This window comes from Suncus etruscus, chromosome 10 (genome assembly GCF_024139225.1).
Source record: "Suncus etruscus isolate mSunEtr1 chromosome 10, mSunEtr1.pri.cur, whole genome shotgun sequence".
Lineage (NCBI taxonomy): Eukaryota > Metazoa > Chordata > Mammalia > Eulipotyphla > Soricidae > Suncus > Suncus etruscus.
The window spans coordinates 22,186,376-22,330,554 of NC_064857.1; the positions used below are offsets into that span (position 1 = coordinate 22,186,376).

Consider the following 144,179-nt stretch of genomic DNA (forward strand, 5'->3'; position numbering starts at 1 on the left):
GAATCACTTTATTCCGAACAAAAAGCATTCCTCTCTCTCTCCCCATCTTTTCATGGAACTAATCATGAAGAAAAAAAAAACACGCAGCAAATGTGTAGCAGAACATTCTGCACAAAATGAGATCTAGGCTGGCACAGATTTGCCATCACAGGCACACACAGATCTGGGGGCACAGTGACAGCTAGGCACTGACAAGAGCCACCGCAGATGAGTTGGAATGCCCAAAAAGATGCCACCGTGAGCCCCCCCCTCCGTGCAGAGAGGAAGAGAGGAGCAGAGAGAGACACCCAGGAGCTCTCTCTCTCTCTCTCTCTCTCTCTCTCTCTCTCTCGCTCTCTCTCTCTCTCTCTCTCTCTCTCTCTCTCTCTCTCTCTCTCCTCTCTCTCTCTGCACACACACACACACACTTGGCTGCACTTCCAGGCTCTGCAAGCCACGTGGATGGATGGATAGATAGATAGATTAGATAGATAGATAGATAGATAGATAGATAGATAGATAGATAGATAGATAGATAGATAGATAGATAGATAGATAGATAGATAGATAGATAGATAGATAGATAGATAGATAGATAGACAGATAGATAGATAGATGTATAGAGAGATGATTGATAAATAGAGAGGTGATAGATAGATGGATAGATGATAGATGGATGTATGGATGGAAAGATGACTGACATAGAGAGATGATAGACAGATGATAGATTAGATAGATATAGAGAGATGATTGATACATAGGTAGATAGATGATAGATAGATGATTGATAAATAGAAAGAGATGATTGATGAATAGATAGAGATGATTGATAGATGATAGATTAGATAGATATAGAGAGAGATGATTGATAAATAGATGATTGATAAATAGAGATGATAGACAGACAGACAGACAGACAGACAGACAGACCCTCCCTCCTTCCCAAACCCAAACCCAAACCCTGGAGACCCGAATCGACGCTCGCGGGCGCACGGGCAGAGCCTCGCCTCTCTCTCTCCCTCTTCCTGGGAGGAGCGCGCGCAAAGCAGGGGCGCACCCAGCCACTGGGAGAGGAGTGGGGGAGAACCTCTCAACTGGGGTGCCCACTCCCGTTCACACACACTGGGGGCTGCTCAGAGGCTGCTGGGGGGCCGGGGGCAGGACTCCAGCGGGGCGGGGCGGAGCTAGGCGGACCTAGGAGGAGACTAGGGGCGGGCACGGGGCGGCACCCCGTTCCCGTGGGCGGGGAGGCGCAGAAGGTCCGCTGGGGGAGCCGGGGCTGTCCTCCGGAGCGCTGGCCGGGGCGGTGGCAATCGAGGAGGAGGAGGAGGAGGAGGAAGAGGAGGAGGAGGAGGGAGAGGGAGGAAGGGGGGCGGCGTCGGCGGGTCCCCAGCACCCCCCCGGAGTGTGCCACCCTGCCCTGCTGTGCCCCCGTTGGGGCTGCCCCCCGAATGACGGGCGGAAGATTCGACTTCGACGATGGGGGCACCTACTGCGGAGGCTGGGAGGAAGGCAAGGCGCACGGGCATGGCATCTGCACGGGCCCCAAGGGCCAGGGCGAATACTCGGGGTCCTGGTCGCACGGCTTCGAGGTGGTGGGGGGCTATACCTGGCCCAGCGGCAACACGTACCAGGGCTACTGGGCGCAGGGCAAGAGGCACGGACTCGGGGTGGAGACGAAAGGCAAGTGGATCTACCGGGGGGAGTGGTCGCACGGCTTCAAGGGGCGCTATGGGGTGCGCCAGAGCCTGTGCGCCCCGGCCCGCTACGAGGGCACCTGGAGTAACGGTTTGCAAGACGGCTACGGCGTGGAGACCTACGGGGATGGAGGTGAGTGGCATCCAGAGGCACGCGCTCCTGGCACCTTGGCACCAGCCACAGAGGGGAGATGGGGTGCAATGGGGTAGGACGCACGTGTCTGGGGAACCTGCCCAAAACATCTGGGCTGGATGCAAAGGGACCCCACTGGACTGGATGTCCACCTGCCAGCGTCCGCCTGCCCCTAGGGGGTGTCTTGGGTTGGCAAAGGACACTTTTTAGGGAGCAGGCGGTGTCCACTCGCTTGGAGGAGAGAGAGCTAGGCGCGACTAGACCTGGCCAAGTGGCCCAGGAGGGTTGGGCCGGGCCCATGGCAGGGCCGGGCTGCCAGGACGTGTCACTTGAGCTCCCCTCTCAGTCCCTCTTTTGCTCTTGCACCTGCTCCTCCTGCTCCCGACCCGGTTCGGTGGAGATCCAGCGCGCTCGGGTGGCCCTGGAGCGAGTCACCCAGTGCCTCTCTGCCCGAGTGGCTGGCCTGAGCGGCAGCAGGGTGGGTCGCTCCTCCCCGGCTTGGTTTCACATGGAGTCGTATTTCCCTCCTGTCCCTCTGTTAGCCCAAAGATAGAAGCCAGGACTCTTTTAATTAGGGGTGCTGGGGAGCCAGGGGTGCCTTACTTGCTTGCTTGCTTGCTTGCTTGCTTGCTTGCTTGCTTGCTTGCTTGCTTGCTTGCTTGCTTGCTTGCTTGCTTGCTTGCTTGCTTGAGGTGCATTAGGGAAGTTCACTTGGTTTGCAAGTTTGCAAGTCCACTTGGTTTAGCTGCCGAGGCTAAAGAAGATTTTTCTATCTGGTCTTCACTGCCTTCCTTAAAATATAGGTGTGCTGTGAAAGGGGGTCTTTGTGGGCCCAAAAAGCTTTGGGGGAAGTTATAGGAAAATAGTTGAGAAATGAATAGTAAAGTCTTAAGTCTGGAAAGTCAAGTTGAAAGGCATGTTCCTGGAGTTATTAAGTGAGCGGCCACTTTCTTTTCCATAAAAATGGGCCCTTATATGCACTAAGGTGTCTGAGTTAAGCATAGATCATGCTATGCTGGCTGTGAGCAAAAAAAAAAAAAATCACTTCTAAAGTTTAACAGTATTTGCAAAATAGATTACAGATCTACAGAGTTCCTCTTTTTTTTATTTTTCCAACTGGGAAAGTTATTTTTATCGAAAGAGTTGTCAAAAGCTGAGGTATAATAAGATGAGAATGAACGGCTTATGCTTTGGTGAAATATGTGTTCGGATAATAAACAAAAGCGTTGAATTCAGAAGGACTGTAGGAAGGATGTCAGCTTGGGAACTAGCAGTCCAGTTAAAGGATAGTAAATGAATCCAATTAAAAGTTTCTCCAGCCCACTGCCACCCTAGTTATGCCAGTGCTTATATAAAAGCTTATACAATTTACGCTTCACTTACTCAGAATACTTGAGCTATATTTCAAATGCAAAATTGCCGAATGGTAGGATTTGCTAAAAAGGACATCTTTCCTCCTACAGTAAAACAAATGATATGGTTCTTATGGATTAAAAGGGGAGGAGACATTAATGCTTTATAGGGGGGCATGAATCCCCAGTTCCGCAGTAATTAGGGCTGTTGAATGTTCTGAATAGGTAGAGTGCCTTGGCTGACAGCCCTAGAAACATTAGCTTCTGATTGGATGTATTGGAAGCTCCAACTCCACAGTTGAATTAAGTTTCATGCTTGAAGTTGAAATATAAAATTTATTTTTGAGTGTATAAGATTTTGTAACTTTAAGAAGGCCCCAAATAGTTCTCTGTTTCAAAGCTTAAAAAATAAGTTAAAGTTGTAAGTCATTAAACTCTTGACTTAAATTTTAATTCATTATACCTAATACTTACTATCATTTTAATGTGTATGTCTAGATAGATAACACAGTACAGCATTTCTCTGTAGTTTATGTATGTACTCCAGAACTCTTACATCACTCAAATGATTTTATAAGTTGTCCTTCTGTTTTTTACACTAACTTTAAAAAAAAAATCTTAAAACTATGGCATCTTCATCACTAAAAGTTCGGATTGCTAACCAAAACAAAACTTAAACACAAATAGGGCTGATGAAATAGTACAGAGGGTAAGATATTTGCCTTGTAAGCAGCCCACCAGTTTCTATCTCAAGCTCTACCAGGAGTGATCCCTGAACACAAGTCAGAAATAAATCCTGAGTATTACTGAGTATGATCCCAAAACAAAACAAAAATCTGAATATGCTAGTTAGGAAAAGAAGGAAAACCACTGAAATTTTAATATCTACTTTGTGCTAATGGATCCTCTGCTTTCTTTTATATACTACCCCATTTTATTAGAATGCTCTTAATCACAAAATGGGAGTTTAGTGGAAGTGCACTTAAAAGTTAGATTTTTTTTTTTTTGCCTTAGTCCCAGCACATTTCCATCTGTACACTCTGTTGGATTGAGGGAAATCTGATTTTCTATATTTTTTGATGAAATTAAACTAGCTGAGGAAGAGGAGATTTTACATGAAGCATGTCACTTGACCTATGTATGATTTTTGTGTAAATTGTTATTAAAGTAGAACCCTGAAAATGAAATCTGATATACACTAAATTCAAGTCTGGGTGTCCAGCATTTTTGTATGAATTATGATCCGTTCTTCTGCTTTGTGTTTTAATCTGTTGTGCCACTATTAAAAATAACCAGGAAGACAAATTGCTCTGTTGAATACATACTTAGGTAGATCCATTCCTAGCACATAAACGTTAAGTGTGGCTGAGTGCAGTCTAAATTTGAAACACTTTCTGAACTAGATATCTTCCGCTGTAAGTTTGTGTAGTTAAACTAGTCAGCTAGATCTCAAAAATTATCTTCCAGATGAAAGGGTAAAGAATATAATTTTTAAAAATTCATCAATTCTTTACACTTGCAAACTAAGCATCTGTATTTAAGTAATGGAGAGGAACTAGTTAGAACTTTGAACAGCAGGGGAAATTTGGAATCCACCTGCTTTGTGAAGAAATAGAGCCTCTATTTCTAGGTTCATTGAGTACATTAAATGTATTTTAATTTTAGATAAACTACCGACAGTTTGACTGTTGGTTTCTAGCAATTTTTTGAGGAATGTATTCATATAACGTGATTCAACAGGGGAGAAAGTGGCCAATATTCTTGATCCTCCTTTCTTATTTGAGAATTAAACAGAGACCTTTTCTCACTGCTACTGTTGCTTTAAATCTCTTGGCTCTAGGAGAAGAGCAATCATCTTTGAAAATTCTAAATACTAGGCTTCTGGATGTAACAGCTTAAGGGAACTGGTTTTTAATGTTTCCTAACTGCTAATAAACATTTATTAAAATAGTATGGTTGCATTTTAAAAGTCTAACTACTTGGTAGCATATATCATCATTGGAATCTGTTTTAGCAAACTTAACTTGTCAATTTAGAAAAGTTAAAAGAATATGATTATTGTTCTCATTTAAATAAACAGAATACTATGAAGTGGTTTGTTTTAGTACCTGTAAGTAGTTGTGTTGTATGATTTTGATTTTCACAGACAAAGGAAAAGTAATGTTGAAATTACCTTCATACTCAATCTCCTTTCTTTGAGATGAGGTTGGTTGGAAATGACAGTGGAAATCTGCTGTCATATGTTTTAGTTATGTGAACTGTCTTATCTTTCTGGTAAAAGCTATGATCTGTTCACCTTAGAAGGTATTAGATGTTAGGTTGATACTTTCACTCTTAGCTAGAATATAATGTTCACAAGGACCAGACCCACCTCACATTTTATCATCACCCACTCCTGTCTTTTTTTTTTTATTATTATTACAAACCTATATCAGAATGAATAGGAGAGAGCAAAGTCTCTTTAAAAGTTAGTCAAACTTTTATTTTGGAGCCATTATGATGTTAACTTCTTGGTGCAGCCCAGGTTTTCATCATTGATATTATACCATTAGCATGATGATTTTATTATTTTCTATTATACTATTTTCTTATTTATTATTTAAAAGCAGATACGTGCTATGCAGTGGCATTCTGTGTGGAATTACAAAATGAAAAGTGACTGCCAGTAAAATCAGATTATACATATTACTTATACATATTTTAAAATATATAATTAGAAATTGCCAGGGGTCAAGATATACTCTAGGGGTTAATTTTTATGATATCGTGACTACTGTAAATAACACAGAAGTCATTGCCTAACATTTTCATATAGCTTCCTTTGATTAATACAATAATTAAAATTTCTAATTGAAAGAAATGGCCTCAATTTTTGAAAATTCTAAGCTCTTTAATTTTTAGTTCCTCCTAAGATTCTTTGTTTTATTTTGTTTTTTGTTTGTTTGTTTGTTTGTTTGTTTGATTTGGTTTGGTTTGGTTTGGTTTGGTTTGGTTTGGTTTGAGGGCCACACCAGTGATGCTCAGGCTTATTTCTGGCTCTGCAGTCAGGAATCACTTCTGGTGGTGCTTGGGGGAACATATGGGATGTTGTAATTGAAGCCAGGATGGCGGCACACAGTGCAAAGCAAGCCACCTACCCCCTGTCTTATCACTCTGGCCCTCCTCCTCAAATTATATTAAAAAGCTGCACCAGCTTCTACTACATAATTGCTAATTTATTTAATAAAAAAAAAAACTTAAACAGGGGCCGGTGAGGTGGCGCTAGAGGTAAGGTGTCTGCCTTGCAAGCGCTAGCCAAGGAAGGACCACGGTTCAATCCCCCGGCGTCTCATATGGTCCCCCAAGCCAGGGTCAATTTCTGAGCACTTAGCCAGGAGTAATCCCTGAGCATCAAATGGGTGTGGCCGAAAAAAACAAAAAACAAACAAAAAAATAAATCAGAAACAAATGCTTTAAGTTTAAGATTATCCTTTTCCTGAATGGATATAATATTTACTTGGGGACTTGATAGATGGGAGAAGAATGTTATGGCAGCATCAGTTTTCAGGGACACTGTCAAACACTGGGATCAATTCTATGATGTTAAAAGCCGTAGGTAGGTTCCCTCTGGCCTTATCTTGGCTTTTCTAAGGATTGTGTGAACTTTAGCCACCATAGCTGATTTTCACCTGAGTGAAAATTTTGTGTTCTTTTCTAAAGTGATTCTTGCTGTTAGTTTCTAATGTGATTCAGAGGGCAGTGACAGAAGCTAAGGAAATCCAGGACGAGAATGGCCAGGAGGAAAGGAATACAGCATGTCACACTCAAACTTTTCACTTGAAAGTACAAAATGTGAAAAAAAAATTGCCATTCTTTCTTGATGGGACCATATGTATTATATTAATTTTCTCAAATAACATTGAGCTTTAAAGCTTACCCTGACATCAGTAATAATTCTAAATATTAGGGTTTGGTTTTTTTTTTTTTTTTTGGAGGGGGGGGGTGGATTACATCTGGCAGCGCTCAGTGGTTACTCCTGGTTCTACGCTCAGAAATCGCTCCTGGCAGGCTTGGGGAACCATATGGGATGCCAGAATTTGAACCATCGACCTTCTGCATGCAAGGCAAACGCCTTACCTCCATGCTATCTCTCCAGCCCCCAATTCTAAATATTAGTAATTTTTTTTTCTTTTTGGGACACACCTGGTGATTCTCAGGGATTATTCCTGGCTATGTGCTCAGAAATCACTCCTGGCTTGGAGACTGAATCCAGATCCGTCCTGGATCAGCTGTGTGCAAGGCAAATGACTTATCGCTCTGCTATTGCTTTGGCTCCTAAATATTAGTTTTTAACCTAATCTCTCAATAGAGGAACATATTGAAAAAAATTTAAAACCATTTATTTGAACCCCTATGTGTATTACCTAATATTATTTTAGCTTCAAGTTAATAATAATTAAGATTATTAAAAATATGAAGTCTCGAGATTTTTGGATTAGTAATTGACAGATCTAAAAGTCATTTTTAGAGTTTTCACTTAACTTGGTAAAAAAAAAAAAAAACTAAACTGAAATCCACAAATAAACTCATGTCAACTTTTGGAGTACTGCCATTCTAAGGGATTTTTGGATGTACTGATACTTAAAGAGAAAGTTTGTTTAGCAATATTTATGATCATTAAAATGTCATCACTTATCTAAGTCACAACTATGAGAGTTCAGGTGCAAAATAGTAGATTTGGGGGGGGACCCTGTGTGGCAGTATTAACAGGTGGGATTCATAAGTGGACCAAAAGTTTCCCTTAGAATTTGACTTGGAGGAGGCTGGAGAGATAGCACAGTGGTAGGGTGTTTGCCTTGCATGCGGCCGACCCAGGAGGGACCCAGTTTGATTTCTGGCTTCCCATATGGTACTCCAGCCTGTCAGGGGTGATTTTTTTTTCTTTCTTTTTTTTTTTAATTTTTATGTGGCCAACGTAGATAACAAATCTTTCACAGTGATATTTAAGGTACATAGTGACAATAAATGAGGGGCAATGCCCACCAGTATTGTCCTCCTCCACCCCTATTCCCAGTATGCATCCCATATCTCCCTCCTTTACACCTTCAGAATGATAGTGTAACTGCCCCTTCCTTGTAGATTTGGGTATCTATTCTATTTGTCCTTGACTTTGGGTTTGGTGTTCAAATCCGATCATTTTTTTTTTTTTAGATACTATTTTAAGTGGAATTAACTCCTTAATCTCTTTCTTCTCTACTTTGTTATTTGTAAAGAGGGTCGCTACTATCTTTTGTGTATTGACTTTGTAGCCAGTCACTTTGCTGTATTGGCTAATTGTTTCTAGGAGTTTTACAGTGGACTCTTTAGGGTTTTCTAAGTCTGATTATTTTTTATTTCCACTATATTATTGTCTGGTCTTGATACCATCCACAGGAGTAATTTCTGAGTGCAGAAACAGGAGAAACCCCCTGAGCGCCTCTAGGTGTAGCCCAAAACCTAATCAATCAATCAATCAAACAATCAAGTTTAAAAATATAAAAGAACTGGGGCCGGGCGGTGGCGCTGGAGGTAAGGTGCCTGCCTTGCCTGCGCTAGCCTAGGACGGACCGCGGTTCGATCCCCCGGCGTCCCATATGGTCCCCCAAGAAGCCAGGAGCAACTTCTGAGCACATAGCCAGGAGTAACCCCTGAGCGTCACAGGGTGTGGCCCAAAAACCAAAAAAAAAAAAATATATAAAAGAATTTGGGAGCCGGAGCGATAGAACAGCGGGTAGGGCACTTGCCTTGCACGTGCTCGACCTGAGTTCAGTCACCGGCATCCTATATGGCCCCCCGAGCATGCCAGGAAGGCGTCCTGAGCATAGCCGGGTGTGGTTTAAAAAAAAAAAAGACAAAAATAAATAAAAAATAAAAGAATTTGACTGGAAACAGGACATTTGTCCTGCCCGTTCTCTGTACCAGGCTCCATCAGTACTAGGTACTCATTACCCGGCTACCTCAGCTCATGCTCTGCTTTCTCATGATTTCTCTTGCAGGTACCTACCAGGGCCAATGGGCCGGGGGCATGCGACACGGCTATGGGGTGCGCCAGAGTGTGCCCTATGGCATGGCCACCGTGATCCGCTCTCCTTTACGCACCTCGCTGGCCTCGTTGCGCAGCGAGCAGAGCAATGGGAGTGTTCTCCAGGATGCCGCAGCCGCAGCAGACACCCCAACTGGCACCCGAGGTGGCTTTGTCCTCAACTTCCAGGCTGATGCAGAGCTCCCCGGCAAGAAGAAGGGTGGCCTCTTTCGCAGGGGATCCCTTTTGGGGAGTATGAAACTTCGCAAGTCGGAATCCAAGTCTTCCATCTCCAGCAAGCGCAGTTCTGTGCGCAGCGACGCTGCCATGAGCCGCATCAGTTCCAGCGATGCCAACTCCACCATCAGCTTTGGAGACGTGGATTGTGATTTTTGCCCTGTGGAAGACCATGTGGATGCCACCACCACCGAGACCTACCTGGGCGAGTGGAAGAATGACAAGCGTAACGGCTTTGGCATCAGCGAGCGCTCCAATGGCATGAAGTATGAAGGCGAGTGGGCCCATAACAAGAGGCATGGATATGGCTGCACCGTGTTTCCTGATGGCTCCAAGGAAGAAGGGAAATACAAAAACAATGTTCTGGTCCGTGGAATAAGGAAGCAGCTGATACCCCTCAGAAATACCAAAACGAGGGAGAAGGTGGACAGAGCCATCGAAGGGGCCCAACGTGCAGCCGCCATGGCCAGAACCAAAGTGGAAATTGCGAATTCGAGGTATGTGATGGTGGGGTGGGTGGTTTTCATAAACAGTGGGAAGTCAAGTTGTCAGTCTGTTGATGGCAGAGAAAAAGAATTCTATCAGTGGCAGCAATCAGATGTGGAAAATGGGTAAGCCCAATAGAACAAGACAGCAATGAACCTACACTATTGGAATGATCCGTGATCCTAACATTAAATAATATGATAGTTGGGTTTTTTTTTTTTTTTTGGTTTGGTTGGTTTTTGGTTTTTGGTTTGGGGGTCACATAGAAATAGCTCTTGGAAGACTCCTGGGACCATATGGGATGCTGGGATTCGAACCACCATCCATTTTAGATCGGCTACGTGCAGGGCAAAAACCATTGTGCTATCGCTCCAGCCCCAATGATGTTTGAAGGCAGATTGAGATCCCCTTTCTGTTATAAAATGCTTCCTTAACACTTAACGATATGGAGTTTACATTTTCCTGCATGTAGTAAGTTAATGTTTATTTTGAAAGTAATGGTGAAATACCAGGAGTATTGTGCTATCATTTGTATGCCAGAAAGAATATATCATCTACATAGAAACATGGAATCCTTTTTCTCTAATACTTGAATTGGGACTATATATGACACCCCTGTAATATTATCCTAATTTATGAAACACACTTTGTCTATTGATGGCTTCTAGGTAAAAGTGGTTTTTAGGTAAGCACCAAGATCTAAATAGGCTAGAATGGTAAATTATATGCATGAGTTTTGTTGTTGTTGTTGTTGTTGTTAATATCGTTAAGCCTAGGAACACTGGTGGGGAGATACCTCAAAGGGTTAGTGTGTATGTTCCTAACACTGTGTTGTCTTCCTGGGCCCAGCCTGTTCCCATGAGCTTAGAAAGGGAGCTTTCCACTCTGCCTCAGCACAGAGATGGGAGTAGCCCCTGAGCACCACCTGGATGTGACCAAACTACAAAATCAAGAAAGCCACAGAATTGATGTGAGGGGATGGAGGGAGACAGAAGGATTAAGGCTCACAAGATTCATTGTGTTTGCACCAGAGAGGTAGCATAGTCATAGCCATAGTCTCTAGCATATGCTTTGCCTGCCAGACACCCAGATTTCATCTCCAACACTGCATGATCCCCTGAGTACCATTGGGTGTGGCCCAAAAACATCAACAGCTAAAAGGAATGGCCACTTTCTATGCAGGAAACAATGAGTTCATCAGTATACTAAAGGAAAGAGGTGGGGGAGACCTGGCTTGGATAGATGGGTTTGTCTGTGCGCCAAGGTTCAAAGAAAGTAGAGCAGTAAAGAAAGGCCAAAGTGAGTAGGAGAAAGTGGGGTGCGTAATAGACTGTGAAGTGGGTGTGTGGGCACAGAAGGCTATGTGCTTAAAGTTTGGCTATTAATAACAAAGTCCAGGGATCTGAGGAGAAATTAATTGAGAATAGAATTTTATTAAATACAGATTTTATATGTTAAACAAAATGAAAAAGGGATGTTATATATAACACTTATATTTTAAGAGGATATTTATTGGCCAATATTGTGTGACTTGATAGCATTTAACAGAAAATATTAAGTCTTGTTTCTGCTTCAGTAATATTATTTTCTGGATATAAAGCTTTATTTGAAACCATAAAATATTTCTACATCTTTAGGTTTGTCTTTAGCATTAAATTAATAAGCCCTATTTTTTCCCTTTGTGAACCATATGAAAAGTCCTGATATTTAAGCTTTTTTAACATACAAATGATTGTCATTTATACCTCAAAGTAATAAGTTCTCTTTTTGTGTTACTGTTTTGGGACCACAGGCATTTTTGTTCACAGCTTACTCCTAGCTCTGTGCTCAGTGATCATTTCTGGTGATGCTTGCGGGGACCATATATTGTCAGCTGTATGCAAGAAAATCTCCTTACCCAATGCACTGCTCTGTCTTCCTTTTTCTCTTTTTCACTCTCTTTCTCTCTAAGGAGAATTTAGAATAAATAACTATTTATTTAGAATAATAAATTTCTTTTTCAAAAAATAATGCTTTGTTTTATGGCTGCTATTTATTTCTGAGAGTCTGAAACAAATTGGATATTGAAGAAGTTTTGTAATTTTAAGGTTAGGTAACACTAAAGTTTTTTAAATTTCTATTTTAATCCCAAATATTTGGGTCTCAAACTCGCGGCTCGCGGGACGCAAATGGCCCTCTGTACAACATTTTGTGGCCTTGCCCTAGAGGAATCTTTTTTTGTTTTGTTTTGTTTTAGTTGTTTGGGTCACACCCCTCAATGTTCAAGGCTTACTACTGGCTTTGCACTCAAAGATCACCCCGACATTGGCTCCTGCGGCCCCCAGGTAAATTGAGTTTGAGACCTCTGTTCTATATTAAAATTATTACTGATCAAAAATATTACTTATCAATAATCACAAATTCTTTCCTGATGAGCATCTTGTTTTTTCTGATTCCCAAGTAATGCACATTGTTTTTCTTCCTTTTTTTCCCTAAAAGATATAAAGTTTATTGGAAAGTAGAGGAGAAAGTAAAGTAATTGCCCAGTAGTATAGGACTAAGTTTTATACTTTCTTTTTCATTGTGTTATAGATATATCTGACAAAGTTGATATTGCTATAAATACTACATATCAGCACATATATTATTATATGCTATAAATATGACATATAGCAATCTAAATATTGCTATAAATAAAGCTAGCTACTCTAGCTCTTAACTTACTTCTAGAGCTATTTAGAGACCATTTATTAAGCCCTAACCTTTATCATATGTACTCCTGCATTCTACCACTTTGGTTTTATATTATGATCAATGATACAGTAAGTAGAAGCCATTCAGTCTTGACAAATGGAAAATAAACATGTGCAGGATACTTTAGCAAATGACTGTGTAATGATTGTTTTCTTTATTGATTTCTGTGATTATTCCAAATTGACGGAATCTACATCATGTAAGGGAACTGCTGATGCAGAAAAGATCTCTGATTGTATTATTGTCTTGAAACATCTTGAGTCCTAGCTGCAGTCTCTTTTGAAATTGTTTTCAGGAAAGTCTTCTGGAGCTTAGAAGCATTGAATTTATACAGTATTTGACTACTATATTCAAGTAATCTATACCATAACATAGTCTACTCTTAGCTAGTTAATTTGATAAAGATTTCACTTAGCAACTTGAAATGTTCTCAATTTTCAAACTAAAATAAGCAGTCACAGCACAGAAATGCATAATTGCAAATATTAGGTACACAAGATGGTCAAATTCACAGACATAGAAATGGTGGTTTGAGGGCTAGAAAGAAGAGCAAATGGGAAAGTGCTGTTCAACAGGTATAAGATTTCATTTAAACAAGAGGAGTAAGTTCTAGAGATCTGTTCAATGCCACTTTTCAGCTATAGTTAACAATACTGTATTGTGCCCCTAAAAATTCATTAAGAGGGTAGAGCACATGTTAAGAGTTCTTATCACAGTGAATATTAATGCTATTTGGATGACCTCATAAGCCAAAACTTAAAATGTCCAGTTAACCTTTGTTAAAATTTTATTTACTTGCCCTGGTTTAGGCCCCACTTTTCATTATTATATTGCTCTTATTCATATTTATAATATATAATTAGTTTAAATTTCTTGGGGAAATTATGTTTTATGCCATCTTATATTATCTAGAAGTAATGTCAAAGGATGGTGCTGCTGAGGGAAAATAATAGAAATATTCAAATGAACTCATAATTTTTAAGCAAAATATTACAGTATAAACTTTTTTTAAGGATGCATCTTTAGTAGAAAAAAATTTTCACAAAAAATACATTATTAGGCCAGGGAGAAAATTCATGTTTGGCATATAGAAGTCTCTAGTTTGATCCTCAGTACCATATAGGCCACCACTACAGGTGCTTCCATTCATTACCCCAAAAAGAATATAATGGATCTATGGGTTTTCCTTTGCTGCTTTGAAGAAGAAGTAGTAGATCTCCTAAGGTAATACAGGAGTTGTAATTCTGAAGACTTACTATGGGTACCAGTTGAAATTTTAAAGAGTAGAGGGTCGGCCTAATGGCAGACATTAAAAGGAACATAACAGATAGAGAATTGGGGTGCACTAATTGTTGCTATTAGATTAGTGCTTAAAATTTGAAATGGTGAGTGATTCTGATAACTTCTCAACTCCTTTAACTTTTCTTTAGGTTTCTGGCCAGTTGTTAAAAGCACTGATTTTAGGATTTAGCAATATATTTTCCCCCTTTTGTCTTGGTCCTATGGATAAAAAAAAAAAATCATCACCTGGATTTGACATAGTGTCTCAATTCTGTTTTTTGTTTTTTGTTTTTTAAGAAATGATCAAGAGGGGCCGGCGAGGTGGCGCTAGAGGTAAGGTGTATGCCTTACAAGCGCTAGCCAAGGAAAGGACCACGGTTCGATCCCCCAGCGTCCCATATGGTCCCCCCAAGCCAGGGGCAATTTCTGAGCGCGTGCCAGGAGTAACCCCTGAGCATCTAACGGGTGTGGCCCGAAAAATCAAAAAAAAAAAAAAAAAAAGAAATGATCAAGAGGCATGGGGAGCAACAATGAATGTTTGATCCCTCGTATGTGGACACTTATGTACAAATTGATCATTTAGGAAGGAATGTTGAAAGAATTTGGTAGAATTCAAGCCTCAGAAGAAATCAGTATTGTGGAAGAATAGAAGATGTGGGGGAAGTTGGGAGAGAGCTGGCCTAAAGTACTTGGCACAGAAATCTGTATTAGGGTTGCAATGTCAGACAGAAGAAAAAAAATTAAGCAAGAGGGGAGTGTGGAATGAGCAGTTCCACTTGTGGCTGTTTCTGGAACCACCTCACTAATGCTTGGGGTGGAGGGGAGCTGTTAGACTGAGGGCAAGTGGTAGTCAGGACTGTGCTACCCCTCCCTCATCTCAGCTGTCATCGCCTTTCAAGGAGTACCAGCAGAGCCTGGGTGGTAGTGAGGAGGGGGCCCTCTGTTCCCCTAGCACACCCTGCCCTCTGTGTTATGCTGTCCCTGAGAAGGAAGCAGCCCCACAGAATATGGAAGGCCTCAAGTTTTAGGGACTTGGTGTGCAAAGTAGCTGCTGCATTTGCTTCCAGAACCAGATTTGGATTCCATGTTTGCAATTTTGGACTTATGTGTGAAAATGGCCTGGAGTTTTGCCTGTAGATTTTAAACAAGGATTTCCTGTGCTTTTTAAAAGCTCCACTACAATTCCATATTATTATTCTCCTTTCCTCCTTATCTAGTTTGCCACAACGTTCTTTTAACTCTGAAGAAAATCTTGGCTCATCTCTTTGATCACCCCTCACCTCCAGCTAGTTCCATCAGCTGGTCCTTCATTACGTTTTAACACAAACTCTCATCTTAAGGATGAGACTGCAGTGGTGGAGAGATAGCACAGCAGGAGGGTGTTTGCCTTCCATACTGTCGACTGGGAAGGACCAAATTTGATACCAGGCATCCTATATGGTCCCCCAGCCAGCCAGAGGCAATTTCTTTTTTTTGTTTTGTTTTGTTTTGGGGCCACACCCGGTGATGTTCAGGGGTTACTCCTGGCTATGCACTCAGAAATAGCTCCTGGCTTAGGGGACCATATGGGATGCTGGGGAATCAAACCTTGGTCTATCCTAGGTTAGCTTATGCAAGGCATATGCCCTACTGCTTGAGTCACCAAGGGGCAATTTTTGAGTGCAGAGTCTGGAGTAACCCCTGAGTGCCGCTAGGTGTGGCCCCAAACCAACCAACCAACCAATCAATAAATAAATAAATAAAGTTTTAAAGAAAATAAAACTGGTCAGCCTCCTGGGCCTCAATCCTTCTCAAGTCTAAACAGTCCATTTTTATTTCACTCTATTTGCATAATATTTCTTTCTCCAATAGCATTGGAAAGCTAGATCCCAAAGGTAACTCTGCTCACTTTTGTACATGCAGCAGCTAGTTTGGATCCAGACACTCTAGGAAAGGTCCTCATAAAAACTTGATGAGCGGGCCCGGAGAGATAGCACAGCGGCATTTGCCTTGCAAGCAGCTGATCCAGGACCAAAGGTGGTTGGTTCGAATCCTGGTGTCCCACATGGTCCCCCGTGCCTGCCAGGAGTTATTTCTGATCAGTCAGCCAGGAGTAACCCCTGAGCAATGCCAGGTATGGCCCAAAAAAACAACAACAAAAAAAAATTGATGAGCAAGTGAATGCTCCCTCCTGAGGGAATGAATAATTTCAAGGCTTCTAATTCCATTTTGCTGCACATTAATAATATTAAGGAAGGAAGCTTTGTTGTAGTAATTCATTGTGCTTTAATCTGACAGTAGTCAGGGAAGTACAGGAAATAAAAAAAAGTGTGTGTTATGGAATTTTTTTAATTAAGTCAGTTTTTGTTAAAGTTATAGCCAAAAATATACCCTTTAATCAAAGTGCAGTGCAGAGCTTTCATGCAGTCAACTTATCCTCAGATTGCTACTCTTGGTTCATTCTGTGTGGTTTTGTTTGTTTGTTTGCTTTGCTTTGCTTTGGTTTTGAGGTCACATCCAGTGACGCTCAGGGGTTACTCCTGGTATGGGCTCAGAAATCACTACTGACTTGAAGGACCTTAGGGACGCTGGGGAGCGAACCGCCTAGGTCGAACCGCCCTAGGCTAGCATGGGCAAGGCAAACACCTTACCACTTGTGCCGCCGCTCTGGCCACATGTTTTGACATCATCAAAGTATGTGATTATCAGAGCAGAAGAGATGGCCATCCTTAAAAAAAAAAAAAACTACATTTCCCTAATAATCTTCTATTTCCTTTAAAAAAAATTTTTTTTACTCTGCCAATGTTAAAGGATTGGGGAGGTGATGAGATCATTGTTTTTCTCAGAATCAAGAAATAATTCAATAAAACCTAGTCTTTTCATTTGTGGCTCATGACCTCACATGGGCTATGCATTATAGAATATGAGACTTATGAAAAATGTAAAACGCTGTTTTTCTAAGGGCCTGAGTAATAGTACATTAAGTAGAATATTTGCCTTGTATGCAGGTTTGGTCCCATGGATGGTACCAACAACCCCACCAGGAGTGGTGCCTGAATAGGAGTAAAGCCTGAATTCTATTTAAAACTAAAAATAATAAATTTAATTTCTTTAAGATTTACATATGTATTTTGTTATTTTTTTATTTATTTTATTTTATTTTATTTTTTGGTTTTGAGGTCACACCTGGCAGCGGTCAGGGATTACGCCTGGTTCTATGCTCAGAAATCGCTCCTGGCAGGCTCAGGGGACCATATGGGATGATGGGATTGGAACCACTGTCCTTCTGCATGCACGGCAAATGCCCTACCACCAGGCTATCTCTCTGGTCCCTACACGTGTATTGTGTATATATTTTATTTACCTTTGTACTCAGAGTCATGGAAAAAAATAATTCTGATGACAAAAAGTGGTGAGTGGGAAAATTTTCAGCAGCTCTTCAATAGACCAGCCCCTCCCAATATGACTTGCCTAACCTTTTGCTTATTAGTAATTAAAACTCAAAGGCAGCCATGAGTCAGTGAACATTTCTGGGTCCAAATTAAACTTATTGCTACCAGTTTTAGGAAGAAACTCCATCTCTGCCAAGTTATTGTGAAAGGCTAAAAAATTTTAATTTTTAAATTGTATTGAATAGATTCTCTTTCTCTGGAAAACCAAAAATCATTATTTCTGTCCTACTTTTATTTCTTGTCTATAATGTTACTGGTCATAACATAGCTTTCAAATTACAATTTTAAATAATCTATCTAAGGGAATTTGTTGTGTCTTCTAGTGGGCTCTGACAATTTTCCATTATTAGCATATGCACAGCTTTTAAAGGAAAGTAGATGCTTGAATGAATGCTTTAGCAACTATTTTAATGAATAAGCCTGTGAAATAGTTTATAAAAACAAAAACAGGGCTGGAGTGGTAGCACAGCAATAGAGCATTTGCCTTGCATGCAACTGATCCAGGACGAACTTGGGTTCAATCCCTGGCCTCTCTTATGGTTCCCCAAGCCAGGAGCAATTTCTGAGCTCATAGCTAAGAGTAACTCCTGAGCATCACCAGGTGTGGCCCCAAAACAAAAACAAGCAAACAAAAATAAAATAAAATAAATGGAAAGTAAAGTGTATCAATTTGTAGCTGATGAGAATATAGGTCATTTTATCAGTAATTTTCTTGCACCTTCTTTGTTCACCCACATTTATCTTTGCTGATTGTTGCATTTTCCACCTGCTTCTGCCAGTCCTTCTGTGGAGATATCCTGGTGGTGTGACTTAAACCATTCTGTAGAACAGATAATTTACTGTGAACAAGGACTGATATTTGTCACATGCTTCCCCCAAAGGTTGGTGTTTTGTCTATGTTTATGTTTCAGTGGCAAGACTTCTCTGTATAGGCTTGACAGAACCCTAACCTGTGTTCCAAAGTTATTGAGTTCAGGGGGGGAAAGTTTCCACTTCATATTGAGAGTCATGAGGAAAGCATTTCTTAAGTTCCACTAAACTGACTTGCCTTAGTTTTAGTTTTTCTATTTCTGCCTCAGGCTTTGAGGTGTCCAGACTAAGTCAAGATTTCTATGAGAGAAGTTTGAGAAGTGAGTATGCCAAGTTGCCTGCCAAATGAGAATTCTTGTCAGGATAGGCCTCTCCCATTTGCCTCACCTCAAGACCCTTGTCCTCTCTTAAGGATTCTCTGCTGAATCTGAGAGAAAGGAAATTGCTAATTCTGTTAAAAAAAAAATGGACTCTAAGGATACCCAAAAATCTGAAAGAAACCTTGATCCTCAGTGAGTAAGGTCCTGGTGCTCTTATATTTCTGGCACATTCAGTTTATGGAAGGATTGTTGAATGAAAAAGTGTGTATTCCAGAGCCTGGTCAACTACAATCTTTTGTTTGTTTGTTTGTTTTGTTTTTGGGTTACACCTAGCAGCATTCAGGGTTTACTCCTGGCTCTATGCTCAGAAATCACTCCTGGCAGGCTCGGGGGACCATATGGGATGCTCGGATTTGACCACCGACCTTCTGCATGCAACGCAAACACCCTGCCTCCATGCTATCTCTCTGGTCCTTCAACTACAATCTTTTAAAACAGCTAATGTCTCTGAGAATCTGGTCATCCTACAATTACCAGCCCCCAAAGGGAAGGCTAAACCAGGAAGCCAGAGCATAATAGAGCCAAAGATGGCAGAGTAAGAAAAGGGAAAGGTAGGGGAGATCAGGTGTGATAAGCAAATGGATGGACATAACTCCAGCAACCTGGACTAAAAATTTCAAACGGTGGGTGGTGGTCGATTTGGGCATTTTGACGGTTTTGAGATGCAATAACTTTATATCCATCAAACCATCAATGTTAACAGTCCTGTAACCATGTTACCTAAACTCTAATCAAATTAATGAACATAAATAACAAAGATAACATAAGCTGGCCTACCCATATGCAGACAGATGTGTGAATCAGGACTCCTTCCATTGCCAGCTTAGAAATCAGTGAAGTCAAGAGACTTTGAACGGGCCTTATTTCTTCTTCACTTTCCTTTGTTGACATTACTGTGATGATGTTAGGAGACATAGGTTGTGTTTTACAGGGACTATGCACTTCACTTCAGAACTCAATCCCCTAAGTGGTGACCCTTGTATACACTTTGAAGCCTTGTGCCAAAGATCATAACTATCTGTGCCACGAAGAATAATATCTGGCATGTGGAGTGGTGCTGGGAATCAAACTCTTGTGCTTGCAAAGCAGTTGCTTTATTACTGAGCTCTAAGTAACTCTAAGTTTTGTTTTGTACTGAAAAGAAGAAATGACATAAGTATTTATATTCATCTATACCAAATGCCTATTTTCCATTGAAGAAAATGAAAAGGTTCTCTGAATTCCTCTTGTTTTCCTGTAATCTATTCAAAGAAAGACGTGCTTCATTGTGTCAGAGGTCTAGGACATTTTGACGGGTTGAGCAGTTACTGAGAATTCTGTGAGTGGGTGTGCAAAGGGAAACCAGAAAGATGACATAAGTGTCTTTTGATCCTGTCCCCAAGCAAGGAGCTAAGATTAGGTGGAAAAGCGCTCCAGGGGTAGAACTGGAGAATGCAGAGAAACTCCTTCCCCCAGTTCCTCCCTTCATCTCCCATGGTATATGACCTCTATGCTTAACAGGTCATTACACATAACATGGGAACATGCTGTATTATGAGAACCTTGTAAAATGTTCTTAGGTATCTTGTTTCCAAAGATCTTTATTTAAAAAGCTCCTCAGCTCTCCAAAGCCTAGCCCCATGCAGAAACTGTGAGGTATGGAGGCACACATGTGTTTTGATGAGTAACAGTTTGGTTTAGGTCATGTCAATTTAACAAAGCTATGTGAAGGCCATAATAATGTAAGCCACCCAGTTATTCTGTCTTTGAAGCCATTAAAAACATACTTTGAAAACCCTGAAACTCTAAGCCATTGCTTTCCACTTTGACTTAGCCGAGAGAGGAAGGAAAAAGATCTGTATATAGGATATGAAATGAGGTATGAAATAACATATAATTCAACTCTTCAGAATTCTTGGTGAAATCTAGCTTTGGGGCCAGAGATAACACAAGAGGTAAGGAACTTGCCTTGCATGTTGATAACCCAGGTCATCCATGCACTCCACATGGTCCCTTAAGCCCTTCTAGAAATGACCCTTGTGTGCAGAGCCAAGAATAAATTCTGAGCTTAGCCAGGTGTGACCCCCCCCCAAAAAAAAAACCAAAAAAATAAAAATTAAAAAAACTGTCTTTGCAGACTGGATTAAAAACGACCACAAAAGATGAACAAAAGCTAGATTTTAGAGATAGTCATCAACCTTATTTAAACTGGAAATTTGAGTTGGCCTTTATGATATAACTTTATCACATTCAATCTCCTTTAGTCTGAAATAGGACATCTTTCCTGATCCTGTAAAAATACCCACTTCAAGTAGCAATTTCTTTATTATGTAATCTCTTTATAATGAAAGACACTCCACGATAGTATTTTCTGGAAAGCCAAAAGCGAGATGTGTTTCATCTGCATTCTCCTAGTGAATTTTAACTCTGACCTCCAGGTCAGACTTCTCCACGGCCTGTTCTTGAGGACTGGCAGGGTTGAGTTGCAGATGGCATAGCTGGTACAAAACACTGGGCAGCAGCTTCCAGCAGCAGCCAATTCACCCGGTGTACAACTTTCCATTATGGATTAAGCTGACTCTGCCAATCTCACCTTACTCAAGACACCAAACTGGACGTTCGCAAGACTTGTGCCTTGCAAATCTTTGAAATGCTTTTCTTATTATAGATGAAATATGAACATTGTGTTTAGGAACAGGATCTAGCACATGCTAAAGGCATTTATGTAAGTCATTCAGCTCTGGTGAAAAGGCTGCTTGAGAATAAAACTAAATAAATTCTTAATAAGCTATTCTTTTTTGTAGATATTTTACACTGATCAGAATATTATACTCAATTCAGAATAAGCTATTTTATCAGAAATTTAATAAATAAGGAATCAAGATTGCCTCCAAATTATACAATTCTTTAGAGTCTAATCTCCTTAGGATATCTAGGTCCAAACAACTTTTCTGAAGTCAAATAAAATGCGTTAGTTCACTTTTTTTTTTTTTTGGCTTTTGGGCCACACCCAGCCATGCTCAGGGGTTAGTCCTGGCTGTCTGCTCAGAAATAGCTCCTGGCAGGCTCGGGGGACCATATGGGACACCAGGATTCGAACCAACCACCTTTGGTCCTGGATCGGCTGCTTGCAAGGCAAACACCGCTGTGCTATCTCTCCGGGCCCCATTAGTTCACTTTCTACTCTTTTCTTTTAATATGTTCAACACTAAATTTTGCTTCACTCTTGTCTAAATGTTTTCTTTTCATGTTAAATAAAAATTTTTACCAAACTTTATCAGATCAATTCTTGATCACAGTTGCTCAGTCTAGAAGTCCTTGTCTAATTTTTTATTTTGAATTTAGTATTTAGTATTTTAATATTTTGTGTATTTACTGCCATTGATATGCATGCAGGGATCCTTTTGGTGAAAATGTTGAAGATTACCCACAGATGTCAACAGTAAGGTTTGAGGAGAGAGACCAGTTGAGCCAGGTGATAAGACTTCACTTAGTCTCCACTCAAGCCGGTATCTTGTCCCAATCACTCCTGCTCAGCCAGTGATTTGAGACTCCACTTTGAACTGAAAGATTATTCTGTCAGGATAAAATGCACTGAAACTTTTGGGCAGTCCCTTTAGCCCTCACCTGTCTTCAAGAATACCCTAGTCTGGAGTCAGCACAAAGGTGCTCAGTTAACCACCCATTGTATAAGTTTCAATTTTTATTAAAATATTAATTATAGAGGCCAGAGCAGTGGCATAAGAGGTAGGGCATTTGCCTTGCACATGCTAATTTAGGACAGACCGCAGTTTGATCCCTGGCATCTCATATGGCCCCCAAGCCAGGAGCAATTTCTGAGTGCATAGCCAGGAGTAACCCCTGAACATCACTGGATGTGGCCCAAAAAAGCAAAAAAAATTATTAATTATAATCACTCTTAGATTAATTGAGTACATACTAAGTAAATTAATAACATTAATGTTAGGACCCAGTCAATGTTATTGGAACTGGAGGAAATGGCAAATTAGTTCTGGGATGATTAGTATCTTTGCTCTTAAGCTGATGGCTTAGCTCTAGGAAGTGACCCAAAGCCTGGTCTGGAGGCAGAATATTGTGGGTAGTGGCAAGTGTGAGAAAAAGAAGAAGGTGGAGTAAGGTGGATGAAGAATGATAGCTCATTTGTGAGAGTATTATGGAAGGAAAAGAGAGTGTTTGGGAATATTGGATGTAGAGATGTAAGTTGGGGCTTATACATGTACATTTGAACATTTTCCCAGAGATAGGATGAAGCTACTGATGGTATTGATAAAGGGGATGATACAAATGATACAGGACTCGGGGACAGTAATACTGAAGAGAATTTATCTCTTCACTAGTAACTTGGGCATGAACCCATGTGTTTGAGTTTAACAATGGCAGAGGGGATGGATAAAAATAAATGTAATAGAGGCCTGCACATTGGTGCTAGAGGTAGGGCATCTGCCTTGAAAGTGCTACCCTAGGATGGACCACAGTTCAATCCCCCCCTACCCCAGGCATTCCATATGGTCCTCCCAAGCCAGAGGTGAGTTCTGAGCACATAGCCAGGAGTAATCCCTGAGTGTCAACAGGTGTGGCCCCAAAACAAAACAAAAATAAATAAATATAATAGAGGCCAGAATGACAGTGCAGCAGGTAGGGTGCTGCATTGCATACAGTCAACCCAGTTTCTATCCCCAGCCTCCCTTATGGTCTCTTGAGCCTGCCAATAATGATTCCTGAGTGCAGATAAGGATAAAACCAGAGCATGACTAGTTATGACCCCAAAGCAAGCCAACAAGAAACGTAAGAACCTCCCAACCTGGCTCAATATGTACTTGATGGTTGAGTAAGTGTGGCAAAGCTTGACAAGAGAGAAAGTGATTCCAAAAATCTGTGCTTGGTCAACCAGATAGGTGGTGGTACTTGTTATTAAGTTATGGACAAGGGAGAAAGATTGAGGTTTAGAGAGGAAGATGAACTTAGAATTTGGAGATTTTACTTCTTTAAATTGGAGTTGCTAGTTTTATAGACAGGCACCATAGGTCTATAATACAAAAGCATTTATCCAACATATTTAGAGCACAGTCCAAATGCTGAGGAGCACAGACATTTATGAAACCCAGCAAGAAAGGAATTCCACATACATGAAACTAGACAGGACTCTTTTTAGAAAATGCCAAGAAATCGATTGCACATTAAGTAACTGAGAATCTGATACTGTGACTCTGCAATTCAGATACTGTGGTGTCTATTCTTGAATTTATAAAATTATGCTTTTTAGGATTTGTGCTCAAATGACCTGCCCCATGAGCAAAATCTGTTGGCCAGTTCCTTGGCAACTTACTGGAACAAATATTACTTTCACAAATTATTCTGCTACGGAAACAACATTTGATAAGCAGTTAGTGCCAGCTCTGTCTAAATATGGCTTTAGGCCATGGGAGTGCAGAGAAGAATAAGAAGCAATCTGTGGAGAATAACTACCCTGGTGTGTTTGTAGCACTCCTGTGCAGAAGGGCAGAGACTGAGTTTTCTGGGACTAGGGACTAGAGCAAAGCACCTAACCTAGTCTGGATGAGCTAGTCATAGACACTTTCCAGCCTCCGCATAAATAGCTCTCCCCCTGGAATTCCTTTCCTTCAAGTCTCTTTTTGTTTGTTTGTTTGTCTTGTTTTTTTTTGGGGGGGGGTCACACTCGACAGCGCTCAGGGCTCCTGGCTCCACACTCAAAAATCGCTCCTGGCAGGCACGGGAGACCATATGGGATGTCGGGATTCGAATCAATGACCTTCTGCATGAAAGGCAAACACCTTACTTCCATGCTATCTCTCCGACCCCCTCCAAGTCTCTTTTATCTTATGTGATTACGTTCTGTTTGTTCTTTGTTGTTAAACCACACCTGATGACGCTTAGGGGTTACTCCTGGCTATGTGCTCAGAAATCGCTCCAGGCTTGGGGGACCATATGGGAGGCCAAGAATCTAATGAGGTCCATCCTGGGTCAGCCGCCTGCAAGGCCAACACCCTGCCGATGTGTTATCGCTCTGGCCCCTGTGATTACAATCTGAAGTCCATAGAAGGCATGGACAAAGTTCAGAAAACCTAATGAATGCCAGGGAGATCACACAAAGGACTGGAACACATGATTTGCGCACAAGAGACAGGGTTGCATCCCTGGCCCCCATCTTCTGAGCACTATTAGGTCTGGTATCACCATCCCCTCCAAAAAAGAAAAAGCAAACCTCCCTAAATACCTATTTAAGTATTTTTGTCCTTGATAAGAATGCTAATAAGAGAATTTTGAAATGCAAAAGGAAAAAGAGCTGTTTCTTTGGGGGGGGGGGTTTTGGGGTTTTTTTGTTTTTGTTTTTGCTTTTGCCCACACCCAGTGATGCTCAGGGTTACTCCTAGCTATGTGCTCAGTAATCGCTCCTGGCTTGGGGGGCCATATGGAACTCGGGGGGATTGAACCGAGGTCCATCCTAGGCTAGCACGGGCAAGACAGACCCCTTACTGCTGTGCCACCTCTCTGCCCCTGAAGAGCTTTTCTTTTTAAAGCATTTAATGAAATCATTTTTATTCCAATTGATGCGATTAAAATGATTAGGGGGGATTAGATCAATAGCACAGCAGGTAGGACATTTGCTTTGGATGTATCCAACCCAGATTTGATCTCCACCATCCCATATTGTCCCTTGAGCTTGCCAGGAGTGATTGCTGAGTATAGAGTCAGGAGTAACCACTGAGTGCCTCTGGGTGTGAACCCAAAAAACAAAAAACACTTTTTTTTTTCTCCCAATAGAGTAGATAAAACAGATGGTAGCAGGATTTAGATACAGCAAGAGCAGATGAGTTCTTAATGCAGTAAAGGTTTTGCCAGCATTCAGAGGGTCATTGCTAAATGTTTCCTTGCTTGCCTTTTGCAAAAATGCTAAGGAATGCAGTGTGGAGATATATTTGACCACATGCAGAACCTACAGGTCTTATGGTACCTGGTGTTTGTTGTGAACTTAGCATGTTTTCTCACCTGTTCTCCATGGTCACCCTGTGAGTTGGTGGAAACTATGGTAGGAAAAGGTAAAAAATCAAATAGGCCATCATTGGCAGTGGATCCTAAGAATAACATCAGTATCTGCACCTTGAACAAAACTGCTAGCTTTTGAGACTCAGGATAAACTCCTCACTTCCCTGCTTTAATCTGTGTATTCTCTCTCAGCACATAGAGGAAGATTGTCTGGGTGTACTATTATTTAGTAGGTGTCTGATTTTGTTGCTGTTTTATTTAATAGATGTTTGTTTAATAGCTGTTACTCAAAAATTACAAATCTTGTGGATGAGACAATCCTAAATTGATAATGGAAGTGAATTCTAAGAAGTATCTCTGAGAACAAGGAAGTCTAAGTATTTTAGACTAAGGGTATGAGCTGAGATGGGACTATGGAGAGAGAGGATGGAAATTAGTTGGAAGAGAAAAGTGGAATTGCGAGGGTGCTCTAGTCAGGGGAGAGAAGGGAAGAATGAGAGCAATGCACTTGAAAGTGAAATCATGTTTCTCCAAATGGTAGCCTATCACCCCTTAGCAGAGCCCAAAGGGTATGAAAAAATTACTGGTACCAGGGCTAGAGAAATAATACAGGAGTTAAGGAACTTGCCAGTGCATAACCCTGGATCTATTCCTGGCACCATATATGGTTCCCAAGTCCTCTGTGATCTGAGCATTTCTGAGTGTGGCCTCCAATCAAGAGAAGTCCAAATTTCCTGGGGTCTAGAGTATAGGTGGGATGGTGGGGAGGGAGATTTGGGACATTGGTGATAGGAATGTTGCACTGGTGAAGGAGGTTGTTCTTTACATGACTGAAACCCAACTGCAATCATATCTGTAATCAAGGTATTTAAATAAAGATAATTTAAAAAAGAAATTAATAAAAATATGTCCTGGTGCCCCAGCTATGCTGACCTAACTTCTCTGTGGGTGAAACTGTTAGTCTAGATTTTCCACATTTCCCTATGTTATTTCCATGCACATTGAAGGTTAATATGGAGTGGAATATGATCATCAACATGCCCGTGAAAGTTTGGGAGTTGGAATTTCTACATTTGGCCTTCAGAAAGCTGTGAAGGTACTTGAGCATGAAGGCTTCTGCCTTCATGTGGATAACATGTGGAGAAGGAAAGAAAACCCCAGTCGAGGGAAGTAGAGAAACAGCACAAAATTAGCAGGAATTGATGGAACAGAACAGGTGACTGAGAAACAGTGGTAATGCTTATCTGTTCACTGCCTCTAAGTAAGGGTGGTTGGAAAACTCACTCATGTTCAGAATATGGATGATTTCTTTCAAACATAATTTCCCAGGATCTTCTCTTATCAATTAAACAGGGGGTGGGGTCACTTCTTCCAGGAAAGCCTGGCAGCTGTAACCACACCCACAAATGCAGTCACCATCTTCGAACTGGGCCTTCTTCCAGGAGGCCCTACAGCTGAGTTTATACCCCTAAAATTCATAGTATCATAGCTTTAACTTTTTGGACAACTTCATTTGTTTGATGTCATCCCTACAGGAACACCCCAATTTAACAAACTGGACATATAACAACAAGAGCTTGCTAAACCTTCTGCCTTTGTATTAATGACTTCATTGGTGATACAGTAATTTTCACAAATTGCAATGCTACTGTACTTTTCTTTCTTTTTTTTCTCTTCTCTTCCATTTTATTTTTTCCTCTTCTTTTTTTCAATAACTTTCTTTTTAGTTATCTGGAAACAAACGTATTATGATCAATTCTGTCAACTATGTGGTGCATTTTCTTTAAATTAAACGAAAAGGGAGCTAGGGAAGCTGAATCAGTTTGTTACAAATCTCATGCCCCCACTGCTTGTGAATTATACTCCTCCTTAGCCTGTTTTGAACTGTCATTAACTCAGTGATATTTCTTAAATTATTCAGGGAACTTTAGCAGATGTGATTAGCATTTTACTTTTCCTGCTCTGGCTTTGTACTCGATCAGAAGATGGACAAGAGGGAAAATCTTTACTGTAAGAGTACAGTGTAGACTGTGAGAAACTGGGTCCTAATGGGCCATATAGTCAGAATTAAAACCAAATTGGACGAAGGATATAGCAATAAATGCTTCTACAGATGCCTGGCATGTCAAGGATCTGGGTTTCTTCCTTTCCCAACATGACATGGTCTTTCTGGGCACTACTGTCAGTGACCTGAGTGAATAGTACCAAGCAGATTGTTGTATGAAGTGGTCCTAGGGTCCTGAGCTCCCCACTATTGCCACAAGAGTAAAAATTAAAACTGTATTGCGGTAGCTACTTAGTGCTGTGTCAGACCAAAGGGAGCAAAGAAAAGATGCTTGCAAAATTACTGTTGGAGATAGCTCAGTTCCTAGGAAGCAGTTCAACAGTAATGCAAAGTATTGCATCTGTTCAGTTATAAGTGTTCCATCTCTTTCCCTACAGGTCCATATAAATGTCTAAATGGTCGGTTGTATAGAAGTTGAATGTAAATATAAAATAGAAATAGAATAGCCAGTTCAGACAGTTCCAAACACTTAAGTTTGGCCACATATCCTAATATGATTTTCAGGTCTTTTTGTTTTGTTTGTATTCTATTTTGTAGTATAAACCTGTCATGTTCTTTTATTTTTTCTAATTATGTTACCTCTTTATATTTAACCAACTCATTTTTCTTTTATTATTTTTGTTTGTTTGTTTGTTTGTTTTTTGGGGGGGGGCTACACCTAGCGGTGTTCAGGGATTACTCCTAGCTCAGCGCTCAGAAATTACCCATGGCAGGCTCTGAGGACTATATGAGATACTGGAGATTGACTCCAGGTCAGTCTGTCCTGGGTTGGCCAGATGCAAGGCAAACACCCTGCTGTGGTGCTATTGCTCTGGCCCCTCACCTCATTTTTATCATACTTTTCACAAAAATGAGAATCACTTAGAATCCATGGTTGGAATGATTCAAATCTAACTATGGAGGAGAAAACAGTCCCTAATGCTAAATTGCATACATGAAAATAAGGGAACATTTGGATTTTTCTTATAGGAATTTATGTAATTGCATTCATCTGGTGATGTTAAAGTTCATTTTCAAAACTTTTTTGTTGAAACATTTTCTTTAAATTATAGTTGGTACAGTTACAATAAATGTTAGCCTCCATCGTATTCTGTGCTTAAATACTAGGGTCTTAAATATACTACAAAGGAATTCAAAGGCATGAACTAACAAAGAAAAAAAAAGCAAGGGTCTGGAGCTATAGTACAAGGGTTAAGGCTCTTGCTTTATATAAAGCTGCACCCAGTTTAATCCCTGGCACCGTGAATGGTTCCCCAGAATTTCTGAGTTGCCTCTGATTGCTGCCCAGTATAGTCCAAACCACTCACCCTCTCTAAAGAAAAGAAAATAAGTCTCCAACAGGCATTTACCCTCACCTGTAACAAGGTCCATGTCAGGAATCTGTAACCCTGCATACATACAGGCAGTGCCAGTGGTCACTTGCTGAGTAATGTACAAAGGACATGAATGAAAAGGCTCCTGGCTTATTTGATGTATTTAGAATTGATTTGTAAATGGTTTCATAATGAATTTGAGCCTCAAGCCACAGTTTGAAGAGAAACAAAGTCCTGATTTGTCAGAAACCAATGAAATAGGTATCTGATGATTCACGTCCTAAGAAGAATGAAAAGCGCTTCAAGAGGGGAAGATCCCAAATTTGCTTTCTGTGTGGGCAAGCCTGTCTTTGTGGTCACTGGGGTTGTTTTATTGACAGTGTCAAAACCACTTCCTGATGCCCAGTGCTGCAGCAGTGTCTCCCATGGTCAGTCCTAGCATTCTTTCTCATGTAGATCATTCCCCCTCACTGATTGTCTCCCACCTGCGAAAAGATGAGGAAAGTTAGCAAATATGTGCAAGTTAGTGGTAATACTGCCCCCAAATTTCTAATATTTAATATTGTTGATTTACATAGGAGAATTGAAAAAGTCAGGAAAGTAGGAGGCTAGGGGGGTGCTGACTAAAGCCTTCAGTCAGATTTAATCTCTGGGGCCTCATTTTCTTGGAAAAATCTCTTGGAAATACCATTTTAGCACCAAAAATGTTTTTAAGCCTTTGCATCACCCTAATAACTCTATATATTATCCCCCACACACACTTTTCTTTTGGATTGATATTGCCTAAGCATTGGTTGCTCTTTTTATTTTTGAGCCACACTCGATAGTGTTCAGGGACATATACTAACTCCAGGCTCAGGATATTTCTTTGTGGTGCTCAGGAGACTGTGTTGCTGAGAACTGAATCAGGCCTCCTCCCTGCTAAGTCGGCAGGCAGACTAATAAGCTTTACCAGATACCATTGAATGATCAGACAAGTGCCACGTACAGTGTTTTTCATTGTACAATAGCATTTCAAAGGGGCACACCAGGTGAGATCACATAACTGGAGGTTCATGGCCTGAAACTGAGGGACAGCCTTTTATGACAGAGTGAGAGGGATCATAGGAAGGAGAAGAGGTTAGAAAGGGGCCACAGTTGGGAAAAGGTTGGGACACACTGGCATGGAGCTCAGCTGAGTCATGGTGAGAGGAGAGGACAGCTAGATAAGGGGTGCTGACGGTTATGGGATCTCAGAAGCACTAATCAGGTGTTACGAAACAGGCAAGTGGCAACTGCTTCAGAATTCTGGGGAGGTGGGGAGCAGGAACAAAATAGCCTCCAAGGAGAATTCCTTTACCTGCCTTAAAAGAAGTGGGTGACAAATAGAAGTGGGCCCAGGCCCATCAAGAATATGAATAGATCAACCCCGGCCTAAAGAATATTGATTGACTCTTTGTCCTTTACAGATGAGAACTCCTCTACAGTTTAACTCTCTATCTATAACCAGTACCCCTGGTTGTAAACAGGGAGTTAAACTCTCAAAATCTGAGCATAGTTAGCCAAGAGTACACTTGGACCACAAACAAGGACAGGCATGTGGAAGAGGAAGAGGAGGAGGGAGAACAGGAGGAGGAGGAGGAGGGGATGAAGAGAAAGAGGAGGACGCTCTTGGAATTCATGGACATTTAAGGAGCTACACAATAAAAATGAGATTCTGTAAAAAATGGTATTTTGAGGTCTTGTGCATTGTAAGAGCTTCTAAAGGAAATGAGCACCAGCATTGAAGATTTATATTGTCATTTATAGTAGAGTTGTTGGGAAAGTCATTTGAGAAGGCTGGAATGGAGACATTTATGAAGAGTTGGAGTTAGTGACTCAGTGACTCAGGCTATGGAAAGGAGTTATTTTATACTAAGATACTGTCCAGTAAGATTCAAACATGGTTTTGATTTGGTGGTTAAAGCTTTCAGCTCATTGTTGCATAGTTTGTTATCAAAAGTAATCAAAGGAACAAATCCTTTTTTACCTAACTCAGCAGAGTAATCATCAAGATCTAAAATGTCAAGGATTCAACAAACAGGCAGACTTTCTCTTCAAAATTATTTATTCCAGGGCCAGAGCAGTGGCGCAGCGGTAGGGCCTTTGCCTTGCTTGCACTAACCTAGGACAGACCTCAGCTCGATCCCCCAACTTCCCGTATGGTTCCCCAAGCAGGGAGCAATTTCTGAGCACATAGCCAGGAGTAACCATTGAGCATCACCGGGTGTGGCCCCAAAGCCAAAAATAAATAAATAAAATTGCTGGTTCCATGCACTGGATTTTTACTATTCATAAGACAGACAACTGTGAACATTTCTAAATGAATCTAAAATTGTTTTTATCCCAGACTCTATGAGTATAAATCTCTCTTTTAAACTTACATATTGCAGTGAATAGTGCTTTGCAGTGAAAATTAAAGTCTCTGGCTGAGAGTATGAGCTTTCTAAGGGCAAGACTACCTCTTCACAGTACCTTCAATAGTTCAACAGTTTAATAGCTGTTGATGTTGCTTTATTCATAGTTCCTTTGTCCGATGACTTTTAGCATTATTGATTTGCTAGAGGCACTTACATACTCCCTCATCTTAAATAGACCTCTGGCAACAAGTGTAGTATAGTATATGTGAGTGTTAGTATATGAATTCATATACAGGAAACCGTAGTACACCCCATAGATAACCGCAATTTGGGCTCAAAAACTGTCAGTATCAGACATGCTGGGGACCTCTATGTCTCATGACCCTTCATAGGCACAGTGGGAGAACAGGAAAAGCTATTTGCAAAGCTGTTGTGAGATTTGAATGCATTCATAAATCTGAAGTGGGACATGAGTGATAAATGTTCTGTATTAGAGTTGATTTTGTAAGCATTTTAGTAAGCACTTCCAAGTACCTGCCTTGTGCCACACAAGCAAAGGAGTACGTTGAGAGAATAGAGATAAACAGAGAGAGAGAGAGAGAGAGAGAGAGAGAGAGCCTCTCTCCTTCAAGCCTGTAGCTGAGTGGCAGATGACTATATAAAGACTGGCAGTGCCACTCGAAATTAAATAAGAGCAGCCATTGAGGTCGAGCTCTTGTGAGAACATCATCAAAAATCAGTTCCAAAGAAGAAAAGGCATTCTTGGGAGCAGAGAGGTCAGAACTTTTGTCCAAGTGCTCAGGGTTGCTTACTTTGGCTCCCATCACATGTGAATCTGGGAGGTCCGCCCAGTCCCAATCTTGGCTCAGTTTCCTTCCCTGTGGCCAACTTCATGTTGGCTCCACTCCCATCTACCTGGACAGTGTTCAGACGCTTCCCTTAGAATTGAAGATGGCATGTTGAATAAGGTAGGTTTCTATTATCTTCCTGGAAGGGCAGCAGAAAAAGCAAAAGCCAGCGACCTTGTCTACAATTGGAAGAAGTCAGGTTACAGGTAAGCCCTGGGCTTGGAGCCCATTCACATACTTCCCCTATTCATGCTGCACTTGTGTTTTATTGGTCCCCATGGCATCATAGATGCTCAGTTTGAAAGGAGCTCTATCAGGCTTTCAGGTTGCCACCTTCTACTCTCCCCCAATGTAGACCATAGTGAGACCTGATAGTGTTTTAGAAGCAGGTATGAGAAAGCAGGCAGAAGAAATATGCCTTCGTCTCTTTTTTTTTTAACAATGGCATATACATTGAACTTACTTCTGGGTCAGACACACTTTAAGCACTATACACATGTGTTATTTACATACATATAATACAGTATTTATATGTATAGCTTATACACTGTAATAGATTGGAAATATTTATATGTGACATAGTATGCTATTGCATAGACTTTATTTTGCATTATATCTTTATTTATGACTTCTGCCTCACAAGAATACCAGGATGAAGGTGCCATCATCATCATCATCAACGTCATTTTCTTTATTTCTTTCAAATTACAAGGGTTTTTAATTGGGGGTGGGTCACACCCGGCAACGCTCAGGGGTTACTCCTGGCTCCATGCTCAGAAATCACTCCTGGCAGGCTCGGGGACCATATGGGATGCAGGGATTCGAACCAATGACCTTCTTCATGAAAGGCAAATGCCTTACCTCCATGTTATCTTTCCGGCCCCTGTTTTTTAATATTTTTAATAAATAAAATTGTTATTTAAGCACCATGATTACAAGCATGATTGTAGTTGGGTTTCAGTCATAAACAGAACACCTCCTCTCTTGCAGTAGAGGAAGACTGTGGTCTTTGCTCTAGAAGGGAATCCCTGTGGCAAGCAAGGCCTACTGGCTCACAAATGGATGAATCAGAGCACCTAGTTTCTGCCAAAATTTGAGTTCAAAATGTCCTGTTTCTGGCAGAAAAATCTAGTAGATGAAGGTTTTGTATGTCAACTCTGGGCCAGAGCTTATGCTCTGATCAAAAGAACTATTCTCTCCTCTTGACAGATCTGATCCTAGGAAGAGAGGCTTGAAAGCTAGATATTAGTTCAAATTCTCACTGCCAGAAAAAGTCAAAAAAGGAATGAGTGGGGCCGGGCGGTGGCGCTGGAGGTAAGGTGCCTGCCTTGCCTGTGCTAGCCTAGGACGGACCGCGGTTCGATCCCCCGGCGTCCCATATGGTCCCCCAAGCCAGGAGCGACTTCTGAGCGCATAGCCAGGAGTAACCCCTGAGCGTCACCGGGTGTGGCCCAAAAAACCAAAAAAAAAAAAAAAAAAAGGAATGAGTGTGAGTTCTTGCATGGCCAAGAATTTCAGAAAGGTGAAAGAGGGAAACAAGTGGAATAAATCTTTAATCTGAAAATCTGATATTTTTTGCCCAGAGAAATTTAGGAAATTCTTTTGAAATGGTCTACAGTATGACAGAGTACTTAAACACATGGGCCTCTCGGAATCTGCTCTGTGACTTTTGTTTTTGTTTTTATTTTTTGGGGGCCACACCCGATGACGCTCAGTGATTACTCCTGGTTATGAGCACAGAAATCTCAGGGGACCATATGGGACCCCGGGGGATCAAACTGCAGTCCATCCTAGGTTAGCACATGCAAGGCAAATGCCCTACCACTTGTGCCACCGCTCCAGCCCCTGCTCTGTGGCTTTTTTTTTAGCTTTTTGACTCTGGGCCTTCCCAAACATTAGTTTGCTCATTGGGAGATGGCATGAAAATCATTGCGAGGTCAGGACAAGTTGCCCAAGAGCTGGATTGAGTCCATATTTGGAACTGTGTAGGGCATCCATAAGTGCTACGTAGATGCAAGCTCTTAACTCATATTCTGGGACAGATTTGATTAAATTTTTCTTTGCTGCCTTGTTGGACCTCTAAGGAAAAGGTAATGCATTGGAAATAATACCTAGGGCTTTCTAGAAGTTCAGGTCATAATTGTTCTCAGTTAATAGGACTCACAGATTTCTGAGAAAAATATCTATGGAGATCCCCACTCAAATTCCAGAGTAGGCATTTGTGATATATTTTTTAAAAAATGGTTAGGGTCAAAGAGATAGTACAGTAGTATGGTGTTTGCCTCACACTCAACTGACCCAGAACAGACCTGGGTTTAATTCCCGGCATCCCAAATGGTTCTCAAGCCAGGAGCGATTTCTGAGCACATAGCCAGGAGTGACCTGTGAACGTCACCAGGTGTGGCCCAGAAAAAAAATGGTAGAGTAGTAATAATACCCAAAGATAATCAAGATGAGGATCAGGAGAGTTGATTCATGGTAGGAAGTTTGTCACAAAGATCAGGAAAGTGCAGTTAGGGCAGAGAAGAGACTACATTGAACAAGAACTGGGTGCTTAAAGGAGGTAAAGTGATATACATAAAATGATACCCTTTCATAACATTATTGCAAACCAGTGTCTAAAAGAAAGAGTAAATGTACAGGGAAAAATAAAGAGCCTTCACTGTGCATGCATAGCCACACCCCTACTTGAAGTGCTTGAAGACAAGACCACACCAGGGTGTGTGCAAGCTGTGGCTAGAGAGACAGATTTTTCCTGATGCAGGTTTCCTTTTTTAAGAGCGAGGCAAGCCTGATTCATCATTGTGTGCTATCTGCTGTGCTCAGCTCTGAGCTGAGCACCTGTGTCTTGGTCCTGAGCTAAAACTTACATTGCTAAATAGGGTTTGATTGAGTTTCTGTTTTCGACATAGTTGCCTGCTGACACGCCTGCATATCTGCATTCCTACTTCATATTGCCTGGGTCAGAGATAATAATCAGACTTTAAAGAGGAAAGACATTAAAATTGAACAGAATCTTTCTATGTTTCTAGACTACTACAGTTGACCCTGGAACAATGCAGGGGTTAAGGATGCTCTGCCCATGCCCTAATAAAAAAGCCCAGCATATTTATTTCTGCCACCGCTGTGCCACTGCAGTTCCAGCCCATCAATATTAGTGGCTGGTTGAATCCATGGATATGAACCCAAGAATAGGAGCAAGGCTGCTTGTAAGAGAACACGGGTGGGGGATAGAGAGCCTGGGAACATTGGTGGCAGAAAATGGGCACTGGTGAAAGGATGGGTGTTGGGACCAACTTAAATGTGGGCATGAGCAACCTTGTAACTTGTCTCTTACATGATTCTATTAAAATACATTTTATGTTTTAAAAATAACTCAGAGCTAGGGCTGGAAAGGTGACACAAGTGGCAGGACATTTGCTTTGCACGCACTGACCTAGGATGGACCCTGGTTTCATCCCCCACGTCCTATATGTTTCCCCAAGCCAGGAGCGATTTCTGAGCACGTAGCCAGGAGTAACCCCTGAGCGTCACCGGGTGTGACCCAAAAACCAAGAAAAAAAGAACTCAGGGAATGCAAGTCTGTTAATTTAAGAGTTCTTGTACTTTTCTGTTTATGGAGTGTACATTTTTTTCTTCTAAGATTACTAAAACATCTTTATTATATCCTTTTTCAAGTATGTTTAGACTTGAAGGAAATAACTCAAACTCGACTTGTCTATCCTTTGCAGTTGGGTAAATTTGCAACTTATTAAATAAAATTGGAAGCATTTCATTGAAAATTCAGTGGAATTTCCACTAAAAGAAAAAAAGAAAAAAAATGGAAAATAGGAAGCTAGAAGCCAGCACCCAGCCACCCATTTTTATCCTTATTTATTTCAGTGACTGCTTGCTGTTTCTGTGAGTAAATATCGTTCTTTCAGAAATGAGTACTGGATGGTCTTACCTCTCATTTGCTTTCAGTACTGGAAAGAAATTCATTCCTTTGATTCAAGGTAAAAATTGCTGTGACAGGATCGTTTTGGGGGTTTGTTTCAGAATTTCCCTTTTTTTGGGAAAAGGAAAGGAAATTTATCCCGCACAAGCTGCAGGAAAGGTCCACAGAAAAGGAGTCGAAGGTGGAATTTTGAGTGAAATAAAATAGTTTTGTTTAGGAACAGAGAGAAATAGAGAGCAGGAGAGAGTTTTAATGGAACCATAAAGTAAGAGAAATGACACACCCATACTGGAAAACTGGCCATTCTGGAGCATATCACGAGTTGGGTTTTTTTTTTTTCAATGGAAGTAACAATGGTTTATGCATTTTATGGAGACAGTTCCTAAACTATGGAAGGGATTTGGGGCAAGCAGAAATGGGAGGATATAATACATTTTTGTTCATTTTTTCATGTGGAAGGTCATAAACAAGTGTTATGGGGTCACTCCTGGCATCACTTACAGAACTATATGCCAGGAATCCAAGCCAGGGTAGGACACATGCAAGGCACTCTACATGCTGTCCTCTGACCCACCCCAAAGCAATATATTCTAAACAGCAAACAGTTCTGCTTAGTGGAAAGGCACAAAAGCTACGTAGGTGGGAGAAAACAGTAACACAATGGGGAACATCTTGTAATGAAACCAATCCCTGATGTGCTCCTGAGGCTTTTGGTTATGGTGAATTTTCCAGTTAAATACCTTTGTCATTAAATAAAACCTTTGGGATTATCTTTTTTTTTAATCAAAGCTTTCATTTTCCTTAGAAATTTGTTAGACCAGCTTGCTGTTTCTGCTAAGCAGATTTGTGTTTTCATTCTCAAAAACAAAACAAAACAAAACAAAAAACCCATACCTTCATTAATAGAATCTTTGCAATGGGTGCAGACACAAATTGTAATGGCTGCAGTTATGTGACATCATTATTGTCATTTATGTTTCTTTTTACTTTGTGAAGAAATGAGTTTGGGACCTGGCCAAATTGTTACTGCATTTTCCCCAAGTTAAGTTTCTATAAAAGTCAGTCCATCCATTAAGGAAGTCACTGTTTCAGTGGAGTGTCTTTTCTTCAACTGGTTTGTCTGTATCTTTCAGAGTAATTTATCCACAGCCTTCACATATGCTGGATTTGAATTTGACAAAGTTCAAACTCAGGAAAAATTCTCAGGCCCCGAACAAAAGAAAAACATAGTTTGTAAGTCTTTAATTTTTAATTGAATCACTGTGAATTATAACATTATTCATGATTTAGTTTCAGAATACATATCATGCTTCCAACACAAATCCCATCACCAGTGTCCACTTCCCTTCATTTATGTTCCCAGTTTCCATCCCACCTCTCTGCCTGCCTTTATGGAAAGCTCTCCCTTCTTAAATAAATTTAAAGGTCAACTTTGCTGTAGACAGTGAACATATTTACTATATATTACTGGAAATGTGTGAAAAAAGAAATATTTGAATAGCCTGATTGTTATTATTTATATGTCTCTCCAAGGGGAATTTGCATTCATCTCTTTTGAGAAACCTTCCATGACTTTCCTTTTGTTTCATCTCCCTCAGAAAACCTCTTCTTAAATTTTCACAAACTCCTTCATTATGATTTTCCACATTCATCTTCAATTTTTTCACACCTTCTGCCCATATTTGCCTCTGCTGCGCTCAATTTTTTTTCTGGCATTCCCCTTTTTCTTATACTTAACATCCATCTTTCTGGACATTCTGTTTGGTTTACATGTACCCCTGAAGTCATCAATGACTTTGTTTATCTCCTTTTTATTTTCTTTTTGATTTTTGGGTCACACCCAGCAGTGGTCAGGGATTACTCCCGGTTCTGAGCTCAGAAGTTGCTCCTGGCAGGCTCGGGGGACCATATGGGATATTGGGTTTTGAACCAGGGTCTGTCGTGTGTTTGGCCGTGTGCGAGGCAAACACCTTGCCACTGTGCTATCCTTTAGCCCTAACTTAGTTTACTTCTTAATGAGTGATTATTGAAAGCCTGTCCTCCTCCACATCACTCCCTCTACACACACACACACACACACACACACACACACACACACACACACACACACACACACACACACACACACACACACGGGCTGATCCAGAGACAGATCTTCAAAGCCAGAGCCATAGCATAGTAGGGAGGGCATTTATTTGCCTTGTACATGGCCAATCCAGGTTCAATCCCTGGCACTCAATTTGGTCCCCTGCAACCTTCCAGGAGGGATTCCTGAGTCTAGAGGCAGAAGCAAGCCTTGAACATAGCCAGGGGACCCCAAAAAGAAACTATCCCTGCCATTACTTCCCCTTGAGCTGCCTTCTGGACCCTCCATCTCTACTCTGTTCTGTGGTGTTCCATATGAGATAAATTTTATACTTAGTATAAAATGGGTTTAGAGGTGGATGATGGGTTTAGAAATGGAAATGATAGATATAAGGAACCCATTTGAAAGTTGTGCATGCTTTTTATCCCCCTTGGAGAAGTCCAGTCAATTCTTATTATTATGTATGTCATAATGCATACAAGAGAGAATAGATCTAGTAAACTATAATATATTCAGACTTAATCTTTTCATTAGTAAAATGATAACCTGACTGTGACTGGGCAGTTCTTGCCCAAATTTACTGGCTTGAAAAAAAATAATGAGTGGGAGGAGTTTGTATTGAAAACTGTGTAGCTAAGGAAAAGAAAGAAAGAAAGAGAAAGAAAGAAGGAAAGAAAAGAATAGAAGGAAAGGAAGAAGAAGGAAGGAAGGAAGGAAGGAAGGAGGAAGGAAGGAAGGAAGGAAGGAAGGAAGGAAGGAAGGAAGGAAGGAAGGAAGGAAGGAAGGAAGGAAGGAAGGAAGGAAGGAGAGGAAGGAAGGAAGGAAGGGAGAGAACAAAAACTGTGTAACTGTTTTTATTTTATAATTACAACGAGAGGGTTTTTTGTTTGTTTTGTTTTTGTTTTTTGGGGCCACACCCGGTGACATTCAGGAGTTACCCCTGGCTCTGAGCTCAGAAATCACTCCTGGCTCAGAGACCATATGGGATGCCGGGGGATTGAACCACAGTCTATCCTGGATCAGCAACATGCAAGGCAAAGGCCCTAACACTGTGCCATTGCCTCCAGCCCCGAGATAGTTTTTTTTTTCAAGGGTTGGTTCTTTAGTAGGCAAGCATCATCTCCAATGTTCAAAAAGGAGAGAAAATATAGTCTTAATAATGGCAGCTTTTTGTTTGTTTATCTTAAAGCAAAGATTTATTCAGAAGAAAAATTATTTTTTGCCAAAGACTTTGATTTTGGTCTTGAGACCAGAGTCTGAGAAGTTAGATCCTGGTTCAGTTCCAGGGCTGCATGGTTTTGCCATGCATCACTAGGTGCAGCTCTGGGAGTCATGTCCATACCTCCCCCCCACCCCCAAACACCACCAGGTGTGGCCTTGAGACTCCAGAGCAACCAGCAGGGAGGGTAAGGGCGGGTCACAGCACTTTAATCCCCGAGGTATTTGTCTTCAATTGCACCATAATCACCATGAGGCCCCCTGAATACTGCACAGAGCCCCACAGGAATAAAAGAGAAATGTATTGTTAACTGAATGAATTTACTAATGCATTTTAGATTTTGACTCTTAGTTTAGGGTCACAAGACTCAAAATAAGTACACAATATTTCTTTAGCTTTATAGGGGGCAAATATAATTTTAGCATATAGCTATCTTTTTTCATCTTATTCACTGTACTTAGCAATTCTATAATACTGTCAATAGCAGAGTTTCATGCAGAAAACATTTCAGCACCAAACCTCCCATCAGTGTGTCCATTTGCATCCACCATTGTTCCTGAATTCCCCTTAATCTAACTCAACCTTTTTCTCTACCCTCTCCAAGATTCTTACTATGGTGAGTGCTGTTCTGTGGACTGGTTCTCAGGGTCTATTACTTTTGATCATTTATTAGTTCCTTACTGTCCTCCTTTATATCTCACATATGGAAGAGATAATTATGTATCTGCCTCTCTCCTTCTCTTAGCATGTTATTCTCCAGTTCCATCCATTTCATCTTTCTTATAGCTGAGTAGTATTCCATTGTCCGGATGTATTATAGCTTATCTACTCATCTGTTCTTGGGACTCGGATTGTTTCCGGATTTGGGCAATTATAAATTGTACTACAATGAATAAAGGATCACAAAAGTTCTTTCTGTATAGAGTTTTGGGGTCTATGGGACAAATGCCCAGAAGTAGAATTGCTGTGACCTGTGGAAGCTCAGTTTTCAACTTTGACAAGTGTCCAAATTCTTTTCCAGAAGGGTTGAACCAGTTGACATTCCTATCAGCAGTGTATGCAGACTCCTTTTCCTCACATCCACACTAGTACTGGTGGTTTTCCTTTTTTCTGATGTGACTTGTTTTGACTTGCATTTCCCTGATAAAGAACATTTTTTCATAATCCTACTGGCCATCTGTGCATCCTCTTTGAGGATGTTTCTGTTCATCTCTTCTCTCCCCACTTTTTGATGGATTTGAGTTTTGTTTTGTTTTGTTTTGTTTTTTACCAGTGCTTTATATATTTTAGATGTTAAAACTTTGTTGGATGGGTGGTGGACACATACTATTCTCTCCCAATCTATGTGGTATTTTTCTGGTCATTATTTCTTTTGCCATGCAAAAACTTTTAAATTTGGTCTAATCACATTTATCTCAATTTCTGTTTGCTTGACCAATAGAGTCATGGATGACACATGCAGTGTCATAGATAGTTCTGCCTATGTTTTCCTCAATATAGTTTATAATATGGTATTTCTAATTAGACCATGTTTTATTTAATTACGTAACTGAATTTTCTTCGCCTTACTCACAGATAGCATGGAAATTGTAAATTTGAAATAACTGTCATCCCAAGGCTCTTCTACTATTAATTACCATACAGGTAATGTTTCAGACCAAAGAAGCCTGTTCAGATTATATATTTTTCCTATTTCCATCTATTTTAATTTTATTGTGATTTGACCTTAATTATAGGTGCTCTTTAAAATTTTGTTTTATTTGAATCACCACAATTTATAATATTGTTAATGCTAGGATTTCAGGCATACAATGTTCCAACACTGCACTCTCTACCAGATTGATTATGCTTTTCATTTCCATTTCATTGCCCTAATAAAGCTTTCCTGAGCTGAATTCTGTTTGTGGCTTTAATTCAGCTGAGTTTGTATTTGTCACTATTTGGCCAGATCCTGGAAGGCTCAGTAAAAAAGACCAAACACTCAGAAACTATGATAAACTGTCAATTTAGGAAAAACTATGCCAAGTAAAAATTTGAAAGCCTCATTATTTTCATCCTCACTTTCATGAATTTCCAGGGTAATAAAGAAAACAGAGCAAATAAATCGGCATGTATCTGGTCAGTTGTGTGGTTTGTTTGAATTATTAACATAGCTAAATTAATCACAGTGGGGCAGGGAAGTAAAATCTTTGTTTAAGAATTGAGGCTGTAAATAACATTTGAAACATCAGCAGCTTTGGAAGAAACTGGGCATATTTAGAAGGAGTGTCCAGAGAAGCAAAGTTTCCAGAGAAACAGGGCTGCTCAGAGAATCTCACTCACTATGTGCCAGTGACTGTTGTTGCCACATGGCATTGAAAGTCCAAGCACTTTTTTATGCTTGGGATTGCTGCTATCTTTGAATTTTAATTTTCTTTATGTTTTGGATAGGTGATACCTGTTCATGGCTCAAACTTTTAAAATTATGAACCAAACCCCTGACCTTAGCAAACCAGTTCTTCTCTCAGAAAACAGTCAACATTACTGGTATCCTAGCAGAATGTTTCTGGTACTGTCAGACCATTCATAATAGACGCCTTTTAGCCCATTTGACTCAGGTGATTACTTGTCACCAGTTTGCAATTGCTTTTCAAACTTTGGGGGTCTCGTTATGTTTCAGAAAAGCCATGTGGGGCAAATAGTATGAATCCCATGGTACCCACAGGAGTCTAATTCTACTGAATAATCAGATATATTAATTCTCCAGAGAAACTGAATAGCAATTATAAATAGCTTCCTGTCAATTGCACATAGGGGTTTCAGTCAAGTAAATATGGGCACTAAACTTACAAATAGAAAATTTTATTTCCACATATTTTTAGATCTTAGGGTTGCAGATAAAGAATTCAAAGTTAGTATGTATATATGCTCTACACATTGTACTTTTATTTTCAATTTTTTACTATAATACTGTGATTTACCAAGTCATTCATAAAACAGTTGTTTCAGGTATTAAATAATAAAATTACTAATCCCACCACCAATGTGATCTTCCCTTCATCAGTGACCCCGTTCCCCATCCACCAATATAGCCTGCCTCTATGCAGACACAAATTCACTTCATAGTGTTTGTTAGAAAACAAAGGCAAATGGAATTATCAAAGCTCAGATCAGCAATGGTCAATATAAAATAGTTGTTCTGTCTCTCCATGGTGCTACTAAAGTCAGTGTCTAAGGATTTACTGGACTACAGTTGCTGCTAACCATGCCTTCTGTATATTGCATAGGCTCATTGAGGTTGGTAAATTATTTTATAACCTTTTCATCAAGTTTTCTGCTGGTCTGACACTACTATAAGATATTGAGGGGTCAAGTGGGTGGCCATGTGTGGCTGCATGGTCCAGGATTTATAGATCTAAAACAAATTTGATGGCTCGGAAGTTTTATTCAGTTAAGTTGCAGAGCAAGACCATTTCTGTCAGAGGGGTTTAGGAGCGGTGGTGGGTTGCTATAGTTTGTGCAGAAAGGGGAGTCTGTCCCTTCCCCTTCTGAGAATGCCAGAGAGGTATCAGCTGAGACCAGACTACCTGGGAAGTATCAGCAGCCATTAATTTTTTTTGGAGCTTGATGGAAGAGCCAAGACAATTTTCCTATATATTTTTTAATTAGTAAATGTACTGGAATTCATTCCATATTAGTACACAAATACTTCCTTATTCTGCAAGTAGTTAAAACTAGATTATATCTCAACTTCTTATAAAAATATTTAAATACATGTACATATATATGTATGTGTGTGTACATATGAAAATCTCTGAGATTCATAGATACCAGTACTCCTAAGAGCTGAGCCAGGTCTAGATCAAATTACTGACTTCTGATATAAAATTATTTACACACTCTAATGTCCTATTTAAAAAATTAATTGATAGAAATGATAGTACTATTGATCAATGAAAATAATGATATTTATCCAAAACTGAAAACATTATAATATGTGCTGTATTGGGAGTAGAAATGGGGAAACGAAACTAGAGTTTGACCTGGATTTTCAGTATTCCTGCTAGAGTCCTTTGCCAATGAAACATTTAGGTTTATTTGTAAGATCATGGTCATTAATCTTTATAGCAAAGTTGCAATTAGAAAGGCATGAGACTGTTTAAATAAGACACTTTTTAAAATCGGTGTGTCAGCAAGAGCAAGGCTGCACTAGCATGCGCAGTTGTCACCCTCACCGGTGTTGCAGCAGAGAAGCCTGACTAAATAAGGCAATGCTCCAGTGAGTCTTATCAGCATTTGACCACAGTATGGACTCGCCCCAGATAGATGATGCCTGTTTGCTCTCTGCACTTTCCCTGACATCTTGGCAACTGCATTGAACACGCATGTACGAGTTACAACCTGTGGTACTCAAAGTTGTGGCACCTGCCTTTTATTTCCTATACAGCAGAATATGAAGCCTTCAGTCTTTAGAGAGAAAAAAAGGGAAGGCATTCAGTTTACTGTTCCAAAAATGTGTTATGCATGTAAGCATACTTATTTTTAGTGATGTGTCAGTGGAGAGTTTGTTTAGGAGTTCATTCACCACTCCTGGCTCCCAGCAGCTTTCCCCCTAACTTTCCAAAGGCCTCCAGTTGAGAGATCAGAGGGCTTGTGGAGGCTGAGGTGCGACAAAAGGAGAAGTGCAGGCTCTGCTATCCACAGGGTGGGGACCAGGAGGAAAGGGAGAAAAGGGAATGAGGAAAGAAGAAACTCACAGCCTGTATTCCATTAGCTGCTCATAATTTCCTTGGTCTCTGTCTATACTCTATCAGCCTATTTATTTATAAAAAGAAACTAGAGTTTTCTTGGGGTTTTTTTTGGGGGGGAGGGGGTCAACAACCAGCAGTTCTCAAGGGTTACTCCTGGCTCTGTGCTCAGATCGCTCCTGGCTCGGGGGACCATATGAGAGGCCGGGGATCGAACCCACGTCCACCTGGGTCAATCTTGTGCAAGGCAAGAAAATAAAATAAATAATAGAACTAAAAGTAATAATGTGGGCTGACAAAACTCTGAATTGGATTACTTGTTTATTTCAGTTCTCTGTCCTTCTTCCCCACAGTGGCTGTTTGTTTGTTTGTTTGTTTTTAGGGCCACACTTGGCATTGCTCAGGTTTTATTTCTAGCTCTGTGCTCAGAAGTTGCTCCTGGCAGGATCAGGGAACCATATGGGATGCAGATTATTGAACCACCGTCCTGCTGCATGCAAGGCAAATGCCTTACCTCCATACTATCATGGTCCTTGGCTCTTGGCCTTCCGTACAAGGGTCTTCTCTCATTCTCTATCCCCCTTGTTCTGTTTCACTAGGCTTGCTCCCTTCTCCACAATGCTAATAGATGTTGATTATTTGCCACTGAGTCTGATTACATGGAAAAGGGCCATGTTGTTTCCGTATTTTTTAGCTAATAAGAATGTAGAATGGGGCCGGAGAGATAGCACAGAGTAAGGCATTTGCCTTGCATGCAGAAGGTCTGTGGTTCAAATCCCAGCATCCCATATGGTCCCCTGAGCCTGCCGGGGGTGATTTCTGAGCGTGGAGCCAGGAGTAACCCCTGAGCGCTGCTGGGTGTGCCCCTCCCGCCCCCCAAAAAATGTAGGAGCTATAGCACACAGCTCTTTTTCTTTTTATTTGATTGTGATGGACATATTAATAGCATTTTATATTTTAATGCAATTTTTCTTTTTTGTTAATTTTTTTTTTTTACTTAGATGTTTTGAGGGACCAGAGCAGTAGTACAGCAGATAGGGTGCTTGTCTTGCATGCAGATGACCCAAGCTGGATCCCTAGCATTTCAATAATTTTCTCCCAGTAATGATTCCTGAGTGCAGAACTAGAAGTAGCCCCTGAGCACCACCCAGTGTGACCCACCAAACCCCCACCAAAATAAAAGAAAAAATGTTTTAAGGTTTACTGGCTTGGAGAGAAGATTAGTGGTATGCTATATGCTTTCCATAGTGAGGTCCTGGGATTGATCCTCAGCACCAAAAATAACCCCAGAAAGATGTCTCCATGTATCTATATCTGGGTGCTGGATTCTGGATACCTGGATTCTGACCTTTGCAAGGAAGTCAATGGTGCACAAGTGCCTTATTGTACATTATATAATTTATTTCCTTGATAGATGTTTTAATTGCCTTTGATACTTCATCTTTAGTATCATAGTAAATGTGGCATCCAACTATCTTCAGTATCAGATTATAAATCATTGAATTACTTTTGGTAAAATCTTTCAGTGTCAATTTAAAACGCATTTGCATATATTTTTAAGTTTGTAATAGGGAATCATTTGCTATGGACGAGAACAGTGGTTTTCCATTACAGTTCCGTGGACCAGTGTCAGTCTACCGGTGCAAAAAGATTGAATCCCACTCATGGTACTCAGTGTATCACAAATTAATCCTGAAGGCACAGATAAAAATAAAAACTTTGTTCTGAGTACAAGGGAATGAATTCTATGGTGAGGACGATCCCCACCACCACCAGGTTTTCAGTTTTAGAACAAAATACACATCTTTTGTAAAAGTCCAGGTCTTTGATGGACAAAATGTGAAGATTCTTAGCTAGCCAGGGGTGAGAGTTCTTATTTAAGGTGGTTATCAGGCCAAACTTCCCCGCAGACAAGCTTTGCAAAGATTGTATCCTTCTTCTTATTGGCGGTCCACCTTTGGGAATCAGAGTTCCTCTCACTTGGAGGAACTCCACAGGGCTCCACTTAGCTGAGTTCAGGCGAAGCTTTGTGCCAGGGATCAAACTTGGGGCCTCATGCATGCAAATCATATGCCCTATCATGATCTGCTGTCTCCCCAGCCTCCATGCTCAATGATTTAACCTCTCAGCCTTCACTTTCATCAATAATATCAGGTTCCTATTGAATGAATTCACATATAAGATTAATCTTGTGTAGTACCTAGCAAGTAGCCAACCATCTACAATAGAGTAAAGTGGAATTTTAGGAAAGCCTATTTGCTTTGGGCTAGATTTGGCTGCTTTACAAACATGTCTTTGAGAGATTCTAAAAGCCTACTTAGTCATTTCAATGCATCCTTTCACCATCTTGAATGTTAGCATTCAAGATGATAACTGCTGGGCCATGTTACTCCTCAGAAGGCAAAGGCTGGTGGCTGGTAGCATTTGTGATCAGAAGACAAGGACACAATACAGGAAGTGGAAATACAGTCATGTTTATATAGATTGATCCATGACTTAAGATCATGATGGTATGATGGGAAGGGGATAATGTGGATTATTGATTCAGGGCTAGGGTAACTGCCCCTAATTCACAGAAAGGGGAGAAGGAATCTGGTGTGTATACATTTCAGTGAGATGGGACTGGGGACTTGCAGTCCAAGTACCCAGAAGAACATGATACCTCCTTGACAAACACTCACGAAAACAAAACTTTCTCATCAAACTTAAGTTAAAAATATAGACACTTGTTCCCAAAGAAGCATATGGTTATTTCAGTATGTTGGGCCCTAGTCTAAGTCTGTTCTGCTGAAGTAATTGGGCAAACACATCACTTTACTTCGCATGTACAGCTCATTTAACCAGATTCATTCCCAGAGGGAACAATAGGGATTTTGCTCCTATATTCAATCTAGTTTTAAATGCCCCAGTGACCACTCAGAACATTCTACTCCACGAAGGACAGTAGTAAGTGGAGTTTGTTTCGTGATACTACTTAATATCTATTTGATCTTGGTTTTCCCTAAAGTTAATATAATTGATGAGGATTTTTATCTGAATCGTCAGCTTAATGAGAGTTCATTTTGTGAGGTCCATGTTTGATCAAAAAAGAAAAAAAATTCGGTATACTTAGTAAACAGTTAATGCAGCCTAGTAGACTTCCCACTGTAACATTTAAATTATTTCCAGCTGATAGTAGCATGATGTTAGGAAAGAACACTGATTTTTTTTATTAAACAAGCCCAGGTTCTGTACAGTATACTGTGTACTTTGAACAAACCACTACCTGCTAGAACTTTAGAGTGTTTTTTCTTACATATAAGAGAACATAATCACCTTTCAGGATTTCTTTAGAGTTCCATACAATAAATCTTTATCAAACACACTGGGGCTATATAAGTGCTCAGAAATTACAGAGTATGGGGCCGGAGCAGTGGCACACACAGTAGGACGCCTGCCTTGCATGCGCTACCCTTGGACAGACCTCGGTTCAATCCCCTGCCATTCCATATGGTCCCCCGAGCCAAGAACGATTTCTTTTTTTTATATCTTTATTTAAACATCTTTTTTTTTTTTTTTTGGTTTTTGGGCCACACCCGGCGGTGCTCAGGGGTCACTCCTGGCTGTCTGCTCAGAAATAGCTCCTGGCAGGCACGGGGGACCATATGGGACACCGGGATTCAAACCAACCACCTTTGGTCCTGGATCGGCTGCTTGCGAGGCAAACGCTGCTGTGCTATCTCTCCAGGCCCTATTTAAACATCTTAATCATAAATATGATTGTGATTAGGTTTCTAACATGTAAAGAACACCCCCTTTCACCAGTGCAACATTCCCACCACCAATGTCCCAAATCTTCCTCCATCCAGGAACGATTTCTGAGCGCAGAGCCAGGAGTAACCTCTGAGCATCACTGTATAGGGCAAAAAAAAAAAAAAAAGAAAGAAAGAAAAAGAAATTACAGAGTAGTGCTATGTATTAAAGTCTTCGTATATCTTCAAATTATAGTGCCATTTAAATATTAAATATGTATTTTTGAACATAGAGTTTGATCAATACAAAGCAATGCTCGTCTTACTCCTGGCCCTGTGCTCAGATATCATTCTTTGTAGGGCACCAAAAACAATATGCAGTGTCAGGGATAACCAGTGTCAGCCATATGCAAAGCAACACCTTGTACTATCTCTCTGACCCCACCACCATCTTTCTTTTCCTCTCTTTTCACATTCCTTATCACGGGCCTTTCTCCAGACTATCCTCTTTCTTCTCATACATTTCACCACTAATAAGAGAGGTGAATGCATGAAATTTAAAAAGAAGTACATAGGAGCATCTTTGCTGAAGAGTAGCTCAATCTTGTCGTCAAGTTTAGAATGAATGCCCTTGCAGCTGAGGTGATCTAATAGTCCCAAGAAGAGGACAAATCCCTCAAGTTCCAGTACCACTTGTCCAACTCTCTAGAGACTATTGTATTTTGCACCCTGTGATCTGTCATCACACTTTCAAAAAGGCTCGCTTTGTAGATGCTGGCACTAGAAAGATACTCAGTTGTAAAGATGGTAAAAGACAAATATTTCCAATGTGTATATGCACTTGGGTGTGATAGTGAGGGCATTTGAGGTGATGTGGGTGGGGTATGGATGAGTGGGTGTAGTGACCTTAGCTGCTTTAGATCAGGCCTACCTAGTCTTCATAAATGAACATGTATTAATGATCTTGAGGGTTATTCTCAGTCTTACCTTTTATAAAATATGTAGGTACACTTATAACTAATTCAAAGTTTAATATATATGGAATAGTGAAAGACTTTGACTGGCTCTGGAGACCCACATTAACACACCATGAATCCTCTTATATATTCTGGCTTTGTGCTGATATATAAACATTACTTATTGCTTGGCCACACCCGGTGATGCTCAGGGGTTACTCCTGAATATGCTCTCAGAAATCACTCCTGGCTTGGGAGACTATCTGGGGGATCAAACTAGGGTCCATCCTAGGTTAGTGCAATGCCCTACCACTTGTCCCACCATTCTGGCCCCGGCTTTTTTTTTTTCAATTTTGAACAATTTTATATACATGGTGCTTAAACTAATTATATAATATGACATTGAATGTAAAGCTTTTATTCAAGGCCTTGCTGTAGTTTCATCTCCCTGAGATGATCTAGGAAATCTCATTAAATATGAACATTAAAAATCTCACGATGGGGCCAGATAACAACGTGTAGGGTGTTTGCTTCTCACACACAGCAGATCAGAGTTCAATATATGGTTCTTCTAGCTGCCAGAAGTGATCCCTGAAAGCAGAGAGACAGGAAGAAATGAAAAGACTGCCTGGTCAACAATAACTATTTTGTCAATAATGACCAAAAACATAGTCAATTTCTGAGAGGAAAATGCAGTGTTGTGGAGGGTTATTGTCAGACAGAAATTAAAAAGCAGGGCCCAAAAGTAAGACTACAGGGGTATACTCAGAGCCCCAGGCTCCAAAAACAATGATCTGGTGAGACACGGGTCTGGAAGCAAACACTGATGCAGGAAATAATCCACACAGTGAAAAGGTACAAGATTCGGTTCAGGAAATCAAGCACTCAAGTAAGGAATCCCACCACACAAGCCTTCAGCTTCTAAGAAGTAAAGCAGCTTAGTGGAAGAAACCCGAAGAAATAGGCCCCCGGCTTTTTTTTTTTATCTGAACTATTATGAAATACATAGTTTCATATTTTACTTTCTACATGTGATTTGATATCTGTGTGCTACCCAGTTTTTAGTATTTTTAAATAGATTTTATTGGAAAAGAAAAGAAATTCTCTAGCCATGGAGGAACTTAGTAGTTTTTAGTATTCTTTATTATTCAAATTGTAGGAAAGTTTTAATTAAATGGGATCATATTTCAATCTAACTTATTTAACTCTACTATCAAAGTAAAGTAATTGTATTTAGGATGAATATCATCACTTTTTAAGTACTAGTTTTCACTTATAATAAGAAATAATTTGAAATTTTTTAGAGACTGGAAAGATAATACAGCAGTAGGACATTTACCTTGCATGCAGCCAACCAGGGACAAATGATGGTTCGATTCCCGGCATCCAATATGGTCCCTTGAGCCTGCCAGGAGTGATTTCTGAGCTGAGGCCAGGAGAAACCCCTGAGCACTGCCGATGTGACCTAAAAAACAAAAACAAAAACAAACTTTTCTTTTTTTTTTTTTTTTTTTCAAAAAGTGTAAAGAATTTTTTTGAATGTGTAGCTACCATAGTTACTGGATATTCACAATGAAGGAAACCACACCTCACCCATCATGATCTTTTGGTCAGCAGCAGATCATATATACGCCATTGCTCCAGTAAACTTTGCCATGGTCTCTGTGTGTAGTAACATCAAGATTTATGTCATTCCATTCTGTGATGTTTGCATAATAGAAAAATACCCTGACAATGCATCTCTCATAAAAGATTCCCTTATTTAAGTATGACGGTACTTTTCCAGAAATCTCCTTGCTATAGTTTCAGGTCTCATATTCTCAGGCTTTTCTGGATGGTCTATTGATGGGACAGGATAGGAAAAAGCTGAGGAGATGGAAACAGGTGCCTGCAAGTCAGAACATAGGTGCTCTGATGGGCAAGAGAGAGTATATTAAATTCTATTCTAAAATCAAATTAGAACTGCTCTAATCCCAGACCCATAATTTTATAGATGATGGAATTAACATATTGCATAAGACCTCTGGTTACAAATAGTAAGGAATCAGTCCAGAATCCAAATCTTTTTTGTAAATAGGGGCCACATCTGATGGTTCTGGGAAAGGTTTGAGTTACCAGGACATTCCTAAGGATGGTTGCTTGGTGTAGTATGCCTTAGAGGTCTTTTGGACCACACTTACAGTTCTTGCTGGTCATGTAGTGCTGGGGATCAAACTGGGTTTTGCACACACCAGATGCATGCTACATAATGTGTCTTTGAGCCCTATCCTTTACCAGAAATCCAGATCTCTTAAACCTATACAAAACTTCCCCTCTTTCCACCAGTACTCAAAGTAGTGATGAACCTAAGTCCAGCCAATGTCAGTAACAAGGGACAAGTTCCATCAGCCACTCTATTAGAGGACCGAGCATGTTTGCATCTGAAAAAGTAAGGCCCACTAGTCTTGAGAGTCATTATCTCATCTTCTTACTCTGATTTTTCCTTTTCTTGAGGGTAGAGGGTATTTTAAACTCATGCTCAGAAGGTCTACTGATACTTAGCCAACTAGGCTAAGTGACTCAAGTCACCTACTGACACGGTGCTTCTAAAGACCACTAGAGCCAACATCAGCAGTGCTCAGGGACCTCTAATCCATTGGTAGCTGGAATGGGTGGGGGGAGTCTGTAGTGCTGGGATAAACTCAAGGTCTTGTTAATACAAGGCCTATGCCTCTGACCCTTGAGCCATCACTCCCGACCTCATGTATTTTCAAGCCTGAAGGCCAGTAAGTAAAATGTTTGTCAGTGTAATAGTAGGTTAGCCCTCAGAGAAGCTGGGTGCTTGTTGGAAAAGTTGAACAAGGTCAATTTTAAGTCATCAAACATACTCTGCACCAAGTTTTTGTTCCTCAAGGAAAAGTAAACCTTTGTGACTCTAGACTAGGAATGTCAGCTGGCCAGATACCAAGTCAGAAATAGAAACTTCATGTTCTTCACATCCACAGCTGGTGTTTCTAGAGTAGAAAGAGTGGCCGAATGTTGTAGAAGTTTTTAACAGTTAATGCTGTATGTGCATGCACTTTCAGTTTATAGAGTTTTTGCATGCCTTTCCACACTCAAGAGTTAGTTGATGACCAGATATCAATTCTGTGCATCCTACACTGTTACGTTATATGCCAGGGTCTTTGAAAATGGTGGCACCAAAACCCAAACTTAGATTTTCTGCCTAGAACTCCATTGCCTCCCCTTTCAACTGTGCTAAATCATCTCTGGTAATGGACAAGGGAGATAGTACTTAAGTAGCTCAATAAAATAGTTTGTGCTGTACTTGGTGACCTTTTTCTGGTTGTATCTCACAAAGGTACAAAAGCATTATATTGGAGCTAATGATATAGTACAGTGAGTAGAATGCTTTCCAGCTGACCTGGATTCTTTTCTCCTATATTTGTTCACCCAATCACTCTCAGGAGTGATTCCTGAGTGCACAGCCAGGAGTAACCCCTGAGCATCTTCAGATGTGGCAAAAAAAGAGCATTGTATATATTAGTTTTTTATTAGCTTCAAAATGGAGAAATTAAGAACATAATCTTTTTTATGTACTTAGACTCTGCAAAGCTCTTTATTTTTATTGTGACTGAAGTGCATTACACAGAATTATTTATGGTACATAGTGACAATGAATGAAGGGCATTCCCACCACCAATATTGTCCTCCCTCCACTCCTGTTCCCAGCATGTCTCCCATATCTCCCTCCTTTACCCCCCAGAATACTAGTGTAACTGGTCTCCACTTTACAGCTTGTTGTAGATTGGGTATCTATTCTGTCATTGACTTTGAGTTTGGTGTTCCAGTATGGTCTTTATTAGCACTACACGTTCATAGGACTGGTCCTCATATCATCATTTTCCTCCCTTAATTTATGAGGCTGAATGATTCAATTTTTGCTATTCTGTTGGAGATAAAAAAGGTTAAGGAAAAGAGAAGAAAAATTTGGTATCAACTACTAAAAAAAAATCACCAAATAATATCCACAAGAGTGAAAGAGAAAGAAAAAAGTGGGGGAAAAAGGAGAAGGAAAATAATATCAAAAACAAACAAAACAAAACAAAAAACAAAACAAGAAAAAAGAATGCTGAAGTGGCAGAGTTTGGTGTTCCCCCACTTTTTTTTTTTTGCATAGGCACAGTAAATATTAGGGAAGGAAGGAAATTCCCGTGGCCTAAGAGATTCAGGGTTTCTCCACTCTTGAAGCATATTGTTATGGGAATAATTACTGGCTCCATACATATTCATTGCCATATCCCAGGGATTTTTTTTTGTGGTGTCAGGAAACTTTCCTCTTGGTTGTGGATGAGAAAATCAGGCCACTGTAGCAAGCAATCTTGGTATTTGTGCAGGTCCTAGGACAAGGCCTAGGATAGAGTCTTTAGGGTTCTAGAGGTTCTGTTCCATCATTGTTGGTGTGTTCAGTTTACTATATTATGTGCTTCATATTTTTGCTTGTTCCCTAAGCCAAAGTCTAGGAAATTATGGTTCCAAAGGTTCTGCTCAGTCTCTGTCAAAATTGGGCCTCTGTACTAAGAAATCTTGCTTTTTGTAAGAGTCCTGGGCTACAGCCTAGGGTAGGATTTTCCTTAATGGTCTCAAAAAAAAAAAAAAAAGTAACAGTGCTTAACTCTGACTTAGTTAGTGCTGGGGTAAATGAGGAGCAAGATAAGATGGAGAATTTTATTGTTATTTTTAGCACTATATTGAATGATTTAAGTATTACTTATTCAATAATTTAATAGGAATTTGGGGGTGTGTATTTTAGATCACACCCAGCAGTGCTCTGGAGACCATGTGGTACCAGGAACTGATACCTTAACTCCTGTTCATTCTCCTTCTCTCTCTCTCTCCCTCTCTCTCTCTCTCTCTCTCTCTCTCTCTCTCTCTCTCTCTCTCTCTTTCTCTCTCTCTTTCTCTCTCTCTCTCTCTCTCTCTTTCTCTCTCTCTTTCTCTCTCTCTTTCTCTCTCTCTCACCCCAGCCCAACTAAATGTATTTTCACTTCTTTCATTCAGTAAATAGTATCTGTTATTATATTGAATATTCTCTACCTTATCTGTTCTAAGAGCTTTATGTGTATGATCATAACAACACAGCAAACTAGATTCTGCCACTGTTCTCATTTTCCAGATGAAGAAACTGAGGCACATCAAAGCTAAATGTTGTGCCTTGGATTACAGATGAAGGAGTAGTAAAATTAGGTGTTATCCAGTTGGTCTCATTCTAGAACTGGTAACACTGTAGAAACAGATTCTGTTAAATAAACAGCAAAGCACTCAGCCTTGAATGTTTTCCAGTATCACAAACATATTCTTTTTAGCTTGCCATCTTATGAATAAATAGCTCTTTCTTAATATGTCTTCATTTATAAAGCCCAAGGATATGATGAAATTTTCATTTTGCCAGTGTGATCCAAGGATTTCATTTACCTGGTACTGGTAAATATGGTGAGAGTGAGTTGTAGGGCTTTTCCTGCCAGACATAAGGGGTGCTGAGCTGAGGGCAGGAGGTGAGGGGTGAGCCCTTGGAGCCTCCAGATGGCAAGAGGCAGCAAAGACCAGAATGGGCTGGCATGTGGCCTTAGAGTGGCTTGACAAGCCGCAGACTTCCTATGCCACTGTTGCAGGTGACAAATGTCCACTTCAGGGGGCTTGGCATGTGTCGACAACTGGAAGTCCCAAGAAAAGGTGAGAAAAGGAGCCAAATATCAGAATCTTAAGGTCACTGAGGGACACATTTTTGTACAAGACTTTGCAATTTACTCATTGGAAAGGCAAGAATATAATGACTTCTTGGGGGAAGTGGAGAATTTGGGTCCCCAACCAGCATTATATTCCATAGAACCATGTGGTCCAAGAATCTCTGGAATCACAGGGCCTGAGTGGCATCAAATTATTGGGCCCTTAATTAAACTACTGGCCCAGGAGACTGAGACTTACAGAGTGTATCTTCTCAGCCCCCTTAGCAATGCTTGGGAGGCTCCATCCTCTCCTGCAAAGATTCAACATCCTAACTGGAGGAAAATTAGTTTCAATAATTTGGTTTTAAAAAAAAGAACAAATATCAAAATTACAAATCTTTGGCCTCAGATTTGAGAATGTATTAACTAGTAGAGGTGTAGGGATGAGGGGAAATGAAAACGGAACCACAGATGACCTAAGTATAGTGGTGAAAGTCATGGGCACTTGGATGGTGCAGAGACATAGAAACTTTGTACATCAGTAGCATGAGCCTTACATCATGATTTGGGAGAAAAGGAAAACACCATAGGAAAAGTCTCTGACTTGACAACACAAGGATAATGCACTGGGCACATTATAGGAAGATTACATGTAAAAGTCTTAGAACAGCTAATGCTAGTTCAACCCAGAGTATAAAAAATAGTAGTAGGGGTTGGAGCAATAGCACAGTGGATGGGGCATTTGCCTTGCACATGGCCAACCTAGGTTCGACCCCTGGTATCCCATATTGACCCCTGAGTCTATCATGAGTCATTTCTGATAGTGTCGCCGGGTGTGGACCAAAAATAAATAAACAAAACAAAACAACAGCAACAAATAAAAACAATAGTGGAGCCAGAGAGATAGTACAGGAGTTAAAGGCTTGACATGCTTTTAGTCATCTGGGATATGACCTCAGTACCTGTGACAGATGGTTCCCTAAGTACTGCCAGTGGTCATCCCTAAGCACAGAACAAGGAGCAAGCCCTGAGTATGTTATATGTGGCCCCAAAACCTATCGTGTAAATTATAATAATTTCTTTTAAAAACCAAATGGCCTAGATTGGGAATGTTCCTGCCTGATTTTGACCAAAAAAAACTTGACAGTCTCTTTTGACAGAAAGATCTTTCTGTCCCTCTGTGCTCAGATCAAGGCTTCCAGGAATGCCTACCTCTAGGCACTGCGATGCAAAGGAAATCCTAAAAATGTTTAAACAGTTATATGAAGGGATTTGAAGTTCCTTTAAAGACATTATGCTGGGGCCCGGAGAGATAGCACAGCGGTGTTTGCCTTGCAAGCAGCCGATCCAGGACCAAAGGTGGTTGGTTCGAATCCCGGTGTTCCATATGGTCCCCCGTGCCTGCCAGGAGCTATTTCTGAGCAGACAGCCAGGAGTAACCCCTGAGCACTGTTGGGTGTGGCCCAAAAAAAAAAAAACAAAAAAAAACAAAAAAAAATAAAGACATTATGCTTCCATTATTAGTTGTGTAGTGACAATTCTATTCTCATTGGCTGCATTTCCAAGGCAAGTTGTTGATCCAGACTTCTTGTAACTGCATGATTTATTCTAAACAGTGAGCATAGTTGTGGTAAGATTGCTCACATAGTTTCACCTTCTTCCTTTAAGAAGGAGCCAGTGGGGGTCAGAGAAAGAGAGAGAGAGAGAGAGAGAGAGAGAGAGAGAGAGAGAGAGAGAGAGAGAGAGAGAGAGAGAGAGAGAGAGAGAACATTATTAGTAGAGCTTATGCCTTGCCTGTGCAAGATCTTGAGATTGATTCTCAACACAGCAACAAAAAGGAGGAGCTTGGACAATGTTTTAGAGAAAAGAAAACAAAATAGAAAAGGACCTGAGGTTAGTTTCTTGGCCTGAGAGAATGTCAAGGAGCCTGAGAATATTTTTTGGAAACAACACTGCATTTTGTTTATGAAATTGTGGAATTATTTATCTGAAAGCTTAAAGAAGTAAAGAAACTACATGTGACTCTTTGATATTCAGAGCATTATAATATTCGGTAATACTTATATGCTTTCTAGAGAAAACAAGCAGCTATGTTTTGATTCATTTCCTGAATGCCTGTTTGGCTCTGATGTAGATACAATTTTTGAAAGGCTGCAGAAGCCCTGAACACCTATTACCAATAGTTTATTAATGGCCCCTCCTTTGAAAAAGACATTTCAAGAAAGTTTCATGGAGCCAGAACAAGAACACAGTGGGTGGGTGCTTGCTTTGCATGTGGTAGACCTGGGTTTGATCCTCAGCATTCCATATGGTATCTCAAGCACTGTCAGGAGTGCAGAGACAGGAATAACCCCTGGGCATTATCAGCTGTGGCCCCAAAACCAAAACAATAAAAAGATAAAAAGGATTTCATGGTAATTAAGTGGTCCATGAGTAGATATACCGTATTTTCGGGCGTATAAGACAACTTTTGAAACAAAAAAAAGTCAACCGAAAATCGGAGGTCGTCTTATATGCCGAGTATATCCCGAAAAATGTTTCGATATGCCGCTAAACGAAAATTGTCTAAATATTGCCACAAGACGAATTTTTCAACTCGATCCTGTACCAATCACTGCCAGGCTGCTCAGACTGCCTCTCTAACTCAGCCAATCCAAGCAGGCTTTTTATGCATGCAAATTATACAGTGTTCTGTACGTGAATATACATTGTCAAAAGCCTGCTCAGATTGGCCAGAGTCAGAGAGGACGTCTATTACAGTATAACCTTTGGACCTTTGCTTGTTGTGATTGGCTCACTGTGGAAGATACAGTTACAGCACAGGAACATTCTGTCTTATACAGCAAATATAGGCCTAAACCTATGTTTTAACTACAAAATTAGGGGGTTGTCATATACACTGGAAAATACGGTATATATATAATTTTTGAAATAATTTTCTTTTTCTTTTTTTTTTTTTTGTTTGTTTTTGGGTCACACCTGGCTCCATGCTCAGATATCGCTCCTGGCAGGCTCAGGGGACCACATGGAATCGAACCCATGTCCATCCTGGGTGAGCCGCACAAGGCAAACATCCTATGGCTGTGCTCTCTCCAGCCCCTGAAATAATTTGCTTACCCATTCATTCCAGGAAAAAAAAAAGATACACTCTGTTATTTACTACCTCTTTTGATAGTAAAATTAATTTGGGGGCAGGGAAAGGAATAGAATCTTGACTGGTAGCAGATAAATTCAAATAGCCTAAGGCTCCAGTGGTCCTCAAATTATGGCCCGCGGGCCACATATTGTATTTGTATCTTTTTTGTTTCTTCATTGCAAAATAAGATATATGCAGTGTGCATAAGAATTCGTTCATAAGTTTTGTTTTTACTATAGTCAGACCCTCCAATGGTCTGAGGGACAGTGAACTGGCCCCCTGTTTAAAAAGTTTGAGGACCCCTGGAGCAGTCAGAATAAATATCTCAACAGATCAAAATCCTGTTTCTATACCTCAGGTTCCCTGAACCAATAGGCCAATCAGATCATGTAACATGGGAATTGAGCTCCTCTGCCAGCAGAACGAGCATGTCAGAATGGTCTTTGATGTTCAGGTCTCAGGACTGAAGTGAAACGCATCCTTAAAAGGGAGTTGTCTTCTGGATTGTATGTTTAGCTCCAGTCTAGCTTTGAATTGCATGAGTTTACAACTGGCCCAGCAAATCTCTAAGAATTCTAACATTGGGGATGGAGTGATAGCATAGCTGTAGGGCATTTGACTTGCACACTACCAACCTGGGACAGACCCAGGTTTGATTTCCCAAGCCTGCCTGCCAGGGTGATATCTTTTTCTTTTTTCTTTCTTTCTTTCTTTTTTTTTTTTTATTGGTTTTTGGGCCACACCCGGTGATGCTCAGGGGTTATTTCTGGCTATGTGTGCAGAAATCGCTCCTGGCTTGGGAGACCATATGGGATGCCAGAAGATCGAACTGTGGTCCGTCCTAGACTAGTGCATGCACGGCAAACACCCTACTGCTTGCGCCACTGTTCCAGTCCCTGCCAGGGTGATTTCTGAATGCAGAGCCAGGAGTAACTCCTGAGTGCTGCCGGGTGTGGCCCTAAAACCAAAATTAATCAATCTAGAGGGAATTTGCAATGCAGGCAATATTTAACAGACCAATATACATACCTGAATTTTGTAAGATACGATGTGAATTTTTAATGAACCTTTCATGATGGGCATCTCTGGTGTGGTTTTTTTTCTCTAAATTAATAGCTTAGCTCCAAGTAAGAGCTTATACCTCTTACCTAAAAGAGATAATAAAGAAAGCATAGAAACTGAAGGTCATGGATGAGGCCAGTGGCACATGCTAGGTCTGATCCCAGAGTTTCTTCTACTATCTACTTAGGAAAACTCAGAAACTTAAGAAAGTGGGCGAAGATGAAGCTCAGATGCACACTACATGCTTGGCTAGTTTAAGACCCTGGGTTCCATCCCCACCGCTACCAAAAATAAAAAGAGAAAAGAAACTTTAAAAAGCTGAGCTTTTTATGTGCATTTCTCATAAAGACTCTTGAGTGAGTCACATCGTGTCGTACAAAATTCAGGTATGAATATTGGTCTATTAAATATTGCCTACATTGCAAATTTCCTCCAGATTGTTTGGGGGCAGGCCTTTGTGTTCCCACTTGATGCATCTCTCTTAGAAAACCAGTCTGTCTTCACCTTTGGTGTCTGAACACCAGGGAAGTGGGGAGGGGGCGGAAGGCCAGTGTGTATGTGTGTGATACAGAGCTTCACAAAGCTTGATTCAGAAGCAGAGCACAATTGAATTATGTCAAAAAGGGGAAAGTGCCACGTGCATTTGCCGTGCTCTTGCAGAGCACAGGCCAATTTAAATATAGCCTACGACCACAACTTGTGCAGAATTAAAATAGCCCAGAACAAGTGGCAAATGGCAGGGAGTGGGGCTCCTTGCCAAGCTGTGGCTAAAGACGGAAAAACGGGCTTTTAAGATGGATTGTGCAGGATCAAATGAACACAAGAGCGAGGACGACCTGAAATTCTTCTTCATGACTGAAATTTGGGGTTAATATGAATTTCCATAGCATCCAAGAGAAGACTGGTGAACACATTCAGGAGCTTAGAAGCCAATTTTCCAAATGCTAAAATATGTCATCTAGCTTCAACAGTAAAATCTAGTTACTGATTTTTCAGTATGCTTTCTCATCAATTGAGTAAAACCCAATCCCTTTGCACTTTGGTTTTCACGAGAGAGGTGACATTTTAAACCCATGGGTTGAGTTACATAATAATCCTGTAATAGAGCCATAATTTGACAAAGGATCCTGGTGCTATGCATGATGAAATTATAATTAAAAAATATAAGCAGCCTTGACTTAACTATTTGCCAGGATAGTGTTAGTAGTTAATACAAAAGATTTTGCTAATAATTTTGTTAAATTATTCATTCCTGAAATTTTTTGGTTGATTGGTTCTTTTTTTTTTTAGTTTTCCTTTTATATTCTCAAGGATTAACAACACTTTCCTTCCTACAAATCCTTATTATTAGCATTAAGTCTTTGCCCAAAATTAAAACAAAACTTCATACTTGCATAATAATAGTTAACATTAGTTGGTACAAACATACCTATATATTACATGTAGCATATTTGATCGAGCACATGTAAAATGTGCTCAGATATTTGCATGTATTAATGATGTATTCTTGCCCCCAATTCATTGTCAAATCAAGAAAACATGTAATACACCTAAAATACTTTTTTTCATTCTACAATACAAAAGTTTCATCATGCTTTCACATTCAAAATGATAGTCACAGTTGCAATTACTTCCAAGCTTGCAAAAAAGATTAAATACAGTAATGCGAGATCCTTTCATATTTAGAAAAAAAACTTGCTGTGTTCAAAACCTTCTTTAGAAGTAGGGTAAATAGGCTGTTTCTAGGATGAAGAAAAAAATGGTTAAGCCAAAGATGTCACTATTGGTGGCTTTCCATAGTGAGCATGACAGAGGCCTCACTCTGAATCAACATCAGTAACATTTTTTGTTCCACTTTCCCATCCAAGATTACTTCTTGGAGCTTCTGTGCATCCAGGGAAAACATTACAGAGAAAGTCTCCATTTATGATTGAATGTTGCCAGCAATGATTTCCACCAGAGAGAAGTTTAAAGGCAAAGAAGCTATGATTTCAAGCACACAGAAGGGAACAGAATGCAGAAGGGACCAGAGCTGGATGGCAATGTGTGTGATATAGACATAAGAGGGGAAAGAAAAATGAACATGATATTGAAAATTAGATGGTGTTACCTGTTTGCTTGGAAATAACAAACTATTTTAAAAGCATTTCTAGACATTTGTAAACTATGAAGTTTGTTGGTTGTGTTGTTTGGGATAGAACAAAATTGGTTGTGAAGGATTTTTATAACAATTAAGATGTCAGAAGAGGGACCAAAGAGATAGCACAGTGGTAGGGCATTTGCCTTGCATGCAGCTGACCCGAGAGGGACCCGGTTAGATTCCCAGAATCCCATATGGTTCCCCAACCTACCAGGGGATATTTCTGAGTGCAGAACCAGGAGGATTCCTGGACTCTGCTGGGTGTGTCCCAGAAAATAGTTAATCAACCAATGAATCAATCAATGAATAAAGTTTTAAAAAAAAGATGTCAAAAAAGAGAGATCATCAGTAATTATGTTAGGCAACGAAACTAAAATATTATCTAGAACTTGGAGAATGTCAATACAAAGACAAGGAGCACTGGGATTTGTGGCACAAGTAGAAATAGCACCTAACAGCATAGTTTTGGGCTCAACTGTCTCATAATTTCATGTGTCTTCCTTGTCTTGGATGAACAGAGGTTTCTTTTTTTTTTTTTTTTTTTTTTTGGTTTTTTGGGTCTCACCCGGTGGTGCTCAGGGGTTACTCCTGGTTGTCTGCTCAGAAATAGCTCTGGCAGGCACGGGGGACCATATGGGACACCGGGATTCGAACCAACCATCTTTGGTCCTGGATCGGCTGCTTGCAAGGCAAACGCCTCTGTGCTATCTCTCCGGACCCTGAACAGAGGTTTCTTAACTCTCCTTCTCCATGAGGTAATTGTCATTTTTTCAAAGGCTTTCACTCCTCTAGCTCTGACACAAAGCTGTGGACTCCACTTACACTCCTAATGGAGCTGGCCATTCTGGATAATATCCCTGATTTCTATAGGCTTCTCCTTTCCTCAATGGGTTAATAGGTCAGTCAAAAAAACTCTATATATATGGAGTTAAAGGCTCTTTCTGTGGCCTATATCATCCTAGAACAAAGTATCATCCTTTATTGATCCATTACAGCAGTAATGGCATCACAATTGCTAAATATGTTTTATAGGTTTATAGCAGACTTCAAAAGAGCTTCTGATGGCTACAGTCTCTCTAAATAAGGTTGGGTGAATTGTCCACATATGACTTCAGCTAGAAGAAAGGTTCTTTAGAAGATGTACTCAGGCACATTTTTTTTTTTGTGGTTTTTGGGTCACACCCGGCAGTGCTCAGGGGTTATTCCTGGCTCCAGGCTCAGAAATTGCTCCTGGCAGGCACGGGGGACCATATGGGACACCGGGATTTGAATCAATGACCTCCTGCATGAAAGGCAAATGCCTTACCTCCATGCTATCTCTCCGGCCCTGGCACATTTTTTTGTCACACAAGTCTGTTGTCATTTTATTAGACTGCTGTGATTTTATTGAAAAAAAAAAAGGAAACACTGAACTCGATAAAATGCAGCAGGTTGTCTTGTCTTGCACACAGCCAACCCAGGTTTGGTCCCTGAAACTTCATGGTCCTTGCACCCTGCCAAATTGATGCCAAAGTGATATGTGAACAAGGAATCGGTGTTGCCAAATCATTTTTTTATACTCATGCTGCTAATTGAAAATTAGCATATGGGGGCTGGAGCAGTGGCACAGGAAGTAGGGCATTTGCCTTGCATGCGCTAACGTAGGACAAACCATGATTCTATCCCCCAGCATCCCATATGGTCCCCCAAGTTATGAGCACATAGCCAGGAGTAACCCTGAGTGTTTTGGGTGTGGCCCAAAAACCAAAAAAAAAAAAGAAAAGAAAAGAAAATTAGCACATTCAGGAAATTAAATTTGGAAAGCATAGCCTGATGCTCTAAAGCAGTGGTCCTCAAACTATGGCCTACGGGCCACATATTGTATTTATATCTGTTTTGTTTCTTCATTGCAAAATAAGATATATGCAGTGTGCATAAGAATTCGTTCATAAGTTTTGTTTTCACTATAGTCAGACCCTCCAATGGTCTGAGGGACAGTGAATGGGCCCCCTGTTTAAAACGTTTGAGGACCCCTGCAGTCTAAAGTAACCTAGAATCACCAGAGCCTCCTTCTGAAATCAGTGACACAGCAGAGAAATTCTCCATTTTCTTCTAACACTGAATCATTTCAACTAAGGGGAGGATGATGGGCTTGGAGTTTGGTTAGGTGAAACGTCTTGCTCCTCCAGAGTTACTCTTCCTTGCCAGTTACCAAATAGCAAATAGTAGATTTTGACTTCTTAGGCTTCAGGAAACATGGTTAAGTACAAAACACATTCTAAAGGTCCATTTTGCTCTTGGGATGAGCAACATTCCCTCAGTGCATAGAATTCTTTTTGGAGATTCTTTGGACTCATTCTGAAATCTGGGATAAGCGAGGAATCATTCCTTCCGGTTCATGCATCTGTTTCTAAAGAATGGAGTCTAGAAAGGCAGCAGCAGGAGTGAGGAGGAGTTCTTCCAGCCTCCTGACACGCATGGTGGCCCAGGCTCCACAGTCACTTAATTCCACCATGGGGATAAATGGAGGTTAAAAGTTCATCCAAATGCGTCTCAAATAAATATCTAGGCAGACATTCAGCTCCCGGTCAAGAATATGCCAAGTATTGTCAGCACTGTGAAGATATAATTTCAAAGCAGATCACTGACAATCTATCAGGACCAGAGGAAAAGATTCCAATTCTTTGAGCCAGATTTTCACATGATTCTTTCATTGTACTTGAATCCTACTTTACATTTCTCTCGCCATCTCTAATGAAGAAGTACACATTGTTATCTGGATGAGCATGGTTTATCTTTAGAACTGCTTTTGCCCCCCCAAATTATACCAAGTGTCTCATTGGCTTTTAGACACTAAACAGAAACCAGTCACCGTATTTTATGTATTATTTCTGCCTCCAGTTTTACTACCCTTGAATAAGCTTTTATCTCTTGAGGATTGAAATAAAAAGCCTCTGTTCTCAATCTAACCTAGCAAAAGATGAAAACAGTTCAATTCACAACAGAAATTGAGATTCTCGTGCGATAAAAGGAGAAACTTTTTGACTTTAGGAAGAACTAGATGATCTTCTGATATTTCCTTTAAAACTTGGAGGCGTTAATTACTAATTTGGTGACTTGAGGAAGGCAACTATGAGTTGGATGAATCTGTAGTATTTTTAACACCACCTAAAAATGTTCCTGCTAAAGAATAACCTTGATGAAAACCAAATCTCTCCCTATAGTCTTCAGTAAGATGTTTTCTAAGCTCTGTTATTTCATTTGGAAGTTAGCCAAAACTGAAACTGAAGAAACTTAGAGAGAAAAAAAGCTCGAAATTTGCATTTTCAATGGGAGTCATATATTTATTAAAATCAAAGAATTGAATATAAAAATAAGCAGAGCAACAGAGTCAGTGACCCATGAATGTAAAAATTCAGAACTCACTATGGATATGAATGAAGTGGTATAGCAGAAAACTTAATCACCTGGAGGTGAAGTAATTGTAACACAAAATGTTTAGTAAAGTCAATTTAAAAGACTGTAGTACAGAATTTTTTGTCATAAAATAATGACCCTCCTTTTGCTCTTAGGGAGTCCTAAGTGTAGTCTCCCCCATCCTACTAAATATCTAGTGTTCTTTTAATTGTGTTCCTTGCTTTTAGTCCAATAGAAGAAAGAGAAATGATCTGACAAAGGGAGTGGGGTCAATCTATGGGCACTGAGAGCTCCTTCTAGGTTTATTTTTATTTGGGGATCACATCAGGCGTGCTCAGTGCTTAGTCCTAGCTCTGTGCTCATGGATCACTCCTAACAGTGCTCAGTGGACCATATGTGGTATATAATTCAAACCAGGGTCAGCTCCACACAAGGCAAATACTGTAACCCCTGTACTATCTCTCCACCTCCTAATGGTTTTATAATCCACATTTGCTGAAGTAGAAGTGCAATAGCCACAAAACTAGAATATTAATGTAAATCAGAACAAATCCTTATGCTTATATTTTTGTCCCTAGTGTCTCTTGTAGCAGCCAAAGACTGAAGGCTTAAAGTAAAAATAGTTAAGATCTTATTTGAGCTAATGAATGATGAATTGTAATAGAACAGGCATGAAATAAATTTCTGTCACCGAACTGAGTAACTGCATTACTGCTTCCTACCACGGAACATGCACAAAAATAGTTTGATGAGAGGAGAGCTGTGCCCTATTGTTTCAACATTCCCCGAAAAGCAGTCTTCTTATTAACTCTACAACCTCAGCACAACTATGTTAAATGTCGTAAAGATTCAGGATAAAGGCTAGAGAGATGGTACAAGGGTTGAGGCGCTCTGCACAGAGGAATGAGTCATTCTTGGGCACCACCTGCTGTGTCCCCAATCTTCTCCCTAACCAGCCAGCAAAAAAATTAAAGAAAGATCCATTTTAGATGGGTAAGGTAGGGCCTGAGAGATTATATACTAGTTTAGGCATTTGCCTTGCATGCAGTCAACCCCAGTTTCATCCCCATAACCACAAATGATCCTCTGAACAGAAAGCTAGGAGTAAGCCCTGAGTACCACTGGGTATGACCCAATGCCCCCACAACTCAAGAAAAACAAAACAAAACCCAAAGCAGGAAGCAGGATGTTTTTGTGTAGTCAGTCACAAGCAAGTTCTTACACTGATCACATAAATGCTAATAGAGTCCTTTGATGTTCACCATTGAGGCTTGTCTAGACAGAACTAAGTGAAGTGGAAAACTGGGGAATTGAAGAATTTGGGGTCATTTTAGGTAGTATGAGAGAAAATGAATGCTATATTCCCTAAGAGAATGTCTTTTGGCTATAAATTCAAGGAATTCTAAAGAACTTCTCTCTCTTTTTTGAGTGAATTATTTTTAATTATTTAATGTATATTTTAAAAATTAAATCCACAGAATATGCTCTTAATAGGCACTTGCAAAAGAAGGTGACAATTAACTCCCTCTGTGACCCATCACTCATTCCTTTTTTCCTTCAAATGAACAGCACAAGCCACTAGTGCATGTTTTGAGACATTAGAGCTTTCTGTTGGTCTAATTCTTTGTCTTACTTTAATTTATATTCATTATGAGCCGCTGGTAAAAAGCAAGAAGTACAATGTTGATGAGGAAATAAAACAGCATCTAACCATTGTTAAATCCTCAAATCCTGAGGGTTATAACCATTCATATCATATTAATATTATATAAATATATGTATCTTATATATGCATATGTAAAAGAAACACCCAGGTTTCTATGATGCATTACTAAAAAGAACATGTCACCTTGGTGATATCTAGTTTTGCTTTATAGGATATACATCCCTTGTAAAAATAATTTGGTCCTCCTTTATTACCAAAAAATTGCTTACTAGCTGATCATTTGAATTTAATAAGCCAATTCTTGTTAACAGAAAGCAGTTTCTATAAAATGCGTCATGGGAAAGATAGAAGTCTTACTTCAAATCGGAAGTAAATGCAAGCTACACTAATCTGCATTTTTATTATTTTCTGTAGTAAAGAGGTTGACATCACATACTTTGTTCACTCCTAACTTGGTCCTTTGTATTTCATCTGGCCCAGAATTCATTGTCTTTCTTTTCCCCCTTTTCTCCTCAAAGTTCAGTGGTAGTTTGTATCACCATGGTCCATCCTGGAGCAACTTCTCTGTATGAAAGCTGCCTTCCTCTTCTCTGCTTCTCCCAGAGAAGATCTATCTCTTCAGAGAAAGATGAGAATTATCCAGACTTTATGTCAGTTCTTTCCAGTTTCTTGCAAAAGTTCCACTACCCTTTTTTCTCTTCCATAGACTTTGTACCATGTTCATTCATATCTTGCCACTTTATGCCTCCTCGCAGGTTCTTCATATCACACCTAAATTTTAACCAAAATTAGCAATAACCATGTATCATCTAAACACGATATTATAAGTTAGTACTGAGTACATATTAAATTATTTCTGATCCAGAACAATTTCCACTTTATAGGTAAGGAAATGAACAAATGACTAGTTGATATCTGATCAATTGGGCTGTTGGTCCCAACTCTATATTGTTTGAGGGCCCACAACACTCTTGGGTTTTGGATCCTTCAAATCTTAAATTTACCTCTAACCAAATTTTGTTTTGGTTTGTTGGTTTTGGTTTTTTTTTTTTTTTCACTATTTCTTTTCTGACCTCATCAGGAACCTACTATCTCCCAACAACTGTCAGCTTCTCTAGCTTCTTCAGTTTCTCCATTTCTCTGAGGGTCTTTCTTCTTATCACATCAGTCAACTCTTATTTTTCTTAAGGTATCAGTAAAACATCTTTTTCCTTGATTCTGCTAATCCTTTTGGTTACTGTCCAAATTTCCTCCTTCCTTTCTGGGTCAAAAGTCTCCAGCAAGTCGCTCACACCTGCTTCCTCTCCTTCCTCTCTTCATTTCCTTACCAACCCCCTTCAGTCTGGTTTGGTCTGTGACCTTCTTACTAGAAACTGTCCTCTCCAAGGTTCTCATCAAATTCATTCTTTTTCTCAGCTTTCAGTGTCCTCCAGCAAACATCAGTATGAAAATGCTATTCCTTCCTCAGATTTTGGGTGCTCTTATTTAACCAAAAGAAGAAAATTAGCCCGTCTAGCTGCTGCTACAGAAAATACCAAGTTTGTCTCTGGTCCATTGGTCTCTTAAATGAAGCATATTCTCCAAGATCAAGAACTTTGAATGGTTTCATGGAAGTTCACCTTCTATCTATATGCTACTACCTCTTACCCTTAGGAGACTTCTGTTGTGGTCTTCACCTCTTTACTCTTTTGACTCACTCAGTTGACAGTTTCATGCACCTTTTGTGAACTCCTCATGATGCCCACATTCCTGTTTCTAATTTTGACCTTTACTTCCCATTACAGCCTAGTATTTACAACTATAAATGTCTGTGTCATGTAAAATCCTGCTTGTCTAAATCTGAACTTGTCATCACCTTTAGACTCTCTCAGCATCCAGCTGCACAAAACTATCTGTAATAAATCCATTCATCTGAATATCAAATCAGAAATCTTGAGGAAATCTATTATACTCTTTTTGACCACCATTCTACTTATCTATTTCTGAAGACAGTTTCTATATCAAATTTGTTTTGTGTTTTTTGTTTTCTTTTTCCCCCTTAAGAACTAGGGAAATGCATGGAAACTACCCTCAGGTTTCCTCAGGTCCCTTGGTGGTTCCTTTCCTTAGTGTCCTTCCTCTCATTTAGATATTTCATATGTTGTGGCTTGGGTTAGTGCAGCTCATCAGAAAGCCCAGTCTTTGGTCTTTTCACATCCTCTGACACATGGGATGGTCTATAAATACTTGTCCGTCAAGCCAACTGTGTCTTTGTTTTTTACTATTTGACAATGTAGTTAACCCTAAAAATGCTGTCTTTAAAATGTGCAATTTTAGTTTAAATTTGAAGCTTAAAATTACATCTTAAAAGTGTGCAACTCAGTAGTGGTGGCATATTTACATCCATTGTACGAGTGGGCAATTTGTATAATTTTTTCTCTTGCAAAGTTAAAACTCTAAATCCGTTCATTGAAGTCCACATGCCCCACCCCAACAGATTTCAGCAGCTATCCTATTAGCTGTCTAAGAATTTGAAATTTCTCTTTGCATAATGCCTTCAGTATTCATACATACTGTAAGATGTGTCATAATTGCCTTCTTAAAGCTAAGTCTGTGCATCCCCCAGGCCCTCTATTCAGCTACCAGGGTGTTTTGGGTTATTTCTATCTTTTTACCATTAGAAAAAATGCTGCTATGGACATGAATGTACAGATTCTTCTTTGATACCCTGAGTGTATACCCAGGAGAAGAATTTGTGGATTGTTTTTTGATTCTGTTCTAGCTTTTGAAGAGACATCTCATTTTTCTGTAGCAGCTGTACCATTTTGCATTCTCACCAAGTGTGTATAATTTCCAGTTTCTCCGCATCTTGGACAGCACTTGTTATTTTCTGAGAGTTTTGATGGAAACTATCTTTACAAGCATGAGGTAGCTCCTGATTGTGGTTTTGATTTGCATTTTCTTTATAGCCAGTGCTGTTGAGTATCTTTTCATGTGCTTAAGTGTTTGAAACTTCAAGTGGCAATCATTAAAGGGCCTTTCATCAAAAATATTGTTCAAAAATAAAACATCTCTCAAACTTTTTTAACACCAGATTTCTCTCAATGTATAAATTACATGGTGAGGTGATTTTTAAATAAATTTTTAATCAAGATCAGAAGAAATATAGTTATTTGGCATATACCAACTGAGCATTAGAATTGTGTTTCTGACCTAGCCTAGCCAAAGAATATAGCCTTTAAGCTTATTACACTTTATCAAATGCTAGGGAATAAAGCCTGTAAAGTACTTAAGAATAGGGATTTATTTTTCAAGTTTGAAAACGTGCTGGATGTGGGAAAAAATCCTACTAAAAATGTCAAACAGGCTTCTCCTAACCCACAGTTGTTAAATGTGTCCCTAAGAGGGGCTAGAATTCAGGAAACAGTGTACCAAGAGCTTATCCAACAAGACTTTTTACCCTATTCATGTTCTCCCACTTAAAAAAAAAAAAAAGAGGTATTTGTAGAACAGTATGTGTTGTGTGAGTAGAATTCCTGACATTGTGGAAGGTCAAGGTCACATAGAACAGATAACCATACAAGCAGGTGAAGAACTTTGTTTTTTTTTTTTACTTCTGGTTTCCTGATATCTTTAACCAATGGGAAAGAAAAATGACTTAGCCATCATTGTATAATACAAGGCACATGAGTGTATTATCAGTTTATCATCATGAGTTTATCATGTAAACAAAGATTGTCTCACTTAGATCTTTGTAGATATGAACAGCATTTTACAGAAGGCATATAATCTTTGTTTATGTGATTCCTAGGTCTTCTATCTCCCTTGAATAAAAATGCCAAAAGTGTGCAATGATTTAAATTCTATATAATTTCAGATTACTAAAGTACTGTTTAACTTCTTATCTCATGAAGAGAAATCATCTGGGGTCTAGATTGGTCTCAGTCTAGTCTCTTGGTTCTTTTTTATTTTGTTTTGGGGCCACACCCAGTGACTCTCAGGGGTTACTTCTGGCTATGTGCTCAAAAAATCGCTCCTTGCTTGGAGGACCATATGGGGTGCCGGGGATCGAACCGAGGTCCGTCCTAGGCTAGCGTGGGCAAGGCAGACGTCCCACTGCTTGCGCCACTGCTCTGGCCCCTTTTGGTTCTTTCTTTCTTTTTTTTTTTTTTACTTATGCTAAATTTTTTTAGTATTTTTCTTGTGTTTATATTTGTATTTTTTAATATATTTTTTATTTAAGTAACATGATCATAATTGGGTTACAGTCACAAACAGAACACCCCCCTTCACCAGTGTAACATTCCCCCCTCCCCCCTTCCCATCCCCTATCTGTATTTGAGACAGGCATTCTACTACAGTTATTTGTTTTTAAGTTCAGTAAATTGTATTTTTTCCCTTAAAGGATAAGAGTAAAAAATATAGTGTGATAGTGGCAATCGCCATTGTTTGCATAGATCCAGAAAAATATAGGGAAAACGGAAAAAAAAATCCTTGGCCTGATTACAAAAAGGCCTCATCCCAGAAGTTTATTGGCATAAGACCGACTCTGGGTTCCAGGCATACCAGTCTTTCCAACCCAAGTCATTCTCTGTGGTCCCAGTGAAACTTGTTCACACTTTTATGCTAAATTTCTTTTAAGAAATATTTTTATTCTAAATTTAATCTGAAAATTTTAAATTTAAAAGAAAACAACTTGCTTCTTATACATAGTATCAAATATTCTCTCACTTGGATTAGAAGATAGGATCACACCTGGAAGTGCTCAGGTATTACTCCAAACTCTATGCTCAGAAATCACTCCTGGTAGTGCTCAAGGGACCATATATAATGATACTAAGGAACAAACCAAGGTCAGCTACACTCAAGTCAAGCACTTTAACCCTTGTACTATCATGCTGGTACTTCAAATATTATCTTCCTAAAAATAAATACATTAAAAAAGTTTGGAAAAAGAAATTGAAATCTCTAGTCAATAATATTTTTTTGTATTTTTTTTACATTTCCATATAAATGCATATTAGCTTAAGTTAACCTCCAATTTTAAGTGGGTTCTTTTTAAAGATTAGAGTCAAAGGAGCACAGTAAAAATGGTGCTAGAGTGGCAATTGTTTGCATAGGCCAAAGGAGCACAGTAAAAATGGTGTTTGAGTGGCAATTGTTGTTTGCATAGGCCCATCAAAATATGCGGGACATGGAAAGAAATAACCTTGGCCTAAATACAAAGAGACCAGACCCCTGAAGTTTCCTGGCACAAGACCAACTCTCTAAGCTCCAGGCAAGCTAGATCGTCCAATCCAAGACATTGTCTGTAGTGCCGACACACTTTTATTTTTCGCACAGTCTCTGTCGTTGGTATCATGTTTCTGTATTAAAGATCCTGGAATCTGCATATCCTACATTGAAGTCAGGATGTGGAGCATCCTCTCGTTTCACCTCACAATCAAAGGGCAATGCAGGGAGCCCTGCATTCACAGACCTCAGAAGAAAGGACATTTTCCATTCACCCCTGAACCAGGGAAGCCATCCACGAAACATCCAGGCTTGTCTATAACATCACCTGGAAGTAATCCTCTACCACGTAAAACCCTACACTGCTCAGACATTGACCTGCTCAAAAGAGACTTCCCTTAACACTGGTTCTTTCTTAATGCTATTAAGTTTGTTATCTTTATACCTCTGGGATATTTTGAGCCCTCAAAATAAAGTACTACACTACAGTGTCCCTGAATTTACTTTTTTTTTTATAGCTAACTAACCTTAAGTGGCTTAGAGAAAAAAAAGAAATAACCCATTGTTCTGAGAGGCAAACCAAAGAACTACTTGTTGATAATGTAACTTGCTCAAAATCATAGCCTAAAAATTGTTCTCTTGAAATGGCATAGTCAGGTTCTATCTTTAAAAAAGCAATTTAGGGCTGGAGTGATAGCATAGAGGTAGGGTGTTTGCCTTTCACATGGACAACCCAGAATGGACTCCAGTTCAATTCCCTGTATCCCATATGGTCCCCAGAGCCTGCCAGGAGTGATTTCTGAGTGCAGAGCCAGGAGTAACCCCTGAATGCTGCTGGGTGTGACCCAAAAATAAACAAACAAACAAAAGTAACAGGAAAAAATTAGCATTTATAAACTACTTACATGGGGCCATATTGATTGGACCCATAATACATAATCTGTCCAGACTTCCCAAGGATGTCCATGTGAGTGAGATTAGTGAAGTCTTTATTAGCCAATCAATAGATGCATACACTGGCAGGAACCCTGTCAATTGATCATATCAGAGAACCAAATCAAAATAGATAGATCAGGTTTTATTGTGGGGGGGTGTTTGTAGGGGGGTGGGGGGGTTTGTTTTGGTTTGGTTTGGTTTAGTTTGATTTGGTTTTTGGGCCATACCTGATGTCGCTCAAGGGTTACTCCTGACTATATTCTCAGAAATCGCTCCTGGCTTATGGGGACCATATGGACTCCAGGGATCGAACCCAAGTCAGTTCGGGTCAGCCGCACACAAGACAAATGCCCTACTGCTATGCTATTGCTCTAGCCTCAGGTCTCAGGTAGATCAGTTTCTTATGAGTTAACCAACTAAAAAATCATCTCTGCTTAATCTCTGTGTCATCCCTGCTTCTTGTGCCTATCAAGGATTTATAATCCTTGCTTAGCATCCATATTTTGGCTTAAAAAAAGACCACAACTGTGTTATGCACTAGAACTAGATAATTGGTTTTCACAAATCCAGATGCCCCGTAAGTAAATTATGTCACTATCCAAAAAGGAAGATGGGAGGTCATATTTTTTGCATTTTCTTAAAACCTAATGCCATATCTTAGGGAAGAATTGTGGCTATTGTTAGTGTGTTCAGGAGAATAAGAAAAGGAATATAAGGGGGGGACAGTGAAGACAGAAGCAAGAGGTCAGGTCTGCAATAGAAGTGGCCCTGGTGACAGCAACTCTGTTGGGTCAGAGCAAGAACTATGACGAGAATGAGAAACAGTTGGATTTGGGGATATATTTGGATCTGGTGCCAACTGGATCTGCTGACCTTAGTCATGGCATGTGTGTGGGGGGGGGTTCAGATGACTAAAAGATTTGGAGTTGAGTAATCAGAAGAATGGTCTTGCTCTCGGCTGAGATTTAAATAATGAAGTACAAAACAAACAACAAATTGTTTTGATGTCAGGGTCAAAACCAGAGCATTTCACACATGTGAAACATGCTTGATGCCACCAAGTTACCTTCCTGCCCACTTTGGCTTTTATTTTTCAGTTTTGCTAATATTAGTGGTCTTTAATTTGGATATAAAAACTATGTATACTGTGGACTACAGTATATTAGATTATAGCCTTTGCCATCAACTTTTAAGTCAAACTGGTAATCTTCAAAAGTTAGGGATATGTCTCAGTGGTAGAGCACACAGCCTACATGTATGAGACCCTGAATTCCACCCCTGGCACTGCAAAAAATAAAACACATCAAACAGTCTATTTTCACTATATATTTTATTTGGACTAGGTTTGGGGTTTGAGGGGGATAGTTTATTGGTTTTAGGAAGACACACAAAAGTGCTCAAGGACTATTTCTAGCTCAGTGCTCAGAGGACCTTGTGGTACCAGGGGTCAAATACATGCTTATTTGCATATTAATGTATTATTGATTTACATTTTTTGTAAATTCAGTGTTATGTTTAGGGAAAAGCAGAGAGCCAGATTCTCTGTTGTGAATAAGTTAACTTGAGAGGGCATAAAATACAGCCCAGTCATTAAAAAAAAAAAAAAAAAGCAGGGAAGGATCCTCCAAGAACTCAACAAATTGCTGATTCAAAAAGATCGTAGCAATGAAGTTAAAATCCAGGTGACTACCTGACTGACATTCAGGATTCCACATTTAATGTTTTAGTTGTTCACAAGTGACCTTTGCAGGGCTGTTATCCAGGAAGGCGTCTCTTAGCTGCTGAGTGAGCTTAGCCAGCTGCCTAGGACTCTGCACTTCTTCACCCATTCCTCGTAACTCTGCCCTGTCAAGCTTCTGTTGACCATCTTTGCAGGCCTAACTCAGAGAAATTGCATTGCACTTGCCCTCATTTGAGGACAAAGCGAATAAGAAGGATCATGGTATTCAGAATTCAGAGATCTGTGAAAACTCTGGGGCTTCAACAGATTTTTGAATAAATGTGAGCATTCTTGGGCAAGTGTGTGTGTGTGTGTGTGTGTGTGTGTGTGTGTGTGTGTGTGTGTGTGTGTGTGTGTGTGTTCCCAGTCACAGCAGCAGGACCTCCAGAGTTTAAAATGAAAACACACATCTCTGCAGATGACTAGCCTGAACCTGTGTCCCCCAGCCCAGCCCATGAACATAGTCATGTCTTACTTGGTGACCAATTGGCAGGAACTAACAGAATATGGGACCTGAATGCATAAATAGTCTTCATGGGAGCTAGAAGTAGAAATTGGATATTTGGTGGCTGGTTATACAAAGCCTTTGAGAATAGGAAATTCGAATGTGTCCTGTTTTCTTCTTGTTATCAGAATTAGAACTCTTTCAAACAGATCACTGACTTCAAGTTAGAATGTGTTGTTTGTGTGACTTGTCTTGAGGGCCCTGCAAGAGCATTGACACAGCACAGGAGGGGCACTAGACAGAACATGCCCCTTCCCTCTATTTGGTCCTGAAGAAAAGAGCAAGCAAAACGGAGAGGGCTAAGTACAAACATCTCTGGAGGGAGGCTTCACTGATTCTGAGCCCCCAGGATCTTTTCGCAGTAAGGTGAAGCTACACTTCTCTCCTCTAGCTTAGCCTATTGTCCATGGTGGAGCTCATACTGTCTTATCTTTTTTATTAGACTGTGGGGTTATGCGTGTATGAGAATAGATTGTACTTGGGTCTCATAAATTTATCACGGAAGGACTTGCAGATTTTATTATAAGGCAGCCTAACTATCCTTATGACTTCATTAATTATAACATCTAGACATAATTAGGTTCTAACTAAGAATAGCCTATAACATGGAAAATCATTCCAGGAAAAAGATGAGATTTGGGGCTAGGGAGAGAGGGGGGGAAGAGGGAAAGAAAGAGAGAGAGAGGGAGAGGGAAAGAGAGGGGGGAGAGAGAGATCAGCAGGTTGAGTACTGCATACATGACATGCAGGAGATCCACATTCAAATTTTGGCACCACTTGATCACCCAAAGCTTATCAGAAAGACAAGCACAGTTATGAGTGACCCTTGAGCACTGAGCCAGGAGTATTCCCTGAGCATCTTTATTAGGATAAGGAAAAAGATTATGAGGAACTGAAAAAATATAATTTAGAGTGCTCCCTGATTCTCAGGCACAGCTCATGGGACTAAAACATCACCCACAGGAGGCTGGAATGATAGAGCATGTAGGGTGTTTGCCTGGCATGAGGCTGACCTGAATTTGATCTCCAGTATTCCATATGGTCCCCCAAGCCTAATCAGGAGTGATCTCCTGAAGAGTCAGAAGTAAGCCCTGAGCATCATCAGGTATGTCCCCCAAAATCAAAACAGAATAAATTTTAAAATTAAACCATCACCCACTATTGGTGATGGCTTCCATACGTAGTTACTCCAAATCTTTGTTTAAAAATATATTCCTGGGGCTGGCGAGGTGGCGCTAGAGGTAAGGTGTCTGCCTTGCAAGCGCTAGCCAAGGAAAGGACCACGGTTCGATCCCCCAGCGTCCCATATGGTCCCCCCAAGCCAGGGGCAATTTTTGAGCGCGTAGCCAGGAGTAACCCCTGAGCATCTAACAGGTGTGGCCCGAAAAACCAAAAGATATATATATTCCTATCCTCCAAACTTTGTTTCATTATTCGTAGTTCCCTCTGGATAGGGATGATTTCATACATCCACCATGATTCAGGAATATCAATTTTGATAATTGGGAGTTTTTTAAATTTTCAACCACCTATCAGTGTGGGGGTCTGCAGATGCAGTGCTGTTCTATTCCTACAGTGCTAGTGCTTTTCTGGGCCACACCAGAAAGTGCTCAAGGCCTCCAAAGCCATACCTGGTGATGTTCTGAAAACCATGTGGTGCTCAGAAATAAATTGGGGTGAATTCAAATCTCTGTGCTGTTTGGCCTCTTTTAAACTATTTTTAATAATATAATTATCTTAGAAAAGTTTTTAGTTTATAGCGTAATTGAGCAGAAAGTACCAAATCCCTGTATACCTTTCTCCCACAGACCCATACACTATTTCCATTATTATAATTTTAATTTTAGTGACTCTATCTGGTACCACTGATGAACCAACACTGAAATATATTAACTAATTCCCATAGTTTACACCTGATTTGCACTATCTGCTTTTTTGGTTTTATTAATGTGGGTTTTGCACCATGCTTGGCTATGTTCAGGGAAAATATTATCAGTGCTCAGGACTCTTTCCATTCCCAACATCTGAGGCTCCTGAAAGCAGAGCATGAGCTCTGGTCCTTCAAGACGTATCTTCCATTCTCATTTAACATCCTTGGTACAGTTTGGTGGCCTTCAACAAAAACATGTCACGCATTTCCCAGTACAGTTTGCTTCAGAATCATTTCACTGTCCTACATAACCCTATTCTCCACCTATTCATCTCTGTCCCACTTTCAGCTCAAACACTAGGCAACCACTGATATTTTTACTCTCTCTCATTGTCAATGCCTTTATTTATTTTATTGAATACCATGAATTGCAATGTTACATTTATGATTGAATTTCAGGCATATATTGTTCTAACACCAATCTCTTCACCTCTGTCCACTACCTTCCACCAATATCCCCCATTTTTTCCTGCCTCTCAGCCTGCCTCTGTGGCAGGCACTTTTTCACTCCCCCAGTGTTCTATTGTTTCCTTCCCTAATTTATCCCCCTCTGCCATATTGCCCCAATGACAAACTTCCTATTTAAGACCAGTTTTCATGCTCTTCATTTCAGTTTCCATTGGGTATTTGATTTTTCCTCTATGAAGTTTCTTTATAGCCCACATATAATTTGCTACAGCATGGATAGATCAGAAAAAGATCATGTTGAGTGAAATCAGTCAGAAAGGAACAGATTTAAAATGCATTGATTTTTTTAAGTAACTGCCCAGCTGCTACTAAGAAGTCATCATTTGTTCCTTTATTCACAACTCCTCAGTCTCTCAATAACTGTTCTATGCCCGGCAGTGTTCTATGCATTAGGAATATGGCAGAGGATCAAACATTTTAAATACCCATCTCCATGACGTTTACAAAGCAGGACATTAAGTCCCCAGGCCTGGCTCCATCCAAATAGGAGTCTATTCAGCCCTGTAGAAGTACAGAATGAGAAGCAATGGGAGAAAGTAATTTAAGAATAGGGCCTCTCAGCAGTTTGTCCCATGGTGTCAGGTCAGACTTCATCTCCCTCTTGTCCTTCCTGCCATCTAGTTCAAGGAATCCTCTATTGGTGTTCTCCAATGTGCTTCCTTGAGCCAGCTCAAAGAATGTTGTTTCCTAGCACTTCCTTCCTCACAGTCTCTGAGACAAAGATAATAAGCTTTACTTCTTGCACTGTAATTTGTGCTCATAAATTTACATTCAAGTGTGAGCCCTCATGGTAAAAGCCAGTGTCAATGTGTTAAGACTGAACTGTTATTTATTTGTGGCCTCACTTGGTTCTTTTTTTTTTTTTAAATAAAAAGCTTACAAAATTGTGTCATTCATAGTCAAAATTGTTAACATCCATAATCAACTTTTGAATAACGAATGGACAGGATCAACCCTTTGGAAGTAAATGTGATCCCAAGTTTTTGGTCTGACTCTTCAAATCACCCTTCTTGGGCAGATAGACAGACAATTCCCTGTTGAGCAGTCACAAGGCTGACTTCCACCCTTCTGCCTTCTCTCTAGCTCTGCTGTGCCTAAGAGAAGTTTTAGTTGAGTGAGGAGCCAGGGAACAAGATCCTCCTCAATGCTGCCCCCCATTGTGTTTCTTTTATTTCATGCAGAGAAACATATGTGTGAAGAATAGCTCCTCAGACTTCAGGAGCCCTGAAAGCTATTTTCTGTAGCAGTCTTAGTGGCCAGCTCCCTGGGACTGTCAGCTCTGATTGCCTCATCTCCTGCCAGCCCTCATTCAGTGACATCACACCACTAAATTGAAATTGGTTGCGGCCAAAGTATTTACACCTACGAACTCAGTGCTAGACATTAGTTTTATTATTTTTCCCTTCCAGGCAAGCTACCTGACCAACAAACAATCCTTCTACTTGGGCAGTCCTATCTATTTCAAAGTAGTAGAGCTAGTCTACCATAGGAATTGAATGTGTACCTTAATTTATTTAATTTAATTAAATTTTTATTTATTTAATTTATTTGCTCTAATTCTGTGTGGTTTGAATAAGAATATCAACCTAAGTCAACAGATAATTTATTTCCATATGTTTTGAAAACTAGACTTTTATTCAAGCTTATCAGATAGTATCAACTAATCCTTGGGGGCCAAAGAGATGGTATGGTGAGTAGAGCTCTTGCCTTGCATAAGGCTTACTTGGGATTGATTAGCAACATTCAATATGGCCCCCTGAGCACAGAGTAACACTGAGTGTTGATGGGTATGATCAAAAACAATCAAAAAAATTCACACCAAAAATGGCTCATATTTTAATTTTCCTAAAAATATTAGGTTAATATGTAGGTGGATTCAGCCTGATTCCCTTATATGGAATCTCAGTAGTAGGACTACAGAGCTTAATCTTACACACTAGTTATGAGTATTAGCTTTGGTTTCCCTGAGGTGGCAGACAGCTTGCTTGTCAGTGTATGAACATGAAGCTTCCCTTGCTAAACTGCCTTTTGTGTTTGGTGTAGGACCGCGCATGCAAGAGCGAAAGCTGATGCTGCTGACCAGGCTGCCCTGGCGGCCCGCCAGGAGTGTGATATCGCGAGATCAGTGGCCAGGGAGCTGTCACCTGACTTCTACCAACCAGGTAAAACGATTGGCCTGGGATGAGAGAGCGGAAGAAGCATTGCCTCCGGTTTCCCTTTCTGTTTCACTTAAAGTCCTTGAATTCCTATAATAGGACAGAGCAGGTGTGAGCAGAGTGACAAAGTACCTGTTGGCAAGTTAAAATTAGACATTGGGCTTACTCCTCAGTCTTTCTCCTGCCTTTCATGTAGTACACAAGATAGAAGTTTCTGGTTTGAAGGATACAGAGATCGTACAAGGGTGAAGATACTTGCCTTACACTGGGCTGTGCCCAGACATCCAAAGATCATTCCTGAGCACAGAGCCAGAGATAACCCCTGAGCACCCTCAGATGTGACCCAGAAACTCCACCCTCTAAAATAAACTGGTTTTAAGAACTAATGTCAACATGTTAGTGACCGTTGGCACAGTTACAACAAATACCACAAATTTAGAGTTACTGGGTCATAACAATATCAGCAGAGAAAAAAGAGCCAATGAGTACTGAGAAATTGGGGTTCTTTGTTTGGTTCTTATTGTTGTAGTTGTTTTGGTGTTTCTGTCACACTTAGCTGTGCTCAGGGATCACTCCTGGTGGTACTTGAGGGATCATACCAGATGCTAGAGATTGAACCCAGGTTAGCTGTGTGCAGGACAAGTGCCCTTCCCACTGTACTGTTTCCCTGGCCCTATGTGCTGTTCTTATGTTTTTAATGTATTGAACAACATTAATTAGATGTACTGAAGCTCAAATTGGTTAGAAGATAAAGAAGATAGATTTATCTGCACTAAGTAAGAGAAAAACACATGTCCTGATGCAAGAAGTGAAAATGGCAAATCAGAAAACAAATCTGCCTCTTAGAACATGAAATAGCAAAAATAAATATTTGCAGGAGATTTAAATATTTAACTCACTTTCAAAAGTCTCTGCCTGTTTTTTTCTTTAATATGCAGTTAATAAGTGGCATTATATGGTATTACTAAATGGTCATGGTCCTTTTCCTATATGTGTCTCTATCATTTCATGAACACCATCTTCCTAGAGATTCAGCAGACCTCAAATCTCTGGTGAAGAGACCCAAATAAATTGGTTCTGAAATTCTGAGTATCGGAATTTGTAATTTCATAAAAAAGATTTTTTTCCACATTTTTTGGACTTGGCCGAATCATTGGAACCATGCATCATCTATGTACACATCTCTAGTTTCAAAAAATATATTAAATATAACATTGGAACTCACAGAGTATTACCATGAGTAAATGAACAAGGCAAACAGATCCAAATAAAAGCTCAAAATTTGGCCATGAAGAAGGATGAAGAGTAAGAAGGAAGTGGTATGCTCTGTTGATTTTCCCAAAGAATAAAGAGAGTAAAAATCCAGGTAAAACATCTCAGATACAAAAGAGAGGCTGGAGAGAGGCCCAGAGGAGCTGCTGAGTAACAGAATAGTCAGAGTTGCTTCTGTAATCGTTTGCTTTGTAAGGCGGCAGCCTGTGATTGTGGCAATTTTCTGTCATGTGGCCCTTAGACATTGGGGTAAAGTTTAAATCGTGTAATACATATATGCACATTTTATAAGTAAAAGAAAGTGCCTTTAAGTTCTTTTGTATGTGTGTGTTTTTCCTTTCTTTTCTTTTGGTTTTTGGACCACATCCGGCAGCGCTCAGGGGTTACTCCTGGCTCTGCTCCTCTGTGCTCAGAAATCAATCCTGGCAGGCTCTGGAATCAAAATGAGGTCAACTGCATGCAAGGCAAACCCCCTACCACTGCTCTATTGCTCCGGCCCTTGTCCTTGTTTTTTTTGTTTTGTTTTGTTTTTTTTAGCTGACAATCAAACCCCCTACCACTGCTCTATTGCTCCGGCCCTTGTCCTTGTTTTTTTTGTTTTGTTTTGTTTTTTTTAGCTGACAATTTATGATGGGAATAAGTTCTTCCTTGGTGTTATATGAACTCCCTTCTCTGGTCCCTAAGAACAGAAACAAACTTTCTGTGGCAAAGTGTGAGTGGGTCCAAAATGGTTCTGCTCCCCCAGGGAGATTGTAGGGGGCATCGACTTGGGGAAGGAGACAGGGCCTGGTGAGGCCTTCCTGGGTTTGCCCTGCTTTGAAAGCAAACAGTCTTCCTTTTGTTGTCTGTGGAGGGTCGCATCTTGGATCTGTGGTGAATTCTTTCAGAGAATAGGACGCCTATAGATTTCTACTATGTGTACCTAGAAGTAAGTGATACCAGAGCTCATTTCTTTCCCAGACTAAATGGTTTTAAAAGCCTTTTATGAGAGAAAAGGAGTTGAGAGAGGGGAAATATTGTGGGAAAAGGTAATCCCACCCGCTTCTAGTTAAAACAGCTTCATCTAAGCAAGTTGCCCACTGGTCATGAATGCATTCCAGTAGCAAGAGATGACAACAGAGCCTATTTGACACAGGAGCTAAGAGGGAAAGGCTGCAATCCCCTTTGACCCACAGCCAACACATCCATCAGCAACTGTATAGAAAGCCTTTTCAGTACTGTGTATTATTGATTTTCTCAAGGGAGCATAACTCATGCTCTCCATTCAGCATTTACAGGATGATCAAATCAGATAGACATTTTCTAAAAGGGCTTTCAAGCACGTTTTTTTAGGTCAGGCTGGTCATCTAATTTACATATATCAGATATGAATGTTTCTATTGTTTGGGACACGTCATATATGTCACACTAAGGCGTTATTAACCCTGGGAAAAGAGAATACCTGCCAGAACTTACTTTCTGAACACTCTTAGGTAACTTCCCTTGTTTGATATGAATGTAAATAAGGTAATTTATCTTTTATTTTCACCTGCTGGCAATATATTCTCAGCTATTTGCCTTCTCAAGTATTACACTTTTCAAAACTATTAGTCTACCATTTTATTAAAAGAAACAACAGAGAGGGCTTACTTTTTTTACTCAGCATTAAGTTCTAATAAGTAACATAAGGCATACAAATGGACGCTGTGAAAGAGTAGGGTAGTTCTATATATGTAGTTCATGGCCTACATATACAGAAATCTACATTGTCTTGAGTATGAATGACATAGCAAATCATCACCTAGGTCTTAAAATTATGGTTCTGCAGAGAAGTATATAAAACTGTTACAAGGTAACATGATTCTAAGGACTAGGATATTGCGTTGTAAACTGATTTTATTTGTTAATACACCTAAGGAAAGATTGGCCGCCCAAAGAATTTAGAGAGAAAATAGAGTCACCGAGATGAAGGTTGGCACTGCCAATCTAAACACTATTCAGAGGAAAGAGAATAGCTAGCTCTTTGGGGTTCAGCACTTTGGGGTTCACAGTTGCCTTGGCAAGGAAGTTTCTTTTAGGGAGAAGGATGCAGGGAATTTTAGTCAGTGGTACATAACTTTCTTGAACATCTGTCCTGATACATTGGATATTCTATTCTTCTCATATTCTTTGTTTTGATTCCATTTTCATCAGTAACCCCATGTCATTTTGGTTGAGCTTCTCATAAGGCACAGAGCTTACTCTGATAGTATCAGTGCCAAGTTCTCTGCCTGTATGTTTTTGCATTATTCATTTTAAACTAACAAATTTGTGATATCACCATTTCTGGTATTATACATTAGTCCCATGAACACTGATAATGTGAGTCTACCCTGAGGGATAGCTCTTTAAACTAATGATAAAATGGGCTTCTAAGCCTGAGAAACTGTGATAGGAATTTAAAGGGTCATCTGTCCTTTTTTAATATTTTTATTTAAACACCTTGATTACAAATATGATGCAGTTGGGTTTTAGTCATATAAAGAACACCCACTTTCACCAGTGCAACATTCCCATCACCAATGTCCCAAATCTCCCCACTCCTCACCCCCCCTCACACACACACCTGTATTTGAGACAGGCTTTCTACTTCCCTCATTCATTCACATTGTTATGATAGTTGTCATTGTAGTTATTTCTCTAACTGCACTCACCACTCTTTGTGGTGAGCTTCATGTTGTGAGCTGGACCTTCCAGCCCTCTCATCTCTTTCATTTTTTATTGCAAAATGTCTTTTCTTTTTCTTAAAATCCATAGATGAGAGAGACTATTCTGTGTCTATCTCTTTCTAGAGGGTCATCTCTAAAAGAGAAGGGAATGGGATTTATGGAGAAGCTAATTCATAAATTAGATAGGTGACTCTTTATTCCACTGTTTTAATATCCTTTCCATCAAGGTATTTTAATTGCAATAAGTAGAGTGTACAAATGTTATAGTTCTCAAGAGTAAACATAGCCTTAAAGAAAAAAATTAAAAAGAATAAGCAATGCTGCCCTAGAATGTGGTCAGTGTGTTAAGCCTTTTTTGTTTTGTTTTGTTTTGTTTTGTTTTGTTTTGTTTTGTTTTGTTTTGTTTTGGAGTCACACCCGGCAATGCTCAGGGGTTACTCCTGGCTCTATGCTCAGAAATCGTCCCTAGCAGGCTAAAGGGACCATGTGGGATGCCGGGATTCAAACCACTGTCCTTGTACGTGCAAGGAAAAACGCCCATTTTTAAGCATGTTGTGTGATTCAGCATAGCTGCTATATTAAAATGCCATAGACAGGGTGGCTGAAGAAGCAGACATTTTTTCCTCAGGTCTGTGTGCCAGACATCTAAATGGGAACACCATCTTTCTGGCTTGCAGGCAGCTAACTTCTCCCTATATCTCCCATGATCATTTCTATATTTCATTTTCTTTTATACATGCATTAATCTTTCTGTATAACTTTCATGCCTCCAACAAGCTCCACTTCCAAATATATGTCAATATGGTAGAGAGAGTATAAAGGGCATTGGAGAGAGGTTACACAGGTATTCAATTCCTAGCAGCATGTCTGCACTGACTTGTACACACACACTATCCATTGATTAAGGCACTAAGTAGATTCTTTAGTGTAGTCTATTGTGAGTTGTTTTTTAAGCTACATTTCTGGTATGAATTAGAAATTTTTATTCATTAAGATGTATTTTATTTAAGTCTGAGAGAGAAAGACACACAATGGTCTCACTCATCTATGGATTTTAAGAAAAGTGAAAGACATCCTTGCAATAATTTTCAGAGACAAAACAGAGGAGGGCTGGAAGTTACAGCTCACTTCATGAAGCTCACCACAAAGAGTGCAGTTAGAGAAATAACTACATTGAGAACTATCATAACAATGAGAATGTATGAGGGAAACAGAAAGCCTGTCTAGATTACAGGCAGGGGTCGAGTGGGGAGGAGGGAGATCTGGGACATTGGGGATGGAAATGTTGCACTGGTGATTGGGGGGGGGGCGTTCTTTCATGACTGAAACCCAACCACAATCATGTTTGTAATCAAGGTGTTTAAATAAAAAAAATTTCTTTTTTGGTTTTGGGTCACACCTGGCAGCACTCAGGGGTTACTCCTGGCTCCACGTTCAGAAATCGCTCCTAGCGGGCTCGGGGGACCATATGGGATGCCGGGATTTGAACCAATGACCTTCTGCATGAAAGGCAAACGCCTTATCTCCATGCTATTTCTCCGGCCCCTAAAATATTATTTTAAAAAAAGATGTATTTTATTATATAATTATCTTCCTAGACTATGTAACATTTTAATTAAGAAAAGGAAGAAGAATCTGGGAAGAGATGGATTCTAAACTTTAGTTTTCAAACCCCAAAATTCTGGATAAATCTTCCAAAAGAAAACAGGTGAAATGGCATAATGAGATTGACTTGAACTTAATAACTTGGCAGACCATACGCTGAGTTGCTCCTTCCTAACAGTGTTTAAGGGGGCATATGGTGCTGGGGGTTGAATCTGGATCTCCTACCTGCAAAGTCTGTGCTCCAGTCTGTTGAGCTACTCTCCAGCCCCTGCTGATTATTCTTACACATGTCCTATTTTATATTCAACACATGTGTACTGTCCCCAGTCACAAGCAGAGCACTGGAATCCCACAGCTTGCTGACAAAAGCTCTAGGGGTACAGCCATGGACATTGCAGTATTGTCACAGAGGGAGCTGGAAAGTGCTGTAAGAAAGTGGCATATTTCCTACCTCGACTATAAAAGCAATCCTGAAACCAGCTACACAATCTCTTTCAAATACTTAATCTGCCTTTGGATTGGCAGTCTTCACATTTAATTTCTTTAAACTTGTTCTAAAGGTTTGACTATCAGCACTGCTTTGTGAGACATTTGCTTTGGGGTGTCCTTGGGGTGCTCCTTCTGCCCAGAGCCAGCCCACTGACACTAACTTCCAAGTATGCCATGCTGTTACCATCTGCTATTCTGTCTTCAGAACTTTCATGCTAGCTCTGAGAAGAACCTATTTGTGCTGATTGATGTTATGTGATGAATGTTGGTTGTTGTTGTTATTTCTTTTTCATTTTGTGTTTGTGAGCATGTTTGTGATCAAGTGATTTGGAATGGGCTTCTCCCAAGTATGAATCCCCAGCAGGATGAATCCCTTAAGATTTGTCCATATTAACTATAGCTATAGTTGGAAATGCTGACTTCAACAACTCTCAACACTTGTAATTTTCCTCCCTGGTAATAGTCTAACCACTTTTTACAAGGCACTTTGCCTCTCATCAGCTTCCTGCTGTTGGATTGCAATGCTGGCACGTTGCTACTTACCAGGTAGCAGACACAGTGTGCCTTCCAGAAAAATAGTCCAGGAAAATCTCACACACTATATTAAAAGTCTTGTTCTAAAAGTCTTTCATCTTAATCTGAAAAAATATAACTTCATGTAGCTCGCCAGTTCTCTTTTCTTGTTGTCAGCAGTACTCAGGGTTTGTTCCTTGCTCTGTTCTCAAGGAATCACTCCTAGAGGGACTCAAGGGACCACACAGAAGCAAACCAAGCTCCACCCATGCAAAGCAAGTGCCCACTGTACTCTCAGCTCCAGTCCCAAGTCAGTTCTCATTTGACACTGTTGGAAACTTTTTTTTTTTTTTTGGTTTTTTGGGCCACACCCGGTAACGCTCAGGGGTTACTCCTGGCTATGTGCTCAGAAGTTGCTCCTGGCTTGGGGGACCATATGGGACACCGGGGGATCGAACCGCAGTCCGTCCAAGGCTAGTGCAGGCAAGGCAAGGCACCTTACCTTTAGTGCCACTGCCCGGCCCCTGGAAACATTTTTAATTGGATATAATCTTCTCAGAATAATATATTTTGGAGATAGCTCAAGAGGTAGAGTGTCTGAATAGCTAAAGAAACTGTGGTACATATACACAATGGAATATTACGCAGCTGTCAGGAGAGATGGAGTCATGACATTTTCTTATACATGGCTGTACATGGAATCTATTATGCTGAGTGAAATAAGTCAGATGGAGAAAGATAGATGCAGAATAGTCTCCTTCATCTATGGGTTTTAAGAAAAATAAAAGATATTTTTGCAATAATTCTCAGACAAGGAGAGGAGGGCCGGAAGGTTCAACTCATGACATGAAGCTCACCACAAAGAGTGGTGAATGCAGTTAGAGAAATAACTACACTGAGAACTATCATAACAATGTGATTAAATGAGGGAAGTAGAAAGCCTGTCTAGAATAGCAGTGGGGGTAGAGTGGGGAGAAGGGATATTTGAGACATTGGTGATAGGAATGTTACACTGGTGAAGGTGGGTGTTCTGAAACCCAACTACAATCATATTTGCAATCAAAGTGTTTAAATAAAGATGTTTTTATAAAAGAGGTAGAGTATCTGTAAGGCCCTAAGTTTAATTCCTGGTATTACATGTCCCACCCTCTAGCACCTACAGATTTTTTTCAGTTTCAGTAAAGTGTTCAGTAAATTACATGAGGTATGGGTCAGAGAAATAATTAAGTAGTAAAGCATTTGCTTTGCATGTAACTGGACAAGGTTCAATCCCTAACTAACACACAATATAGTCCCCTGAGCACTAACAAGAGCATGGAGCCAGAAGTAAGCCTTGAGACAAATGGGTGTATGTAACCCCTTCTACCAACTTCCTCCTATCTCACCTAGAGAGGGAGACCCTCCCACTGTTGGGAGGGGTCTATGGTTGGTAATTGAGGCTTGGGGGAGAGGTGATAGGGGATTCATTGACAGAGGCAACAAGAGAAGTCTTAGGAGAAGGATGCAGAATGTAGAGAGCAGAGACAGGATTAGATGCAGGGCAGCTTAAGGAGGCTACTTAAAAGGTTAGTTTAGAAGCCATGTAAGATATGCACATGGTGGCTAGGGTCTTATTAATAAAGCTGCTTGTCTCCTGACTTCTACTGACTGCTTGTGGATCATTTCCTCGCCATTATCCTGAATCCTCAGACCCACCAGCAGGAAGGGGGTGCAGGTATTGAGCAGGCCCAAAAAGGCCTCACCATCCATCCACCGTCATCCACAACCATCTAGGACTCTATAATTAATATTTAATTCAACAGATGTGATCCTAGAAAAGTAATAATATGTGAGATCTTCCCACACTTGGTTATAAATTAGGCTTTGGATGCAGCAAATTAAATAAAAGGAGAAAAAAATTAATTCCCCTCCCAAAATGTATTGCATCCAACTTTAGGCAAAATGTTTTTCCCTGTTTTCAAATGCTTATACCTGAGTGTATTACAACTTCATGAAACATTTCTTTTTTATAACTAAAATATGATTTTCATCTCAGGTATACAGCATAATGATTCAACATTTATATATACACTTTGAAATGGTTATGACACTAAATCTGCCTATCATGTTCCCTTGGTAATTATAGAATGTACAGTGCATACATAATATTGGTTAGAGTCTTCTTGCTATTCAGTATAGCTTCTTTCCTTGTTTATCACTTAGATATGGACTCTTTCAAGAAAATTATTTTTAAATCATAGAAAATTGGTAGCAACTAGTAGGATAGAGAAATGATTGGTATTTGGAAAATGGGTAGCAAGAATCAAGAGGTACAAACTTTCAGTTACACGATAAATGTGATCCCTTCAAACCCCACCAGGAGTGACTCCTAAGTGCAGAGTCACAAGTAAGCCCTGAGCACTGCAGCGTGTGCCCCCCCACACAAAAAAAAGTAAAGTTCAGCTGCTGTATTTAACTCAATAACTTGTATTTGTTACTCACGTTTTCAGTCTCATTGTTGATCCATGTTCTCAAGTTCAGCGATCATTTTTATGACGATAACTTAGGAGTTTTTAAATGCTGGTTTTCTTTTCTCTAAAATTCTTTTATTTATTTTATTATTTATTTAATTTTGAAATATATTCCCATTTCTTCTGTTCTCCTCTATTGGAGCTCTTTACTTTTACCACATCCGGTTATGTTCAGGGGTTACACCTGGCTATGTGCTCAGAAATCGCTCCTGGCTTGGGGGACCATATGGGATGCTGGGGGATCGAATCCTGGTCCGTCCTAGGCTAGTGTTTGCAAGGCAGGTAGGTGCCTTACTCCTTGAGCCACCGCTCTGGCCCCAAGGAGCTCTTTTCTATATATTAGGAAAAACAAATATGCCTTACAGTTTGGGGGGAAAATTGCCTTTTATAAATGTTGAATTTTTGTTATGAAATATGTTAGTGTAATAGTTGTTTATTCATAAATATAGCGTGAAATGTGGTCAAATTAATTTTTATTGTATGGGAAATTTTCTCAAATTTTAAATATTTTTCCTTTCTTCTTTCCTTCTCTTCTTTAGCATAAGTTTTTGGTGGTCTTTATAACAATCATATTTTCTATAGTGTCTGATGTATTGCTGATAGATCCTCATTGTTGAGAATATACCAAGATCTGTAAATGTTCTGAGAGAATTATTCTCTTTTAGCACCTATATTCAGGTTGACTGAAGGCCAAGTACTAACTTTTTAAATTTGCAATATGTATGGCCTTGCAAGGCTGCAGTTACAAATCAAACTGGCTACCTGCCAAATAAAAATAAATAATATTTAAAAAATTAAACTGGCCTACAGAGCAATATAGAGATCTATACTTGGGGATAGTTGCAGAAGTCAGAATTCCAGTCACATACTTTCTTTCCAGAAGATACTAACTGGCAAACTATAATGAGGTTGAAAGCAAGTGTAAAGTTGGTTTTTATATGTTTTTTGTTCCCTGAAAACTCTCCCAATTCAGTCATGCCACAATGGACTGGTAGGGCATGGAAAGCATGGGAAGTTATCTGGCTCTAGCAAGAAAGAAAGTTAACTAAAATAATACCCACCACTGCTTTAGTCCCCAGAGAGTGTTCCAACAGACCTTACATGCACACACACACACACACACACACACACACATGTGCAGATCTTTAAAGTTAACTAATGAATCTCCTTAACACACGACTTAAGTACTTTTGTAAATTGCTACTTTGGGAACTGGGGAGATTATTTGGGTCAACAATACAAATTCTGCACTGTATGGTCCCCATTGTCCTCTGCAAACATTTACCTGGTCGAGGCCCTCAAGAAATGCATGGCTGGGGCCGGAGAGATAGCATGGAGGTAAGGCGTTTACCTTTCATGCAGAAGGTCATTGGTTTGAATCCCGGTGTCCCATATGGTCCCCCGTGCCTGCCAGGAGCAATTTCTGAGCACGGAGCCAGGAAAAACCCCTGAGCACTGCTGGGTGTGACCCAAAAACCACAAAAAAAAAAAAAAAAGAAATGCATGGCTTCCAGAATTAATCCCTGAGCATCACCAGGTGTAGCCCATAAACAGAAAGAACAGAAATGCATGCGCAGGTAGTATCTCATCACCAACCCCAAGCATTAAACTGTCCAACCAGGTTGGTCAAGTATCACCAGGAGTGATTCCCCTGCTCCTTAACCATTGTTTCAAGATCTAAAAACAAATTTAAAAAAAAAAAAGGTATTCCTTTTGAAGCCGGAGTAGTGGCGCAGTCGGTAGGTCATTTGCCTTGCACGCGCGAATCTAGGATGGACCTTGGTTTAATCCCCGGCATCCCATATGATCCCCCAAGCCAGGAGCGATTTCTGAGCGCATAGCCAGCAGTAACCCCTGAGCATCACTGGGTGTGACTCCTCCCCCTAAAAAGTATTCCTTTTATTCTGGGTTTAGAGATAGTGAGTCTGTGCTCATGTCCTATAAAAGTAAACTCCAGGGGCCAGAGTGGTGGCACTAGAGGAAAGGCATCTGCCTTGCAAGCACTAGCCTAGGACAGACCACGGTTCAATCTCCCCCGGTGTCTCATATGGTCCCCGAAGCCAGGAGTGATTTCTGAGCGCATAGCCAAGAGTAACTTCTGAGTGTCACTGAGTGTGGCCCAACCCCGCCCCCAAAATGTAAACTCCATTCTTCACCACCTCTTGAATCTCCTGATTGAAACTGTCTTGATTTTCTAAGCTTCGTGACTTGATCTGTGTCTTATTTCAAGTCCCCAAGGATGGAGGGTTCCTGATGTGGGTTCCAAACTCTTTACTCCCCCAGGAGAAGTTCATAACTAGTTCTAATTGTGGGTGGCTGCCTCTGGTGTGATTTCTTCCAAAATTATATCTCTAACTTCTGTTTTAGTGTAGTCCTATTTCCCCATGATGTGATTGTTTATATTCTAAGAATGTTTTCAGAGAATTGTCTGCTACTTTTCTGTATACATGGTACAGCTCTATCCATGAACCTAGTAACTTCCTAGCCAGCCCAGGCCCCAACTGGAAGATTGCTTAAACAATAGGATTTCTAGGCTTCAAATTCTACTAAGTCTCTGGGATTCACAGCCAGATACATCTGATGAACACCAAGCAATAGAACAATTGCTTTAGAGCACATTTTTCACTTACCCAGCCATGTTTTAATAATTTTTTAATGAATAGTGAAACTAGGAATCATTTTTAATTTGAAAGTCAGTATTGGAAATGTACAGACAACCATCAAGTGAATTCTGAGTTAAACATATTTATATTTTATATCTTTATTTTAGCACCAGTATTACGAATATGTTCTTAGTTGAATTTCAGTCATAAAATATACACCCAGCCCTTCACTAAAGCAACTTTCCCACCAATATTTTTTTACATTTTACATTTATATTTACATTTTTTTTTTTTTTTGGTTTTTTTGGGCCACACCCGGTGACGCTCAGGGGTTACTCCTGGCTATGCGCTCAGAAGTCGCTCCTGGCTTGGGGACCATATGGGACGCCGGGGGATCGAACCGCGGTCCGTCTCCTAGGCTAGCGCAGGTAAGGCAGGCACCTTACCTCGAGCGCCACCGCCCGGCCCCTATATTTACATTTTTAACATTTTAACATAATAAAACATATTAGTATCATCAGAATCCTGTAAATTAATTTGAAAGAGTGACCTCAAAAACCAAATTTCAGTAGGCAGAATCAATCATATAAGAATTACATTTTTCTAATATTCTTGGACAAGAACATTGTGTCCAAAGAAGTAATATACAAGATTTCTATTGCTTCTATAGAGGCCAAAAGATTGATTATGCTGATAATTGATAGTTAAAAGCTTTATTAATTTATGAATGAAAAAGTCCCCCATGGCCAAATCATCCTCAACATTAGTAACAGTATAAATGTAAGATATGGGAAGAATTATATTGACTTTTGACAAAAAATTTGAAAGTATGTTTTGCATAAATTATTACTGATTATTTTCTTGCTTGTTTTAAGTATAGACAATGAAAAATGAATTTGGGAAACCAGAGAGATAACTCAGTAAGCTAAAAGCATGCAAAGCTTTGTATGTGGGAGGCCTGAGTTTGATCTCTGAGACCAAATGGTCCCTCAAGCACCACCATGTGTGACCCCAAAACACAAAATTAAATTTGGGGGCCCCCTTTTTGGATTCTTTGTTAATATTTGTCAATCTTAGCTTTTGCTGACAGCTATCACTTTGGTTGGGATTTGTCAAGCTGTTCCTCTTCTGTAAATGTAGGTAGCAGTTCATCTTATAATTTATCTTATTGCAGTTCATATTCTTTATTCAATGTTAATGTAATATTAACATAATTATGTATTTTAATATTTTAGCTAAGTATTCTACAATGTAAACTCATCTCATCAAGATTGTAGCTACACCTTATGTTTTGAATTATGGCACATAACATACATAGATTATTGTGTTGCCAGCATTGCTTCATCAATAATTTCACCACAAGATATGGGAGAATAGTATAGCTATAAACCCAAAACATAAACTCAATAGCACTGAAAATCTGAGATCTAAGTTACAACCACCAAACTTTGGGTGGGTGGCAGGAGGGATGGAGTATGGGAACACTGGTGGTGAGATTGGGTTGACTTATTATATGCCTGAAATGCAAGTATCAATAGCATTGTAAATCATAGTTCTTTAAATTTAAAAAAAAAATAAAAAGAATAATAATTCTACCACAGCATTATGTAACTAGATGGGGCAATACATTGAATTGAGTAATTGTAAACTGTTGAGTGTCAATGGTTGGAAAGTAATATAACTAATAATATATTATAAAAGTACTCTTTTAGGGGGGATTAGAGAGGTAGTGCACCAGGTAAAGTATTTGCTTTGCATGTGGCAAGTAAGCCCTGGTTCTATTTCCAGCACTGAGATATGGTCCCCTGAGCATCCCAGTGGTTACCCTGAGCACAACTGAGCCCCTAACTTAAAATAAAAGAACTTAAGGAAAAAATAAAAGAACGTTTTTTAGTAATAACTGTTCAACCTAAAGGAAAGAAAGTGTGTGTGTGCTTAGATAAAATCTTGAAATGTTACCTAAAAGGGAAAATCTAATTTGACATGAAGAATAAACTTGATGCATTTTTATTTTATCACCTTCCTTTTTTGTTGTCACTTTTTCCCCAGGTCCCGATTATATCAAACAGAGATTTCAGGAAGGTGTAGATGCAAAAGAAAATCCAGAAGAAAGGGTACCGGAAAAGCCTCCTACTCCAAAAGAATCTCCTCATTTTTATCGCAAAGGCACAACACCCCCAAGGTCTCCTGAGGCAAGCCCCAAACAGAGCCATTCTCCCCAGCCTTCCTCCCCAAAGCCCACCAAGAAGCAGAACCCCAGCTCTGGGGCCAGACTCAACCAAGACAAAAGGAGTGTGGCCGAGGAGCAGGTCGCAGCTGTTGTCAGTAAGCCCTTGATGTCAAAAGCGCCCTCCAAGGAGTTGGCTGCCTCCATGCCCCAATCCAAGTACTCTGGCCGCCACCACATCCCCAGCCCCAGTAATGGGGAGCTACATTCTCAGTATCATGGTTACTACGTGAAAGTAAATGCCCCCCAGAATCCTCCGGAAGATGGGGAGGAAAATAGCAGGTCAAACCAGTCTTCCTCAGCACTGGTGCACAAGCCATTGCCCAGCAAATGGAGCTCCACTCAATCTGTGACAAAAGCAGTTGCCAAAGAAAGCAAAGCTGAGCCAAAAGCTAAGAAGTCTGAACTTGCTAAACCAAAGAACCCAGCAAGCAGTGATGCGTGCCCTTCCTTGGAAAAAGAAGCCAATTCAGTAAGTTGTGCAGGAAATATTTTCTTTTCATTCCCATTAATTCTTTCCAGGTAGTAACAGGGGGTGGGTGACTTGCATCCTGACATGGACCAGGCCAACAAAGGGCCAGTGGAGCACATGACAGAATTTAATTTAGGCATGCTTGCACCCGGAAATAGCCTAGAGCACTATAGGCAGAAATTCTTCCTTGTTCACTTGTCCACCTTCAAACATTCAGATAGGTTGAGATGTGAACAACTTGTTTCCATGTCACATTTCAGCCATCTTACACCTACCCTTCAGAAACACTTCTTAGGGACTGCCTTGGTTCCACTTCCATGAACAAAAATAGCCTAGAGGTCAGCACCCACAGTGGGCCCCAAAGGGAACACAGCAGGTGACTAAGGCACCCTTAGGGAAGTGGGAGAGGAAAAGGAAGGAAACAGGTTGAAAAATATTCATCTAGTCCTACGAATTTTTTTTTAAAAAAGGGGGATTTGTTTCTCATAGTTCCAGAGTCTGGAAAATCCCTGATCGAGGCAGTGAGTGATCCAATATCTGGTGAAACCTAACTTCCTGATTTTTATGGTCTAGAGGCCATCATCTTGCTTGTCTTTAAACACTTGAGAGAGCTTGAAAGCAACCTCTCTGGGCTCTTCCCATATCATATCTAAGGCACCTCTTTAAAGGCCCCTCTTCTAACCCCTGTAACAATCAGCAGCTTTAGAAAAAAAAAGGCATCTTTTCCAGCCAACCATGAATTATACACCCAATTTGTTTGTGATTACACAGCCTGCCATTGCAACAAGAATGTTTTTCCTTTTCTCAAATAAGAAATAAAATGTTGTTGTTCCCTGCTTAAGAAATTTTTGTCTTCAACCGTCTTTAGTTTTCTTCTATTAAAAGTTGGTCTTGAGGATGTACAGTTCTTATTATTGAGCTTCTATTGACAGATATTAACATCCTCATTCATGTAGTCTTAATTAAATGACATCGAAAATTAATCTTTTCCAGTGAGTTGATTTAGTGTGGAATTTTTAAAGCTGATGCTAAGTAATTATTGTTATTAAATAAAAACCACTTGGTCTATTTACTTAGTCACATGCTTTTAGAACAGAGATGTAAATGTTACGTGTTGCTTAGAGAAGAAGACAATAGAATAAAGGTGTTAAATGTCACAAATGGTTTAAGGAAGAAGTCCTACCCAGTATTGCTGGAAATTTCAGAACTACATTTGCATAATTAATATTTTGACCAGTGAAAATGTAATATAGCCATTAGAAGTTTCTTGCTTTTGCCTAGTAAATTTACTCAGAGAGTTAAATAATTGAAATTTATCTCTTTACCTTATACTGGAAATGTATAAAGTTTTATTTTGCTAATGTTATAAATTCTGGTTCTCTTTTATTCCAAATTCTCATTTTATTATCCATATATTTATTAATCAGATTTACTGAAGTACATTACTGAGAGTCCACCTCCATGAGACAGGTGGTTTTCAAAACATCTTTCCTTTATGAGACTAAGAAAGCTATTATTTAAAGAAAAAAATAGCATTGATAAATAAGTAAAACTTATTTGCATGTCATCCTTGTGCAGGGGCCATACTAATCTTCTCTGTATCGTTCTAACTTTAGTATATGTGCTGCCAAAGCAAGCACTAAGTAAAACTGATTTGATAACCATAATAAGTGACGTCACTATCATATTTGGACAGTATAATAGTGTACTCTGGTTTGACTTTTATATTTATATACAAACTAGTATTGCCTTGTGAGTGATTGTTCACCCCATTTATAAAGGGAATAGTTAAATGTTGCATGAGTGATAGTTAATATATTTTGAGTTTACTTCCAGAACACTCCAAGAAGATAGTGATGAACAAGTTAGGGCACGTTACCTAGTCCTTATCTTTCTAGTGATAACTAGTGATAATAAAGACTACTGATATAGTAATGGCTGTTAATAAAGTGTACTCCATAGGGTTAGTAAACACACAGCCTCCTTGTTTACAAGTGTCATTTTCCTGTATATACAGAATTGTCTGGGTTTTGGAGTTAAGCAAGGATCCTCCTACTTTAGATTTTGATCTCTAGTGTTCCTTTCTCACCACTAAGCAAGGGTACCAAACAACTTCAACCTCTTTGGTGATGTTGAGGGAATTAGAAGTCAAGATTAACTGCATATTCAGATGAAGATCTCAACCATTAATTTTATCTTCCTCATAATAACAAAAAAATACCTTTCTTGATTAATCAGAAGTGATAATATCATCTTATGAAGGGATTTTAAAACAAAGAAGTGCTACGCAGCCTTCCTCACAATTTTCTCTTATTGGGTATCTATGTCAGGATTATTGTAAAGATCCAAGTGCATGAATAAAGCATACACTCCATTATGAAATTTTGGCTAGCAGAGCCCTGAAGTCTCATTCTGGCTTTGCTCTACAGCTTGGGCATGTTATGAGCTAAGTCATTTAGGTTTGTGAAATGCAGCCTGTGACAGCCCAATGTAAGATCTCAGAATACATTCCTGCTTAGAGCACATGACTGTTCCTATGAAGTTCTTAGCTTGATCTCTAGCACATCGTAAGTGTCTAAAAGCATTATTTGTTTCAGCACTCTACAAGTTAAAACTTTAGCAAGTTCAAAAACATACCAGAGAATTTTGATCCAGTCCATGATCCCCTGCACTCGTTTTCAAGAAATATAGAAAAATTTCTGCTTTCTCTGTCTGTCTCTGTCTGTCTGTTTCTCTAAGTCTCTGCCTGTCTCTGTCTCTATGTCTATCTCTGTCTCTGTCTCTCTATGTCTGTCTTTCTACTCTGACTCTGTCTCTGTTTCTTCTGTCTGTCAGTCTCTGTTTCTCTGTCTCTCTGTCTCTGTCTCTCTGTCCCAGTCGCTCTGTCTCTCTATCTCTCTACCTCTCTCTCTCTCTCTGTCTATCTCCCTGTCTTTGTCTATCTCTCTATCTCTCTGGTCTTGTTTCTCCTGTCTCTCTGTTTCTGTCTCTCTGTCTCTGTTTTCTATCTCTCTGCCTCTCTCTAACTATTTCTCTTGTCTCTGTCTCTCTTTGTTTCTGGCTCTCTGTCTCTGTTTCTGGCTCTCTATTTCCCTGTCTATCTCTTTTTTTTTTTTTTTGTCTGTTTCTCTGTCTCTCCGTATCTCTCTGACTCTATCTCTGTCTCTGTTTCTGTTTCTCTCTCTCTCCTCCCCCCTCCTCCCCGGGGTGGTTTCAGCAAGAAACACTGAGGTAACCATCTGGGCATCCAGCTTCTTGTTCATCCCAGCATGGACTGGGGGGTGGTGGAATAAAAAAAAAAAAAAATAAAAGAAGGAAAAGGAAAATTTTCTGAGACAGAGCACATTAATTTCAAATTAGAAGAAAGAGAAGGTATGCAATGGCAAGGATTACTTTTTTATAAATAAATATCAATAGATCCTAATTTAATTATGTAATGCATTATGGGGTTTATTATATGTATCCTATGAAGTATATGACAAAAGTTAAAGGATTAGTTGTATAGTAAATAGAACTTATATCTAAAAGCACTAATAGTTGAAATAATATAACCCTGGGCCGGGCGGTGGCGCTGGAGGTAAGGTGCCTGCCTTGCCTGCACTAGCCTAGGACGGACCGCGGTTCGATCCCCCGGCGTCCCATATGGTCCCCCAAGAAGCCAGGAGCAACTTCTGAGCGCATAGCCAGGAGTAACCCCTGAGCGTCACAGGGTGTGGCCCAAAAAACCAAAAAAAAAAAAAAAAAAAGAAATAATATAACCCTATCTGTATGGTTGTTATAATTATCTAACACAACAAAATATTATATCTAAGAAAACAGAAAAGGATGTGTACAACAGCAAGTAGTGGGAAAGATAATAAAATGATAACTTATTTTAATCTATATCAAGAAATAGCTATTCGAAAAAAACCGGCTATCCTTTGCAAAAGCTGGCTCCCTGTGTGTGACACCAGGCGGGGAAAATCCGCGAAAGTACACCGGCCCAGTGGGGCTCAGCTGTGAAAGACTGTGAGTGTGACCTGTCTATGTCTGTCTACTGTCCTCTTGCGTGAAACTCTTGCGAGTGGGGCAAAAAGAGCCTCCAGAAACCTCGCTCGCCCAGACGCCATTTTCAGGGAGGGACTTCAGAGCATAAAAACCGGCTATCCTTTGCAAAAGCTGGCTCCCTGTGTGTGACACCAGGCGGGGAAAATCCGCGAAAGTACACCGGCCCAGTGGGGCTCAGCTGTGAAAGACTGTGAGTGTGACCTGTCTATGTCTGTCTACTGTCCTCTTGCGTGAAACTCTTGCGAGTGGGGCAAAAAGAGGCTCAGAGGAGCACGGCCGCTCCGCTTCGCTACGCGGCCGTGCACTCTTTCTAAGGAAAGAACTCCATTGCAACAAGAAGGAAAAATCACACTAAGAACGGCGCTATATCACAGAAGCAAACATTTCTCTCTGGACTGTCTTCTCTGTTACATGCTCGGGCCTAAGATTTGACCCAGTGTGAGGCTTCATCCACGGAGGACTCCCCTCCCTTAGAGGCAAGTCAGCCCATCCAGAAAGGGAGGAGCCAGAGGAGTGTGCTGCCTACATCATATAGACAATGAATACCACTACAACACGTAGAAAAACCCACAATACAAATGTGACAATGGGGAAACAGCGCAGGCCAGCATCAGACATAGAGAATGAAGATGACAATTCTGAGGACCAGATAATGACTGAACAACTAATCAACCTCTCAGATAAGGACTTTAGACTAGCAATATGGAAGGTGCTCAACAGACTCCAAGAAACCATGGATCGAGTTGAACAGAACACTAATAAGAACCAAGAAAATATGAAGGCAGAAATGACAAAACTCCAAACTGAAATAACATGTCAACTAACAGGCCTGAAAAACTCAGTAAACGAAGTGAATGACAAAATGGATAAGCTCTGGGACAGGGTATCAGAAGCTGAGAATAGACTTGGTGCTGTGGAAGATGAGATACATAACAATTCCATACAGCAGGAGAGATTGGACAAAAAACTTAAAGCAAATGAGCAGACAATGGAAAAATTAGTCAAAGAATGGGAACAGACGAAAATAGAAGTCTATGATAAGATCAACAGAAACAACTTAAGAATCATTGGAGTCCCAGAGACCCAGGAAGAAAATTTCCAGGAAGAATCAATGGTCAAGAACATCATTAAAGAGAAACTTCCAGAGCTAAAGAATATATGTGATCAAATCCTGCATGCCCGAAGAGTACCAACCAAAAGAGACCCCAGAAAAACCACCCCAAGACACATCCTAGTCACAATGACAAATCCCACAGATAGAGACAGAATTCTGAAAACAGCAAGATCAAAAGGGGAAATCATGTTCAAGCAAGCTTCCCTGAGATTTACAGCAGACCTGTCACCAGAAACGCTCAATGCCAGAAAGCAGTGGTGGGATATTGTGACAAGACTGAATGAAATGAATGCTTCACCCAGAATACTATACCCAGCAAAACTCACTTTCCGGTTTGATGGAAGAATACATGGTTTCACAGACAAAAAACAGCTCAGAAACTTCACAGACACAAAACCAGTCTTAAGAGAAAAACTGAAAGACCTAATCTAAGACAAGACTACCCAAAAGACACACCAAATTTTGAAATAAAGATGGCGTTAAATCCCAGGACAATTCTTTCTCTCAACGTCAATGGACTAAATGCACCAGTTAAGAGACACAGAGTGGCTAAATGGATCAAAAAACTCAATCCAACCTTCTGCTGCCTACAAGAAACGCACCTGAATAGTCAGAACAAACATAGACTCAAAATAAAAGGCTGGAGAAAAGTTATCCAAGCAAACAACACCCATAAAAAAGCTGGAGTGGCCATACTAATATCAGATAATGCAAACTTTATACTCAGGAAGGTTGTAAGGGACAAAGACGGACATTTTATATTAATCAAGGGGTACGTAGAGCAGGAAGAATTCACTCTCCTAAACATATATGCACCGAATGAGGGGCCAGCAAAATATTTAATACAACTGCTGACAAATCTGAAAAATAATATCAACAACAACACAATAATTGTGGGGGACCTAAACACGGCTTTGTCAACACTGGACAGGTCAACCAGACTGAAACCCAACAAGAATATACTAGACCTGAGGAGAGAAATGGAAGAAAGAGGCCTAGTGGATATATATAGGACACTCCATCCCCAGAAACCTGGATACACATTCTTCTCCAATGTACATGGGACATTCTCCAGGATAGACTACATGCTGGCACATAAAACATACCTCCATAAGATCAAGAGGATAGAAATTTTGCAGACTACCTTCGCTGACCACAAGGCTCTGAAATTATTTGTGAACTCCAAAGGGACTCAGAAGAAACACTTTAACACCTGGAAGTTAAACAGCCTCATGCTCAATAACCAGTGGGTCCGAGATGAAATCAAGGAGGAAATAAAAAGGTTCCTGGAAACAAATGACAATAAAGACACAAACTCTCAGAACTTATGGGACACAGCAAAAGCAGTACTGAGAGGAAAATTTATAGCTTTGCAAGCACACATCAGGAAGGAAGAAGGAGCTTACCTGAGTAGCTTAATGACACAGCTAATAGAACTAGAAAATGCTCAACAAAAGGACCCAAGAACAGGAAGACAGAAGGAAATAACAAAGCTGAGAGCAGAAATCAACGAAGTGGAAACTCAAAAAACAATCCGAAAGACCAACGAAAGCAGAAGTTGGTTCTTTGAAAAAATAAACAAGATTGATAGACCACTGGCAAACCTAACAAAGAAAGAGAGAGAGAGAAACTTGATAACTCGTATCAGGAATGAAAAAGGAGAGATCACTACTGATATGACAGAGATTCAAAGGGTAATCAGAAACTACTTTGAAAAACTCTACGCCACTAAAAATGAGAACCTGGAAGAAATGGATAAATTCTTGGACTCTTATAATCTTCCACGGTTGAAGGAAGAGGATGTAGCATATCTAAACACCCCCATCACCATTGATGAAATTAAAACAGTAATCAAATGTCTGCCGAAAAACAAAAGCCCAGGTCCAGATGGATTCACTAATGAATTCTATCAAACTTTCCAAGAGGAACTACTGCCAATCTTGGCAAGACTCTTTCATGAAATTGAACAAACAGAAACACTTCCAAATAGCTTTTATGAAGCCAACATCACCTTGATACCTAAACCAGACAGAGACGCTACCAAAAAAGAAAATTACAGACCAATATCACTGATGAATGCAGATGCAAAGATCCTCAACAAAATCCTGGCAAATAGGATTCAATGCCTCATTAAGAAGATCATCCACTACGATCAAGTAGGTTTCATCCCAGGAATGCAAGGCTGGTTTAACATCCGTAAATCTATCAACATAATACACAACATCAATAACAAGAAAAATAAAAACCACATGATCATATCAATAGATGCAGAGAAAGCATTTGATAAGGTCCAACACCCATTCTTGATCAAAACTCTCAGCAAGATGGGAATGGAGGGAACCTTTCTCAATATAGTGAAGGCCATCTACCACAAGCCAGTGGCAAATATTATCCTCAATGGAGAAAAACTGAAAGCCTTCCCTCTAAATTCTGGCACAAGACAAGGCTGTCCTCTCTCACCACTCCTATTCAACATAGCACTGGAAGTACTTGCTATAGCGATTAGGCAAGAAAAGGATATCAAGGGAATCCAGATAGGAAAGGAAGAAGTCAAGCTCTCACTGTTTGCAGATGACATGATACTCTACTTAGAAAACCCTAAAGACTCTATCAAAAAGCTTCTAGAAACAATAGACTCATATAGCAAGGTGGCAGGCTACAAAATTAACACACAAAAATCAATGGCCTTTCTATACACCAACAGTAATAAAGAAGAAATGGACATTAAGAAAACAACCCCATTCACAATAGTACCACACAAACTCAAATATCTTGGAATCAACTTGACTAAATATGTGAAGGACCTATACAAAGAAAACTATAAAACTCTGCTCCAAGAAATAAGAGAGGACACACGGAAATGGAAACACATACCCTGCTCATGGATTGGCAGGATTAACATCATCAAAATGTCAATACTCCCCAAGGCATTATACAGATTTAATGCCATCCCTCTAAAGATACCCATGACATTCTTCAAAGAAGTGGATCAGACACTTTTGAAATTCATTTGGAACAATAAACACCCTCGAATAGCTAAAGCAATCATTGGGAAAAAGAATATGGGAGGAATTACTTTTCCCAACTTTAAACTGTACTACAAAGCAACAGTTATCAAAACAGCATGGTATTGGAATAAGGATAGGTCCTCAGATCAGTGGAATAGGCTTGAATACTCAGAAAATGTTCCCCAGAGATACAACCATCTAATTTTTGATAAAGGAGCAGGAAATCCTAAATGGAGCAGGGAAAGCCTCTTCAACAAGTGGTGTTGGCACAATTGGATAGCCACTTGCAAAAAATTAAACTTAGACCCCCAGCTAACATCATTTACAAAGGTAAAATCCAAATGGATTAAAGACCTCGATATCAGCCCCAAAACCATAAGATATATAGAACAGCACATAGGCAAAACACTACAGGACATTACAGGCATCTTCAAGGAGGAAACTGCACTCTCCAAGCAAGTGAAAGCAGAGATTAACAGATGGGAATATATTAAGCTGAGAAGCTTCTGCACCTCAAAGGAAATAGTGCCCAGGATACAAGAGCCACCCACTGAGTGGGAGAAACTATTCACCCAATACCCATCAGATAAGGGGCTAATCTCCAAAATATACAAGGCACTGACAGAACTTTACAAGAAAAAAACATCTAACCCCATCAAAAAATGGGGAGAAGAAATGAACAGACACTTTGACAAAGAAGAAATACGCATGGCCAAAAGACACATGAAAAAATGTTCCACATCACTAATCATCAGGGAGATGCAAATCAAAACAACGATGAGATACCACCTCACACCCCAGAGAATGGCACACATCACAAAGAATGAGAATAAACAGTGTTGGCGGGGATGTGGAGAGAAAGGAACTCTTATCCACTGCTGGTGGGAATGCTGTCTAGTTCAACCTTTATGGAAAGCGATATGGAGATTCCTCCAAAAACTGGAAAGCGAGCTCCCATACGATCCAGCTATACCACTCCTAGGAATATACCCTAGGAACACAAAAATACAATACAAAAACCCCTTCCTTACACCTATATTCATTGCAGCTCTATTTACCATAGCAAGACTCTGGAAACAACCAAGATGCCCTTCAACAGATGAATGGCTAAAGAAACTGTGGTACATATACACAATGGAATATTATGCAGCTGTCAGGAGAGATGAAGTCATGAAATTTTCCTATACATGGATGTACATGGAATCTATTATGCTGAGTGAAATAAGTCAGAGAGAGAGAGAAAAACGCAGAATGGTCTCACTCATCTATGGGTTTTAAGAAAAATGAAAGACACCCTTGTAATAATAATTTTCAGACACAAAAGAGAAAAGAGCTGGAAGTTCCAGCTCACCTCAGGAAGCTCACCACAAAGAGTGATGAGTTTAGTTAGAGAAATAACTACATTTTGAACTGTCCTAATATTGAGAATGTATGAGGGAAATGTAGAGCCTGTTTAGGGTACAGGCGGGGGTTGGGTGGGGAGGAGGGTGATTTGGGACTTGGGTGATGGGAATGTTGCACTGGTGATGGGTGGTGTTCCTTTTATGACTGAAACCCAAACACAATCATGTATGTAATCAAGGTGTTTAAATAAAAAAAAAAAATAAAAAAAAAATAAAAAAAAAGAAATAGCTATTCAAATTTAATTAAGGGATAAAGTTCTCAGTATATTAAATATTTATTATAGCTACTAGAAATAAACCTTAAACATTTAAAAATAAAACTGGATAGGCTAAAATAAAATGATGGAAGAAGATATAACTTGTCAGTACCAGATTATGCTGTTTCGTACAGATAAAATTAAAGACACATAAAAGAGCATTAAAAATGATAAAGGAAAACTTCATTTCAGAAAGGATGATTTCATGCATTAGATAAATAAATAGCAGACACAAATAAACATTGCCTCTATACAAAAATACTTCAGGACTTAAAAACATATTAAACTAAGTGAGAAAAAGACAAATCTTCGGTAGTAATTGGAAATTTTAATACATCCTTCAAAACGAGTGGTAAAGGTGTAGTTAAAAAACTAGTCTAGATTTAGAAAATATGACCAAAACTGGGAAAGGCTGTGACCAAAATACCTTTATAGAACCTGTATAATAATTATTAATAATAATAATAATAATAGACAGTAATTAAGAAAGACCATTGTAGACCACTGGAATAAGAATAATAAATTTCAAAAGTCCTAAAATAATGGCAATGATTACTTTCCAAGAAATTTCCCTTGAGAACCATCCAAGGAAATGGTTACATATAGTATAATATCCCAGAGCTGTACCATCTTTGTCAAAATTTTACAAGATTTTGGAGAAAGGTTATCTGGATTGGAAGCAGTAGAAGTTTCTTTATTCCTTCTGAAAACTGCTCGCAATTTTCCCTCCATCATTTCCAAGTTTATTCTGAGATTTTTCTGATCTTTCTTTTGAATTGTGAAGTGAATGTATCTCTGCCCAATCAGGTTTGAACCACACACACAGAAAAAAATTAAATTCCTGTTATTAACTCTTAACTTTTTCACGTTTTGAGAATTTAGATTTATATAAAGAAACTACCTCTTCAGAAATTCCTCGGTTTTATTCTTCACCATATAGAACTTTTCATAGCTTCATGTACCTCATTTTCCAACTGCCTGTCTCTTCCAATCCATCTGCACTTTGCCCTATGACAGCTTTTTCTTAATTACAACTGCCCCAGTCAGTATTGAAAAATAAAACTGATTTGAGGGGAGAAGAGAGGTAACTATTTTTAAGCTCCAACTGTATTTGAAGCTGCACTGTCTTGTTTATGGATCTTCACCTTAAAACTTCCCACCCTGTATCCAGTCTAGGCAATGAACACAGAGATGGGGTCTCCCTAGCTGCCTATGAGACACAGGGACCCAGGATTTGTTTTTCACCAGGAAGCTGTTTGAATCTTTAGCTGTTGATTTCCCTCATCTTCACTATTGTTTGGGGAATTTGGGGGGGGGGGGGGGAACAAGGGTAGGGGAGATTAACAACGGCACAACCAGCAGTGCTGTTTATTCTTGATTTACTCAAAGATCATTCCTGGCTGGATTCGGAGGACCTGATTTGCCATATGCATGACAAGCACCTATCCGCTATACTGTTCCTCCTCTTTCTAAATTATTCAATCAAAAGAGTGCGTTTTTTGTTGTTGTTGTTGTTGTTGTTTTGTGTTTCCAAGGACTAAAGTCAGGTCTCACTGTGTGAGGGAGCAAGGAGGGTGGGTGCTCTGCTGCTGAGTCCCATCCCCTTAACTTTTGCTGAGTCAGCTTTTAAATTGGCCTTATCGGGCCAGGGAAAGGGCTCACCTGGTAGACCACATGCCTAGAATGTGCAAAGCCCTGTGTTTGATCCCCAGCACCACCAGGCCTGAGCACCTACCCTATTGGGCTGGCAGCAGAACACCAGTCACAGCATTGCTAAAAGTGATCCCACTTCTTGTATGACTCCCTATAGAAAAAATTGCCTGACGCCCTATAGAAAAAATTGCCAGGTAAGGCACTTGACTTGCATTGGTGAGCCTGGCTCTATCTCTTGCACTGCATATGATCTCCCAACACTCTCAGGAGTGATACTAGAGCACAGAGCCAGGAGTAAGTCCTGGGCACCAGTGGGCATCGTCCAATAAACAAAAATAAAAAAAAATTGCTATTAACTTTAATGAAAATATCTTTATAACAAGTGGAGCTAATGGGGAGAAATAATGCATATATACAAATATAGGTATAATAGAATGTGTGTAGGGAAATATATGTATTTGATATAAAATTAAATAGTACATATATTATACATAAAGTTAGATAAAATTAGATAGTATAATGCATATATATTAGATATATGTATACAGCATTATAAAACACTCACAAATTCAGTAGTGTATGGAACCTTGCAACGACTTACAAAATGGGAGTTAAAGGTTCAAACAGAGACAAATGTTTGAAGTTGGCACTACCAAAGACATCTCACTGTCCTTGTGTTCACTCTCTGACCCTGAAAGACCTCTTCATCTTTCTTATCACTGTCTTGGGAAATTATAAATTAAATGCACATACTCAAATGCACTAAAAAAAATCGAATAAAGACTGGTGACAGTAATAGATTTTCCTTAATCTCCAGGCCAAGTGGTGATATTGAACTATCATTATTTTTAAATTAAAAGATTGCCCACATTATTTTTCCATTGTCAGAAAGAACTTCATAGACTTTTTCTACTCAGAACTCTTTTACACCTGAGAAATTTTTACAACCCTGCATCCATAGGTATATAAAATAGGGATAGAAAGCAAACACAAATAAACCAGAAAGATATTTCAAAGCATTTTTGAAGTCATGCGGTCTATGTAACTTACAAAGTTTTATGAGTTGTGATCCCATAAAACTGTAGTATTTCAGTTGACTCGTAGTTTTCAGAAATTAAGTTTTAGGTAAAAAAAAATCACTGAGAAATTACATAGATTAGAACCTTCTTATTAGTTAGAAGAGTATAAATCTGATATCATGATCTGAAGGGTTTTTTTTTTTATTAAAATTAAACCTGAACAACTCGAGTTAGAAATAACCAACCCTCTGCGCAACCAGAAATCTGAGTATAACTTCTAACTCCTTGAAACAGGCCTCTCTGTTTCCTTAGAGGACTGGTTTCAGGAACACACACACAGGTTATAAAAAACTCACTCAAGTCTCTTATAATCAGACTTCCTTCATGATTGAATTCATAGCTTCAAATTCCCCAGAGAGAAATGGTTTCTCTCACTAGACCTGTGCAGTTCAAATCCTTTTTTTTACAGAAGTCAGCAATAATTTCAGACAAGGCCTATGACTTTAATAGGGATGTTGAAAATAATATATAATTCTCATGTAGACAGATAAAAGTTCAGTGGGGTTTTAGTTTGTTTCAACTTACTGCATAGCCTTAAGCAAGACCCTTGAAGATGGACTCATCACTTGTGAGAAATAAAAATGACTGCCACAAGAATGCTTAGTGTTTAAGACTGCAGTAAATATTTATCTCCCTTCACCTGAAATGTAGAAGTTAGGATTTTTTTCCCTTGATGCTCCTTCTATTCAAAGCACCTGTTCTTTCTTCCTCCTCTCCCTGACAATTTGACTCAGCACTCTGTCCCTCATGGCATGCAGTGAGTTCATCTGTTCAGCAATGATAACACAGCTCCTAGGAAGAGCCCATAGAGCAGTTTTCCTGAATTCCTGTTGCCTGAGTGAATTGGGCAGCTCCAGCACACACTGTATGAAGACTCCCCAAGGTCTGGAGGGAAATGGCAATCAGGAAATAGCAAATAACATTTCTAAGACAGAAACAGCCCAGGACTTTCTGACCCCTACCGGACAGCTGGGGCCTCTTTGGGGGAGACCTAGAGGCACTGAATGGCTTTTCAAGATGAACACTGAACCAGTGGGATTCCATTTCGTTATAGAAGAGCCTGTGAATATAGTTTTAATCTCATTCTCACTGAATATTTGGGGGGGATGTATAAGGTTTTGTGTATTTAAGTGTTTTTTTTCTTTTAAGCAAGTAAATCAAAATATGAGTACCTAAACTGATCGGTAGTTATTAGCATTTATTCAACTTCAATCTTGTGATTTGTAAAGTATAACCTGATTCCTAAAAAATGACGGTTGATGGCAGAGGCAGGAGGAATTAAACCTGTACAATGGTTTGTTAAAATGCTGAACTTCCACAGCCAGCTCTTACTCTGATAGTCTCTACCTTTTACTCTGGTAGTGTCCCCAAAAAGAAGACCCAGAAAGTCCAAAATCAGAAAAGTCTCATTTTGAGTTTTACCCCATTTTTCCCTAGGAAGTTTCAGAGTCTTATAGTCATATTCTAATCGTTCCAATGAGAAAATAGCTCCTCATTTAAATTATAACTAACAAGCAAAATGTATCTGGTTCCCATTAGTCCTAAACTCCCTCCTCTTCCCTGAAAGTCCCACCCAGACTGACGTCCAGTGTTTGGAGGAGAATGAAGTCGGTTAAATTTACAAGATGGCTTGGAAAGTAATTAAGAATTAGATTTTTTTAAGTGAGAGTTAGGAGGCGGCTCCATTTAAATATGGCCTGGCTATTTATAGATTATACCTTTGACAACTGCTGTTATTATGCATGCCTTCCTGCAACTGTGTTCAGGTTTTCTATTTTGGATAACTGGTTTGGTAAGCTGTTCCTTTGTTGGTATGGACATGCAAAAATTCGACTTGATATGTTGCATTTTATTTCCAGGGCCCTAATTCTGTCATGATCATCCTTGTCATGCTGTTGAATATCGGGTTGGCCATTCTTTTTGTTCACTTTCTAACTTGAGTGGCATTGGGAAAGGTAAGCATACAGCCTTAATTTCTATCTAAAAGTCATACTATGTCATATTTTTCTCGTATTCAAATGTATGTTTTGTTATTTGTAAAAAAAAAAAAAAAACAACTGCATATTGTCCTTCACTTTAATTTTGGCTGTGCCTGAATGTGATTCAACATAGTTACTTAATGCTATAACTGTTTTGACCCTTCAGTGAAGTCATGACAACTAGTGATGTTAGCCCAGAGTTCTCTGCAGTGGTGTCATCCGCCCTTTAAATGGCACACACCAGTCAGACTCAGAGGGAAGGAGGCTTGGAATTAGAATGGGATCGCGAGAGAGATGAAACTTGGAAAATGCAGCCCGAGGATCTGTTCGGTTCCCCCCCTGGGAGTGCTTTGTGGCTTTGGGGTCCTTTGAGGGCTGAAGCACACAGCCGTGGTGGAAATGCAAAACTTAATAACCATTCTCTCTTAAAATCTGCTGAAGCGGCCCCATCCGGTGAAGTTCTTGGCAATGGTGACTCCATCTGTCCTAGCAGAGTGTGACTAAACTAGAAATGTATGGAGCTGCATTTTTTTTTTTTATTATTGATGGAAGTCAACAGCTGCCTTACCATTTTATCATCTGACGTTTTTAGTAGGGAGCTGGAGAAACAAACCACCCGAGGAATGCAGGCGGAGGATTATGTTGCTGTGGCCACTGTTCCAACATGCACTTCTATCTCATTAAAAGGAATAGGTAGCAGCACCGTTCCCCAGTCTTATGCCATGACCTGCTGCTGTAACGTCTTCTGGAATATTCTGGGAGAGAGTGTTTCATTTGCTTGTGCACGACTTTGTTCATTTTTGCTGTTTATCTCAATCTGATGGATCTTTCTCTACCCGCACTCAGTCCTGGCTGAATGAAACACACGTGTTGCACCTCCAAGAAAAAGAAACAACAAAAATTCTAGAGAAAATGTGTTTGTTTTGATAGCCATGCGTCGTTTTTCATGTCATGTAGTCTCCCTGAATTTGTAAACGGCTGTGTCTCCTTCAAATCTAGTCATTTGAAGACCTGGCCCTTTCTAAAGAATCATGAAATGTTTTTTTCAACATGATTGAGATGGTATAAATGCACTTAGGAGGTGATAGATTTTTTTTAAAAGCTGCAAGACAACAGAATTCTAAGAAGTATAGCCAAAATGTTGCATGGATTGCAGTAATCAGTATTTAAAGGATTTGGTTTCATTGCTGACGTACCTTACCACCAAATAAAATCTTGTCAGTGACTATGTTAATTCCCATGAAAGTTAAGCAAGATGCTATTAATAACTGCTCTTTTTTTTTTTCTTCCTCAACTCAAATTTTCGTTGAATACAATCAGGTAAAGCACACAGTTTTGTGAAATCATCGCTTCTCGGTTTTATGCCTTTCATGTTTTTCAAAGTCCTTTTGTCATTGTATTTCAGGGTAAGACACTTTCATTTAAATGTCTTCCAGAAGTCCTTTGTCATTCTGACATTAACTGATTTTTTTTTTTTTTTGCTATTTCTAATGTATCCTTTATTACTCAGATGCATGCTTAGAGAAACTACATGGTCTTTACTTTAAGAAAATTTATTTAAAAAGAAATCAGGGTAAGAAAGGTTTCTGTTAAATCTCTCTGAAATATTACACTGCAGAGAAGGAACTAAGCCTGCAGATGTTCACATTCTGCATAGTCTCATCAGATTCTCTTTGCCATATTTGCTACTTTTCACTTCAGAGGAAGACAGCTCACATGTTAGCACAGGTGTGGACTGAATGCTTGATCACCTGGAGGGTAATAACCCTGTGGTGTGTTTTGCAGAAGTACAATATGTTGGGAATCCTGGGTGTGACCAATATGGAATAAAGAAGAACGCAGAAAGAGAGCAAATGAAAGTTGCAACTTGTATATTTGTTTTTTACATTTTGCTTTTGACTTTGAAATCTAGGAAGGACCTTTTGACCCAAGAAATATTTAAGTTCCTGTGTCAGGCCCAGTACTGTCACAGCTCCTTCCTAACCCCAGAGCTCTTTATGCTGGAAAGCTGATTTTTTTAAATAAAATATTTAATCTTCTTAAGTGTTTATTTAAGATATGTATTGCTTTGGAAATAATGGGTAACAGATAATAAAGGTTATGTTTATAAAATGAGCATGTTGGTTCCATTTATAAATATATGTATGATTTATAAGCTTTTTTAAAACAAAGCTCAAATTGTTGGTATTTTTCTAAAATGTGCACAGCTGTATTTTACATGAAAGGCTCTTTCTAATGGGTTGTTATACTGTACTCTACATTTTGGACAGCACATGAAGTCTGCCAATGTACTTAATAAAACATGACTTTGTTTATTTAAAGTTTCTTGCTGTGAAAAAGAACTCTCCCTACCTATGAGTTCCTTTTATTTATAATCCTTGAAACCAAAATGTATAATGTACAGTTTTCACAACTGTATCTGTGCTAATAAAAAATTGGTTACTACTAAAGTTGCAGGTGTGTTCTTTGTGAGTAAATTACTGTCTCGAGAATGTGACCTCTTTTGCCTATAGTAGTGTTGAAAGAAAGAGCTGTTGAAAATTAGCAATAGAAATGACAGTGGTATGGATATAATCAAAGAAGACACACAGTAGCAGTGGTCCTCAAACTATGGCCCGTGGGCCACATATTGTATTTGTATCTGTTTTGTTTCTTCATTGCAAAATAAGATATATGCAGTGTGCATAAGAATTCATTCATAAGTTTTGTTTTTACTATTGTCAGACCCTCCAATGGTCTGAGGGACAGTGAACTGGCCCCCTGTTTAAAAAGTTTGAGGACCCCTGCAGTAGAGATAATTATCCAACACCACTATTTCCTTCTACATTTTTCACATCCTGAGTCTTTCAAGAAAAACTTTGTCAACATACTAAAGAAATGTTTACCTGCCCATCTTCCTTAAAAGGGTATAAAAATGAAAGACTTCTGCCATAATCTGGCCCCCTTCATATTGTGGAGCTTCCCAGACTTAACTTTCCCTTTCTTTCCCTAAACAAAGTTGCTTCTGAATTTAAAAAAAAATGTCAAATAAGACTCAATGCTAAGTGCCTTTTTAAATTGGATTAGTACCCTATCCAGGTTTTTTAATTAGCTCCTTTTTATTTTTAATAAAAACTCCCAAGTTGAAAGAAAAATATCTCTCCTGCGTAAGTACTTTCCAACTAATTAAAGTATTTTACCATTGTGCTGTGGTCCCTACTGCTTAGGCATACTTCTAGAAGCTTAGACACATCATACAGTTGAGTAAAACTTCGTGCCAGAGCACCTCCAGCCAATGGGCTCCCTTTAAAGACTTTCTCCATGTTAGCCTTGGCTGGTTCTACACACAGTTAGCTTCCTCTGGAGTGTAGTCACAGGGCCTCCTTCAAAAAAGCTTGGTTTAGGGGCCGGGCGGTGGCGCTGGAGGTAAGGTGCCTGCCTTGCCTGCGCTAGCCTAGGACGGACCGCAGTTCGATCCCCCGGCGTCCCATATGGTCCCCCAAGAAGCCAGGAGCAACTTCTGAGCGCATAGCCAGGAGTAACCCCTGAGCGTCACAGGGTGTGACTCAAAAACCAAAAAAAAAAAAAAAAAAGCTTGGTTTAGCCAACTCAGATCTCTTAAATCCTTAAAGTAGTCACTCCTATTGAGAGCTAAAATACTGGCGACCCTACAGAGGTAATGCACACAATTATCACCTAGGCATATTCAAAGATTTAAAGAATAGATTCGTAGCAATTTCTAAAAGAGCTCAAAACAGACTATTCTGGAACAGGTGGAGAAAGCACAGGATGCTAGAAAGATGACTGATTCCAGAATAATTATTGAGCACAACAGAGCCAAGCTACATTCGAATGGCAGAAGCCAAAGGCTGGGTGAAGACTATGGTTGAGGAAATTGTAAAATATTCTCCATGCCCTTTAAATGCACCAACTCTTTTAGAATTAGGGAGAGCAGACTCCCTAGGCATACATGTTACCTGAAGCCCAGGTCCTGTAGTTTGTTTTGTGACCTCATCTTCCCAATTTAGTAGCTACAGACATGGTCCCTTCCAGCTATACAGTGCAACAGTTAGTCAAGTTATGTTTGGTTATCCCAGGTTTGAAAATCATCTACATTTAACATTTTTTTCTTACTGTAGGCAAAGGACAAAACTTTGATCTATAGTAGTTTCTTAAAGGCTGTTTATTTGTGGGAGTAGGAGGAAATAAAAACATGGCAGGTCATGGTTCTTTTTCTATTCTATGCCTGTTCCCTCATTTATAAAGTGAGCATAACTTTATAGCACCAACCTCACAGTGATTTTTGAGGAAAAAAATGAGTTTATTTGTGATAAATGCTTAAAAGAGTGCCCATAATTTGGTAGCTATACATTTTAGCTTTATTAATTGGAAGAACTAAATAAAAATTCATAATTGTGTCTAAATCATATTTTAAAAAATATTGTGGCTGAAAGATTGTATAGCAGTTAGGACATGTGCTTAGCATACACCCAACTGAGAATTGATTTAGAGTTTGGTTTTGATATTTTGGGGCAAGGGGGAAGCACATCAGGGAATGCTCAGGGCTTACTCTAGGCTCTATGCTCAGGGATCTCTCCTGGGAGTGCTGGAAGAATATATGCAGCTCTGGAGGCTGAATTCTTGTCAGTCAAGTTCAAGCACAGCACATTGTCCATGGTACTGCCTCCCCAGCTCTGACTCAAGTTTGAATCCATGCACCATGTTGTTCCCTAAACATTGCTGGGCACAGCCCTGGGGACCCCTAGCACTGATGGATAACCCAGATATTCTTTTCATGATGCAAGAGGCACATCTTTGGGTCCTTGTGTTGAACCACCAGCCCTATTGGCCAAAAGTCACTAGTGGAGCCTTAGGTCCTCCTGAGCACAGCTTGGAAGACTTCAAAAGTAAATTTAATAATATAGTAAGACCAACCCACTAAACATCACTTTAAATGTCATGAGTCACATGAAGACCATTGTTCATTGGCATTCATTGGTCTGTTTTGTGAAGATCAAAAATCATATATCACTTCTCTACCCTAAATGTGATTCTGTGTATGCATGTAATGTAGTGTCTCTTTGACTTCCTGCACATTACCAACAAATATTACCTGATATTTAACATGTTTGAGTTCGTGTAGCCAAAAAGTTAATAGATCTTTACTACATCTGATTAAATAATTTTTTCATGCCCTATGTTAACTAGTGAAACACTATCATATTTATTGGTCATAAAAAAAATTGGAATATATGATAAATCTAATACTACAAAGGATGCTGAATTAGTCCATTTCCATAATTCCTCAATAGTATTTTATAGATTACACCAGATTTAGCAGTTCTGAATAATGTGTCTATAACTATATTTTTCTGATAATTTTAGTAAGATATTTATATATGATATTTTTTAATATTGTAAATACTAAAATATCAATAAAAATTTGACACTTAAATTATGTCTCATTATTTTGAAGGAAGAGCATACCATAGTGCTCTTAGAGTGTGTGTTTGTACTTTATCACCAGAATTTATCCAGAAATTGTACATGGCACCCAAATGCATTTTAAATATATATATATATATATATATATATATATATATATATATATATATATATATATAGCTCTTCCTTTGGCATTTTATGTTCCTTTAAATTACTGTGACGTTTTCTTGAGTCCAGAGTGTAACTTAGGTAAAATATATGTGGGTGTTCCTTTTATACTGCATCTCAGTGTTCCTTACAATTTCTTCAGAATTTTCTTGAATCCATATATGAATTAGGCAAACTAATTGTAGAATTAGCATACAAATAAAAGCTTGAGATTTGTTTAGCCTAATGGTAAATAAAGTCTTTTCTTACTCTCTTTTTTTTTTTTTTTTTTGGTTTGGGGCCACATCTGGTAGTGCTCAGGGATCACCTCTTGCTCTGAGCACAGAAATTACTTCTGGCAGTGCTAGATGGCCATAAATGATGCCAGGAATTGAACCCCGATTGACTTCATACAAGACAAACACCCTATCTGCTATATTATCACTCTTGTCCACCAACACCAATCTTTGGAAATAATTTGGAAAATTTAGAAGATGAGATAGTCAGTATAATAAAATTACATTGATTTTTACAAATGCTCTCTTATCCCCATTCTTACCTCAAGAAAACTCATAAAGATTCAAGAACCATACTGGATATTTGATATAATTTATGATGTATTGTCCCATGAAACATAGTTGAGGACTTTGGTTCCCAGACTGTTTATTGCATTTCTCACATTAATGTTACAAATTTGGAGAAAAGAATCTGATAATTATCATATCCCCTTTGCAGTAAAAGTATAATCAAAAGGTAACAAGGAAGAGTTGTCATCAATCTGCCTATGTTCCAGGATGTTTTAACAGCTTCCAAGCATATAGAAGGACTTGGTATAGTCAAAGAAGTAGAAGAAGATGTTCAAACACTACAGTATTAGAAAGCTAACATATATGAAGGACGAAAGGTACTCTCATTCACTGCTTGGGGGAATGTCAACTGGTCCACCCTTTTGGGAAAACAATCTGGGCATTCTTCAACAAGCTGGAAATTAAGCTTTCATTTGACCCAGCAAATTCACTCCTAGGGATATATTTAGGAACCCAAAAACACAATTATAAAAGTCCTCTGCATCCCTATGTTTATTGCAGCATTATTTACAATACTATTAGTCATCATTTCACAAACATCTTTCAAACACTACTTTCACCACCAGAGTGCCTACCTTCCTCCCATCTACCACCACCGCCAGGTAAGCCCAGATCTATAGACTAACTCTTCAGTTCAAATGCTTTTGGCATTATTTGTTTCCTCTACTATGTATCTTTTATATTAATTTAGTTTTCAGAGATATTTTGTGTGCTCTTCTTTTAAAAATTCTTTTATTATTTTAATTAATTGTCAAGTGTTTGTGTTTTTTCCAGTTTCTATTAATGATTAATTTTATTTTCAAAATATTATATTCTAAGAAAGTAGTTAATACAATTTCTCTCTTCTAGATTTTATGGAAATGTATTTTGTGACCCATCGTATGATCTGTTTTGGAAATGTACCAAGATACTTTCTCTTGTAGAAAAAAGTATTCAGGGCCCGGAGAGATAGCACAGCGGCATTTGCCTTGCAAGCAGCCGATCCAGGACCAAAGGTGGTTGGTTCGAATCCCAGTGTCCCATATGGTCCCCCATGCCTGCCAGGAGCTATTTCTGAGCAGACAGCCAGGAGTAAACCCTGAGCAACGCCGGGTGTGGCCCAAAAACAAAAACAAAAACAAAAGTATTCAGCTTTTAGGGAATTATAAGGCTTTTGAGGGCCTTATATGTCTAACAGACCCATCTCTTCCATTTTTTTCCTTTAAGGTCATTGGTTTCTTGTTAAGTTCTTTTTTTTTTTTTTCTAGTTGATTTACCATGATTGAGGAGTGTTAAAGTCTACTACTATACTACTGAGTTCCTGCCAGTATCTTCCTTCTTTGCTCTTAGAAGGAGGTCCACATTACCTAAAAAATAAATGAGTAAGCAGAGGGTCTGTAGTCTGAACGTGGGCCTACAGAGATGGCTACCTTGATCATTTTCTAACATTACTTAAGTATTGTTTCTTTAAATTGATGGAAATAAATTTGGGGGCCATTAAGCATTCAGGTCCTGCTTTAAGGAATATATGTTCTATATCGAATCAGTTGCGTTTTCCACAATAAAATGGTTTTCTTCTTAAATACAAAAAGACAATTAAAATGCAATGTTGCTGATGGCAATCCAAAGATACACTAGTGAATCCTGATTATTTCTCACAACCATCTTAAAAACAATAATACATAACACTGATTATATATATGAGGTACAACTATTTATTGTCTATTGCTCCTTTAAGCCCCATGTTATAATGATACAATTACATAGTGAGAAACTAGACTAACAAAGGCTTGCCAACACTAATTTACACTCTTGGTTATAGGAAATAATTTCTGGTTATATATAGGACATCAAGATTTTCATTGATATGCAGGAATATATTAATAGATCTACTGTTATATTTAATCACATGGTTAGTAACATAGGCAAATGGCTATGTAAATGTAAATAAAATTAAAATAAAGTTCATCAGAAATAATAGTATATCAAAATACTAAAATGTCAAATCTTCTGGAACTGAGAAGTCAGTCTAGTAACCATTAAGTTTGTAAGTCCTGTCATGAATATTTCTCGAGAAGGATCATAAAAAATAAGAAGTTAATTGTTCTGGTAGAGGCTAGACATCTTTTGACCTTATCTCCAATCCTGAGTTAAGTTAAATTCAGGTGCTTATCTCGAATCAGTAACGAGAAACTCTTCTCTTACTGGAAACATATTTTATTGACCATTGTAAGAAACCCAAAAATAGATGAAAGTCAACTCCTGAGACTTTAAAAAGCTTTTATATCAATAAAACACAGACTTTTTTCACCCTTTTACTATATCCCATTGTATATTGACGACAACAGGAAGGAAACTCAGTGGTTCTCAAACATAACTAAATATTAGGGCCACTTAAAAGAAAAGTTTGACTTTATCATTAATTTCTAATGAGTAGGAATTTTTTACTTCTAGCATTACCATATAATGCTGAAACTGCTGGTCAGGGGAGCCATACTTTGAGAACCACTGCTTTATATAATCAAGCAATGTATAAGACACACTGCATTTAAGTCCATTTGATAGCCTACCTGGGAAAGACAAGAAAGTGAAAAAGAACACTTACATACCTAACATCTTTATAGATCATTGTGATAGTAGCTGTGAACTAAAGGGCGATTTTCCACTTTATATATTAGAAAGCCAAGACTCTGAGGGATGGAGCGAATTAAGCAAGACACAGCTCATAATTAGTACAGTTAAGATTTCCACAGAGATACTTCTGTCTCCAAGTCATAGGTGCTCCTTTCCCTCTCTCCCAGCTGCTATCAAGCTGTCCTCCGGCCACTGGGAAGTTAGTTGGAGAATTCTTGAATGTCATCAGAATCCAATAACTTACTCAAAAAAAAAAGTTCAACCTTAAAACACAGTTTCTTCCCCCTCTCTCCTTTCCAAGTATATCTTTCTCCTGAAAATAAGTGGCCCAATTAGATTTTTTTGTCATACTCAGCTATACTCGAGGTTTATTCCTGACACTGTACTTAAGAATTACTCTTGGTTCTAGGGGCCGGAGAGATAGCATGGAGGTAAGGTGTTTGCCTTCCATGCAGAAGGTCGGTGGTTCAAGTCCCGGCATCCCATATGGTCCCCTGAGCCTGCCAGGGGCGATTTCTGAGTATAGAGCCAGGAGTAACCCCTGAGCACTGCCGGGTGTGACCCAAAAACAAACAAAAAAAAATTACTCTTGGTTCTGCCTAGGGATCATGTGAGATGACTTATACTGAACCTGGGACCACCATGTGCAAGACAAGCTTCCTACCTGCTGCACTGTCTCTCCAGACCCCCCCCCCACTTGAATAGTTTGTGTATGAGAATTTCTAATTCTCCATTTTCTGTCAAATTTTAAAAAGTGTTCAATACATTTTACTTTTTTAAGATTAAAATCAGAGCATTAGTACCATGGATTGGGTAGTTTCCTTGCACATGGCCAACCCAACTTCTATTACTGGTATCACATAGGGTTCCCAAGCTCCACCAGGAGGAATCACTGAGAGTAGAGTCAGGAATAAGCTTTGAGCACTGCTGTCTGTGTCCTCCAAAATCACACACACAAAGATTTAAATCGGACAAAACTATATTTCCAGATTCTAAAACCGATTTTGAAGGCATCTTATTACGTATTGTTGAATGTTAGATAAGATGGAAGGGTGATGGCAGACTAAATGAGGATTGCCAGTAGTCTGAGTAAGATGTCTCTAAGTAGCTTTTATATTGGTTCTTTATTGACAATGATAGGAGAACTGATCACTTTAGGCAAGAAGTGACTGCTGAAAGAGATAAAGTGATATGCATTAACAACAGTGTAAACCAGTGTCAAAAAGGAAAGAGAGACAGAGACAGGCAGACAAAAGTAAAATGCCTGCTCCAGACTAAACTAAAACTAAATCATGAACAATTTTGTATCAGTGGTGCTTAGGTAAAGGAATAATAATTTTTTAAGTTTTCAAATATGGGAATACTTTTAAAAAATGAGAATGTCCCTACCAATGACTCTAAATCACCTTCTTAATCTTACATAAATCATCTGTTTCTCAAGTTATTTTGTGTGTGTGTGTGTGTGTGTGTGTGTGTGTGTGTGTGTGTGTGTGTGTGTGTATTTGGGTTATTTCTGGTTCAGTGGACCAAGCTATGTCAGGTATTAAACCTGGTACTTCTGTATACAGAACATGTACTCTAACACTTTGAGTTATCTCCCCATTCCTCAAATCTGTTTTATCACCAGATGTGCACTTCTTTCAAGTCAGAATTTTGTCTCCTCTACTCCAATAATGCCTTATGTGTACATGTCTATTTAAACTGGTTAGTGAGGGAGCAGGAATGATAGTACAGCAGGTAGGGCATTTGCCTTGCACATGAATGACCAGGGGTCAATCCCGGGCATCCCATGTGGTTTCCTGAGCACCACAAAGTATGGCCCAAATAAAGAAAAAAAAACTGATGAGTGAATTAATTAATAGAAATAGCCTTGTCACTGAATAACTTACTAGTATGAGAAAGCTATTTTTTACACCTTGCCCTTATAATATAACCCCTCACCTCAATTCTAATTCTTTTGTCTCTTGGTACTAATATTACTGTGTTAAATGTGAGGGGGAATGTTGAAGATTTTGCAAGAAGTGTTAAGTATAATAACAATATTTATCAGACATAATTATTTCCACCATTCAAAAATGTACAAGAACCTTTGTAATACAAGTTTTCTTAGCAATTTGGTGCTATATGCTTGAAGACCAGATCACTCTCTTAATTCTAGCTGAGAATCACAAAATTACAATTAAATAAGACAAATAAATCCTAGACGTAGGGGTTATTGTAGAGCTATTATGCAAACTAGTACCTATAATATCAGTATATATTGTCACCTAAAATTTAAAGGGTAGATCTCGTGTTAAATTTTATCAATGAACTTTTTAACTTCTAAAATTTCTTAACATGCTGAAATTTTTTTCAGGTGTTTAGGCTTAATGAGTGGATGGTCATTTGAAGATAATCATTAGGAGATCATTTGGAGGTGATAGGAATACCTGATTTCTTATTTATCTTTGCATGGCAATTCTGTGTAAGTCATGGCAACTCAAGGGATATAAAGAAATGAACAAATAATAGCAAGGTTGAAGATAGAATTAACCTTAAGTGATTGACGAGCATGGAGGGAGAGTAGAGAACGAGTCGGATTCAACAATAGTATTCAATTTTTAACCGTGGGATACTGACTACTTATTTGGACCTTCCTACAACAAGGAATATGAGACAACAATAAATTCAAGTGTAGACAACACAAACGGGGTGATTTGAGAGAGTAGTGCAGGTTTAAATCTTTCACCAGAAATCTTGGTTTAGATTTGCAGATGTAAAGGAGTAGGCCTCATAGGACCTGATCCTAAGAGAATTTATTAATTACCCTGGTGCCAAATAGCCAGCAACCTATGCTTTTTAAAAATAGACTTCCCTGTTCTTTTACTCTAAAAAATAAATAAATAAACTTTCTTGTACCTATGTAAGCAAGAAATTACTTTAGGATGCTAAAGCCACCGTTGTCCCAAACATTGGCTTATTGCTAACAAAGCTCTTTCTCAGTCCATCATCTTATCTCTTATTGACTAGAACCCATCCAGCAACCATGGAAGCAGACTTTGTAGCTAATCATACTAATGGAACTCTCCAGATGGGAATTTGTAGAAGTTGAATTCCCAGTTCCCCTGGCACAGAGAGAGCATAAAACGATGGGTACAGCAGGTTCTTGACAATGAACATGAATAGATCAGAAGTTTCCCGATTATTAGAGGGAAAAATGAAATACACTCTAGATTACTGTGGCAGGTAGTTATGAAGCAATTTAACCCAAGAAAAACCATCAAGTTCAGAATTTTTGTTTGTTTTGTTTTGTTTTGGGGTCACACCCGGCTGCGCTCAGGGGTTACTCCTAGCTCTACGCTCAGAAATCGCTCCTGGAAGGCTCGGAGGACCATATGGTATGCTGGGATTCAAACCACCATCCTTCTGCATGCAAGGCAAACCCCCTATCCTCCATGCTATCTCTCCAGACCCAGGTTCAGAATTTTTATCCTCTTCACAGAGGGAGCAGAATGTACAAGACCAGGGGAGTATTATCCTTGGTCTTTTCTTTTCTTGGTTGTGGGGGCCACATCTGGTGATGTTCAGGGGTTATTCCTGGCTATGCGCTCAGAAATCAGCTTGTGGGACCATATGGGTTGGGGGATCGAAACGCATTCCATCCTAAGTTAGCACGTGCATGCAAACTCCCTACCACTTGCACCACCGCTTCAGCCCCTATCCTTGGTCTTTTCTTGGAAAACTCCACCCCTTTCTGATGCTCCTATGACAACACCTGACTCTCAGTGATTGACATAGAGAAATGTGCCCTCAAAATTGGACTGTTACTGTTATGAAAATGAGCAACAGGGAACTCAGCCAGCACCATAGTCCATGTTGGCTTTACCTGGCTTAAAGTGGTCAGATAAGAAATCTGAGTATTTATCAATTCTTAGCTGGTCAGACCAGACCATTCCCACCTACAGGGTTGGGGGCAGCATTGTTCGGTCCCTTTCTGTTCTGCACCTCAAAGGTCTTTTTGAATGCAAAAAACATCTCAACAGATTGAAACCACTGAACTTTCCTCCCTGGATCCTGTTTATTATCCAAATCAGCACTGCACTTCATTCCCAGCTGCCTGCTTCCAGCCTTCCCTTGGCCATTCAGCTCCTCTCCCTGCCCAGTAAGAGCAGCTGCAAAAAGCTGGTGCCCCAGGTCAACCTTCTTTTCACTCTTCTTCCCCTTACACACACAAAGACATTCTCATGTCTGTCCCATTAGACAGAAAAGGTGTGTCCTTCCCGTGGGGAATAAGGCTACATTGCAGATTCAGATTGAGAAAAGATGAGAGTTGTAGGGTATTCACGTGTCTTCCTGGAGCCTGCACCCAGGAATAACGTGACTCAAAGGGAGACTTAGCTATGAGCTTAGTTATTTTCTGAATCTAGAGGTTTCAGGTAGGATCCCCTAGGAAGCCACCTAAAAGGCAAATGCCTCTGAGAGAACACTTGTGAACCCTGGTGGAAGACCAGAGAAGGAGACATTGCTGTAGCACCTAAGGGGTCTCAGTTTGAAGGCTAAGGTAGCCTTCAGATCCAAGTGGACTGAGAAGAATGGGCTGGTACCAGGAACATAATCATCACTGTATGTGGCTCTCAGGAAGGGAGACCTTGACTGAGGCTCTTCCCTTCTGTTGAAGCAAACCTCGGAAGACTGGCAGCTGAGGGCCATCTTCTTGCAACACATCCAACAATTGGGACACTAAGTCCCTTATTCCTTTAAAGATGCTTGAACCTCATGCCATACTCCACCCAGAATTCTCACTCCAGTAAAATCCTTCCTCCAGGAAGACGCCCTGTTAGCAGCTTTTGATAGGGACTGTTCTTCCTCCAGCATCAACTCACACCACAGCTCATAGTAACTGTTGGTTGTTTCACTGGACATTGTCTCAAGTTAAATGGGCCTAGTAGTAAATTCCTAAAAGGCAGTCACACGCACTGCCTGTGAGGTTAGCCCTGGAGACCTTTTTCCCCATGGAGAAACAGAGAAACAGGCCTCAGAGCTGCAACCCGCCAAAATTTCTTATTTGTTTAGACAAGTTGTTGACTCCAATATATCAACAAGCAAGTAGATTTCTCTCTTTCTCTGGAGGGCATCTGTAAGCAGCAGGCCTACCTGGAGAGCTCTGAGGGATCAAACACCCTTTAGGTACATTAATCTTAACAACTTTTTACTTTAACATTGTCATGAAGGAAAAGGCAGACCAAGAGACCTTCCATGTCACAGAGCAAAAAGGGTTACAACATGCCTTTAAGGCCAAGTATTCATGAGATTAAAGTTCAGGCTTACTTGCTGCCACTACACTGTGGAACTCACTCAGAAATGGTCAGCATTTTGCTTTGCTCCTTTACTATCAAAGATTTTTATTGGGCTGAATTCGACAAAGCTTGGGGACTCTTTCATGCTCTCTGGTCACTAGTCGTGCTCAGGGAATCTATTTATGGTGCTGAGATTGAATCAGAGTCAGCAATATGCAAGGCTTTGACCACTATACTCTCCTGCCCAAAATCCCAGATTTCTAAACAGGGCATATATAATTGTCTGTGATTTGACTCCACACCACTTTCCAGCCACATCCATTCCTCAAGCCTTGGTTTCAGCCTCAATGGTCTGTTCCTGAGCTCAATAGTCACTGTCCAACTGTCTTTCCCCCATGACACCCCTCACTCCCAGCAGACACCTCCATTTCCCCCCAATCAACCAAAATAGCACCTTCTTTGTGAATCATCTTATATTTGCATTCAGAAATATTCTTCTATGTGCAAACACTTTATTTCTACTTCACCTAAGGTCTTACACCATCCTCCTTTGTGCCATATCTGGTCAATTAATTAAGACTCTTATTTTAGAAAGTAAGGAAACTCCTAAAGGGATATAAAAGAAACAATCTAAGCTATTATAACACTTCACATAAGATAGGTCTCTCTCTTTTTTTTTTTGTAAAGACTTATACTACAAGTATAAAATGAATTCCTTTAAAAAAGTGTTTCAGTTTCAGAAACCCTATTAAAAACTCTAATGTCTGGGGCCAGAGCAATAGTATAGCAGGGAACATGGTTGCCTTGCCTACAGCCAACTTGCATATGATCCCCTACATCCTATATGATCCTCTGAATACCACAAGAAGTAAGCCTGAACACCAGAAGTGTGGCACTAAAAATTAATGAATAAATAAGATAAGTAAATTAATAAGATAGGAATGAAGTGATGATGCAGCAGTAAGGTATTTGCCTTGCACGCAGCTGACCAGGACAGACCACAGTTCAATCCCCCAGCGTCCCATATGGTCCCCCAAGCTAGGAGCAATTCTGAGCACATAGGCAGGGGTCATCCCTGAGCGTCACCGAGTGTGGCCCAAAATAAAAAAAAAATTAATAAGATAAAACAAAATCTCTAATGTCTCCTCCTTTGAGGAGTTAGATTTCTTTATTAGTGGGAGGAGCTTTGCTTTGGGGACTCTCCTGAGCTAGAGACCTCCCTTGGTTTTGATTCCAGTGGTTCTTTCCTTGCTCAGTCATGATTGTGTGTCTCGCAGACTCACCCAGGCCAAGGTCATTAGGGACTCTAGCACATAGGCAGAAGAAAAGTTGAAGATGGAACCTGGATGAGAGGCCCAGAAAACCACAGCCCTCACCAGCTAAGAGTGGAGGAGTATAAGGTTCTGGGATAAGCAAGATTGGCAGTAGAAGGTTACAGAGGTAATAATTCTTTAGCCACAGCTTCTGGGCCAGGAAACATCCATTTCTGCCCTGATACCAGAAAAAAACAAATTCTCTCTTCTTCAATCATCTTCTAGACCCTCAAGTTTTACCAGGCTCCATGCAGAAGGAAATTCTGCTCTGCTCTTTCCCTAGTTAAGGGGAAATGGTGGCCTAAAAAAACCTGCATCCTATTCTATCAATTTATCAAATAAAAGTTGGGAAAAGAGAGTTATGTACATAGTCAAGCATTGCCTCCCCAGAACATGGTTACTGGGGAAAATGGACATAGATTCTCTTCTCCAGAGCATTTTGCTGCTTGAAAATATAAAAATTAGGGCCCGGAGAGATAGCACAGCGGTGTTTGCCTTGCAAGCAGCCAATCCAGGACCAAAGGTAGTTGGTTCGAATCCCGGTGTCGCATATGGTACTCTGTGCCTGCCAGGAGCTATTTCTGAGCAACAGCCAGGAGTGACCCCTGAGCACTGCCGGGTGTGGCCCAAAAACCAAATATATATATAGAAAAATTAATTTTGTCCTTGTTGCAAGTCAGCCCCTGAAGCGGTTGACTGATGAAGGGATGGAGGATGAGGTCTTTCCCCTCCAGCTCGGAGCACACGTCTGCCACCCTGTTCAGCCGGTGGTTCTGAGGTGAAGCGGTGGGTAAACAGCTGGCAGACGATCAGGCTTGTGAAAATATCAGCTTTATTCGGAGGACAAGACTCAAAGCCTCAGCATCAGTTCCAGCCAAAAAGCCCACCCCCCCACCCCCCCCCACCCCCCCCCACCCCCCCACCCCCCCCCTACCCCCCCCCACCCCCCACCCCCGCCTTCCACAGACCCTTGCTTTTATGCCCCAGAATCAGGTACCACCCAATGGTGGGATCAGATGCCACCCAATGGTGGGAGCAGAATCAGGTACCACCCTAGGGTGGGAGCAGAATGACAGGTCACACCCTAGGGTAGGGCACAATCACTGATCAGGGTAGGGTCAACAACATAATAATCCCATAAAAATGTTTACATAGACAACAATCCTATCCTCAAAAACTTGCATTCTAGCAAAGTAAATGGCCAAAGAGCCTTTCTGCCTAGTCCCAGGATACGTCTCTTGGGGCTGAGGACAAGGTTTCTAAGCTCATTATCGCATGAACTCAGAGGGGAGGAAGGGAGCCACAAAAAGCAGCCTTGCTTTGGACCCTGATGGTTCCTGCCTGAATCACACCTGAGCTAGTGTCTTTTCAAGGACATTTGCTACTGGATTGACTCTCTTCACAGCAGAATTTTGATAATGCCAGTAAGTGTATTTCATCCCAAAGAGCAAACAGACTGTGTACTATGGACTGCAGTGATGGAGAAGAAGTTATAATTCATGGAGGCTTCTTTCCATAGTAGCATTGACAGAGAAAAGGAAGGCTGCCAATGAACTGCATATCCTATTCTAGCCGTAGCTATTCAGACTTATGAGGCAACTGCTAGCTCCATGCAGAGCTCACAATGAGAACCACCCAAGTTCCTTAGTAGCCACTGGAATGTGGTGAGTTCCTCAGGATGGAGAGAAACCACAACACAAGGGTCAGAGCCACAGTACATTGGGTAGGACACTTACCTTAAACATGATCATGTGCCATTTCCAGCACCTCATATGGTCCCCAAAGCACCACCAGGAGTGAGAGCTGAGTACAGAGCCAGGTATAAACCCTGAGCAGCACTGAATGTGACCCCAAAACAAACAAACAAACAAAGAAACCACAATACAATTGGGAGCAGGGAGAGTAATGCTACAAAGGAAAGCCCTGGCTTCTGTCTTTCCCTGGCTCTAATAGGCTACTTTGTCACCAATTTGCAGGAGTATTGCAAAAGGAAGGAAGGAAAGAAGGAGAGAGAAATGAAAAGAGGAGGAACATAATCCAGTGGTGTGTCAGCAATAGTGTAAGAAAGTTTACATGTAGGCTGGAGAGATTAGTATAGTAGGTAATGTTGCATTAAATAATTAACGATGGGGCTGGATGGCGGTGGATTTCTCTCCGTGCCATCCCAGTCCACGTGGCTCTGCAACCTCCATGCAGTCGGCGAGTCCCAGGCCCAGGTGAAATCACTCACTCACAGTCAGGCGTCAGGAAGCAACAACTTTATTCAAGCCCTAGCCACCACGTGTGTGTGGCCTATTCATAACCTTTCAAGCACAGCAATATTTTGCTAGCCCTGCATCTTATTTCCTGTTAGCCATCTTCCCTTTGGGCTCCATGCTGGTCAAAGACCAGAACACAGAAACCCAGAAGCCAGAGCGCACAGCAGCGCAAAAAGGGCAAGGAGCCAAAAGGGCCGAATTCCCTTGGTCCAAGCCTTATCTAACAATTCCAAGACCCCTCCCAGGAATGGGAGGGTCTCGCAGGTAAGGTTACACCTACTATCCGGTTCCCAAGACCCCTCCCAGAAATGGGTGGGTCTCAGGGTTTTAAATAGGTACACCCACACTCTTGTAAATCATATTACCTCAGTAATACAAAAAATTTAAAAATTAAAGAAATAAAAAGAAAATAGGGCACTATAAAAGTTTCAAACTCATATAAAAACAATAATTTTGTGGAGTTATAAGTCACATACCTTAAACTTTACCTTTTAAAAGTGTATAATACTGGGGGCCAGAGAGATAGCACAGCGGTAGGGCATTTGCCTTACATGCAGCCGACCCAAGATGGATGGTGGTTCGAATTCTAGCATCTCATATGGTACCCTGAGCCTGCAGTAGCAATTTCCAAGCACAGAGCGGGTAGTAATACTTGAGCGCTGCCGGGTGTGACCCAAAAACCAAAAAGAAAAAGGAAGAAAAAGGAAAAGTGTATAATACTGAGCCCCCTTTCTCCTCCTGACTCTCACAACACCACGTGGATATCCCAGCAGCCCCCAGCCAATGCTGCCAGGAAGAAAAATGGCCCAGCTCTTCTACCAAGCTTCAAAAGAAAATAATGGCCACCTATAGTCCAGGTCTGATTGATATCTCTGTGGCATTCTCAAAAAAGGAAGAGAGTTCCCCTTTCTGCATGAACTGCAACAACCCAATGCCACCACCTAATCCTCTGACAGATATGATCCAGCTCTGAAACAATTTTATCAAACTTTTAAGCCACCAAATTTGTTTTAGATCTATAAATCCTGGTGCCTGCATAACACTTCAATATCTTATAGTAGTGTCAGCCCAATAGTATCACAGGAACTCTATGGGAAAGTCACATTAATCTACCAAGCTCAATGAACCTGAATAGTAGTAACACAGAAGGCTCAACTATCACGAACCACATCACAGTAACTCCTTTGACATTGACTTTATAATACCATGGGGAGATAAAACAATAATTTCACATTGACCTGTGTTGATCTAAGCTTTGATAATTCCTTTTGCCTTTGTGTTGTAATGAGCAATATGAACTAAATTTGTGCCTGCATGGAGGCAGGGTTTGTTGGTAGGTGGAGGACACTGGTGAAGGGAAGGTCACATTGATGGTGGGATTGGTGTTTGAATGACTGTATTATGAATAAATTATGAAGTCATCATATTATAATAAAATTAGGAAAAATGTTGACAAAACAATAGAAAACAAGAATATAATTCTCTTCCAAAAACATTGAAGAAAGTTTATAATTTCATGGTTTGGGGTATAAGTCACAATTATACAATTATCATTGTTTTCCAAAGCTATAGTATCGTCATCATTCCTCAAAGGAAACTTATATACCTATTACCATTCTCCTCATTACCTCCCTCTGAACCATCTTTGACAGTCACCAGTTTATTTCCTGTTTCTGTAGATATGCTTATTTACTTAGTCTGGACATTTTTATAAATAAAAAATTATTTATTTGTTTGTTTATTTTTTATTTTGGACTACACTTAGTTGTACTCAGGCTTACTCCTGACACACGTAGGAGACCATATTCGATATTGATGATTGAATCTGGGTTGGCCACATGCAAGACAAGCATCTTACCTACAGTTTAACATCTGATTTCTAACCACCTGCATCTTTGTCTTAGTCATTTTCTTTGTTAATGTCTTTTTTATAATGATCTTGATAAAAATACTGAGTCAAGTCTGAAATATTATACAGGCATTGTAATATTGAGTTCATATAGCATGAGTTACCTAAATTTCGTAATCCAGTACATGTAGGTTTCTTTTTCTCTATTTGCATTCTGGAATGTAAGGGATTCTTACTCTTGTCTGCTTTATTCGAGGTATTGGGTGAGACCGTTAATCCCTTGTTTACTTTCCCGGAGGCCACAGCAGTGTTACAATTGTCAGTGTTTTGAGCATTTTGTATTTGACGTGGGGGCAGGCTTGTAGTCCCAGCAACCTGATCCTGGTGGTTTGTACTAATTCGATTTCTGATGAGGCGTAAAGGGACCCAAAATTTCTTAGAGGGGTTGTCATTTGTACCAACATATGCATATCCCCTTCCTCTCAGAAGAAGATATCCAGCGATCCATTTTTCATCCTCTTTGATCCAAACCGGTATATGTGATGTTTCTTGTCTCTGAATATCTTCTTTAAAGAGAAAGGCCTCATCCTCCATCCCTCCGTCAGTCAACCTCTTCAGGGACTGACTTGCAACAGTCCTTATGTCACTTCTTCTCTACTTCAATCATCTCCACTCTCTCCCCACCCGGTAATCTCATTTTTGTTTTCAGGATACAAAGTCATTTTTTGAAGCCTTTAATAATTTTATTTATTTATTTCTTGACCATCTATGACAGATAAGCAATATTACTAGCATCTGTTTCTTGCTTATATGCCATGTATAAGAAGATTATCCATCATTTTTCTTCCCTCTAATTAATTTCCCTTGACATAACAATCTCAGATTGTCACTAGGTAGGCCACTTGCCTTGCATGTAGAAGATCCATGCGGCCAACCCAGGTTTGATCTCTGGCAAAGAGAAATCTAGAGCTAGGAGAAATCCCTGAGGTGGATTTCTGCTAGGTGATCACTGCTAGGTGTGGTCCAAACCAGAAAAAGAAAATCTTGATTATTATAAGTAGTACTGCACATATTACAATATTTTTCATATCTGCCTCAACACATTTTAGGAGCTAGCTCATATTGTCTAGTGTCTTCTAAAAATCTGTTGCTTATAGACTCTTGTGGTCACTGTGCCACTCTGGTTCCACCAGGCAATGTCAACATTCAAAATAAAGCACTATAATAATCTGGTTTGTCCAGACTGCTAAGGGATCAGGTGAGGCAATCTGAAATAAAGGCATAAAATACCCCTGTATAAGCTAGGAATGTAGTTTGGGGAAAAGGATTTGCATCATACATATGAGGCCCTAGTTAAGATTCCTGACACCATCTGGCCTTTTGAACTACATCAGGAGTGACTGTTGAGCACCAAACTAAGAGAGTACCTAGAATAGCTGATGTGGTCCCATAATAAAACAAAATGGCCCTTAGAGTAAACCTCAACTTTGGGTAAGATTACAAATAGGGAGAAACAAATCAATGTCTAGCTCTTCTTCACTTAGACCCTAGTGGACTATTCTAAGAAAGATAGTTTCAGCATAGCTAGTCCAGAGCCACCCAATGATGCTTAGGTAATGGCTTAAGCCATTAATGAAGTAAGAGCCACTTGCTTTCTCTCTGAGAAATAACATGGAAGCTTGCAGAGGATTCCATAATCCCCTATCTCTATGCCTTTTATTATCTTTATCCAAGCCTCCCAGCTTCATGCCCTAAACCTTTTCTTCAGGCTCTTCTTCCAAGCTAAGGTGAAACACATATTTTTATCACTTGGGGAAAAAAAGAGGGAGGAGCTAAAGAGCTAGTACAAGAGTTAAGGCACAGACCTTGAGTGCAATTGGCCCAGGTTCAGTCCCTGACATTACATGGTGTGAATAAATCCATATGCCATAACCCCTTGGGGAAGGGAGAAACCGATCTGGAGCAGGGCCACTGCAGGAAATAATCCAAACCAGGCTGAAGAGAGAGGAAAGATGGGGACCTTTACACATGTGAATCAAGAGAAAGACGCTCCAGGACAGGACCTCAGACTTTATTGGAAAGATAGGGCCATCTCTATGGGTAAGAGGATTAAGATAATCCTCCAGGTAGGTCTTTGACATGTAAAAGAGGAAGCCATCATTGTTTTGTTTTGCTTTGTTTTGGTTTGGATTTTGGGTCATACCCGGCAGCTCTCAGGGGTTACTCCTGGTTCCAAGCTCAGAAATCGCTCCCGGCAGGCTCAGTGGGACCATATGGGATGCCGGGATTCCAACCACTGTCTTTAATGCAAGGCAAATGCCTTACCTGCATGCTATCTCTCCGGCCCCAAGCCATCATTGTTAAGGGTGAAGGTCAATATGCCATAATAGTTGAGGGTGAAGGCTGGTTAATCCAACAACATGATACTCTACATACTGCCAAGTGTAACCCCAGCAGTGTCCCTTACAACAACAATCCATAGTTGGATATCTAGACATTCCAAACTCCTCTTGATATGTCCAACAACAACAACTAAAAAAAGATAAAGGAAAAGATAAATTTTCAGAACACAAGGATGACTATAAATGAGAATTCTGGACCCCAATCAGTGGGCTTGAAGCCATTCAATCCATAAACATATCTCTTTAGTAAAGCAAACAAATTTAAAATGTCTTTTTTAATTGATTTTGGTGTTTGGGCCACACCTGGCTGTGCTCAGGGTTTACATCTGTCTCTGTGCTCGGGGATAGTTCTGCAATGCTTGTGAGACTGATCATATGAGGTACAGGATTATATGAAGGATCAGTCACAGGTAACACAAATGCTTTAACCCCTATACAGTCTCTCCTCTTTCCTTTTTCTTTAAAACACAGACTAACACCCCTTTTGTTTCGTTTTGGATTCCTTTTTTTTTTTTTTTTTTTTTTTGGTGGGGGGGTTTCCTTTCATTTGTCTCACTGAGTCTTTTAGCAAGCAGTAAAAGACTTTTTAAAGTAACAATCATGGAAGAATCTGGATTTTCACTGAATTATTGAAACCCAAAGGGATAAATTCCCACCCCCCCAAAAAATGCAAGGACACACAAGAACACCTGCCCTCTTGCGTCGTCCTCGTTTGACTTTGTTTGAAACTTGGAGACAGTCAAAATCCCATCATTCTGGAATCTGATATCACAGACAGGCAGGATCAACGGTGGACTCCAAGGCCACACAGCGGTTTCTCTGTTGACACGGATTCTAGAATTTACTGGCAGCCAGTTCGAGGGCTGCAGGCCTCAGTAGGCATGTCTCTGGATAGAGCTGACCTAAGTGAGACTCCTTATGACTGCATTTCTCAGAACTTGGAGTAACAACCACATTCTTTTGCCACAACTTAGCTTCAAAGTCACCAGCAATGAGATGCCAGCACTGAAAGACCATAGAATTACCAGCTGAACATGCACTGCTCTCCAACACTTAGGTACAGAGGCCACACCTTGTTCTCCCAAGACAAGATATTCTTCGTGGGGTCAGTTAAGACCATGGTGGATGGAATGTTCTATCCAGGAATGGGCAGCAAAAAGCAATTACTCAGACACACTTGTGGACCTTCGTATGTACCAATGGTATCTTCTCTATGTTCATGGAATCCCTTTGAGTCTTTTCATGCAAAGGGAGGAGATGATCTCAGGAAGTAAACATTCGGAGCCTCTTATGTCCCCATACCAACCATCCAAGCACACCACCAACAGGAACACTGAAGAACAGTCACAGTGTTGCTGGTAATGGAAAGAAAGACAAATGTCCAGTCCAGATGTGATGTCACTGGACAGCAAATAAGAAACTTGGACTTAAACTCCTAGTAGCATAACCTACACAAACAGTGGAGTAAGACAAGTGTCCATCAGTATATGAGAGGATTTGGAAAATGTGGCCTATATATGCCATCAAAGATTATTCAGGTTTAAAAATGAATAAAATTCTCTGACAGATACTATAATAGTTAAGTGTGCACTTGATCCAGATTGCCATAGCCTTTAGGCATCTTTGGGTACTGTTCTGATGCTCTCTGAGGACTGTCAAGTGCAGCCCTGGAGACTTCCTGGCCACCCACTGCTCTAGGCCTGAGCAAAGCATCACATTCTCTGGTCCTTGCAATTAACTGATGGTCCAATTGGACGAGAATTGCCAGTGGGCTCCACAGGCCTTCTGAGCTGGAATACAAAAATCAAAAGAAAGAGAGGAAATAAAAATCTGACATGTGCCTTCAATGTGAGATCAATGAACCTTTAAAACTTTATACCAGTTGAAATTCGAGGTAGCTAGATTAGGTAAATTCATATAGATAAAAAAAAAAATTAAGAGTTCAAAGGAAGAGGAAAGTGAGTTGTTTAATGGGCATAAAATTTTTATCTAGGAAGATAAAAAAACTTCTGAGATTATAATGGTTGACGTTATCATATATTAAGTATATAATATATAATTATTTAATATTATATAATCATATATCTATAATTATATAATGGTCAATTAATGTATAATATATTAAGTATAAAAGTATACTTAATGTCACTAAATTGTAGGCTTGAGCCACCAAGTTCAATTCCTGGCACCAAACTCTCATATCCACACTAAATAGTACCAGATGTAGCCCTCATGGTCTCCAGCATCACAGTTCTGAACATCATACTCTCAGGCTAATTCCTGCAACCACAGCAGAAAGAATTGCCAAGAGTGGTCCCTAAGTCCCCATATCCCTTGAAAAAGAAATTAGTATGAGGAAAAACCAGCTAATGATATATAGTACAATAAAGTTTAAAATAATTGCCATTTCATATTTTGAAATAGTACAAAATTAAATCCCTAGCACTAAAGAGGAGCATGTACTTTGCATGCAAAAGATCTGGGTTTGACCTCTGGCACTTCCTGGTCCCCTGAGAATCACTGAAGGCGGCAAAAAACATGAATCCCTTAAGTCTGTGCTAATGTTATCTAAATTAAATTTTATTTGGTTTGGGGACCACACCCAATAATGTTCAGGAGTTTCAGCTTACTAAAATATCTCTCCAGCTACAGCAAAGTTTAATGGAACTTCATAGTCACATGCCCAACTCAAGCCAGGGCATCAAACCAAGGCCTCTCTGTCTCATGCAGAAAGAAGACTGTAATGTGCTACTAGCACCCTGACAACTGAACAAAGTCAGTCAAGGTCCCTGGCTCCAGAACACCACTGAGTCAACAACCACTCTAGATCCTTCTTTGCCCTGCTGGCTATCCAGTTTGTCACTGGCAACAAATGCTGCTATTCGAAAAGCAATCTGATAGGAGAATCGACACTAGGAGATTAGAGCTTTGCATGGGAGGAAAGGAGATATTCCCTTAAATCAACTCAATCTGCAGTGTGGGTAACCTTACCCATGGGAGGTGTGAGAAATAGGAAACGATACAACCTGCAGCAACTACAAAAAGCTAGTCACAGGTGGACTGGCCAGAAGGCTTCAAGAAGATAGCATTTTGCAAAAGCCACAGCTAATCTCTTCAGGTCTATATTCCTAGCAATTGCAAAAGCACAAGGCCTACCACAAAATAATACTTTGCAGTTTAAAAAAGTCTTTTCCCGGGCGCTGTATTAGAGACATTATTTTCACCCAAAACCTAAAAATAATAAAAATAATTATTATGCCCATTTTATAGATTAGGCAAGTGCAGTGAGTTAACTGAATAAACTGTTGTCCTTAAGCACACAATCAAGAAAAGTCAGAAAATGAGCCAGACAGCACAGCGGTAGGGCATTTGCCTTGTATGCAGCTGACCCAAGACAGACCTGGATTTGATTCCCGGTATCTCATATGGTGCCCTGAGCTTGCCAGCTGGATGCAGAGCCAGGAGCAACCCCTGAGTGGCTGCGATATGACGCCTCCAAAAAAATTAAGAAAGAAAGAAAAGTCCATAAAACCAGGACGCCAATCATTTGGGAGGGGACGTTGAATATAAAAGTTGTCTATGTAGTCAAGTCTTATTTTGCACTTGAAGTAACATCTTTACATGACTGAAACCCAACTACAATCATGTTTGTAATCAAGGTGTTTAAATAAAGATATTTAAAAAAGAAAATGATTTCATTAAGCTTGTCAAAAAAAAATAATAAAGTAACAATGCTCAGTTTGATTATTCAAATCCTAAATACTTATCCTTCCTACTCAGCTTTCCTACAAAAAACTCTTCTTTCCTCTCAATGCTGCTAGCCCATGGATACCAGTGTGGAGAGAGAGAGAGAGAGAGAGAGAGAGAGAGAGAGAGAGAGAGAGAGAGAGGAGAGAGAGAGAGAGAGAGAGAGAGAGAGAGAGAGGAGAGAGAGAGAGAGAGAGGAGAGAGAGAGAGAGAGGAGAGAGAGAGACAGAGAGAGAGAGAGACAGAGAGAGAGAGAGAGAGAGAGAGAGAGAGAGAGAGAGAGAAGATATAAAGTCAATCCAGGTGAGATTTTCTCTCCTTGTCTCTCTGCAAGTTCCCCAACCAAAACTACATTGCAAACCTGATACTGGCAAGCAAAAGAAAGAGGTGAGAAAGTGCTGATATGATGAGGTGCAGGCTAAAGAATGGCTAAAGAAGATGACTGAAATCAGCTGAGAGAAATTTAAATTATACTAGACTGAGGGCAGAGAGATGGTATGGAGTTAAGGAGCATGTCTTGCATGCAGTCAGCTTTGGCTCAATCCTCTACAACACATAGACCCTGAGCATAGATGCATGCAGCCCTCCAATTACACTAGAGTGGTCCAGGTAATACCTAATACCACAGGCCTAAGTGGCACCACTTCCTCACTCACACAGGTGACCGACAGTCATTTAGCACTTCTTAGAATGCCATCCACTTCCTCCCCAATAAGAATAACACTTAACTTAAAGTCACATCCTCAGGTCCAATTTAACTCTCACACTAGTTGATAAGAGACCTTAAGTAAATATCTAAACTACTCCGGACTTAAATATTTATTTATTTATTTATTTATTTATAAATAAAAGGTTCCTCTAAAAGGAGAAGCTACACAAATGCAGGCATGTGCGCATATGAATGTGTTTCAGAAGTGTGAATCTCAGGTTGAATATGTGCATTAGTACGCATGTGTAAATACAAACAAACACATTCAGTGTGTGTAATTATTTTGGAGGGCAGGGATTTTATCATTCTGTTCACTCCTATATATGCAGTTCCTTGAATTTAGCAAATTATAAATCCCAGACAATATTTTAGGCACTTTGATTTACAAAGCTGTGAATAATAACTTCAAGCATTCACTGTTTTAACACCAAACCCCACTACCTGCATCAGCCTCCTTCCACCAAAGGCCCAAGATTTCTTCCCACCACCACCTACTCCAAACTCATTCATTTGTCCCAGTGATTATTTCAAAGTAAAATAATTTTATTTGAGACATATGGTGGGTCTCATAAATTAAAGAGAAAAAGTATACACATACACTGAGATGGAGGTGATTCCAGAAAAGAATGTATCCCTAATTGTCATTTTTACTGAAATACACACACACATACACACACACACAAACACACACACACACACACACACACACACACACACACACCACTTTTCTTCAAGACAGACCTAGATTGGAGCTCTATCACCCAATCCAGAAATAGAGTTAGTTCTAGAATTTAAGCCAGGTTAGTTGTGCCTCAGAATCTTCTTTTATCTACTAGAAATGCCTTATTGCATTTACCCAGTGCTTAGCCCCCACCTCCACAAATATCCTAAAAATTTTCAGGTTCCTGGCAGCTTCACTGCCATTAAAATATTAGCCTTTTCTCATTCTGAGCCCTAACATCTCTCTCAACTATCTTAAGTTAACAAGTATAGTTTGACTTTTACATTAACCAAGGGACAGATTGGCAAAAATTAATAAAAAGTCCTCAGCAATCTAAATAGAATAAATGAAGTAGTGGGGCATAGTAAAATATCAAAATAAAACTTGGGGTGTAATATTCCAAAAGAACACCAAAAGAGAAAAAAGTCATAATTTCCCTTTATTATACAAAAATGAACATTGAGAGAACATATAAGACATTCATCTAAACTATGTGTGCTGTGTTTTTATCTTTTCTTGAAGCTCTTGGCCAGTGTGTGATGTTAGAAAGACAAGCTGAGTTCCACTCTTGAGACAGGCACTCAAGGACTGAATTTAGATTTTCAACTTTTCTACAACCAGGATAGACAGGATGGAAAAATGTGACTCAAAGAAACCATAGAAGACTAATTAAACCATAATTGTTTTGACAGTGTCTCAAACCAGATAAAGAAAAAAAGGGAAATGCAGAAGTAGGAGAGAACTCTTTAAAAAGAAGCAGGCTTCATCCATTCATTTGTTGATCCAATTATTCACCAACCAGTACCTACTGAATACCAGCCATCTCCAAATTATATGCCTGGCCCATGAAAACAAGAGAAAACAAAGATGCAGGTCCTACTTACAAAGAGATAAACTGCACAGGAAAAGAAAGATTTTGAATAAATACCTACACATGTGTTTCCTTAGGAAAAAATCTATGAAAAGGTTCTGATTGTAGATGTCAAAGATAAATTGCCCATATAGTCTTGTTCCTATTCTCTGCAGTGTCCCATGATATCTTTCATCTCAGCTCTTCTATTGCAAGGACACACCATCTCTTTTTCATATCTATATTCCCAAAACTTGACAGGATTGGATCCACACTAGTTACTTGGAAACTCTTTCCAAATAGACCCCTTTGGCCACACACCTCCATCCCCTATCTCACAGCAGAATATTTAGGGACAATTCCCTGAACTTGTGCAACAGGGAACTCAGAGAGGTCTGAGCCTGTCTTCACAACATCAGCCTGGAGAATTCCATTTCAACTTATCCAGGTTTCTAATTAGAGATCCATGTGTCATTTTTCTTAGAAAATCATTTGGTATGTTCCGAATGCTCTTGGTCATTAAAGGACTTTACATTTTTCCAAAAGATTTTAATTACTGGGCAGCCATGTGCTATAATATGTGCTTCCCTTTATTCAAAATGGTATGAATTCTAGAAGCATATAGATTCCACCCTAAAAGATTAGGTGCTTTTGTGTACCTATACACTAGAAGAACATGCTTCCATTTTATAGAAAAGAGAATTGAAGCTTAAGGAGTCTGTGACCTGGGCATACTGCCTAGTAGTGAGATAACTGGGGCAAAACTAAGTCTTCTGCTTTCTATCTCCACTGGAAATAATTGTAACATGTCAGAGTTTAAGAGGATCATTTAGCTAAACTAGTCTAATGTACTCCTTCCATTACAAGAAAATAAAATTATTCTTAAAAAAATGAAACTAAAACTATTTTGTGCCCTGTTGGTTAGGGATATAATGGTAGAATCAGCAAAACTGAATTTGTCAATATTTTAAAAATATTAGTGAGGCAATAACATGGCTGAATTATATAAGCCTGTGTCTTTAAGTATGATTCCTGGGTTCAATTCCCAGTACCACAAAAATAAGCAAGTAGAAGATAAATGAGGGTACTCCTAGTTTGCTAAAACAGCACTGACCTACCCATCATCCAGCCCACAATTATTTATTGAGAGCCTGGAATTGTGCTAAATATTGGAAAATTAGTAATGAATGTTCAGTGCCATTCTGATATATAAAACACACACCAAAAAAAAAAAAAAAAAAAAAAAGATCAACGGGTTCCAGTGGTATAGAGAATGTCTGACTTAATATTGATATGTCCAAGGGAAAAGAACTAACTCTAATGACAGGCAACTCTCCCTCGCTAGGAATAATCAACAAAACTTTATGAAAGATAATATTAAATTGCACAACAATGCTAAGAAGAGTTTGCTGATGGCATGAAAGGAATATGAGGGTAAGTGTTTATAGCAAAAGGAATGGTGTGAGCAAAGGCAAAGGAGCTTTGTTGCATAGTATGTGGAAAGATTAGGTCCAAAAGTAGCCCAAAATAGGCCAATTTATGTAAAGCTTTCTGTCATGCTAATGAGTTTGAACTTTAGCCTTCAGGTAAAGGTAATTATTCAATGACTTTGTGGGAATGGAAGTGACATGATCACATTTTTATTTCTGAAAGTTGGCTTTGGAGGATTATTTAGAAAAGAATACAATCATGAAGGAATTATTTAAAAACTACAGCAATAAACCATAGATATGAAGCAATTACAGTTCGAATCAAGGAGGCAGACTAGAATAAGGGCATTTAAAAAGATATTAAGAAAATTGAAACTAATTGATCTAATAAGTTAGAAAAAGCAGTCATTTATGTAAGTTTTCAAAGAGCAGCTTGATAGCAGATATCATTCTCTAAAATGCCAGAAGAGCAATTGGAAGAAAAGTGAAGTTACTGAGTTAAGTCACTTAGGCTGGAGTTTCCAGCAGGACAGTTAGGTGGAGAGGCATAGACAAGGGAGAATAGGGATTTGAATGCAATAGTAAGGGGGGAGATTGGAATACTGGGGACTGCCAGGGCATGCCTAAGTTTTTAGGGGGGCTCAGCCCGCCAGATGTATCCTCAGATTTTCCTGGTGGGTAGAACTATTTTAACCCCCATGGGGTTCCTCAAAAGGCCCGCTGTGGACACCTTTTTCCCCTGCGTAGATGGTTGAGGAATTTCCAAAGAGACACCTGGCATTACATTTTCAGGCAGTATTTAACTATCTCTCCTTTGTATATATCAGGCAAAACAATAGCCTGTATCAAATAATTTGGCTCAGAAATTCCAGCACCAAAGTTTATTTGAGAACCCCTTTTTCTGGATATAGTCAGCCCTAAAAGCAAAGACAATTTTTCTCTCCTTTTCAAATATGTCCTTTGCAGCTGCATTTTCTGGTATTCAAGGGCATAACCAGAATACAGATTTTTTACTTTTGACCCTCCTTTAGAAATAGGGAAGTTCATTCCTGGGGATTTGGTACCTCCCTTCATTTAACCTCTAAAACAATAGAGTCCAGCCTAGAAAGACCAAGTTTCTAGATATTTCCTACTAATCCTGATTTTTGCATTTAAAGTAAGCTTGCAAGGAGTTACCTTGAGTTGTGTGACTTTCTCTCTTGTAATTTAGAATTTTTAAGTCACACCCATAGCTTAGGTATTGCTATTGTTGTACTAGGCTTTGTGATTGCAATTATTCTTCGCCTGTGGCTAATTTTACCCCTATAAATTTCCCTGCTCAAAAAATTAAACTTGTCGCACTCCTGCCAGAATATGATACCATACTGCGTGTGGTATCATTATTATATATTTCATATTCATCCGCTCGTGTTACCCGTTTTCCTCCTGTGAAAGGACTATGATCCACGAGAATTGTTGAGACACAAGACGTCTACAACACGGGACAACATTGGAGGAAGTGTTACACTGGTGGTAAGATTAGTATTGAAACATTGAATGCCAGAAATAACTGCATTGTAAACAACTTTGTAATCCATGGTGTTTAAAGTTAAAATTTTATAAATTAAAATTTTTTACTCCGACTCTACTCATGGATCAGTTTGGCAAGGCTCAGGGGACATATGTAGGGCCAAAATCAAACTTAGGTTCCTCTTGCACAGGCAAGAGCTTTACCCATTATACTATCTCTCTGGCCCTATAAAACATTCTTAGAAAAATTAAACTTTAAAATTGAATTGAATTTAAATTTAATTTAAATTAAAAAAACAATACAGAAACATATCATTAAAATGTGAAAGGCTTTGACTGGGAACTGGCCTCATGTGAGGCCCTGGATTTGATCCTGGAACCCAAAAACCAACAAACAAAAATAAGAAAACAAGCAATAAATCACTAAAGTCTCGAAAATAAACCATAGTCGGGGTCAGAGCGGTGGTGCAGCAGTAGGGCATTTTCCTTGCACGCGGCTGACCTAGGATGGAATAGGATGGACCTGGTTCGATCCCCCAGCATCCCATCCAAGTCAGGAGCGATTTTTGAGCACATAGCCAGGAGTAACCTCTGATCCACACTGGGTGTGGCCCCCTCAAAAGAAAACAAAAAATAAATAAAAATAAAAAATAAAACATAGTTATCTTTTGATTACATATAATTCATATTTAATATGATATTTGAGTAAGGTAGTTTTTATAAAACCAAAATAGTCTTGTGCTTTGATTCATCCATCATCTCTCTATCTCAAAAAAATATTTAATTATGTTTCTGACCTAGATCCATTTTAAAATGATCTATCGATCATTAGAAATGTGGCATCAACAAGCTGAGTAAATGAATATGTTGTCATATACAGGAATAGGAGCACTCTACATGTAAGGATTTCATTTGGAAGAAATTTTAGGAATGGGACAAGTAAGAATCTCTGGGCCCCTCTAATATCCGGAAAAGCAGCTGTTGCTTTGGTTATGTTTGGGTGAGCCCTAAAAATATGGCTCTTTATTTCTGTTTATTTCTGTTCTTACCACTAATCTGAATTCCTGAGAAGCCCAAAAAGAAAACAGCCTTTGACTATGGCAATAATTCCTTAGAAGGTCATTTGCCTTTGACACTTCTTTCATTGATAACTATTTTGCATGTCTGATCCAATTACCACAAAAATCGTATGATTATAACTGCTAATCAACAATATTAAAATCAACTTTTACCTGATTCTCTTTTCTATTCCTTTCCTTATTCCCCTCTTGAATATGCCTCAAATTGAGTGTCTAATTTAAATTTCATCCAAATCCATAGACTCAACATTTTTTCTGTGTAGGAATTCTATTTCATCATTCACCTGTCTACTTTGGCTTTGTTCTTGCTATTCCTGATGTGCATATTTGAAAAAAAAAATTCCTAAACGCACCAGGCCTTAGAAACTAAATCAACTGTAATAAAATGAGCTGGCACACTATATGGTTTCCTTATTGAAACTCTTGAAGTCATCTCAAAATTCCATTATGTTGAAAGTAAGCTCTGTTTTTCCCATTTACTTAAAGTTTGATGGATTCTCCCTCAGTTACAAATTTTATTTGCTTCTGATTTCTAATTTTTTTTTTCCAAGAGCAACATTCACTCACTTTTTTTTCATCACCCTGTCGAGCTGGAAAGTGAGATGAATCATCAAGTTTCCACAGCCTCTATAGGGAACCTGAGCCGGGCAACTGGACACTTGTGTATAGAGAGCACTTGTAACACCCATTTTACTCAGATGGAGCTCATTTATTTTCCATAGCATTTTAAAACTGGGCCTGACACCAGTTTTCATCCTATTTATAGTTTAACATGCAACATAATATTTACTCCAGGCTCCAATAGGAATGTTTCTTATAAATGTCAGTGGATTATTTACTATGGTAAACTAATTCGTTACATAAATGCTTTCCTTCACGGGGTGGGTGAGAAGGAGACTGTTAATGCTTCTTGGATTAACTTAATGTTATTAGCGTTTGAAGTTTTTACATTTCAGATCATTATTACAAGACTGCACGACTTCACCTGCAGGCTGCATCTGTTGTTTTAGTCATGTGAAGCTTTTTTTCATTCAAATTCAGAAGGTGAAATGAAACAACAGAATCTGAATGCCATGCCTCTGGAATTAGGAAAGAATCATTGCAATTTGAATATGGGGTAGGGGAAGGTGGGGCAGTCAGAGTTCATGACTGACAGGTCTAATTTGCATTGCTTGTATGTCAATTGATCAAATGTGCAAATGAAAGCAGTATAGTCAATGATCCCTACAAAATTATGGCAATGGTCAAAGGTGAACGTTTTCTTCTTGGTCTTCTCAGGAATTGAGGTAGATGGTGAGAGAATAAATAGAAAATGAGGTCCGTGGTCAGAGAATGTCATGTATGGGAGTGTATTTCATCACAGAGAGAAGCACATTCTCCCCAGTGCTTTCCAGAAAGAGATTATTTATATGAAGCAAATTTTAACAGATTAAAATATAATGAAAGACAACTTTTTCTGAAAAAATAAAAACCCACGTGAGTACTAACCAAGAAGAGTCAGTGTGAAAATTAAAGGACAATTTCTGTGCCACATTGAAACTTGTGTCTGTGAGTGTGTATATATATATATATATATATATATATATATATATATATATATGTATATATATACATATATATATGTATATATACATATATATACACATATACAGGTAGCTCAATAATCACAAGTCTGATATTTAAATACTAATGTGGATTATGATTCTTTTGATCTGTGGTAGTGTTCCATAGAGGATTTAATTGTTTTTGCTACTGCCTCAGTCAGGAATATAACCCCCTTTTAAAATTTTTTTAGTGAATGCGAGAGAAACAGTGAAAAAGGCATTTGTCTTGCATTGGTCCAATTTGATCATTAGACCATATATGGCCCTCTGAATACCACCAGGAATGATCCCTGAGCACAGAACCATGAAGAAGCCCAGAGAACAACTGGGTTTAATCCCAAAATCCAAAAATAAAATAAAATTGTATTAGGGAAAGAGAAGATAGAATTAAAAAAAAGTAAAAACTAACATATAGCTTTGTTTTATGTTTGTTTGTTTGTTTGTTTGTTTTGGGTCACACCTGGCAGCACTCAGGGGCTACTCCTGGCTCTATGCTCAGAAATCGCTCCTGGAAGGCTCGGGAGACCATAAAGGATGCCGGGATTCAAACCACTGTCCTTCTGCATGCAAGGCAAATGCCCTACCTCCATGCTATCTCTCCAGCTCATTTTTTTTATTTTTTTCCAGCTCATATTTTTTTTTAAAAAAACAAAAACAAAAAAAAGAGCCATGCCTATATGCAAAGCATGTGTTCAGCCCTTGAGCTATTTTCCTACCTTACTGTACTATGTTATATAATATACAAATTTGTGTATTATAAATTTGATGATGAAAATTGAATAATTTCTATATTACTGTTATGGCAAAATAGTTAACAGTACAGAAAAACCAACTGCTGAAAGCAAAGAAAAAGAGATACTGCCTAGAGTTCCCTGGGCAGAAATCCTTATTGTATCTAGCACTCAAAGTACCTGGCCATGTGGTATAAATAAGCTACCTTCCACATCCCTCCAACACTTAATATTTTCACAGACCTTTAAAATTTTCTTTACAATCTTTTCTTTACAATTGTTTCATATCTAATAAACACATTCTTTTTTCTGTGCCCTTCACCGCTTGTATTTTAAACTGCATGAAAGCAGGAATATTTATTTTATTGCTCTAACTGTACAACTACAGTACTCAGAACAGTGCCAGAAACATAATAGGTATTTGATAAATGAATGTTTGAATAATGGAGACCAGAGCCAAGGTGCATATGGAGTATTTGCTTTGTTTGATCCCCAGCACCTATATGGTACCCCAAGCCTACCAGGAGTAAGCCCTGAGACTGCCAGATGCAGTCCCCCCAAAAATGTATTTAAATAATGAATTGTTGTTCATGCAAATAATAATGGAAATGTAAGACAAAATATAAAATAGATGCTTGCCGCATCAATTATTCAAACAAATCATCGATTCTTTTGTAAGTGGCTGCTGTAGAAATAATAAAGTATGTCCACACTCTTTTTCCTCTTCCAGAGCATACAATTCTAGCTTCCCTGTAGATCCATAGAATCAAGATTTACTCAGTGCTTCACAAATTTGAACACCTCTGCAAATCACTTGGAAATATCACTAAACTATAGACATAATTCAGTAGGTCCTAATTTTGTGGTTGCATGTTTATAACAAACTCTCAAATAAGAACAATGAGTGTAGTACCTTAACCAGATCCTGACACAATTTTTATATCTAGTCCCTAACAGCATATTATGTTGAAGTACTTTCATAATCATTAAGCACACAAACACCATATCTTGGTTTCTAGAGTAAAAGGATAAAGGCCTCTTGGAGAAATGGCTGATTCTAGGCTTAGAGCTGCAAATATGAGCTGAAGGATCTTGTTATGCCAAAAAACTAAGGAAGTGCTTAACTATTTAAAGGAGCATAGGAGAAAACTAAAATAGCCCCAATAGCCTACTGGAATAATTTAGGATAATTTGAATCACAAAAATAAAGTATTGGATTATACTTCAAAGTATAATACAAATATATAAGTTCATATTTATAGAAAAGTAATTTACTTGGAGTTTGGGTGATAGAATAATTGGTAGATAGAATAATGGGTAAAGAACTTGCCTTGTATACAGTCAACTCAGGTTCAACTTTTGATACCACATATGATCTTGCAAGCACACCAGAAGTAATTCCTGAGTGTAGATTCAGGAGTAATCCCTGAGCATCACTGGGTGTGGCACAAAAAAATCAATAAAAGTATTTGATAAATAGCTGAAAGAGAAAAAGCAAATGAATACTCCTGTGAGAAGAATTCCAAATAATTTATGTAGACACTCTACCCTCAGGGACTACAACTTCCCACTCTTTAATTGTAGGGTGCACTTAGTGACACTTTCTTTAAAAAAGTATAGCATGTAGTAAAGGGTAAAAGTTTAATAGTAGAGAAAAAATGACAAGCATTTCCTTAGCTTTCTCCAAAACACACACACACACACACACACACACACACACACATAAGGAAAACACCAATTTCTTTTTTTTTTTTATTTAAACACCTTTATTACATACATGATTGTGTTTGGGTTTCAGTCATGTAAAGAACACCACCCATCACCAGTGCAACATTCCCATCACCCAATGTCCCAAGTCTCCCTCCTCCCCACCCAACCCCCGCCACCAATTTCAATAGATGACTGTTTCACAAAGTACTTCAAAATTTTCTCAAAACTACTTTAAATCATACTTTAGGATGATAGAAATAAAAACAGCATGGTACTGGAATAAGATATAGTATAAAACCAATAGATTAAAATTGAGAACCCAGTGATAACTCCATATATATATATATAAGCATAAAAATGAACAGTTAAATGGGGCCGGCAAGGTGGCGCTAGAGGTAAGGTGTCTGCCTTGCAAGCGCTAGCCAAGGAAAGACCACAGTTCTATCC

The 144,179-nt window shown here is 39.6% G+C and overlaps 1 protein-coding gene and 1 non-coding gene across 3 annotated transcripts; one reads left to right on the forward strand and one right to left on the reverse strand.

The window, feature by feature from the left end:
- Positions 1-1,321: 1,321 nt before the first annotated feature.
- Positions 1,322-108,680, forward strand: JPH1 (junctophilin 1). 2 transcript variants are annotated; one of them, XM_049781808.1, is made up of 6 exons: positions 1,322-1,809; positions 9,176-9,935; positions 78,743-78,861; positions 92,584-93,233; positions 107,654-107,749; positions 107,940-108,680. In XM_049781808.1, exons 1-5 carry the CDS (start codon positions 1,431-1,433, stop codon positions 107,732-107,734), a joined length of 1,989 nt encoding a protein of 662 aa, XP_049637765.1. In that variant the 5' UTR covers positions 1,322-1,430; the 3' UTR covers positions 107,735-107,749; positions 107,940-108,680. The 2 variants fall into 2 exon arrangements, with proteins under 2 accessions (XP_049637765.1, XP_049637766.1); XM_049781809.1 differs by lacking the exon at positions 107,940-108,680 and having other exon boundaries at positions 107,654-107,773.
- On the reverse strand, positions 94,772-94,873 carry LOC126021650 (U6 spliceosomal RNA). Its single transcript, XR_007500147.1, has one exon. It is a non-coding gene; the product is annotated as a U6 spliceosomal RNA (small nuclear RNA).
- Positions 108,681-144,179: the final 35,499 nt, after the last annotated feature.

Coding starts and splice junctions, on each gene's coding strand:
- JPH1 (XM_049781808.1), top strand. CDS start 1,431: ATGACGGGCGGAAGATTCGACTTCGACGATGGGGGCACCTACTGCGGA. Junction 78,862..92,583: donor ACCTGACTTCTACCAACCAG/GTAAAACGATTG, acceptor CTTTTTCCCCAG/GTCCCGATTATATCAAACAG. Junction 93,234..107,653: donor TGGAAAAAGAAGCCAATTCA/GTAAGTTGTGCA, acceptor TTTTATTTCCAG/GGCCCTAATTCTGTCATGAT.